The sequence below is a fragment of the Heptranchias perlo genome, chromosome 11 (genome assembly GCF_035084215.1).
Source record: "Heptranchias perlo isolate sHepPer1 chromosome 11, sHepPer1.hap1, whole genome shotgun sequence".
NCBI lineage: Eukaryota > Metazoa > Chordata > Chondrichthyes > Hexanchiformes > Hexanchidae > Heptranchias > Heptranchias perlo.
Genome location: NC_090335.1, coordinates 45,312,743 through 45,456,921, shown reverse-complemented (window position 1 = coordinate 45,456,921; position 144,179 = coordinate 45,312,743). Strand labels below are relative to the sequence as shown.

The 144,179-nt window shown below is 43.5% G+C and overlaps 1 protein-coding gene across 2 annotated transcripts; it reads right to left on the bottom strand.

Moving 5' to 3' along the window:
• Positions 1 to 61,926: 61,926 nt before the first annotated feature.
• LOC137326952 (uncharacterized) lies at positions 61,927 to 128,962 on the bottom strand. 2 transcript variants are annotated; one of them, XM_067992324.1, is made up of 3 exons: positions 127,880 to 128,962; positions 120,029 to 120,112; positions 61,927 to 65,057 (listed from the first exon to the last, which is right to left on the bottom strand). In XM_067992324.1, the coding sequence occupies exon 3, from the start codon at positions 63,149 to 63,151 to the stop codon at positions 62,240 to 62,242; it is 912 nt and encodes a 303-aa protein (XP_067848425.1). In that variant the 5' UTR covers positions 63,152 to 65,057; positions 120,029 to 120,112; positions 127,880 to 128,962; the 3' UTR covers positions 61,927 to 62,239. The 2 variants fall into 2 exon arrangements, with proteins under 2 accessions (XP_067848425.1, XP_067848426.1); XM_067992325.1 differs by lacking the exons at positions 120,029 to 120,112; positions 127,880 to 128,962 and adding an exon at positions 95,052 to 95,257.
• Between the last annotated feature and the right edge of the window lie 15,217 nt (positions 128,963 to 144,179).

Here is a 144,179-nt window from a genome sequence, read left to right as displayed (position 1 = left end):
TAAATCCTTAGGGTACCTCAGAGGTGATGATGCAGAGAAGGGAAGAGAATGGTGATGTGATGTGCTAACTGTTTAGATTGGTAGCAATAAAACAATGGAAGGACAATTCCATGGAGCTGAATGACAACTGAGAGGTATTGGAGTAGGAGATTGTGGTCAACTGTAATCAATTCTGTGGAAAGGTCAAGGAAGATGAGGAGGGATAGTACACCACAGTCACAAAGGATGTTGTTTGTTACTTTGGCTATGGCTGTTAGGAAGCCGGGGGGATTTGAAAAGGGAGTTTCAGGAGAGATTGGCAGAGATCTGGGAGGTGATGACAAATTGAAGAACCTTGGAGTGGTATTTTGAGATGACAGAAGGGTCAAGGATCAGTCTTTTGAGGGAGAAGATGATGGCGACAAGGGAAAAGGGGCAATGCCTGCAGAAAGAGAACAATTGATGATGTCAGTTAGCATGAGGACCAGGAAGGGGAGTTGAGTGGTCAGGAGTTAAATGAGATGGGGATCTATGGGGCAGAAGGTGTGTCTCATAGACAGGATGAGTTGAATAGTGTGGGGGCAGAGATGGACAAAAAACTGCAAAAAGATGGGATCCCTGGACTAAAGAGCATGGAGACTGGGGTGAGGAAGTTAAGGGCTGAGGGTGGGAGGGAGGGGAGGAAGTGGAGGGGGCAGTTGGACGGATGGTCTCGATTTTGCTCCTTAAATCATAAGCTCCTTGCATTTGTTTTTTGTGAGTGTGGGGGTGGCAGGGAGGAGGGGTTAAAGGAGTCAGTTGGTCATGGTAAAAAAGTAGCTTGTCCTTGCAGCATTAAATTTTTTTATGCAACCAATCATAAAGTAGATTGTGTAAGAAATGCTACAGCTGCAACTGGGGCACAAATAGGGGGCTTCAGACAGGCAGGCCTGGTGGGAACCAATGTTTTTGGCTGTCTCAACTTAATTTTCAACTCCACCTACAATTTCTAGTGGTGGAAAAAGCAAAGTCAACACCACATCTTCCCCAACTGACTTTTCAAAATCTAACAGAAAGATGAATGCCTTTTAATTCATGTTTTTTACCTTATTAAATTTGTAGTGGCAAATGAAAGCTGAACCATCTACCTTTTTTCAAAACTTCAGCTATTTGCTCCTATAAAAGAGATATAAGTAGATCTATGGACTTAATGTCGGACTCGATCGAAAATGTTTACTGAACTACGTTTAATTTATTTATTTCTCTTGGATTCAAACGCAGATCCGGGAGCTGAAAGGATAGTGTTCTGACCCACTACACCACTTAATGCCACGGACAATTCGTGATATTTAGGGATATGTACAAAGATCCAAGTTAACTACTAAATCCTTTAATTTGCTAAAAGAAATTTTCACAAGACCCAAGAGTGGGGTTAATACAAGTGGATCATATGAATCATCAAAAAATCTTTACAATCTCATGAAAATTAGAATTCCCAGTTTCCTTGTGGTTTGTAAATGAAGTTGGGGGGCAGGGTTGAAATTCCTTGGCCATTATAGCAAACTCCTGCTGTATGTTTGGCAGGAGTTTGCTGGAATGGCCACAAACTCAGCTGGGACCCGGATAAGCCAGGCCTAGGCCTTAAGCCTCAGTGTCTGACGGACCTGTGGGGAAGGAGTCTTCACCCACCCTACGAGGCAATTGACATAGGGGTGACAGAGGTGGCGACCTGAACCTGGGAGGGGGGAGGGGCCAGGAAAATCAAGCCTTTATGTGTATTTAAAAATTATTTACAGATGATTAGTTTGGTTCTTCAAGTTGCAATCTTTTATTATTTTATCTACTTGAGGAGGTAGATAAAAGATGCTCTACTTTAAATATATGTGCTATTAAAGCATTGTGTAATAAATTCACTTCATAGTTTAAACATTAAATGAAGTGGGGTGTGAAGCTCCATCACTTTTAAAGACTGATGTGAGATCTTAATGAGGCATTAGATAGTCCAGTACCTGAAAACAATTATCAAACAAGGTTTGCTGTTCGTTTACCCAACCAAGCTACCAAAATGTTACCTAGATCCCAATGCAAGTATAAATACTCTTGAACGTATTGGGACTAGGGACACACTGTGAGTCTAAGATACTGGATTCAAAATAATATAGAGTAAGGAGGTAGAAAAGCCCCAAAAATGTAATATCTACATAATAATAGTGATTGCACTTTAAAGTCCATGTATGTGAAGTGCTGTGAGACTTTCTAAGAGAAATGATAAAGGGCTATATAATCGTAACTCTTTTGTTTTACTAAATCTGGTACAGGATGTTGATGGTCCTGATTCCCCCTCCCCATTACATCTCTTATTTCTAGTTGGGAGATTAACCAGATTGTAGATACTAATTGTGATGCTAAAACTACATTTATAGTTGGACTTAGAATCAGTAAAACTGTTTATACAAACCAATACTCAAGCACCACAAAGCATCTGATGCAGTGGAAGTAGATCTGTCTGTGTTGCAGCAGTAATGTCTTCAAATGTGTTACAGACATTGCTGTGACATTCATTCATCATGACCTGCTGCAGTATTACTAGGGAAAAGGCAGTACTGGGTGTTTACATGTGTTTTTAGTGCAGTGAAATTCAGGCACTGTAGATGGAGTGATGCTGCACACTTAGTTAACAGGACAAGCAGCTGTTGCACAGCACAACAGATGATTCATTACTTTTCTCTTACGTAGGATGTTCTGCTTATTCTTAACTCTCTTCACTCCAGAAAAGAAGTGATTTTTGATCTGACTTGTTCTGCCATGAGCACAGGAGCTCTGAGATGAAATCTATAACAAGTAAGAACAGAAAATGCAGGATATTCACAGCAGGTAGATCAGCATCTGAAAGAGAAAAATCACTAAGAAAAGCAAGATCCTGTCTTTCTCGTTCAGATGATAATTAACCTGATGTGCATTTCCAGCACTTCTGGTTTTATTTCCCACTTCTAACCTTTGTGGTTTCCCTTTCAGCTACTTTCTAACTGGCAAGTTGGCAAAAGAGCAGTTAAAATTGGAAGGAAGGAGAGAAACTATTCGGAACTCAGTGGAGGTCATTCAGACTTAACGTTAGTTCAAAGGCCCTAGAAAGTGCACAGATTATATTATGCATTAAACAACGGTACAATCAACAAAATGGCAGGAAAAATAATTTATTGAACAGTATATTAAATGAAGACCAGTGCAATGAAATCTTTCTAAGAATCTCAGATCTTATTTGTCACCACAAGGCTCAAAAACACCATGAAAGTCAGCTTAGAAAGGTATTATGTAGCTGAAATTAAATGACAGTATAAATCTGATGTATTTTTTTAACCAAACATAACTGTTATGGGACAGAGCTTCAGTGTTAAATTCCTGTTTACTTTGTATGACCACACTCTGTATTAATCATTGACTTAATCTACGGCGTGAAGATTGTTTAACAGACTTTAATCCCACCAGAATCCAGTTCCCAGGATCTCGATATATGATTCTGCTGAAGCCATGTATCTCTCTATCCTCACACTAAGCAGCATCTTTTACCCAGGAGCACCTACAATAAACAAAAATTATGGGATCGCTTTTAACTCGGGGCACGTTTGGGGTGGGCAGGGCACAGACAGCAAGGAAAGCTCTGCTAAAAGTTTATTTTAACTCCCAGGCCTCATTTAAATGCTACAGCACTGTCTCCCGCCTCAAACCGGTGGGAGTGACATCAGGGCTGGCGTGCGGGAGCGAAAATTGGGAGGGGATCCCAAGGAATCCTCCGTAAAGTTAAATTTATATACTTACCTTGGCCTTTTCTGGCCACACCGCTGACTGCTGCCAGGCTCTGTTGTCGGGTTTGGCCACGTGTCACCCCTATGTCAATTTCCTCGTAGGGTAGGTGAAGTCTCCTTCCCCACAGATCCGCCACAGACGCTGAAGCTTAAGGTCTGGGCCTGGCTTATCTGGGTCCCGGCTGAGTTTGTGGCCATTCCAACTTAACCCCCCGCCCGCAACATTCCTACTGGGTGTGGTGGGGATTAAAATCGACCTTTTAATATTACCTTCAGATAACACTGAGATGAAAGCTTAGAAATTGGATTGTGTAGTGCTCGTTTTTCAGGCAGTAAAGGGGTGCTGAAGGGTTTAATATTTCGTACGGCACATAGGTGCTCATTCCATGTCAGGTATGCGCTGCACGCCATATTGGTTACAGCGTTCTGTAGTTGACCAGCACTCCCACCCGAAACTGGCGATAGGTCCATTGCCTATGCAAATGGCGGGCCTAACGCCTGTTTCAGACCCCTTTACGAAATTGTTTCCTGACTGACCACGGCAAACCAGCCATCTTTAAAGGGATTCCTCCCGGCTCCATATTAACACCACTGACAGCTAGCATCCCCTCCCCTCCCAGACTTACCTTATGCCGACATCCTAGCCAGCTTATCTTGCATCTGACGAGATGCCTCTGGGGCATTGACTGCCGCCAGCAGCTCACCGATACTATACTAATGAGGCCAGCGGGCCAACTTTCCGTGGTCCTGCCGCTGGACCTTTAGGTAGGTGCAGCATGTGCTGCACCCAGATTGAGCCCCGATTTGGGCGTGATCCACTATCTAAAATTCCAGCTGTATTTGCAACTTTTCCAAAAAATTCATGTTTTTTCTGATAATCTTGCGAGTTCACTGCACGAACAGAAGAAGGCAGTGAACTTTTATCAGTTTCATGTTGGAAGACGTGTATGAGTCATAGAGATGACAGGAAGACAGATATGAAACAGGCTGCTTCAAAGAACCCAATCCTTATCTGGCATTCCATCCATCCCAGATCTGACTTCCTGTGATCTGTAGAACACAGCTGCTGCATTGCCCATTTAGGCTTAGAAAGAATGAGCAAAATGCCATCTGTATGCCAAAACACATCTATTAATTTGTGAGAGAAAACACAATATACAGTTGTCTCCAGTTAAACACATGCCAGACATAAGAGAGTTTCAACAAACCAAATCACTTTCCATCTACACCTATTACATGGAATTCCTGGCAATTATGTGGAATATAGCAATCTAAGAATTAAATATAAACAAATTACTCACATTGAACATTGGCAGTCTGCCACGCTAGTCTCTTATCTCTCACTATTTTTTTTTGTAAGAGATTAGTTTGTAGAGTAATATGTTTTAAAGGGGTATTGTCTCATGAAAAGTGTTTGACATTTTTTTTAAAGAAAGAAAACCCCATTACTTTCATTGCAGTGCTATCCTCTCTCAAAGGCACTCACTCATGTTGGTGTGTGGTTTCACAGGTCCTGGCCAACCACCAGTACAATATTTTATTCAACTGGCCACTCTGCCTGTTTGAACCTAGACAGTGACTGTCAGCAGGCTATTCAACCATGGGGCATCACTGCTAAGCTTCTGTCCAGTCTTTACTCAATATCCACCCACGTACATTTTCAGCAGGTGTCACTAGATAGCAAGCAGAACTGGGAATCCTAACTTTTTTTTTCCTTCCCTGGTTCAGGAGCACTGAAGCCCTCAATGCCACCACGCTCGAAATCAGGGTATCAACATAGACTGGGGATCAACCAAACACTTTGCTATGCCAAAGGTGTCCCTTTAATTGAAAATACAGTATAACATAGATAATAAAATAAATTGATTCTGCATTTTGGTTTTTCAACTACATACTATTGAAATCAATGGCCTGATGTAAATGTAAGACAGCTCAATTCTGTTTAATGTTACCTGCCTACCTTTAAATGCTGGCTAGAGTTTGTTTAAGTTATGCAAAACAATCAACAGCTCTCACAGTGACAAAATGTCAAGGTAGTAGGTAGATGTGTTCAATCAACTGGCAAGAGCTGTTTAGTGCCAAGAACTCTTTGGATGAACAAAAATTAGTCTACTTCATTTTATTACAAGCCAGTATGTGTGAAAACTACAACTTTCATGATGCATCTCTGTATTACATCACACACTCAAAATTCCATCGCAGCAGCTGGAAATAAGCAGCACCCAAGGCTTAAGTGAAATTTTCAACTCAAGCCCCAAGCTACAGACAGAAGGGGTATGTAAGATCAACTTCTTATAGGCTTTTCTTACATTAAATGACATATTTTATGGGCAAGCTTAGTGATTTTCTTTCCAAAATTACATAATTTTTATTTGTTATGTTGTAAACGTAGCTGTATGCACTCACCTGAGTGAAGAAAGAAAATGGTATTTTGAAAACAGTGTTAGCACTATTTGAGTGATTTGATTGGTGGTTCTTGCTGGTTTGTGAATGAGAACCTCGAAAAAATATTGAGGGATTTGATTGTTCAGTTGTTTGCTGAGTATTTGTTCCTCATTGGTGCTTTTTGCTACATTTTGACTCATTCACATTTAGTTGATCAGATAATTGATCAGGTAATTTAACAGATTAATGGCTATTAGAGCACATTGTGATTTTGTTGACCCTGTTGACTTGTGATGCATTTGAGGTGATGTAGGATGCGAGCAACACCACTAGATGGAAGACTTTTAATGATATAAATGATAAATAGCCGGTCAGAGTGGCACATTGGTCTTAGCAAACCATCCTTTGACCTTTGGCACCAGAATTATAGTCAAGCCTAGACTGGTGGAATATAAAGGCCCGATTTTAACCTCCCACTCCCGGCGAGAACAGGATGGGCGGAGGGTTAAAATTGCAGCAGGGTGCTACTCACCTTCTTCAGGCCACACTCGTACCATTTTAACAGGCGTGTTTTTGGCAGTGTTAGCAGCCCTTGCCCCAAGCAGGTGATGGCCTCATTGAGATGGGGTCAGGTCTGCTGACATCATTCAGACCCCACGTTGATTTAACCCCAGGCCATGTGATCCATGCACAGTGCCAATCACGCCTGGCGAAGCTCCAGGGCTAGAAGAGGCCAAGGTAAGTAATTTTTGGAAGTATAATTTTGTTGTATTCTTTTTGTCTCAAATTACAATAATAGAACACCAAGAACAGTCTCTTTTGGGTTGCTCCATTCTCAAACCCCATCAAGGACAGTATTCTTGAGACTTACAACCATAAAAATTAGACATGCAAAAAGTATATTAGCATTCTCTTCAATGCCAGGGATCGTTTCCTTGGGTTCCGATGGCGACTTACTGCCCGTATCCTAACTTGCACCAAGTCCCGTTCACCTGTCACCCCTGTGCTCACTGATCATTGGCTCATAAGAACATAAGAAATAGGAGCAGGAGTAGGCCATATGGCCCCTTGAACCGGCTCTGCCATTCAATAAGATCATGGCTGATTTTTGGCCTCAACTACATTTTCCCGCCAGATCCCCATATCCCTTGAGTCCAAAAATCTATCTGTCTCAGCCTTGAACATATTCAATGACTCAGCATCGACAGTCCTCTGAGGTAGAGAATTCCAAAGATTCACAACTCTCTGTGTGAAGAAATTCCTCTTCATCTCAGCCTTAAATGGCCGACCCCTTATCCTGAGACTATGCCCCCTAGTTCTAGACTCTCCAGCCAGGAGAAACAACCTCTCAGCTTCTACCCTGTCAAGCCCCCCCAAAATCTTATATGTTTCAATGAGATCACCTCTCATTCTTCCAAACTCCAGAGAATATAGGCCCATTATACTCAATCTCTCCTCATAGGACAACCCTCTCATCCCAGGAATCAATCTAGGGAACCTTTGTTGCACCGCCTCTAAGGCAAGTATATCCTTCCTTAGATAAGGAGACCAAAACTGTACACAACACTCCAAGTGAGGTCTCACCAAAGCCCTGTACAATTGTAGTAAGCCTTCCTTACTCTTGTACTCCAACCTCTTTGCAATAAAGGCCAACATACCGTTTGCCTTCCTTATTGCTTGCTGTACCCGCATGCTAACGTTTTGTGTTTCTTGTCCGAGGACACCCATATCTCTCTGAACACCAACATTTAATAGTTTCTCACCATTTAAAAAAATATTCTGTTTTTCTATTCTGCCTACCGAAGTGAATAACTTCACATTTCCCCACATTATACTCCATCTGCCACCTTCTCACCCACTCACTTAACCTGTCTATATCCCTTTGCAGTCTCTTTGTGTCCTCCTCACAGCTTACTTTCCCACCTAGCTTTGTATCGTCAGCAAACCTGGATACATTACACTCGGTCCCTTCATCTAAGTCATTAATATAGATTGTAAATAGCTGAAGTCCAAGCACTGAACCTTGTGACACTCCATTAGTTACAGCCTCCCAACCTGAAAATGATCTGCTTCTCCCTACTCTAAGTTTTCTGTCCGTTAACCAATCCTCTATCCATGCTAATATATTCCCCCCAACCCCATGAGCCCTTATGTTGTGTAACAACCTTTTATGTGGCACCTTATTGAATGCCTTTTGAAAATCCAAATGTACTACATCCACTGGTTCCCCTTTATCTACCCTGCTAATTACATCCTCAAAAAACTCTAATAAATTTGTCAAATACGATTTCCCTTCCATAAAACCGTGTTGACTCTGCCTGATCATATTATCATTTTCTAAGTGCCCTGTTACCGCTTCCTTAATAATGGATTTTAGCATTTTCCTGACGACTGACGTCAGGCGCACAGGTCTGTAGTTCCCTGTTTTCTCTCTCCCTCCTTTCTTGAAAAGTGGGGTTACATTTGCTACCTTCTAATCCGCTGGGACCGTTCTAGAATCTAGGGAATTTAGGAAGATCACAATCAATGCATCCACTATCTCTGCAGCCACCTTTTTTAGAACCCTAGGATGTAGGCCATCAGGCCCAGGGGATTTGTCGGCTTTTAGTCCCATTAGTTTCTCCAGTACTTTTTCTCTTCTGATACTAATTACTTTAAGTTCCTCACTCTCATTAGCCCCTTGGTTTCTCACTATTTCTGATATGCTTTTTGTGTCCTCTACTGTGAAGACAGATAGAAAATATTTTTTTAACGTCTCTGCCATTTTCTTATTCCCCATTATAATTCCTCCTGTCTCAGCCTCTAAGGGACCAACGTTTACTTTTGCTACTCTCTTTTTACATACTTATAGAAGCTCTTACAATCTGTTTTTATATTTCTTGTTAGTTTACTTTCATATTCTAGTTTCTCCCTTTTAATCAATTTTTTGGTCATCCTTTGCTGGTTTCTAAAACTTTTCCAATCCTCAGGCTTACTACTCTTCTTCGTAACATTATAGGCCTCTTCTTTTAATCTAATACTCTCGTTAACTTCTTTAGTTAGCCACGGATGAATCATTTTTTCCTGTGGAGTTTTTATTTCTCAATGGAATGTATATTCGATGAGAATATTGAAATATTCCTTTAAATGTTTGCCTGTGTTTATCAACTGTCATACCTTTTAATCTAATTTCCCAATCTACCTCAGCCAACTCGCCCCTCATACCTATGTAATCGGTTTTATTTAAGTTTAAAACTCTAGTTTCGGTCTTAAGTATGTCACTCTCAAACTCAATGTGAAATTCCATCATATTATGATCACTCTTCCACAGAGGATCCTTTACTGTGAGATTACTGCTGGCTCCCAGTCCGGCAATGTCTCAGTTTTAAAATTCTCATCCTTGTTTTTAAATCCCCCCATGACCTCGCCGCTCCCTATCTCTGTAATCTCCTCCAGCCCTACATCCTTCTGAGATCTCTGTGCTCCTCCAATTCTGGCCTCTTGCACATCCCCGATTTTAATCGTTCTACCATTAGCAGCCATGCCTTTAGCTGCCTCGGCCCTAAGCCCTAAGCCCTAAGCTCTGGCTCAGCCCAACCAGGTCTTTGTCAATTTCAAGGGGTTCCACCGGTCTCTTTCTGAAGTTACTGAATGAGACTGATGGAATCCCCAAGGGATTTTGGCCTAACAGACTCAGCTACGCAAAAGGAAAACAGTATACAGCAACAGAAATAACATGCCAGTAAGTCAACAAAGGTAGAAAAATACAAAGACTACAGAATTGTCAAGACACTGGGAGTAATTTTCAACTTACTGCAGGAGTGTTAAACAGGTCGAGCACTTGTTACAAAAACTGCTCTTTTCATTGTGCTTGGTTGATGATCACATGGTGAAGTGTATTTTACAGTTATATTTTTATTCCTAATTCTTTTACGTTGGTTGACGCCTGCAACACAGATACTGTTCAGTTGTTGCCAGTATTTTTTTATTGATCTGATTGAATTTACTTCTAGATCCAGCCTCCTAATTGTCCTTTCTCATTTTGCTTTGCCGATCTGCATACCTTACCCATGGTTACTGGCCCTTACAGATGGAATGTCCCTTTCTTTTGGAATCTAATTGACGTTGAGACTGTTTGTTCTGTTTGAAAAGAAACAAAATGAAAAGGAGTGTCTATGAGCTTGTGGTTGTGGCTGTTTGTTCTCTGTCTTGCTTTCTGGTCACCAGGGACACAGACTTTCTCTGTGCATCATGTGAAACAAAATCATAAATGCATTTATAATTCTTTTAAGTGCACTTATGATTTTGCTACTTATAGTACACAGAAGTTTTATACAAACACAACATTTCCTGTCAAATTAGCTGTATTTTTATTGGATACCAGCTGCATCAGGCATTCTATCACCAGCACAAATCTATCTTTTGCTTTTGAATAAATTGTTCATCAGAAGGCACTAGTCTACATTTCTGTTTGCAATGCTTATATAATAAATTATCATGATCATTTCGCATTTTATGAATGAAATACATGCAATTCAGAGAAAAATAAAAATTAATATTGGAAAAAGTAATCCTCATTAATTAACAGATAAAAATAACTTTCAGAGTAGCTTCGCAACACCCAGAATTAGCCCTATGATATGAGCATCTGCATGGTCAGAGGCTGGCAGAGGAATGGTTTAGCTATTGGGCCAATATCACCTAATTCCCTGCCCTCCCTCATACATACACTCCATGGCCATTTTGCACTGGGATCAGAATCTCGCTGGTTTGAGGTGCGGGTCACAGAATCGAATGCAAAGATTTGCGCACACAATTATACTGCGTTGCATTTAACAATTAAAATTTTTTGAATGTTTTCTGAAGCTGCACTTCTGTCCAGTGTAAACCTCATTATACCTTCAACTTCATGCTAATACATGCTAATTAGTCGTATGCAGAAATTTACGATTTTGAAAGAGTCTGCTCTCCTCAGCACTGTTTACTCACATAAAATGGCTGCTTGACTATTTTGATGACCAGGCCTTTAAGAGACGGTTTCTTAAAAGTATGTTGCATTTTTTGACTTTGCAATTTTTTGCCTTATTGGATAGCTTCTTTTGCATTATGATTTGTGCTATTGTTTAGCCATTACTCTTTTTTCTCTGCTTTTAACACAACAGCCCTCCTTCCAGCTATTATTTCACTAGCAGCTGGCAAAGTGGTCAGGGTGGGTATTATTTGGGGATTCCAATGCCACCCCTAGATTTAGAGGAAGAAGATAAATTCATGAATGGACAAGAAAGGCGAGTGTAATTATGCTCAGACGTTGTGTATGCACACATCCTTATCTCAGAGCCTGTATTTATAGTCTCAGACAGTCCTACCTCAGCACATCAAAGGAGACCCGCCTTTACTGCCTCCACTTTACAAGGGAGGCTATCCCATCTCTTTGACACTGCCCTGTAGACAACTTTTGCAGTGTGTACTATCACAGGAGGCAATGCAGCAACTCGCCAAGGCTTCTTCAACAGCATCTCTCAAACCCGCAACCTCCACCACCTAGAAGGACAAGGGCAGCAAATGCATAGGAACACTGGGCTTGTTAATGATGCCCATATCTTGAGAATGAATAAAAATGCAAGTAGTGCAGTGTTGTAGTTTCACCAGTTTGGCAGCTCATTTTCAGGTACACCTGGTGCTGCTCTCAGCATGCTCTTCTACATTTCTCATCGAATCAGACTTGGTCACCTGGTTTGATGGTGATAGAGGAGTGAGGGATATGCCGGACCATGAGGTTACAGATTGTGATGGTATGCTGGCCCAAAGTGCCTCATTGATGCTCAGCTTTGAGCTGCTAGATCTTTTTGTAATATATCCCACTTAGCACGGTGGCAGTGCCACACAACACAGTATGAGGCTGTACTCAGTGTGAAGACGGGACTTGGTGCCTTGTTAGCAAAGGACAACATTTCCTTGTGGAAAGGAGGTATCAGTTTTACAGGGCACCAAACTTTACCAGATACAGGGTTTCCAAGAGTAAAAGTTATCATAGATGGAACCCCTCACACCAAACCATGGCTGGAAGAATAAGAAGACCACATACTGCTTTGATAATAAGAGTCTAAATGGGGTAAAGGAGCAAAGGGATCTCGGGGTACAGGTACGCAAATCACTAAAACAGCGACGCAGGTTAATACGGCCATAAAAAGGTAAACCAAGTACTGGGGTTCATTTCCAGAGGGATAGAATTGAAAAGCAGAGAAGTTATGTTAAACTTGTATAGAACCTTGGTTAGACTAGACTTGGAGTACTGTGAACAGTTCTGGTCTCCATATTAAAAAAAGGAAATAGAGGCATTGGAGAAGGGGCAAAAAAGATTCACAAGGATGATACCAGAACTGAGAGGATATATTTATCAACAAAGGCTAAACAGGCTGGGGCTCTTTTCTCTAGAAAAAAGAAGGCTAAGGGGGACCTGATAGAGGTTTTTAAGATAATGAAAGGTTCTGATGGGGTAGACATAGAGAAAATGTTTCCACTTGTGGGGGAGTCCAAAACTAGAAGTCATAAATATAAAATAGTCACTAATAAATCAAAAAGGGAATTCAGGAGAAACATTTTTACCCAAAAACTGGTCAGAATGTGGAACGTGCTACCACGAGGGGTAGTTGAGATAAATAGCATAGATGCATTTAATGGGAAGCTAGATAAGCAGATGAGGGAGAAAGAAATAGAAGGGTATGGTGATATGGTTAGATGAAGTAGGGTGGGAGGAGGCTCGTGTGGAGCATAACCACCGGCATAGACCAGTTGAGCTGAATGGACTGTTTCTGTGTTGTAGACTCGATGTAACTCGATGTAAGATGAACCAAAAGGACTTCCATTCTATTAAAGTTCAGGTGGTGTTGGACCACAGGAATCCATAAAATCCAGAACACCACTTGAACACAAACACAATGAAGCACATGCCTCAACCAGAATTAATGTTAACATATTATAACTATGCTGAAGTAAAGTTTCCAATGCTTGGACCAATAGAGGTAGGGAGGGTTCTGCCGTATAACCCAGAGTTCTGGGGAGGTCTCCAAAATCATCACCACCCGCTGCATGTTGGACAGCTTTCTAATACAAAGAGAAGTGACCATTCAACAGGAGAAAGTGGAGGCCCAGGCCCAATTGACAGAGGAAATTGATGAGGAAGGGAAGCAACAAGCGACTAGAGCAGCAATCTGAGTTGGGTGGTAGGCCTTTTTGATATGCAAATTGGGGCCCTATGATGAACATAGGGCCCCGTTTGCCTCTTTATGAGAGTACTGGGCAGAGCATGTGCTACGCACACTCCGCCTAGTATCAGCTGATGATCCGGCCTACGAGGAGTCCAGGCGTGCCTTCATCTGCCTAGACCCTAAGTCTGGAATTCTCTCCCTAAACCTTTCTGTCTCTCTACCTCTCTCTCTCCTCCTTTAAGACATTCCTTTAAACCTACCTCTTTGACTAAGCTTTTGGTCACCTGTTCTAATATCTCTTTAAGTGGCTCGATGTCAAATTTTGTTTAATAACGCTCCTGTGAAGTGCTTTGGGACGTTTTACTACATTAAAGGCCCTATATAAATGTAGGTTATTGTTGTGGTTGCATTAATTTAGTGTGAAACGCAGTTTAAATACATTATAAGCCTACATAATAAAATGATAAAATGAAGCTCATGTCAGCACACTTACCTTGACAACCTTGGGTAGCCCAGCAAACTTTTCTCTGCAGGACTTCTAAAGCAGCATCACAGGCTGTAATTAATACTACTGATGTGTTAATACAGTTGTCTTTGAGTCTATTGCAAGATGCAGTGGGATTTAAAAAGAATAACAAATAAACAAATTTGCAGTATATATGACAAATTCTAGAAGGTATCATTATTTGGTTTATACCTAATCTTTTTTATGTTCTTTTTCCCCATTTTTTACACTTTTTCCCCCAAAGAATAATTAGATATTTTAGGCTTTTTGGCAGAAATGCTAATGGTGGTTTTATTCCTACAACAGACAAGATTTTAAAGTATTTTCCAGAGTGAAGACTGCAGTTGGTCAATTTTGGCAGTAATTTGCATATTTTATTAATTTTTGTTACTGTTTGTTAATGATAAGGGTCAACGATCTGACTGATATTCTAAACAGACATTTCTGATGAATCCGAGATGTATACAGTTTCCTTGCCTGATGTGACTGCCAGAAAAAATATCAAGCTGCTTTGGTTCTGCTGCTTAGATCATCCAAGGGAGTTCTTAGGCTATTTGGAGAGGGGAGGGGATGAATATGAACCAGATCCAATTTATAAATCTAAGCAGACACAATTTAAAAACTATTAAAAGCCAAACTTCCTTAAGACTTGCCATAAAAATAATATTGTCAAGATGATCTGCTGCAGAAATCATCAGATATTTTGTGGAGTCAAGGGCAACACCAGAATACATGATCAATTCATTGTCAAAAAGAGGCAGATAAGTAAAACAGGGAGTTACACTACCTGTCAGACACGGCATAGCTGAAGCCCAAGATACAATATATCTGTCAGTATGGAGTCGAGAAGGCAATATGGACTGTATCCAACACGTCCCTGAATTTGATTATCACAATCTGCCAGGGCAAAAAGGCTTGGAGCACGTTCTGAGATTATTTTTAATGACAATATGGAAAGAAACGTTATTTGGTACAGACTCAAACTGTCACGTTGCCATTGAACTGCAGGAAGGAACAGTACTTTTATTAGTTCAAGTTAAAAAGTCTGGCTGCATTCAGTTAAATCTGAACTGAACTGATCTTAGGTGTTCCTTAATTCCAAGTGTGGGGCTGGAGGTGTTCATAGAATTCTGGAGCCAGTCTCATACTGATCCTTAATCCTCCCACTTCAGCCGTTGCAGCATTCTCCAAAAAGGATACAGAAAACATTTAGCAGTGTCACAGCTTCATCTTTCCCCGATGTAACACAACAGTGTTAATGTTCCATTATTATGAACTAAAACTTAGCTAGTGATAATTAAAACCAGGGACTTGGCAGTTTTTATTTCCTTGATGCTAGCAGTGAAGGAAGGGGTTAAAAAAAGCTCCGTGATTCAGGAAGTGAAGGTGGTGCCCTCTTCAGCTCACCAGCTCCTCACTTACATTGTCTGAACTGAAAGGGGGATCTGTGGGGGGAGGGGGGGTTAACTAGTGCTGTGGGGGAGGGTTTAAACTAATTTGGCAGGAGGATGGGCGCCAGGATGAAACATTAGAGGGGAGAAACAAGGTGCACAGAGGACTGGGAGAGACAAATAGCACTAGAGTAAAGAAGAGTTCAGAAATAGGAGGGATCAGGCAGGGGGCAAATGCGAGGCAGTCTAAGATGAGTTTGGAGTGCATGTGCGTAAATGCACATAGCGTGGAAAGTAAGGTTGGTGAGTTGCAGGCACAAATCGCCACATGGGACTATGATATAGTGGCAATAACAGAGATCTGGCTCAAAGAGAGGGAGGATTGGGTATTTATTATTCCTGGCTACAAGTTATTCAGGAAATATAGGGAAGGAAAGAAAGGAGGGGAGGGGGGGTGGCAGTATTGATCAAAGAAACTACTATAGCACTGGAAAGGGATGATGTAGTTGAGGGGTCAAAGACAGAATCTATTTGGTTAGAATTAAGGAACAATAGAGGAACTATTACACTACTGGGTGTACACAATAGGCCACCAAATAGTGGGAAGGAGATAGAGGAGAAAATTTGCAGACAAATTACAGAAAGATGTAAGAACTATGGAGTAGTGATAATGAGGGACTTCAATTATCCCAATATAAACTGGGACAGTAACAGTGTAAAGGGCAAAGAGGAGGAATTCCTGAAATGTGAAATAAGAGGGGCAAAGAGAGAGTAAGAGAATAGATTAGTGGCTAACATAAAAGGGAACCAAAACATCCTTTATAAACATATAAATAGTAAAAGGGTAGTCAAAGGAAGGGTGGGACTGATTAGGGACAACAAAGGAGATTTTCTTGTGGAGGCAGAGGGCATGGCTGAGATACTAAATGAATACTTTGCATCGGTCTTTGGTAGATGCTGCAGGATGCTGCAACGCAGCAGTAAAGGAGAAGATATAAGCGATATTGGATAGGATAAAAATAGATAAAGAGGAGGTACTTGAAAGTTTGGCAGTACTCAAAGTAGAAAAGTCGCCTGGTCCAGATGGGATGCATCCTAGGCTACTGATGGAAGTGAGGGTGGAAATTGCAGAGGATCTGGCCACAATCTTCCAGTCCTCCTTATATATGGAGACAGTGCCAGAGGACTGGAGGATGTTACAACCCTGCTCAAAAAAGAAGAGAGGGATAAACCCAGTAATTACAGGCCAGTCAGCCTAATGTCGGTGGTGGGGAAACTTTTAGAGGCAATAATCCAGGAGAAAATTAATCAGCATTTGGAAAAATGAAAGTCAGCATGGATTTGTTTAAGGAAAATTGTGTTTGACTAACTTTGAGTTCTTTGATGAAATAACAGTGAAGGTTGATAACGATGGTACGGTTGATGTTATGTATATGGACTTTCAAAAGGCATTTGATGAAGTACCACATAATAGACTTGTTAGCAAAATTAAACCCATGGGATTAAAGGGACAGTGGCAATGTGGATATAAAATTGGCTAGGGGACAGAAAGCAGTGAGTAGTGTTGAATGGTTGTTTTTTAGACTGGAGGAAAGTATACAGTGGTGTTCTCCAGGGGTCAGTATTAGTACCACTGCTCTTTTCGATATATATTAATGAGCTGGACTTGGGTATAGAGGGTACAATTTCAAAGTTTGCAGATGACACGAAACTCGGAATGTAGTAAACAATGTAGAGGATAGTAACAGACTTCAGGAAGACATAGACAGACTGGTGAAATGGGCACACACATGACAGATGAAATTTAACGCAGAGAAGTATGAAGTGATACATTTTGATAGGAAGAATGAGGAAAGGTAATATAAACTAAATGATACAATTTTAAAGGGGGTGCAGGAACAGAATGTACATACACAAATCTTTGAAGGTGACAGGACAAGTTGAGAAGGCTGCTAAAGAAGCATATGGGATCCTGGGCTTTATTAATAGGTTTAGTTATTCTAATCGTTTATAAAACACTAGTTAGGCCTCAGCTGGAGTATTGTGTTCAATTCTGGGCACCACACTTTAGGAAGGATGTCAAGGCCTTAGAGAGGGTGCAGAAGAGATGTACTAGAATGGTACCAGGGATGTGTTATGTGGAGAGACTGAGGAAGCTAGGGTTGTTCTCCTTAGAACAAAGAAGGTTAAGGGGAGATTTGATAGAGGTGTTCAAAATTATGAACGATTTTGATAGAGTAAATAAGGAGAAACTGTTTCCAGTGACAGAAGGGTCGGTGACAGAGGACACAGATTTAAGGTGATCGGCAAAAGAGCCAGAGGCGACATGAGGAAAGATTTTTTTACGTAGCAAGTTGTAATGATCTGAAATGCACTGCCTGAAAGGGTGGTGGAAGCAGATTCAATAGTAACTTTCAAAAGGGAATTAGATAACTACTTGAAGGGAAAAAAAATCTGCAGGGCTATGGGGAAAGAGCAGAGGAATGGGAATAATTGGATAACTCTTTCAAAGAGCTGGCACAGGCATGATGGGCTGAATGGCCTCCTCCAGTGAAGTACCTACTATGATACTATGATAATGCACAATTTTCCGTGATTTATTTCAACACAATAGTGATGTAATAATGGCGTAGCTGCCAAAGATTGCGAGGAACTTCATCCCCTCAATGCTGACTTTTGACACATTACAGGCAGATGTTCTGCCTCTTACACGGCTGACAGGAAATCCCCGCATTATTTTCTAGTGGGTTCTGCCAGACTCCCGCTGGAGTGACAGCAGGAATACAGTGGAACTCCTATGGAAATTCAGGGTCTACGTGAGCAAAAAATTTACCAAGCACTGGAAGAGGTGTGTCTCTACCAAATGAAAATAACTGCATCTGTGCATAGTTCAGTGACACTCAAGATTCAAACTCAGCAACAATAAATTGGTAACTGGATTTGTTGATAATATTCCGTGGACAGCTGGAACCGACAATTACTGAAATTGATACAATGTTATCATCGGCTCACTGCTGATTATTGAATTGATGGTGTGCTATTCTGATATGGTGAATAAATACATGTTACTATCTCCAGAGCTGCATACACAAGGTTCTGTCTCACTAACTGTACATTGTGCTGTTTTGACTGACTACATCGTTGTGGATATGTACCTGGGCCATCATGCTTCATCACTGTTTTTGTAAAGTTGGATAGCTAACAGCATAGAGAGAAGTAATTTTGTTTTCCGCATACATGACATTTTTTTCCTTTGCTAGACTATCACCAATATAGGGGTAATTTCCACATATAGGGCTCGATTTTACAATGGCGGTGGGTTGGCAGCGGTGGGGGGGGGGTGAAGGCGTGTGTGGCAAACCTGCATGAACCAAACTCACCGTTTCTGTGGTGATCGCATGTTAATTGATGATGATTAATGTCCTATCCGGGTTTCGCGCCCGGCAGCTAGCCTGATTGACAGGCTTGCTGCCATCAGGAGTTTCAAAGCAAGTGGGGGGGGGGGGGGGGCAGCGAGAAAGAGAGACGTCATCTGGCACTGGACTGGAAGACCGGGAGGGGGTGGTGGGGAGGTGGGGAGAGGGGAAAATCGGGGGAAGAAGGGAAGTTCGGAGGAAGATCGGGGGACGATCGGGGGAAGATTGGGAGGACATCGGGAGGACATCGAGGGGACATCGGGGGGACATTGGAGCGGGAGACAACGGACATCGGACCAGGGTGCAAAGGTAGGTTCACTTTGTGTTTTAACTTCCTTCTATGATGTTTTATGTAATTTATTTAGTTTCTTGTTCCCCGTATGGCCCTTCATGCTTGGTTTTACCAGGTGTGAATCAGAAGTGGTGGGCAAGCTGCCCAGGTTAATTAAAAAATCTTTCTAAGTACTTACTCTGTCACAGGTAAAGTGCCTTGAGTACCTCGATGAGGTACATTTGGCTCTTTAACTGTCATCCTGCCGGCTTTAATTGCCGGCGGGACTTCCGTTTTCGGGTCGCCCACGTGCACACAGGTGGGTCCCTAGGAAACTCGGAAGTCGGCGGGTTGGAGCCGGCTTCTGAATCCGAATGGGATTTGTGTGATTTTCAGAGCCCCCCACGCCCAACGCACCCGCAATTGCTCCCTAAAATCACCCCCATAATGATTGGTGTTAACCTGGCATGACTGAGGTTTCAGTCTGATGTTTATCCAGTTGATAGACTGTTTATGCTTAGTTTCCACATCTGTTGTGTGCTACTTGACCAGATCAAATGCTCTGCCAGTTCTAAATGCTCATCTAAGATACACTTTTTCTTCAGGGCTCTGTGGCATAAATTTTAGACAGACATCCTTCTGTAATCTGTGCTTTGATTTCACAGTCTGCATCAGTGGAATTACATTTTGCTGCTTGTCACCACAAGTGTGTGCAAAGGGCCCCTACATATTCATTCTTGGATAGCATACCGAAATATCATTGATCCATTTGTTATATTTTGATTGGGAATTAAATGATCAATTAGGACTTTCTTGGCCATTTCCAGTATTAGACATCATGTTGAGTACATCTTGCAAATATTCTTTCCCATAATGTAAAAGCAAAGCTCTCTTTCCCATAGTATCGGTAATATTACAATCCATCATGGTGCACTCAAACAGTTTCACCCATTTCTCCCTGCTTGAAAGGAGTGATGTAATGTCATATATTGGGTGAGTGGGGGTGTTTAAGGCATACCTAATGCCATATTACTAGTAAAATTGTATTGTTACTTAGACAAATATAAATGCATTGGACACACTAGATCTGTGGCTATAGGCCAATTTCAGACATGCATGGGTCTACAGCCAAGCAAAGCTTGTGTAACATGCAGGAGTTAATCATATTAATATCCTCAGGGGCACAAAAACAGAAAAACGGCATTGTGCAAGTTATACAAAACAGGGTTACAGCCATATGAATTTATGCTCCTGTGCTCCCTGCACAGAGCCTTGTTTGCTGGAAGTGGATATTGGGAATTTGGGCATGGAGATCAGCAGGCCCTGAAGGATTATGGTTGAGGCAGAAACTATGTCAACATTGAACATTTGATTAGATGAAAGAAAGGAGGTCGAAGGGACATGGGAACAGGGTGGGTAAATTGATCAGAATTCATTGCTCACATGGAGGATAATCATTGAAACAGACTGGTTGGACTGAATGGCCTGTTTCTGTGTTGTAACTTTTATGTATTTCTATGATTTTCCATGCATTAAAATGAACCTGTACACCCAAAATCCCAACATGTATTCCTGGCATATGACACCCATGCCATGAGTGCAAATTTTCTTAAATTATCTTTTAGAAGTCCTCTGTTTGTCTATAGCCCTTTCACACTCTCCCACTGATATGATATTGTATTTTTATAATCTCTTGCTCACCCTCATAAAGTTAACCAGGCCTTGGTAACCCCTCATTTTATTTGGACTCCTACAGACAGAGTCCCAAGGACAACTTGTTCCCAAGCCATTAAGATGGGAAAAACTTCAGGGCACCAGTCAATAAAGGTCCAGCAGAAAGGTTGTAAACAATTTTACAACACCAAGTCATAGTCCAACAATTTTATTTTTAATCCCACAAGCTTTCGGAGGCTTCCCCCTTCCTCAGGTGGTGTGGTTTTTCCACACCACCTGAGGAAGGGGGAAGCCTCCGAAAGCTTGTGGGATTAAAAATAAAATTGTTGGACTATAACTTGGTGTTGTAAAATTGTTTACAATTGTCAACCCCAGTCCATCACCGGCATCTCCACATCACAGCAGAAAGGTGGCACACTTCAACTTCCTGAGCCTTTTTAATGGAAATAAAAGCACAGCATGGACTATCCCCATTATTTTAACAAGAATCTTGACTTAAAATCATGCATTGAAATAAAGTTCAGTTACTTGAAACCAGGAAATTCTTCAGTTCCACAAGGAATTTGCTCTTGTATCTCTTTTTGCTACTTTGCAGTCTGTAGTTTGGCAATGTGGCCTGGTTACTGTGCTCCAGTGATCACAAACAGTTGGCAGTGAATCAAAGCAAAAAACTGTGCAGGCATTATGCTTCATTTCAGTGAATTTAATCAATGATATATTGAAGAACTGAAGGGTGCCTTAAAACTGTACAAAACCATGAGATTGGATGGTGCAGTGGGTTAGAACAATGTTCATTCAGATCTGTGACAGTTTGAATCCAACGTAGACAGATGTCTCCTCTCTGTTGACTCTCAGGGTCAGAAATGAAAAGACTCTGGGCAGTACCAAAACATTTCCTAACAGAAGGCTCCACAGTGTAAAACTGTCCATAATCCTGGATAAATTGGCAGTCTTACTTAAAAAGGCCACCATGCTGGTTTGTAGGAAATGGAAAAATCACTTTAATGCAGTAGAAAGTGCTTTTTGAGGGTGTTAAGTTTACTCGACAGTGTAGAGGATGCTTTACTCTGAAAATAACTATGCGATATGTGATCTCGCAGCACTTGATTCATATTGAGTACCTGAAATCAGAAAGTGTTCCATTTCCTGGGGCTGATTTCCTGCAACAGATGAGGATAAATTGTAACCCCATCTTCCCCTGCCCCCAAAAGAAAAACTTTGGACAAAATGAATACTAATTATAGCACCACTAAACAGCTTTGTTTAAATTATTCAGTTGCAGAGTCAATTCCTTTTAAAGAAAGTTCAATTTGCCACAAAAAATGTACTTATTTCAGGAAATGTTATCAGGAATTTTCTGCTCCTACTAACTGATCCCAGACTGTGATTCATGGGGATAAATTGTTTCTAAATCATACATTTTGAACACCACAACCATAAGCTATAAAACCCAGCACAGTGATTTTTGAAAATCTGATGCAAACTCCATCAGACAGTTAGCATTGAGGCTTACATTGAGACAATGCAAGATCCATTTCAGTCAAAGCCTGTACATTGGAGCTGAGGGGAAAAGAGGAACAACTTGCCCTTTCAACCTTGACCTTAAATGAAGCTTACTCTAATCATGATGTGGAGATGCCGGTGATGGACTGGGGTTGACAATTGTAAACAATTTTACAACACCAAGTTATAGTCCAGCAATTTTATTTTAAATTCACAAGCTTTCGGAGACTTCCTCCTTCCTCAGGTAAATGTTAATACTCTAATCAGTATTGAAGGAGGGCTAACCTGTATTTATAGTCCAATCAGATTGCATATGAATTGTAAGACTGAAGAGAAAAGAGACAATAATTTCTGGTAGTCTTTGGTATTAAATTGCAATTTATATATATTTTTATCAATAGGAAAAACTGATAACAAGCAACTTATACAAAATGATCTATGTGCAGCACCAGAATCCTCTGTTGTGACAAGAGTACACAATCTCCATTTACTTTGTTCTTCATAAGCCCTAAGTCTAATTTTATTTAATTTATTTTTAATGTTAGCTTCATGTACCTTCATTCCTCCAGAGGGGAATGGTGTTAAATTTTATTTTATATTTATAAGCTTAGGAATCTATTGCCTGACCCAATGGCCTTGCCTCTAATCATTCCGTCTCTAAGGGGTCAAGAAAGCTATTACTAACTGCAATGAACCCAATATATCTTTTAGTGTACTGCAACCTATCTGGAAAACAGGGTATGATACATTGATGGGAATGCCCACCCTGTTAGCAACCTGTACATGTTTAATATTGACACGAATCAATCATCCATGGCATTGCATATGAGGAATCAAGGCCAAGTGAAGTAGGATTAGAGGGCAGGAGATAATTACACCAGGGAGCGCAGATGTAGTTTAGCCCCCATTTTGAAGTCACACATTCTGTCCTTATTTTAATATTTTGATATTATTATTTGTAGTTAAATCATAAAACTTACAGCAATCTGCAATGCAGAGAAGTAGCGTTGGTTGGAGCATAGGAGTTTCTCTGCAGTAGAGGCTGAGAAGTTTACATAGCCAGTTTCCATTATAAATTTAAGCAAAAGAATGTAGGATGGAAAAAAATTGACACCAGAGATGCAGCTATAGTAGTGTTTGTGCCCACCTGACACATGCAAATTTGATGCCCTTGGCAGGATCAGCGCTAAAGGTCCCTGGCATCCCGAGGAATTTCAGGGCCAATATTTTTAATATATTATAGTCATATTTTGCAGGCATTGCTCACAAAATTGAGATATCAGTGAACTTACCACCAGCAATGCAAATTAATGAATGCTCCCTTCAACTTACAGCACTTTTGTTACTAATGTGTTTTCTTAACATGCTTTTCTTACATTCATGATGTAAAATAATCATCCCCCTGGAAGGAAAGGTATGTGAATTGAACATTTTTCAAAGGTCCTCCTGTAATTAACACCAACAACCACAACAACTTGCATTTATATAGTGCCTTTAACGTAGTAAAATGTCCCTGGGCGCTTCACAGAAGCGATTATCAAACAAAATTTCATACTGAGCCACATAAGGAGATATTAGGACAGGCGACCAAAAGCTTGATCAAAGAGGTAGGTTTTAAGGTGCGCCTTAGAGGAGGAGAGAGAGGTATAGAGGTGGAGAGGTTTAGGGAGGGAATTCCAGAGCTTAGGGCCTAGGCAGCTGAAGGCACGGCTGCCAATGGTAGAGCAATTAAGATCGGGGATGCTCAAGAGACAAGAATTGGAGGAGTGCAGAGATCTGAGGGCTGTAGGGCTGGAGGAGGTTTCAGAGATAGGGAGGGGTGAGGCCATGAAGGGATTTGAAAACAAGGATGAGAATTTTAAAATTGAGGTGTTCCTGGCCCAGGAGCCAATGTAGGTCAGCGAGCACAGGGGTGAAGGATGAACAGCACTTGGAAGAGTTAGGATACGGGCAGCAGAGTTTTGGATGAGCTCAAATTTATGGAGGGTGGAAGATAGGAGGCCGGCCAGGGGAGCATTGGAATAGTCAAGTCTAGAGGTAACAATGGAATGGATGAGGGTTTCAGCAGCAGATGAGCTGAGGCAGGGGTGTTACAGAAGTGGAAGTAGGCGGTCTTGGTGATGGAGCGGATATGTGGTTGGAAACTCATCTCAGGGTCAAATAGGATGCCAAGGTTGCGAACGGTCTGGTTCAGCCTCCGAAAGTGGCCAGGGAGAGGGATGGAGTCGGTGGCTAGGGAAGGGAGTTTGCGGCGGGAGCCGAAGACAATGGCTTCGATCTTCCCAATATTTAATTGGAAGAAATTTTTGCTCATCCTGTAATGGATGTCGGACAAGCAGTGTGACAAATCAGAGACAGTGGAGGGGTTGAGGTGGGGTGGTGGTGAGGTAGAGCTGGGTGTCGTCAGCGTAACTGTGGAACCTGATGTGTTTTCAGATGATGTTGCCGAGGGGCAGCATGTAGATGAGTAATAGGAGGGGGCCAAGGATTGATCCTTGGAGGATTCCAGTGCGGGAACGGGAAGAGAAGCCATTGCAGGTGATTCTCTGGCTATGACTGGATAGATAAGAATGGAACCAGGTGAGCACAGTCCCACCCAGCTGGACGATGGAGGAGAGGCATTGGAGGAGGATGGTGTGGTCAACTGTGTCAAAGGCAATGTAAAGCACAAGGCTACCACATGAAGATCCCACAATGTGCTCTGGCTGGGGAAAGAAAAAAATCAGCCAAGATTCCTGCATCTGTAGACTTCGGGTGTAAGTAGGATGTGACTCATCTGCCAACATTCACTGTTTAAGCTCACAGATGGACACTTGGATGAGGCCCATGGGAAAGTACTTCAGCAAGGAGATAAGGAATGAAAATAGCAGGGGGGAAAATATCCAACTCGCAAATTATTCTAATACAAGCCAGTTCACCCATTCTATGCCCTAGGAGTTTTACTCAACAATTAAAATGGGAAAATTTAATCACCACTACAAGAAAAGTTAATCATTCATTGAGCAATTTGATCTGAAGAGAACAAAACAGAAGTATCGTATATAAAGACACATTATACACAAGAGTGATTAGATTTCAAAAACGTGCTGCTGTCATTAGTTGATACTTGGCAGTGGATAGACTATATTTAGTGTGCTGAGCATTCAAAAGCAGATATTTAGGGAACATTTTGTGCTTGGCTTGAATTCTGAATATCAGTGTTATGCTTGGATCAGGTTTTCCACATAATGGGTGAATGGAGATGTGGTTGACCCACTGGAATTCTATGCTTGCATCAGAGTTATGCTTGGACTGATTATGAGTTTATTTGGAACCGACTGTACCCCAGTCTCAATTGAAACTCAAACACTTAGTAATTCACATAAACTGAAACCTATTGATTGGGGATGATTGCAAATCCTATTTTTAGATTGTGTAAAAGCACTGACAATTTTTACTGCATCAAAACTATTTCTCTTTTTTGAAGATGAGTGGATAACAGATTTTATTGTGTAGATCTGTGTAAGTCATATGTTCTGGTGAAAATATATCAGGTGTAGATCACATTTCACAGAATAATCCAGGAGTTTTTTTTTAACTTGAAATCCAGAGAAATGACTGTGTCCCTGGGCTAGCCATTTTCTAAACAAAAGTTTTCACTTATGCACTGAGATGCTGAAATGAAAACTAATATTAATAAATTTCAAACATTTTATACATGTTCACCCAGTCTTTTCTTTTTACAACAACAAGGACAACAACTTGCATTTATATAGCACCTTCAACTCAAGGGGCTTCACAGAAATGTGAAGAAAATTGGATGCCAAGCCAAGGAAGGAGAGATTAGAAGGGGTGACCAAAAGCCTAGTCAAAGAGATTGGTTTTCTGGAGGAGAGCGAGTTGGAGGTGAAGGGTTTTAGGGAGAGAATTCCAGACAATAGTGGTGTAAAGGAGGGGTAGATGGATATTTTGCGTCTGTCTTCACAAAAGAGAGGGACGATGCAGAGATTGTAGTTAAGGAGGAGGAGTGTGAAATATTGGTTGAAAGTAGATACATTGCCAGGCCTGGATGAAATGTATCCTAGGCTGTAAGAGAAGGAAGGGAGGAAATAACGGAGGCTCTGACCATCATTTTCCAATCCTCCCTGGCTACAGGAATGGTGCTGAAGGATTGGAGGACTGCTAATGTTGTGCTGTTGCTTAAAAAGGGAGAAAGAGATAGACTAAGTAATTATAGGCCAGTCAGTCTAACCTCGGTGTTGGCAAATTATTAGAATCGATTCTGAAGGACAGCATAAATTGTCATTTAAAAAGGTTAATCAAGGACAGTCAGCATGGATTTGCTAAGGGAAGGTCGTGTCTGACTAACTTGATTGAATTTTTTGAGCAGGTAACAAGGAGGGTCGATGAGCGTAACCCGTTTGATGTAGTGTACATGGAATTTAGCAAGGCTTTTGACAAGGTCCCACATGGCCAGGCTTTTGACATGGTTCCACCAGTCTGTCAAAAAAGTAAAAGCCCATGGGATCCAAAGGAAAGTGGCTAATTGGATCCAAAATTGGTTCAGTGTCAGGAAGCAAAGGGTAATGGTTGATGGGTGTTTTTATGACTGGAAGGCTGTTTCCAGTGGGGTCCCGCAGGGCTCAGTACTAGGACCCTTGCTTTTTGTGGTATATATTAATGATTTGGACTTGAATGTGGGGGGACTTGATCAAGAAGTTTGCAGATGGTACAAAAATTGGCCATGTGGTTGATAGTGAGGAGGAAAACTGTAGACTGCATGAAGATATCAATGGACTGGTTAGGTAGGCAGAAAAGTGGCAAATGGAATTCAATCCAGAGAAGTGTGAGGTAATGCATTTGGGGAAGTTAAACAAGGCAAAGGAGTACACAATAAATGAGAGGATACTGACAGGTGTAGAGGAACAAAGGGACCTTGGAGTGCATGTTCACAGATCCCTGAAGGTAGCAGGACAGGTAGATAAGGTGGTTAAAAAGGCATAAGGGATACTTTCCTTTATCAGCCGAGGCATAGAATATAAGAGCAGGGAGGTTATGCTAGAACTGTATAAAACATTGATTAGGCCACAGCTTGAATACCGCGTACAGTTCTAGTCACCACATTACAGCAAAGATGTGATTGCACTAGAGAGGGTACAGAGGAGATTTACGAGGATGTTTCCAGGGCTGGAGAATTTTAGCTATGAGAAAAGATTGGATAGGCTGGGGTTGCTTTCTTTGGAACAAAGGAGGCTGAGGGGAGATTTAATTGAGGTATATAAAATTATCATGGGATTAGATAGAGTGGATAGGGAGAACATATTTCCCTTAGCAGAGGGGTCAGTGACCAGGGGGCATAGATTTAAAGTAATTGGTAGAAGGATTAGAGGGGAAATGAGAAGAAATTTTTTCACCCAGAGGATGTGGGGGTCTGGAACTCATTGCCTGAAAGGGTGGTAGAGGCAGAAACCCTCAACTCATTTGAAAAGTACTTGGATGTGCACTTGAAGTGATGTAACCTACAGGGTTACGGACCAAGTGCTGGAAAGTGGGATTAAGTTGGATAGCTCTGTTTCAGCCAGCATGGACATGATGGGCCGAATGGCCTCCTGCTGTGCCGTAACCTTCCAAGAGACTTCTATGGATGCATGAGAGACCAACGTCAGAGGAACAGAGAGTTCAGAAGGCGGGGGTGGAGAGGCCATGGAACAGATTTAAGTAAATGGAAGTTAATTGCTCAAGCAGTCTGATAACACGGGAAAGGGGGGGAGGAGTCAAGAGAGATGGTGGTGAGTTAGAGCTGCTTGTCATCGGCGTACATGTAGAAACTGCCCCATGTCGGCAGTTAATGTCACTAAGGGGCAGCATGTAGCTGAGTAAAAGGAAGGTGTCATGGATGGATACTTCGGGGACTGCACAGGTGACAACAGAGGGCAGAAGGAGAAGCCATTGCTAGGGAAGCTCTGGCCTCTTGTGCATCCACGATTTTTATTGCTCCACCATTGGCGGCCATACCTTCAGCTGCGTACGTCCTAATCTCTGGAAATCTCTCCGTAAGCTCTCCGCCTCTCTATCTATTTCTTCTCCTTTAAGTCACTTCTAAAACCTACCACACTGACCAAGCTTTAAGTCATCTGCCCTAATATCTCCTTATGTGGTTTGGCATCAAATTTTGTTTGATAATGCTCCTGTGAAGTGCATTAGGACGTTTTACAACTTTAAAGGCACTATATAAATGCAAGTACTTGTTGGCTACGATTGGATAGGTAAGATTGGAACCAAGTGAGGGCAGCTAGATGGGAGCTGGACAAGAAGAGATGTCGGAGGTTCTGTTACTACCAGGGTCTATTTTGGAATTGTGCGCAACTTCCAAAACAATTGGGCTTTGTTTGGCAGAATAGCAGCAGTGAAGGCACATCAAAAGGCCAAAGTCTGAAGATGGATCATGGGAGGGAGGGAGGAAGGGAGGGAGGGAAGGAAGGAAGAAAGAAAGAAAGAGGAAAGGAAGGAGGAATATAATTTTGCTTTTATATAATGCCTTATCATATCTCTCAGAAACCTCTTATAGCACTTAACGTAGAGTGAAATGGTTGTTCGGTTATTGCTCTTTTGTGAGTAAAATGTGACCAGACCGATTTTTGGTCCATAAAATTGCATGAAACCAGTAAGAGCGTATCTATGACATGACAAGGGGAGAGGGAATATATAAGTGCAGTTCCCCACTACCAGAAGTTTTGCAGCTGAATTTTCTGCACTTGGCAACATTACAGAGTGCAATAGGTGATTCTCACCTCTGATAAACCATCTGTGTGGTCATGCAATCACCTCTACCAGACAGTTATCAACTATTTTCAAACTTCAGGTTAGAAAAAGCCGATTCATTTTTTTCACTCACAAAATGCAATTTAATCTTTAATCATTTATTAACACACTTATGTTGGAAATTCATGCAACCATATTCTGGTTAATCCATGTTTTTTTTGGGAGGGGGGAGTTGCTACTTTGAAGCACTTTGTGGGCCTGCAAACATCTTGTGCAAGATTTGGGGAGGGATTTCTCCACAAAAAGTTAGCTGCGCTTGTAAATTAATTACTTTTCGATTTACTTCCTCTATTAGAATGAATTAGAATGCGGTTGTGCCAAGCTGAAGCTGAGGCACACTGCTATAAAATAATTTATATTGCTATGTTCAAAATGGCTGCTGATCTGCAACCCTCAGCATTGCACCTTTCCCTTCTGGCAGTTTTACTCTGCTGTAGAATATGCCACAAAATGGAAGACTATTTAAAAAGAAAATTCTGCAATTTAATGAAGTAACTTCTGAGTGCTCCAGGATTCTTTGACATTTATAAAAAATTAAATCCATTAATCTCCTATCTCAAATCTTAATTATATCCCTGGCAGAAATTGACTAAGATTAAACTAAACTAGAAAAACTGTGGTCATGGAGAATGACCACCAAGAGGAGGCATTGGCTCCCATGAAGCCTGACGTCAGCATGAGTCAGCACCTTCAGGAGAGGAGGGTAGAAAGTTCAAAAATAAAGAAAAACTGAGGATCTTGGAGTGCTGGACACCAGATACCAGACTCTGGCTCAAGCTCTGTTGTTGTCTACACATTGCTTTGTGTCAGACTGAGCTTAGCAGAAAAAGATCTATGTATATATGACTGATCGTTATTGTGGTGAGACAGGAGCTTTCTTCTAACATTAAAAAGATTCCATGTGAAGTTCAAAAAATTCCCAGGATGTCAGTGGACTGCTTGAGCTACATCTATATGATACCTGCTGATAAGCCATAGCAGGGAGGAACAATCCATTAGAGATTTCTTCACATTTATTGGTTTCAGTGCTCTTGGAGTCAAATGAGCAACCTGATTGCTGAGTGACAGTACTCCATTTGTGTTGCATATCTGAAACTGCTTCACACTGATGCAAAAATAGTACACAATGGAACTGATTTTCCTGACTTTCGTCCTAGGGAATACCCATTCCCAGCGTAGAACGGTCAGGAAAAAGAGGAGATCCATTACAATGTGTCTCCACCCTCTTTGTGTCAGCTTGGCTCATTGTTAGCACTCTCGCCTTTGAGTCAGAAGGTTGTGGGTTCAATCCTCACTTGAATGTTCAATGCAGGCTGACGATTCAGTGCAGTACTGAGGAAGTGCTGCATTGTCAGAGGTGTCATCTTTCAGATAAGACATCAAACCGAGACTCCATCTATCTGTTTAGGTGTTGTAAAAGATTTCATGGCACAACTTGAGGAACAGCAGGGCAGTTCTCCCAATGTCTTGGCCAATATTTATCCCTCAACCAACATTGCCAAAAACAAATTAACTGGTCATTTATTTCATTGCTGTTTGTGGGACCTTGTCGTGTGCTGCACTTGCCTACAAAACAACAGTGATTACAAAAGTAATCCACTGGCTGTCAAGTGTTCTGGAATGTCCTGAGAATGTGAAAGGCACTATATGGATGCTTTCTTTATGTTGCGCTGGGATTTCCACAATCCCATTGTTCACATGTAATGGAGGTGAGAGGAGATGTTCGCAGTTTCCTGCCTCTATTTTCTGCTATAATGTCCTTGGGATGCCCAGCAAACTGGTGGTGGGCTTACGACAGACCCCCTCAGAACTCGGGGATCCAACACCAAGCCACAAAGAACCAAAAAGGTAAGTTTCAAATTAATTAACTTGTGGCCCAACAGATATTTGGACCTTTTGGCTGCTGCTCTCCAACAGCAGCCAGAAGGTCCCCACAGTCAACATGGAGGACCGTAGCTACAGGTCCGCAGTGTTGCTTTTTTTCCTTTTCCTTTTACCTGCACGAGGTCCTGCTTGTAGGTACAACCAGGACACAATAATGGCCTGGAACACTTGTAGGATTGCCAATTCTGGTTAGACGTATTCCTGGGGTTTCATCACATGACATCGCGTCTCCAATCATCCCACCCAGTTAAACAGCCTTTTTTCCCCATCGACAATATTTTTATAACTAATAAACAAAAGTGTTTAAAGAAAATTTAAAAAAACACACAATTTCTTTTAATACCCCAATGGTTTTTCCTCCCAGGTCCCCAGCAGCAGTGTCCATAAGAACATAAGAAATAGGAGCAAGAGTAGGCCATCTAGCCCCTCGAGTCTGCTCCACCATTCAACAAGATCATAGTTGATCTTCTACCTCAATGTCATTTTCCAGCACTATCCCCATATCCCTTGATGCCTATAATATCTAGAAATCTATCAATCTCTGTTTTGAATGTATTCAATGACTGAGCCTCCACAGCCTTCTGGGTCGAGAATTCCAAAGATTCACCGACCTCTGAGTGAAGAAATTTCTCCTCATCTCAGTTCTAAATGGCCTACCCTTTATTCTGAGACTGTGACCCCTGGTGCTAGATCCCCCAGCTAGGGGAAACATCCTCCTTGCATCTACCCTGTCGAGCCCTGTAAGAATTTTATATGTTTCAATGAGATCACCTCCTATTCTTCTAAACGCTAGAGAATACAGGCCTAGTCTACTCAATCTCGCCTCATACGACAATCCCACCATCCCAGGAATCAGTCTGGTGAACCTTCGTTGCACTTCCTCTATGGCAAGTGTATATCCTTTCTTAGGTAAGGAGACCAAATTTGTACACAATACTCCAGGTGCGGTCTCACCAAGGCCCTATCTAATTGCAGTAAGAAATCTTTACTCCTGTACCCAAATCCTCTTGTAATAAAGGCCAACATACCATTTGCCTTGCTAATTGCTTGCTGCACCTGCATGTTCGCTTTCAGTGACTCATGTATAAGGACACCCAGGTCTCTTTGAACATCAACATTTCCCATTCTCTCACCATTTAAAAAATACTCTGCATTTCTGTTTTTCCTACCAAAGCGGATAATTTCACATTTTTCCACATTATATTCCATCTGCCATGTTCTTGCCCACTCACTTAGCCTGTCTATATCCCCTTGAAGCCTCTTTGCATCCTCCTCACAATTCAAATTCCCATCTAGTTTTGTGTCATCAGCAAACTTGGAAATATTACATTTGGTCCCCTCATCCAAATCATTGATATAGATTGTGAATAGCTGGGGCCCAAGCACCGATCCCTGTGGTACCCCACTAGTCACAGTCTGCCAACCTGAAAAAGGAGATGAATCTTTAATTCCAGGACAATCCTGGAGGGTTGGCAACTTTAGACATTGGACAGTATTCGCTGTCCAGTCCCAGGGAAGAGCGATGCAAGGAAAATCAGCCCTGTCATGTTTAAATCAACCCAACTTTGTAGAACCTATGTAGCTGAACCGCCATGTGTTGTATGTTGCATTTGATTGCTGTAATGTCAATGTGCTTTAAAACTGACATTGTCATTACAATGATCAGAATTGCTTCTGGTTAAAGAGGCAGTGGATGAACAAAAGTCCAATCAACAACTTTGATATCCAGCATTGTATGTAGTATTGACCATATTGGGGTATTGGCAGCAAAAATTAAACAAATCCCAGGCACTTTTGAACATAAGGCCACATTAAAAATATAAACCAGAGTTTAACTCTTCATTCTCACTCAGAGACTTTTTCTGCCAGAAAACTATTTATTTCACTGGAACAATTGTTCTAATATATATCTGTGTTATCATTTTTTTCTTACAAATACAAACATGAAGCCAAAAGACTCTTCTAAAACACAAAGTTAATCCCAACTGCCCTCCCTTATACATTTTTGATTTGCCACATTTTACATTAAATATATATCTTAAAGTCTGGCTTAAAGTACTATATTGCCAATTTTTTAGAACAGAGGTCTGGGTAGAGTAAGGGGTTACTAATGCCTATTTTGCTTGTCTATATAATTTATTATACTGGACATGTGATTAAACAATAATCGTTTCCAAATATTTAATGAAAACTCTGCAGTTACCAGTAATTCTCTGCCATGAATATTATCGCAAAGCAATGGCACGCAGAGCACTACAAATCACTGCTGGGGCAACAAAGCAAATAATACCACCATACGAAATTGAAATAGTTTATATGATAAACAATGATGGTTACCAGGAAGCAATTTCAAGGCTAGAACTTAATTTTGTGGTTCAGATGACATTATAAAATAATTAAGCTTTGCTTTGATAGCTTATGACATAATTTAAACTCCTCAAGACATGATTGCTTTATAATCACTGCCAGGCTTCTGCTATTCTCAACATAGCACAGGGCCAAAGAAGGATTAGGGAGCTGCCCAAGGTTTACCAGTATTCAAATAGTACGGGAATAGAAAAGTTAATTTTTCAACTTTTAATTTTTTTTTTGCTTCTCTTTCATCGCAATCTAAAATAACTGTTATGATAAAGGAAAGGAAATTTTTTAATGAATGATCTCTTAATCAAACATAATGGCAGTGAGCTCAATTCCTTCAGTGCTGGAAGGCAGTAAGAAGAAAAGTAATATGATATAAAATTTTTCCTCAGGCCAACTGCCCTCTTTTCTCTGTTTCACATCCAAAACATGCTTACATTGGCACACAGCAATAGCCCAGTGAAGTAATGCAGATGCTTGCCAATTGGAACTTAAAGTAACGGTACGCTGTGTTTAAAGCAAGTTGCAGATGTTGACAGAAAACTGTGTTTGCCAGCTCCCTGGCCATGCTACATGTTATTCTGCACAATTAAGACTTCTTTTCTTCAAAGTATAAACTTTCAAACATTTTTCCCTCCCCAGAACAGAAGATATTTTGTCCATCTATATTTTTAATTTAACTATGCGGTTACTCCCTATAAAGATATGTTGTAATATAGAATTTGCAGTCTCTTTAAAGGCTTGTTTGAAGTATGTGAAATTACAAGTCACAGTAAATCTTTGGTAATTACATTAGAAGAGCATGTTGAAGGGTTTGGTAAAGGCTTTTGCATTAATATTTGATTGATTTTTTTTTACCATATATATTACATGAAAAATGGCAGATGAAAAAAAAAAGAAACTAAGGGGAAGAGAATGAGGAAATCTACTAATTTTATGTAATCATGTTTTTAATTAAGTAACTTGGATGATGTACCAAGGCCTATTGTGTGCAAACCCATAGATATTGAAACAAAAAGACATAAGATAACTTAAAGCAAATTATTGTGTTTTAAAATTCTTCAGGAAAGGAAGTCTGAGGAATGTTATGTTTTGGGGTTCTAGGAAAGAAATGATTAGAATTATAAATATATCTATTAATATATTCTTGAATATAATTTACACTTCCTGTAAATGTCATACTTACTTCCTGTAACATTTTCCCCATCACACTTTCCTTATCACATTTTCCCTGGTACACATTCCTGATTAGCTCAAAGTAAAACAGCAGAAAATCAGAAGTGAAGAGGTAGGGAAGATATGAATTCAAAAGCAAGGAACATAGCTGGAAGACTGTCAAAGAGAAATTGCTAAGGATTTATGAAAAGAACAAATCCTGAATTATCTATCATTTAAATCTCTTAAACTTCTTGTTGAAAACATTTTCATATGCCATTTTGTTTCTCAGCAACTGAAATTTCAAATTTTCAAAATAAAGATTATAACATGAAAAAATCTATTCAAAAATTACATATTTAACAGTGTTATGGTTAAACATAACTAAAAAGTTGTCTTTTGTGTCTTTAAGTATCTTTAGCATGTTTTTATTAAAGGGGCTTAGCCTCTCTTAAAAGCCTTGTCTTGGACCTGATATTTTTGCCCACAGCTGTGATTCTGTGGACTGAAGGTAGATCCTACAGTCTGAGCATGTGCAATATGAACAATTTCCCAGAATGCTGGGAAATCAATAGTTTTTGACAGCCCAACTATAAAATCCTCTTCAGTCTCTAACAGTCTTGGGTATAACAGGCAGAGACCCAGAGAGATAGTAAAGAAAGAAGAAAAAATGACTTACATTTATTGGTGTCATTCATGACCTCAGGATGTCCCAAAGTGCTTTACAACCAATGAAGTACTTTTGAAGTGTAGTCACTGTTGTAATGTAGGAAACGTGGCAGCCAATTTGTACATAGCAAGCTTCCATAAACAGCAATGTGATAAATGACTAGAACATTTATTTTTTAGGTGTTGGTTGAGGGATAAGTAGTGACCAGGACACCAGGAGAACTCCAGTACTTTTCTTCGAATAGTGCCATGGGGATGTTTTATGTTAACCTGAGAGGGCAGACAGGGCCTCAGTTTAACGTCTCATCCAAAAGACAGCACCTTCAACAGTGCAGGACTCCCTCAGTACTGCACTGAATCATCAGCCTAGAATATGTGCTCCAATCTCTGGAGTGGGACTTGAACCCACAACCTTCTGATTCGAGGCAAGCGTGCTACACATCCGTGGAAGCTTTTGTTTTTCTTTGAATTCCAAACAATATACTTTTTGTCATTGGAAGTGTCAAATTGAGTCTTTGTAGAAAGCAATATTTCAGATTGTGTGTTTCTGAAAATGATTCGAATTAAAGCTATTTTTTTCAAAGGGGATGGTGTCATATTGCAATATGTTATGTGAGCATGAAGTTTAATGTGTGACAGGCAGAGGGGGAGAGCGATGCGGTTTGGTTTGAATGGTTTGAGGTATAAAATACGAGGGGAGGAAGGGGCAGGAAGGAATGAGGATAATGAAAGTTTGGTGGTGGTGAATAAAAGGCTGGTGATGGCAAATGGGTGGTGAAATGGGAATTTGAGTTGAGTGACAGGAAACAAATCAGGTGCAAAAAAAAAGCAGATGCATTTAAGGGGAAGCTAGATAAGTACATGAGGGATAGGCTGATGGGGTGAGATGAAGTAGAGTGGGAGGAGGCTTGCATGGAGCATAAACACCAGCATAGACCAGTTGGGCAAAACGGCCTCTTTCTGTGCTGTACATTCTATGTGATTCTATGTAAGTTAGAGTTAGAATGTTTTCCTGCTAAAATTGCATTTGCTTTTAAATGGCTGCTAAACCCATTTAAGTAGATGCAATGATGATGAAAAGTCCAGTCTCCCACTCTGTGAGCTCCCAGAAATAGGCAGAATGAAAAACAAAAGCTTGTTATGCATATTTTGTCTGACCCAGTGAAGTGGCACTGGATGCTCCAATGCCACAAAATGACCAATTCCCTACAAGTAGCCCCCTCAGAGGAACACCACGACAATAACTGGTTCTAACAAACTAAAAGCGCGTGTGTCAAGTAAAACTATGAGATTATTCCCATCATCAATGAAACAAAATGATCTTGCGGTGCCTACCTGCCTTGAGGCTTGAAGCAATCCTGTGGACGAGATCTGTTATGCATAAGCCCCCAACCCTGGAAGTTGCATCAGGAATGACTGTGAGCAGTGTGGGCTGGCACACAGTCTGCTGCCAGAGCATCAACCACAGAAAATCTACTCTTATTTATGTTTCATTTTTAAATCCTGCTTTGAACAGGGTAAAAGTTTCGTGCCAATGTTTTAACTTCTCGAAGAATCGTGTCTGCTAAATGCAGCCAGTGTTTAATTCCAATGACTGTTCCTTACATTATTTGGGTAGAATCAAGATCTCGAAATGTTCAATGATACCTATTAAAGTTGATTTGCAATGTAAGCATAAGAATTTCATCGCTGATCTCTTGGCCCTGTGTCTGTACCGAGGGCTAAGATTTACCCTTCAAATAAAGTCTGAAACAATAATTGAGGAAATAATATTCCCATTTGCTGATGACATTTACCTGGGGGGAGGGGTAAATTAAATTGTGATGAGAATTTTGGAAGTTTGCAGGAGGTGTATATGTAGGATAGCAAAATGGGCAGAAAGGTAGCAGATACAGTTTGATGTAGAAAAATATGAAGTAACACATTTTGGAAGTAAAAATAGGGGAAGGAAATACACCTTTCCAGAAGGCTTTTGTCAAGTTGCCACATCAAAGGTTACCGCACAAAATAAGAGCTCATGATGTAGGGGGTAACATATTAGCATGGATAAAGGATTGGTTAGCTAACAGGAAACAGAGTAGGCATAAATGGGTCATTTTCAGGTTGGCAAGATGTAACGAGTGGAGTGCCACGGGGATCAGTGCTTGGGCCTCAACTATTCACAATCTATATCAATGACATGGATGAAGGGACTGAATGTATGGTTGCTAAATTTGCTGATGACACAAAGTTAGGTAGGAAAGTAAGTTGTGAAGAGGACATAAGGAGTCTACAAAGGGATATAGTTAGTTGAAGTGAGTGGGCAAAAATTTGGCAGATGGAGTATAATGTGGGGAAATGTGAACTTGTCCACTTTGGCAGGAGGAATAGAAAAGCAATATATTATTCAAATGGAGAGAAATTGCAGAACTCTTAGGTACAGAGGGATCTGGGTGTCCTAGTACATGAATCACAAAAAGTTAGTATGCAGGTACAGCAAGTGATTAGGAAGGCAAATGGAATGTTGTCATTTATTGCAAGCGGAATGGAATATAAAAGTAAAGATGATTTGCTACAGTTGGTGAGACCACATCTAGAATACTATATGCAGTTTTGGTCTCCTTATTTAAGAAAGGACATAATTGCTTTACAGGCAGTTCAGAGAAGGTTCACTTGACTGATTCCTGGGATGAAGGGGTTATCTTACGAGGAAAGGTTGGACAAGTTGGGCCTGTCTACACTGGAGTTTAGAAGAATGAGAGGTGATCTTATTGAAACATATATGATCCTGAGGGGACTAAAAGGGGTAGATGCTGAGATGATGTTTCCCCTTGTGGGAGAGACTAGAACAAGGGGCCACCGTTTAAAAATAAGGGGTCTCCCATTTAGGACAGAAATGAAGAGAATTTTTTTTTCTCAGAGGGTCGTGAGTCTGTGGAACTCCCTTCCCCAGAGAGCAGTGGAGGCAGGGTCATTGAATATTTTTAAGGCTGAGTTAGATAGATTCCTGATTAACAAGGGAGTCAAAGGTTATAGTAGGACGATGGGAAAGTAGGATTGAGGTCACAATCAGATCAGCCATGATCTTATCAAATGGCAGAGCAGGTTCGAGGGACCAAATGGCCTGCTCCAGTTCTTAATTCGTATGTTTGTATGTTTGTAAATGATAAGGTTTTAAATGGAGTAGAGGAGCAGAGGGACCTTGATATGCAGATACACAGAGATGTTCAACATTACAAAAGGGTTATGATGTGATAAATAGTGATAGATTATTCCTACTGGTTGGTGAGAAGATAAGATAATTACAAAAGGAATTAAAGGGGAGGTTGGATTACAGAGAGTGGTAAGAATGTCACAAACATCTGTTGAGTAGAGTCCAAAAATTATTTCAAAAGGGAATTAGATAGTTGTTTGACAAAGATGAACATTAAAAGATATGAGAGTGTGGGATTAGACATGGGGGGGGGGGCAAATTTGGGCCGTGTAGCAACCGTTTTGAAGGCGCTACGTGGACACCTAAGCCCCAGAAATGGCATCCAAGATGCGCGCGCACTTCCGATGTGACTTGCGCAGGACGCATCGTGGTAAAGGGGTTTGCGTTTGCACGCCTAACAACCACCGGCAGCATGTAAAGTAGGGAGATTATGGTGCGAATCAGTGTGCAACGCTGATTTGAAGCAGCCGGTGACATTTTGGAACTCCATGCTCCAGCCAACGCACTGTCTTAACCTTGCACATCTGAACAGGACTTAAAGGGCATTAAAGACTTCCCCCCTACCCCACCAGCGGTATTTAAAGGGATCATGAAGTACTTACAAGTTAGTTGCTGGATTATTTCTTCTGGCTGCTGGTGCAATTGTATGTGTTTTTGGAAGTTTCCTATACTTGGCTAAAGTTTCAATATTCCGTAGAGAGTGGTCTGATTGGTCTTGCAGTACTTTTAGTGGCATTTAAGATAGTATGCTGAAAATAGTTGCTTTCAGACATGGGTGTCCAATAGGGCTTCCTCTGGGAGTTGAACATGGCTGGGGGAGAATGAAGAGAGGCCACACAGAGCAGGACAAGCTGCTAGAAGATAGAGAAGGAGGAAGAGGAGCAGGGCACTCAGCAGGAGGCCATATCTAAGGAGGTCTTCAGGGACCAATTCTCTTACCTCAACTTCAGCGACGACTAGTGCATCCGACAGCTGCAGTTCACCAAAGAGGTTGTGATGGAGCTCTTCAACTGCTGCAGCCGCAACTGCAGTCTCAGAGCAGGGCAAGAACAGCATTGCCTATGGTGGTTAATTTTTACGGCTCTGGCTCCTTTCAGGCTGCTGCTGGTGCTATAAGCAATATTTCGAATTTGCAGTGCACTGCTGTATAAGGGAGGTCACTGAGACTCTGCACGCACTCAGAAACAGATTCATCTCATTCCCTCTTGCTAGAGACAAGCAGCAGGAGTGAGCACGAGGGTTTGCTCGCATTGCAGGCTTCCCTATGGTGCAGGGTGCCATTGACTGCACACATGCATGTTCCACCTCTGGACTCGGCCATATTCATGAACAGAATGGGATTCCATTCCCTCAACGTGCAGCTGGTGTGTGACCACACGAAACGCATCATGCTGGTCAATGCTCGCTATTCTGGCAGCAGTCATGATTCCTTCATCCTGCGGCAGTCCTCTGTGCCACCTATATTTCAACCAGCACGGTAAGTCAAAGGCTGGCTACTGGGGGATAAGGGTCATCCCCTCATGAAATGGCTCATGACTCCGGTCAGGAAAGCACGCACACATGCACAGCAGGCCTAGAACGAGAGCAATGCTGCCACATGGAACATCATACAGCACACCATGGGCGTAAGAGGAGGGATGGGATCGATTAGGGACCATAAAGGAGATCTACTCATGGAGGAAGAGGGGATGGCTGAGGTACTAAATGAATACTTTGCAACTGTCTTTACCAAGGAAGAAGATGCTGCCAAATCTCAGTAAAGGAAGGTATAGTTCAGATACTGGTTGGGCTAAAAATTGATAAAGAAGAGGTACTTGAAAGGATGGCTATACTTAAAGTGGATAAGTCACCCGGTCTGGATGGGATGCATCCTAGGTTGCTGAGGGAAGTAAGGGTGGAAATTGCAGAGGTACTGGTCATAATCTTCCAAACATCCATAGATACGGGGGTGGTGCCAGAGGACTGGAGAATTGCAAATGTTACACCCTTGTTCAAAAAAGGGTGTAAGGATAAACCCAGCAACTATAGGCCAGTCAGTTTAACCTCAGTGGTGGGGAAACTTTTAGAAATGATAATCCGGAACAGAATTAACAGTCACTTGGACGGGGGTGGATTGATTAGGGAAAGCCAGCATGGATTTGTTAAAGGCAAATTGTGTTTAACTAACCTGATAGAGTTTTTTGATGAGGTAACAGAGAGGGTAGATGAGGGCAATGCAGTTGATGTGGTGTATATGGACTTTCAAAAGGTTTTTGATAAAGTGCCGAACAGTAGGCTTATTATCAAGATTGCGGCCCATGGGATAAAGTGGGCAGTAGCAACATGGATACAGAATTGACTAAGGGACAAGAAACAGAGAGTAGTGATGAACGGTTGTTTATTGGACTGGAGGGAGGTGTACAGTGGTGTTCCCCAGGGGTCAGTACTAGGACCACTGCTTTTTTAAATATATATTAACGACCTGGACTTGGGTGTAGAGGGCACAATTTCAAAATTTGCAGAAGACACAAAACTTGGAAGGGTAGTAAACAGTGAGGAGGATAGTGATAATCTTCAAGAGGATATAGACCGGCTGGTGGCACCGGTGGACACGTGCAGATGAAATTTAACACAGAAAAATACAAAGTGATACATTTTGGTAGGAACAACGAGGAGAGGCAATATAAACTAAAGGGCACAACTCTAAAAGGGGTACAGGAACAGAGAGATCTGGGGCTATATGTCACAAATCGTTGAAGGTGGCAGGACAGGTTGAGAAAGTGGTTAAAAAAGCATAAGGGATCCTGGGCTTTATAAATAGAGGCATAGAGTACAAAAGTAAGGAAGTCATGATGAACCTTTATAAAACACTGGTTCGGCCACAACTGGAGTATTGTGTCCCGTTCTGGACACCACACTTTAGGAAAGATGTGAAGGCCTTACAAAGGCTGCAGAAGAGATTTACTAGAATAATTCCGGGGATGGGGGATTTTAGTTACGTGGATAGACTGGAGAAGCTGGGGTTGTTCTCCTTGGAACAGAGAGGTTTGCGAGGAGATTTGATAGAGGTATTCAAAATCATGAAGGGTCTAGACAGAGTAGATAGAGAGAAACTGTTCCCATTGGCGGAAGGGTCAAGGACCAGAGGACATAGATTTAAGGTGATTGGGGAAAGAACCAAAGGTGACATGAGGAAAAACGTTTTTACACAGCGAGTGGCTAGGATCTGGAATGCACTGCCCGAGGGGGTGTTGGAGACAGATTCAATCATGGCCTTCAAAGGGGAACTGGATAAGTACTTGAAAGGAAAAAATTTGCTGGGCTGCGGGGAAAGGGCAGGGGAGTGGACTAGCTGGATTGCTCTTGCATAGAGCTGGCGCGGACTTGATGGGCCGAATGGCCTCCTTCCCTGCTGTAACCTTTCTATGATTCTGTGATTCCTCAAGCAATACTTCCGTTGCCTGGACCGTTCTGGAGGAGCCCTGAAGAACTCAGCTGAGCGGGTATCAAGATTTGTGGTTGTATGCTGCATGCTGCACAACCTCACCATTATGAGGGATCAGCCCCTGCCACCGCCTATCAGGCGATAATCTGAACCAGAGGAAGAGGCAGAGGAGGAAGTGGAGGAGGAGGAGGAAGTGCAGCAGGAAGTGGAGAAAGAGGCAGGGAAGGGAGGAAGGGCCCTGTTGGGCTGGGAGCGGGAATGCTGTCATCCTGAGAGAGGACAGCAGGTTTGTCTTCCATGGCGCCACTGCCACTCTCCCGGGGTGACGCCTCATCAATCCTGGTGATCTGTTGGAGAACAGATTGTTGGACTGCTGTGATGCCCTGGAAGCCCTTACAATAGTGGTACCAAGAGCCACGATAGCACCAGTTTGAGCTTCCAAGATAGCAATCTGAGCTCCAAATGCAGCAGTCAGACCTTTGATGGCAGATGTTTGTACTGCAATGGGAGCTGAGGCATCGGTTATCAGACGCTGTATCATGGTGGGTTCCACAGGTATGCTGAAGGAGGTGACCAACTGTTCTATGTGGGAAAGGAAGGGCTCCAAGCTCTGCGCAAAGTTGGAGCTGGACTCTTCCATGCTCTTTGACATTGTGTGCAGGCTTTCTGGCAGGCTTTCCAGTCCACCAAGCATTTGGTTGTGTATGCCCATCGGCCGCCTTCTGTAGCCTGGCCCATCAAAGTCATCATTTGACTCCTCTGCAACAGAACTAGTGTGTGACCTCACCCTCCCATGAGCTGGCACCTGTGGTATCCATTCCCCTTGCCCCGGTTCCTGCACACTTGTACCTGGTGTCTCACCATGTGCAGATCCCGCCTTTATCCTAGCCTCTAAACTATGCGCAGCGTCAGTCTCTTAGTTGGTGGCTGCGAGTGTAAGATTGAGTGACGGTGTGTCTTCATCATCACTGTCGTCTTCCTCTGCCTCTTCTGACAGTACCGGTTCCAGGTCTTGGGTATCTGAAATGACAAATGGACACGGGTTGAGTTGTGGTGCGGGGAGAGGAGAAAGTAAGACGTGCGTGCTGACACCATCTGCAGCACGTGAGTCATAAAAGGTTGTGGGATAAGGAAGAAGTGGGGAGCGAGAAGGAGGATTCGGTATGCAGAGACCCTCATCATCAATACCTCCAGCACCGCCAGTGGCTACGGCCTCAGCGATGGCCCTTCCAATGATCGCCAGCACTGTCTCCTCCATGGGAGTTAGGACATATAGGTGCTCCTGTCCTCCAGTTCTTTCTTGCTGCCTCCTGTTATGCACCACCTTCTCCTGCAAGAAAGAGGGAAATGTGTCAGTGAGTGTCTTGCAAGATGTTTGTGTGATGTGGCTGTCATGGTTGAATAGCTGCCAGTGTGTGTGACCTGCGAGTTGTGGGTGTGCAGCTTGTAACAGTGGTAATGTGTGAGGGTGAGATGAAGCATCTGATTTGAAGGGTTGAGTACTGATTGAAAGAGTTTGTTGGTAGGTGGGTGATGGGGGGTGTCGTGTCTGGAGCAGTGGATGAGGCTAGTGGTGCAGTTGGTAGGAGATGCCACTTGACAGTTGAACTCACTCACCATGATCACTCGTGTCAAATCATTGAACTTCTTCCTGCACTGCACCCACGTTCTTGCCGCTATGCACCTGGCAGTGACCTCATCCACTACTTCCTCCCGCTCCCTCTTGAGTATATGTCTGTAGGGCCTCTTGCCCTCCTGCAGATATAGGATGCCCCTCCTTCTGTCCATCTCTTGCATCAAGGCCTCTAGTGCGTCATCCGAGAGCCTTGGTGCATGCACTTTCTCAGGCACAGCCATTCTTCCAACTATCACAGCCCAGGAATCACTTCTCACACCATTTCCTGCAGCCACAGTGCACCTTCCCTTTAAGAGGTGCAGGCTGCCTTTAAGTATTGCTAGCCATTCCTGGTATCGGGGCCACCAGCTGATGCGTGCAGCCAAATCAGCAGCGCAGGTAACGCTGGCTGCACGCAGCTATCAGTGAAATCATCAGGCAGCACGATTGTTATGTGCTGCCTGCATCACAAAAAACGGGTGCGGGCTAATCGCGCACCCCGATCCCAGCGCCCGTTTTCGGGAGTTATCCACTATAACCTCCACCGTGTCTTGTGTGGAGAAAAACATTGCAAAATTGATGGCCCAAATGTACTGTGTCTATGATTGTGAGTAGTCCAGTCAAGTTATACTCCCATAATGCAAAATCAAGTTTGCATCTGCCCATTATATAGTCCGTCTCTGCAAACTATCTCAGTGCTGCCTCACAAGATCCACCAAGCATTCATAAATGCAAAAGTGCTTGAAATCTAAATGCATGGAGATTCGGCAGCGTGATGGGTTAAATATTGGCAATTTCCCATTGAAAGAAAGTCTGCTTTCCCTGCTGGCCAACGTGAAATGCGTTTGGGCTCAATCCAGAGCCCACAGTACAAATTGGTACTAAATTGTCACTCTGAAATACAGCGACTACAGGATGGCTAGTATGGGAAACAGAATAGTGTTGTGCTCCTGCAGTCGAAAGCATTTTTCTGAGATTGAACATGATGCCGACAGTGGGTGACTGGATCACGGTGTTCCCAGCATTAACATCCATCACCTAGAGGAGCATTAAGAACACTTAGAACCATCATTTTGGAAGCTCCATTTGAAAATACTCATGCTATGAGGTGGGTTTCACCATTTTATCTTTTCTAACTTTTGTTGTCATGGTTGCAGGCGATTAATTGCTGTTTTTTAATTCTCCACACATTTAATTAAGAATTATGGACCACGATTAGAGTTAAGAAACGACTGCTAATTCAAAAACCACTGACTGTTCCTTGTCAGAAGACAGGGGGAATATGACTGTGACTATTATGTATTTTATTTTCTAAAACAATAATAACTGAGAGAAAAGAAAGACTTGCATTTATACAGCACCTTCCACGACCTGAGAACGTCCCAAAGTGCTTTACAGCCAATAAAGTACTTTTGAAGGGGAGTCACTAGTGTAATGTAGGAAACACAGCAGTCAAATTACATATTTCATAATTTCATAAGAACATGTTCATTTGCTTAGCACAATTTCATCCCGATTATCTGTATTATAGAATTTCCCCTGAATGTAAGAAGCATAAATTCTCTTTGCACCTAATGGATTTTGTTTGATTTTAAATCAATAATAACATTTGAATGCAAGTGCAGATTAAAATATCTTGAATTTTCAGATGGTTGCAATACATGGCTCTTGACAACCCCAGCCAGCCACACTTATCTGGGAAATAGCTGAACTTTATCTCCTATCTACAAATTCTTCCGCAAGGAAACAATATTTTCTGATCTCTTTAGAGCTAAGGATTTTTGAGGGCTAGAAATCTTTGTTGGCTGCTGTTCAGGTGAGATTTGTTTAATAGCTTCACTAAAAACTTGAGGCTAATTAGAAATTAAATTATGAACAGCTGTAAGTGCTCTGCTTACTTGCTCCTCCATGTGGATGTAGAAAGTCTATTACTGAGGCTGCCAAAGGCATCACACCATGTCATTGTAGTTTATAAAACAAAATTCTTTATCACTAAAACATATATTTCAGCCATCTACATTTTAAATGTTTGCGTCAATGAATGAAATACTGTAATATTAATTGGAGGGTAAAGAAATCATGTTCCTGTTACTTTGTTTTACATTTTCTCCCTATCACTTTAGATTTTCCTGGGCCACACACCATTCCCTGGCTGAGAGGAGGCAGAGATTTCCAGCAATGCTGCTCATGAGTCAATAGAAGGGAGGCAATGGTTATACAAGGGTTGGTGCCATCCCTGATTTCTGTTCTTCTCTGTCAGGCATTATCTGGCCCCCGCAGTATCTGAACGAACTAGGAGAGGCTCTGTGTGGTGGATCATAAATTGTCATGTTAGAGTACCAGCATTAGAGGTCGAACTGAAGTCACAGGCTCAGCTGCAGCAGAGGAAGAGGAGGACAGCACTTCTGACCAAACGCCGTCACTCGACCGTACTCTTTCAGGCACTGTTACGCACAAATGAACATTCAAGTTTCTGTGGTAATAAGTAGCTACTTTTATTTCCAGGGTCCAGCCTTTAGAAGAAGACTGAGAAGGCTGAGCGTGACCAACTTCTCAGTGCATTGGACTGCCTGCCAGGCAGCCTGCGCACAGTGTCAGAGAGCATGGAGGAATCCAGCCCTAACATGTGTGGGGTCTTCAGTACTGCACTAAAGTGTCAGTCCAGATTATGTGCTCAAATCTGTCGGGTGGGGCTTGTTTCCACAACTTTCTGACTCATAGGCAAGAGGTTATCACTGAGCCAAGACTGACAGCTAAACTAGACCAACTGTTGTGGGAAGGGAGGTTTTCACTTTGGACTACCAGAGGTTTGCTTTAGGAAAGGATATTTTTGCTGGGAATTCCCTAGGAGCTGCTCCCGCTCCACCGCTACAACTTCTCTGGAAGTGCGGCGAAACCCCATTTATATGTGTAAATGAGGTTTTCCCCACAGTTCAGACAGGTGGTACAGGAGCATTCCCAAGCAAATTCACAGCCTTTATTCAAAAGTCAGTCATCAACCATTAAATAGAAGCAAGTTATCTGTAAGTTATATAGATGACATCTGTTTATTTTTGGCATGGTATTACTGACAATTATCTTAAGCCATGCCCCTGCCCAGTTTTGGACTTGGCAAAAGGAGGCGGCCCTATTGACTGGTTGCAGAGAGGTGCTGCTGGAAGCTAGCTCCCTCTGAGGGAAGGAATGACATGTGGTGCACAGCTCCCAGCATTCCTATGCACACATTTGTACAGGAACAAATAATGAGGAAGTAGATATATGGAAATCACTGCAAACTGATTTCTTGTAAACGTACCAATATTTTCCATTTATTTTGTCATGAATGCACCTTCACCTTGCAAACATCAATTGTTCCTGGTTAAATTACCACGAACAAGATCAAGTAGCTTAAATTGTGCAGAGTAATAATCTCAGAAAATATCCCAGCTTACAGCAAGAGGTTTAAAAATGTATTGAAATACTCTGCTATCTTTTGGGCAAACTGATGTTTTGGTTATTGAAACAGCAATGTCTCCCTCATGTGGCCTAATGCTGAGTGGATAGTAAATGAATGAGACGGCATCTTGTATCAAACATAACTTGAATCTCAGGATTCCAATATAGAGGCTACCAGGCTACAGGAATGCAAAAAAAGAAATAGGAGGACATAGATATATCTATGGCTAGTACAAGATATTGCTGTGAACCATCTATTAACGGTGCCATCAGGAGATGAATTGGAATCACCTCAAGAGTGGTTTGGCTGAGGCCTAAGAGCAGGTTACCTGTCAGCCAGCATTGATTTGTAGCTTGACAAGATCTCCAAAGAGGAGAAGGAGAAAAAACAACTTAATAAGAAAGTCATTTTTAATTACACCTTTCATTGAACTACGGGGGAAGTAAATATAGATCAGCATTTTACTTGGGCTGATCAAAGCTGCCATGTTTGTACAAGCTTTTCAACTCATTATAATACTTCACACTGAGAATCCCACCCAAATAGAAACTTGAGGGCTATAATTTGAAATCTGGATTTAGAAGTCTACAGAGTTGACTTGGAGCACAGTGGCACAATATGATTGGTGAAAAAAAGACCTTTTTAAAACATGAGTACACATCACTGGCAGAATGGTAAAGAAAACAATATGGACATCATATCCCTTCCAGACCAAATGTCTACTTTTCAACTTACTCACGCAAAGAATAACAAGTAAATGAATAAATCAAACATATGCAGACATGCCGTCATCTGCTGGGTGGAACACAGTAATGTTCAGCATGGGAGGTTTATTAGTAAGCTTCTAATGATTTCAAACCAGACCTCATCTTATTAAAGCATATACTGGAGGTTTTTGTATAAAACTGGCACTGTAATATTCCCATAAATACCAGAGTTGAGTAATTCATTGAACAATTTTTTTTTTGAATTTTGTGAAGGCCAAGGTGAGGAATTTCAGTTCCGTTCCCTAGCACTTTTTCCATTTTGGCCTCCCCTTGTCAGCATCAAAGACTCCCACACCAGCTATAATATGGTCAGGTTTACTCTGCCTCAACAACATGTCTAATACCCAACCACAGGAGAGCACTCTCTACCACACCAGTGACATTTTTTTTTATTTCCCAAATCGTTCATGCCAAGTCATTAGATGTATTCAAGAAGGAGATAGATATATTTCTTAATGCTAAAGGGATCGAGGGATATGAGGAAAAAGCGGGAACAGGGTACTGAGTTAGACGATCAGCCATGATCATTTCAAAGGGCAGAGCAGGCCCGAAGGGCCGAATGGCCTACTCTTGCTCCTATTTTCTATGTTTCTATCTCCGAATGTGAGCATTAATTATTGTTCAATTAGGAGCAGTTTTATGCTACGAGCCCATACTCACTAAGAATTTGGTTGAGATTCCTCAAACTTATTTCATGTAAGACCCTTACAGCCAGCACAAAAAGGAGACTTTCATCCATCGGACTGTGCTGGATTGAATTCATGTCCCGGAGGTGAGAGATCAGTATCTAATCCATTGTATTACTCAATTGTCCTAAAGAGTTTTAATACCCACAGTAACCAGTACAGGGGTCAAAAATATTCAGGCTGCGATCCTGGTCTGCCTCACCGCAGAGCAACTTTTCAGCTCCCAACTTCCCCATGATAAAGATTTCCCTGGTCCCCCAATGAGCAAGATTTTGACCCCAACCCCCGCCCCCCCCCCCCCACTCAGATGGCTGAATTTCTCTTTTCAATTTGTGCACTGGCTGCCAATCCCTTCTCCCCAACCCCCCACTGGCTGTAATTGGCCCTTACAGGCAACCCATACCACACTTCATTTCCCCTTTTACAGCAACTCTCCGTCTACATTTCCAATCCACAGCAGCTGCCCTGCCACCACCCCACTAACTATATTTCTCTTCCCTGATGGCTGACTGGTCCATATCGCGATCCCCCTACTCCCCACTAATATAAATTCCCCTTCCTCAGCAGTCTTCTTCTGCTCCTTCCCTCTTCCTTCCTCTCCGGTTCCTCTCCTGCTTCCTTCTTCCCCTTCCGCTACCTTCTCCCTCCTCTCCTCTTCTCACCACTCTCCCTTTCTTCCTCACCTCCTTTCCCTGCCAACTCCCCTATTCCCCTCTCCACCATCCCTCTTCTGCTCTTCTTCCTCCCCCTATTTGCATTGTCTTCCTAATCCTTTCTCTCTCCTGTCTCCCCCCCATTGTTTCCATTGTCCCCTGCCCTTTAACCTTTTCTGACCTGAAAAATTCAATTTTGCCATGCCATGGGAGATTGACTAGTTATATATAAAATGATTGGATGGGTCACAGCATTGAAAGCTCATATGTCACCCGAACTCTGCGGGATAATCCATTATAAAAGTGTCTGCATATACTTGCAATAGCCGTTATGCCTGTAGATGGCACTGTGATAGGGGTTTCCACTCTAATTGCTTGCAAACAATCTTCATGTGAACCCCTCCTTTTATGTAGATCTATTCCAATGCTATCTTTATTTCAGCAGAACAACAGCAGTAAGTGTAAAAAAAAACATTTGGGAGCAGCCAAATCTTCTACCTTGGAGGGGATTTATTAGGAAGCCACTGTCTATAAAAAAAAATCTAAAGGATGCCACCTACCTGCCCAAAGATTTCCCTCATCTCTGCATTAATACCAGGCCACACCCCACTTCACACTGCATCAAGATTGTCATCCAACAGAAAACAGCAACAATCTCATCGATCTGAACAGCACCAGCAGCACAGAGGAGCCAAGTCATAACCATATATCTCACCGCCCTGCTGATTGGTTATTCAGCAACTCTTTCAAAGTCTATCCCCACTGGCCTGGAGTATGTCGGGCCGCCATCCACCCACTCAAAAATAATCCCAGACCACCTCTGTACCTGCTGAGAGCCACTGGCAGGCAGCTGGTGTAATGTGGGAAATATCACCACCACCCACTGAGAATGAAAATCAGGCAGCCAGGACAATGTCAAGCATCTGTAATCTGCGCTCCCCCACCTGGCCTCCTCACCACCACCACCACTGAGAGCATTTGTCAGGCAGCCAGGACAATTTAAGGCCTCCCTTCCTCAATCCCCCCACACCCACTCTCCTCACCCCCACCCCCTTCCCTGCTGAGAGACTTTGTCAAACTTCCCCACCTCTTCTAGCTCAGAGAGTTTGCCAACCCAGGCTATCCCTTAGCCTCTGCTAAAAGAGTTTCCTGGCCACCTTCGTTCCCCATGCCCCTCCTCCTCCTCCCCATGTCACCCACCTCCCTTCCCCTCTCCTTCTCACCTCCCCATCCCCGACTCCTGTCCCCATGTTCCATCCATTTCGTATTCCCTTTTTTGCAGCTCTTAATATTTTCTTTGCATCCCTTTGTTGCTTTCTATATTTCTCCCAGTCTGCTGGATCACCACTTTTCTTGGCATTTGTTTAAGCCACTTCCTTTCTACTGCGTCTTACCTCATATGTTGACCATGGTTGGGAGTAATGGAACGGGTGACGGTGCATCCTCAGGAGGATTGTTCTCCTCAGAGGTGGCTTCTTCAGGAGGCTCTTGCTGCTAAGAAGGACTTTTAGAAAAGAGAAAAAAGACATGACACAGCATGGCACTGACAGGCTGGACAGTAACAGCTGACAGGCTTCACAAGGCAGCTTGATGTTGTTAAACTAGCTGAAGGTGCATTTTTCTGAGGTACATGAAGGGGTGCATGTAATGATCAGGTACCCTGTAATAGTTACCCTGTAAGGATAAGCCCCCAATTTGGATCAGAAAGGTGAAAGGTCACACGGGAGCGTTATTCTGCAACACTGTTTTGGCTGGGAGTCACTTCCACTACTTTGAAGCTGCAGTGTCTGAGTTTTTAAAGGTACTTTGTAAAACTTGCTGAAAGTTTAAAGGGAGCTGTGCAAAGTGAAATAATGGATTTCCCTTTGGGAATTCCATTGTTCCTGTGCTTTGAGGAGGAGAGGATGGTGATGACATGGAGGAGGAAAGGATGGAAGTCAGGAGAGCGTGGCAGCGTGCATGCAGATGGTACTCAACCTGTAGGTATCTATGGCACGAGATAATAGTAAACATATACATTTCTGGCAATACTTTGTGTTTGTGTAATTTTTCTAGGGAGGCCTACAGACCATGGTGGTCGAATCTGGATATTTCCCAAAGGTGGTGTCTGTGAAGGTTGAATTTTCTCTCCCTGACACGGTGACAGAGATGTGCCAGCTGCTGAAACCTGACTTGCAGCCTCTTTTCACCAGATGCACTGCCTTGCCTGTGGCTGTAAAGGTGACAACAGTACTTAACTTTTATGTATCCGGATGCTTCCAGGCGGCCTCTGATGTCGTTAGTCACAGCAGTGCACGCTGCATTAGACACGTCGCGGATGCTTTGTTCAGGCACGTCTCTGAGTTTATTCAGTTCCACATGGACACAGCAAAACAGAGAAAGAGATAGAGATAAAGACATTTACTTCTTCAGAGAGGCTGGATTCCCACAAATGTAGGGTGCCTCTTATACCACCCATGTGACTAAAAGGACCTCTCTGAACAGGAAGGGATTTCATTCCCTGAATGTCCAGAAAGTGAGTGATGCTGCTCACCACTTCATTACACCTGTCACTGGATGCTGCTTGGGGAGTAGCCATGATTCATTTATTCTCAGGCATGGCAGGGCACCTGCAGTGCTCAGCCATAGCAACATGACAGGGAGGCTGATACGTGGCCAGGGATACCTGCTTCAGTTTTGGTGATGACACCTTCTCGGCATCACAGCACAGAAGCCAGAACAGTAGTGGCTTGCTGCGTCCTCCATAATTTACAAAGGGATTGGGGTTTCCAAGCACAGAAGGTAAAGAGAAGAAGTTGCTGGACATCAACTCCTGGTCATGATGAAGAAGCCCGTGAGAGCGAGGAGATGGGCCATGACACCCTGATGCCAGCAGCATGTGCCATCAGGTAGGAGATCATCAGCAACTGCTTTCAATAAAGAGGGTGCCCTCCATCTGGGTGACACAATAAAACCCTTCATGATCCCTTGCCTTGCTTTCAGACAACCATTCAGCTAATCAGTAAACCTCTAATATCGTTTCTTGGAGAGTACAGTTACAAACATTAATCACCATGTAAGAGGGATAACAGGAGGCCTCCCTGGAAAAAATACACAAACACAACGAATTGCCGAAATGTACATGTCAGCTAGAATCTTGTCCCTTCATTGTGGCCGACCACTACTACTACTACTACTAATACTATTACTACCACTACTACTACTACTAATACTATTACTACCACTACTACTACTACTACTAATACTATTACTACCACTACTACTACTACTCGCTCTTATCACTGTGACTACCCTTGGGCCTGAAACTCTTTTCTCTTGTGACCCTAACCTCATACTCCTATATGGTGCTATATCAGTGTCAGTTAGTTATGTGGTTTATGGCTGAGATTGTATCAATGAAACCCTCTAGAAGAAGGCCCACCATCACCTTCTCAGGGCAACTAGGAATGGGCAATAAATGCAACCTGGCCAGCATTGCCCACACCCTGAAAACAAGTTAAAAAACAATGTACTGGCCCCATTAGACCCTACAAAATTATTGAAACCGATGTAACTTTCTCCCACGATGAATTCCTTGTGCTCTTCTGTGCCTCAGTTCCTGATACGCCGAGAGGCTTGAAACCCATTCCTTCCAGAACTCCACTTGAAGCTCGATTCCATATTTATGGGCCTTGCATTTCGACTATTGTTTTTGACTGGACCAACAGAACTCTGTGCGTTCCTCCGCCTGCTGCTGTTTTTCTGTATTTCAGCACTCCTTTGCAACACACCTCCAACAACTCCATTCTTGTTGCCACCAGTCCCCCCCCTCCCACCACCCTCCCTACCCGCCCACCCACCCCCCACCACCCCCACTCCAGCAGTTGCAAGCTCAGTGCTCAGCACTGACATTCTATTGGGCCTGCCAATGGCTAGATTTGGAAAAGGAAGAGGAATTACTACAGAGGGAGGAGAAGCAGGTGTGCTGGCACCTCAGATATCTGGCATCCACCCGCAGGGGGCCCAGGAATTACTTGAGCATTCAGAAGAGGCCTACCTTCACCGCCTATGATTCAACAGGGAGGCAATCATTGGGTGGTGCCATCCACTGGTGCCACACCTTCAGACTGCAGGAATAGCCCTGCCCATTTTGGTTAAAGTCACCACCCCATTGAACTTTTATGCCACCAGCTCATTTCTAGCCACCACTGGTGACATTTTCCATAACAGTCAGACATCCATACCCGAGCGCACCAAGCAGTTGAGTCAAGTTTTGTTTGGCAGGAGCGACACGCGTGTCACTTTTCCCATGGAAAGCAGAGATTGACACCGAGAGTGCAGCCCTTTTCTCAGGTGACTGGGCTCCCAAAAGTTCAGGGCATCCTTGATGGCACCATGTAACCATTACAGTCCAGAACAACATTATTGCATATATTAATCACAAAGGATTTCATTTAGTCAATGAACAAGTTATCTTGATCCACCACAACTGGTAACTTCAAGATACCCTAGCAGCAGCCATGATGCTTTCATCTTGTGACAGTTCACAGTGCCACAACTATTTGAAGGAGCAGAAAGAGTGGATGATGATTGTTGGGCAGTGCTACCCTTGCTGTTCTGGCTATTAACACCAGTCCAGAATCCCCACAGAGGTGCATGAAAATACAGTGGGGCGCATAGGTCCACCCAAATTCTGATGGAACATACGATTGGTATAAAAAAAACAGCACTTTAAATGTCTTGACAGATCAGGTGGACAGCTCCAAGAAAATGTTGAAGATCATCTCTGTTTTCTGTGTGCTGTACAACTTTGCCATTCATAGAGAGTAACTCTTGCAGCCAGAAGGGCTGGATGGTGAGCTTTGCAGCCTTGGCTGCAGAGGAGGAAGGAGAGAAGAAAAGAGAAGTGGCCAAGGCTGATGGACAGCCAGGCAACCTGGTGCGTCAAGGATTGACGGGACTTTCAGTTAAAAGCAACCCTTGTGCAACTACATGGAAATTCTTACAGTCCCATACCATTATCCCTTTGCCTTCAACTGTCACCCTGGAATTAACTTTTGCTCCATGGTACTCGGCAGGGTTCTGAAACCGCCTTGCATGCCTACACAGATGTTTGTGTAGCAGTACTGCTCCTTCGCCACCATTCCATGCAGCTCCAAAGATTCTCAAAGGACTGCATGAGGAGCTTCTGCTGAGTGCAGCTCGGAGTGCAGCCCCTGTAAGGTATGAATCCATGGTTGCTACAGCAGCTGCCCGCCTGACACTGACCTTTCCGTCTTCTGGTTGCCGCTCCGCTGCTGCCATCTCCGCTTGCTTCTCCTCACTGATGCCACCTTCTGACTCTCCCTACCCTTAAGTGCCATCTAATTTATCATCCCTGGAGGGTATCACAGTGAAATCTGATCCTGTATGAACAAGAGTCATGGGAAAGCAATTAAAAGTGGGAGCTCTTGCCGATTCCCAGTCCCCTAGATTGAGGACATTCAGACCAATTTTAGTACCCACTCTCACCACTCTCAATCATAGAACCATAGAATGATACAGCACAGAAGGAGGCCATTCGGCCCATCGTGCCTGTGCCAGTTCTTTGAAAGAGCTATCCCAATTAGTGTCACTCCTCTGCTCTTTCCCCATAGTCCTGCAAATTTTTCCACTTCAAGTATTTATCCAATTCCCTTTTGAAAGTTATTACTGAATCTGCTTCCATCACCCTTTTAGGCAGTGCATTCCAGATCATAACAACTCACTTTCTTAAACATTTTTTTTCTCATGTTGCCTTTGGTTCTTTTGCCAATTACATTAAATCTGTGTCCTCTGGTTGCTGACCCTTCTGCCACTGGAAACAGTTTCTCCTTATTCAAAACCCTTCATGATTTTGAACACCCCTATCAAATCTCCCCCTAACATTCTCTACTCTAAGGAGAACAACCCCAGTTTCTCTAGTCTTGCCACGATACTGAAGTCTTTCATCCCTGGTACAATTATAGCAAATCTCCTCTGCACCTTCTGTAAGGCCTTGACATCCTTCCTAAAGTATGGTGCCCAGAATTGGACACAATACTCCAGCTGGGGCTGAACCAGTATTTTATAAAGGTTTAGCATAACTACCTTGCATTTGTTCTCTGTGCCTCGCTTCATAAAAAACAACAACAGCAACAAACAACAACAACAACATGCATTTATATAGCACCTTTAACGTAGTAAAGCATCCCAAGGTGCTTCACAGGAGTGTTATCAAACAAAATTTCACATCGAGCCACATAAGGAGGTATTAGGATAGATGACCAAAAACTTGGTCAAAGAGGTAGGTTTTAAGGAGCGTCTTAAAGGAGGAGAGAGAGGTAGAGAGGCGGAGAGGTTTAGGGAGGGAAATCCAGAGCTTAGGGCCTAGGCAGCTGAAGGCATGGCTGCCAATGGTGGAGTGATTAAAATTGGGGATGCACAAGAGGCAAGAATTGAAGGAGCGCAGAGATCTTGGAGGTTTGTAGAGCTTTGAGATCATTGGAATAGTCCAGTCTGGAAGTAACAAAGGCATGAATGAGGGTTTCAGCAGATGAGCTGAGGCAGGGGCAGAGGCGGGCAATGTTATGGAGATGGAATTAGGCGGTCTTTGTGATGGAGCGGATATGTGGTCGGAAGCTCATCTGAGGGTCAAACAGGACCCCAAGGTTGCGAACGGCCTGCAGTTCAGCCTCAGACAGAGGCCAGGGAGAGGGATGGAATTTGCAGTGGGGTCCAAAGATAATGGCTTTGGTCTTCCCAATATTTAGTTGGAGTAAATTTTTGCTCATCCAGTACTGAATGTCAGACAAGCAATGTGACAAATGAGAGATAGTGGAGGGGTCGAGGGAGATGGTTGTGAGGTAGAGCTGGGTGTTGCCAGCGTACATGTGGAATCTTACCTTGTGTTTTCGGATGATGTAGATGAGAAATAGGAGGGGCTAAGGATAGATCCTTGGGGGACTCCAGCGGTAACGATGCGGGAGCAGGAAGAGAAGCCATTGCAGGTGATTCTCTGGCTACGACTGGATAGATAAGAATTGAACCAGACGAACGCAGTCCCACCCAGCTAGACGATGGAGGAGAGGCGTTGGAGGAGGATGGTGTGGTCAACCGTGTCAAAGGCTACAGACAGGTCGAGAAGGATGAGGAGGGATAGGGATAGTTTACCATGGTCCAAATCACATAGGATGTCATTTGTGACTTTGATAAGGGCCGTTTCAGCACAGTGGCAGGAGGGGAAACCTGATTGGAGGGATTCAAACATGGAGTTGTGAGAAAGATGGGCACGGATTTGGGAGGCAACAACATGTTCAAGGACTTTGGAGAGGAAAGGGAGGTTGGAGATGGGGCGGTAGTTTACAAGGACAGCGGGGTCAAGAGTGGGTTTTTTGAGGAGGGGGGTGATGGCAGCAGATTTGAAGGGGAGGGGGACAGTACCTGAGGAGAGGGAACCATTAACAATATCAGCTAACATAGGAGACAGGAAGGGAAGTTGGGTGGTCAGCAGTTTAGTGGGAATAGGGTCGAGGGAACAGGAGGTGGGTCTCATGGTCAAGATGAGCTTGGAGAGGGCATGAGGGGAGGTAGGAGAGAAACTAGAGAAAAACCAAGGATTGCATATGGCTTGGCTGAATTTAGCTAACTCAGCACAAATCAGGGATGGATTTTGGGACCTTCCTGGCTTGTATTGCTTAGTACCATAAAGGGGGTGTACTTACCTGCTGAGATCTGCTAAAGTATAGTATAAAGCAAATTAATGAATTTTTAGTGAGGATCTGGGATATGAATCTTGCCTAGTAGTAGGAATACAAAAATTCTCTTTAGAGTAAGAACTAAAAAGCTAAGAAGTTCACCAGAAGAACATTGTAGGGGTTCTTGGAAAGATGACCTCAATCAGCTGGGTGCCATAATGCGTAGGCTAAAAGCCATAATATACTAAAACCAGTAGATCTGGAGGCACAGATGTTACATTTTGTTGCAGATACAGATTGAGGCTGAATCACATAAGCACATTCCAATTCACAAAGTTCCTTTACCAAACAACAACTGAACTCTGGATGACCTGAGACTCTGTTTATTTAATAATTAAACTTTGTGGCTTTACAGCTCCACCTCGCCAATGGATTAATACAGGCCCTTAACTCACTCGTATTTCCAGGGTTGTAGCAGCGTTAGAATGGCGCAACAATATTTAGTGGGCAGCAAATTGAGGTGGGACCCCTTTATGGCAGTTTTCGGCCCCGTTCTTCCAATTTCCATTTTTTTCTGCCCATCCCTTCTTGTGCAACATCATTTGAATGAACAGAATGGCATACGCGGGCCAAAGCCCTATGATTTGCGCTGCCACTAAACCCAATATAATATATATTGAGATAAGTAAGGTGTATCTGCTGCCAGCATCAGCTGACACTAGCGGAAGTGTTTCTTGTTCATTCCCTGGAGAAGTTGATAATGATGATTTCTGGACTTAGACTTTATATTTTGCACTTTTATTTTGCCTTTGATGATGTAGAGGTGGACTTGCATATGACAGACTGAGGGCCTGTCAAGTACCTGGGAAATTTTTGCTCCCTCTCCCCATCCAGGTTAGGGAGTTCTTATTCAGCAACATGGATCCCCAATGATGGGTATTCTCACTGTTCACCATATTAATGCAGGGAGAGAAGGAGAAGGTAGAAAACAGTAAGGAGGAAAAGAGAGCAAGGTGCTATTTAAGGAGCCATGATGTGGAGATGCCGGTAATGGACTGGGGTTGACAATTGTAAACAATTTTACAACATCAAGTTATAGTCCAACAATTTTATTTGAAATTCACAAGCTTTCGGAGGCTTCCTCCTTCCTCAGGTGAATGTGGAAATGAAATCCTCGAACCCTTCGCATTTACCAGGTATTGTTCTGTGATTTATAAATGCGAAGGGTTCGAGGATTTCATTTCCACATTCACCCGAGGAAGGAGGAAGCCTCCGAAAGCTTGTGAATTTCAAATAAAATTGTTGGACTATAACTTGGTGTTGTAAAATTGTTTACTATTTAAGGAGGATGTACACACAAAGAGTCTATAGGCCTCACAGATCTTACCAAGATCTGAATGAGGAGCTTTTACTGAGAAGAGTGAGGCTCATTAAACAGGCAATTGGTAAACTCTCTTGATTTCTTCTTGAAGACCTTTATCCTTAGAAAACAGCATATCATCTGAGGAGATCCACTAGTAGCCCATTAGTGAATAAAGAAGTGAAATTTTTTCTGTCTCCATGCTCCCTGTGGGGAGCCTCCCCACCCACAGTGCATATTGAAAGATCTGAAACATAGGAACAGGAATAGGCCATTCTGCCCCTCGAGCCTGATCCATCATTCAATCAGATCATGGCTGATCTATACCTCAACTCCATTTACCTGCCATTGATCCATATTCCTTGATTCTCTTATCTAACAAAAATGTATCGATCTCAGTCTTGAAAATTTAACTGACCCAGCATCCACAGCCTTTTGAAGGAATGAATTCCAGATTTCCACTATCCTTGTATGAAGAAGTATTTCCTGAATCCACTCTTAAATAGCTTAGCTCTAATTTTAAGATTATGCCCCTTTGTTCTGGATTCCCCCACCAGAGGAAATAGTTTCTCTGTATCTAGTCTATCAAATCGCTTTAGCATTTTAAACTCCTCAATTAGATCACCCCTCAACCTTCTAAACTCAAGGAAATAAAACAAAGTTTATGCAACCTGTCCTCATAATTTAACCTTTAAGCCCTGGTATCATTCTGGTGAATCTGTGCTGCACTTCCATCAAGGTCAAACATCTTACATTAAATATAACAAATATACAAATACATCACAGGTGTTAATATTTGCCAAGCTCAAAATGCTTGCTACTTCAATGAATACCTTCCTGAGGTTTGGTGCTCAAAACCAAGGCTCTGTACAACTGAAGCATAACTTCCACCCCTTTGATTTCCAACCTCCTTGAGATAAAGGCCAACATTCCATTAGCCTTTTTGATTACATTTTGTACCTGCCCACCAGCTGTTAGTGATATGTGAACATGGACACTCAAATTTGTAAACTGAGTCAAAGTGGGAGGTGTTAAACTCTTAGATAGCATGGCCTAGAATTTCCATGGGGGTGCTGGTGACGATCCGGATTCTTTCCCCTGAGTCTGGTTCAGTAAAAACTGAAGTCGAATACATTTTAAAGTTCATCACAACTTTAATAGCAGGGTTCTTAGTCTGCAGCATTGATTTGGACTCCTGATAGAGTCCCTCTATGCTGGCAGAGCAAGAACAAAAACATACAGAAATCCACACGTTTTTATACAAATCAATAGGGTTGGAACATACTTAACGAGGGTCAACACCAATCATAAGCCGGGCACAGGTTGCCATGCGAGGTTACATTATTTCCGGCCAATCATAAATCGTCCATGTGCTGATCATGCTGCTGTTAGACATCAAAGGGGATACTTCCTCACCTTCCAACTTGGAATGTTCTTCCCTGTCCCTTCTGTTCCTTATCTCCCAACCTGGAATGTCTTTCAACTTTGGCTAAGCTCGTTACCTATATTGATCTGCCATAAACATGGAGACATTCAGACCAGTCCTTGAATCACATCAAAGACTCTACATTGCTAAGACCATGCAAACCTGCTGACTACGCAAACATATGGCCCAGCAGGAGGCCAGGCCACCTGTACCAATCTCAGTTACTAACTAATTAACCCTTTCTAACCATTTTGCATTCTGCTTCTTTGCCACGTAGACATTTTAATATTGTACCGAAAACTGACCACGTAAGGATTCTCACTGGAGTGAGAGATCAGTAGAATCCCCATCAATGAAACAGCATAAATGGCTAAAAATGGCTGTTTATACAGATTCTTCAGGGCTTCTGCCAGTTTTCCGCCAAAGTTACGGCAAGAAATCAGGTGAACCACATGGAAATTCTCCTAACGCAAACTTAACACATTGATCTAAAAATCTAATACTCTCGGAATTTAATGCGATTTATCTCTAACAATTAGCCTAATTGTTGTTTTAACATTCAGGGAAAATTACCATACAGTAGGATTCTCACCTATAATAACATAACTTAATCAACAACAAAGGAGGATCACTGCACACAGATGATGCAAGAAATTATTTATCTTCTGTCTGACAAAAATAACCTCTATGAAGCATTACTGTTAAAATATTCAGGCTATAGTTTGTTCATTGACTGAATCCTCATTTACAGATACAAAAGAAACACTTCAGAACAGTATCTTTCACAAATACTGAAACAAAACTATAAACTTGTATTACAAAACCATGAAGAGATTGAATGAATTGTTAAACAATTTATTTACAGATTAAACCTTCGCAGACCTTTTAGCTTAAACATGGCAAAGGAGTTGGCTGGGGGTTTTCAAAATTATATTGAAGTATTTCCTGTGTATGACAACAAAAGCATTGTGCCTTTATATTTCTCAGTATCCCTGGAGTTGTTAAAAGCCCAGATGTTTTTTATAAGTTTGTTATTTAAACTTACTTAGCTCTCAAACTGTACAAGCCACCAGACTCTTGTATGAATCATGAGGTGCTGACTAAATCACATGGATTGCTTTAGTCTGGCTACATAGAAAGAGATGAACATCTGGAAAATTCCACTCAGACTAATAACTAGGTGACACTTCATCAGTCCAGCTGTTCTTCAGGGGCTGGTCTTCTGCCACTTAATGGTGGAAATACTGCAACAACAAAATAGTTTAACTGTGACTGAAAAAACAAAACAGTAAGTGAAAACTGAAAGAGGAGCAGGGGTGCAGTAAAATAGCTTTGAACAAGTCAGATTTTCCAAGTAGTAAGAAATCAAAACTCCCACTGTCTGTCAGTGTGAAGTGTTACATCAGCCATATCGAATATCATGTTTCCCGTCTCCTCCCTCATCACTTTTTGTTAGAAATGCTGGTGTTAAATACAAGAAAAGATAAAAACATCTAGCCTGTGTCTGTGGGAGCAATTTTAAGTCCAGGGCAGGAAAGCAGCCTAATGAGCGCTAGGACTGTCCAGGAATGGCAGCGGGAGGCCCAGTCAATTTTAAGGGCCGGGCCTCATTAACATGCTGCTGCCCGACTTCCTGACAAAAACGGTCAGGAAATTGGCCGGTAGTGGCAGAATGTCGAGCAGCCCACAGGCTGCCCATCACACCCGAGGTAAGTGTAAGAACAAGCTGGAGGGGGGAGGTGGTTTCCAGGCTGGCATCGGTTCGTGAAGGGGGGAGTCCAAACAGGGGAGGTGTTCACTCCTCTTGTGGGGCCTGGAGGAGCACCTGTTCCTCCTGGCTCCACAAAGACAAGCTTTAAACTTATCTTACATGGCCTCTTCGGTGGTCTGACCAGGTTTCTGCTGTCAAGGCAGCCACTGCTGACTTCCTGGTTAAGGTGATGTTGACTCCGATTTGCATAAATGTATGAGGTTCCCTTCTGACTTTTGGCAGGTGCCTCATACAACAGGCATTTCAAAAATTGCAATGGGTCAAGGACAGAGCGGGTAATTCACCCGCTCATATTAATTAAACAGTTTCTGCTGGATTGGGTGGGGAGGGTTAAAATTCCTACTGTATCTCCATCCTGGACACGCCAGTATCTCAGGTAGCTACTCTGTGCTGAGATCCATTACTTGGTAGCAAGATTATAAATCTTGGAGTATTGTCTAACTCTAAGGTAATATCCAATGTATCCAACAGAGAGACAGGGAGAGCTTTTTAGATTACATTTTTAACCTGTGCACTAGCTTTTAGTGATTTGTATACATGGACACCTAAATCCCTTTGCTCCTCTACAGCTTCAAATCTCTCCCCATTAAGAAAATATTCCCGTTTGTCTTTTTTGGATCTGAAGTGGATGACCTCACACATCCCCACATTGGCTTTGTAACTTGGTGTCATCTGCAAACTTGGATATACAACTCTCTATTCCTTCATCCAAGTCATTAATATATATGGTGAAAAGCTGAGGCTTGGGGAACTCCACTTCTCTTCAATATATACACTTTTGTGAGCCATAGCATACATTACTTTGAAGATGCATAACTACTGAGCAATCAGAGAAGAGTTGAAGTTGTCATAGTCACACAGCTCGTGGACATCAGATCCATTACTGCCTCTTTATTTCTTGATGTGGAGATGCCGGTGATGGACTGGGGTTGACAATTGTAAACAATTTTACAACACCAAGTTATAGTCCAGCAATTTTATTTTAAATTCACAAGCTTTCGGAGATTTTCTCCTTCCTCAGGCAAATGTTTCAAGAGCTCCTTGAAGCCTACGCATTTATACATATTGAACAATACATGGTGTTTACAGACTGCCCCTGCAACTGCCCGTTGCCAAGGCAATCACCGTGTTCAGACAGAGAGGTGTCACCTGCAGAACCCCCGAATACACATTCAACAAAAAAACAAACAGGGAAAAAAAACAGAGAAAAAAAAAAACACAGAGAGAGGCAGAAACATCCGGAAGGCAGAGAGAGCCAGCAAATGACCCATTATATTAAAAACAGATAACATTTGTTCGCTGGTGGGGTAACGTGTAGCGTGACATGAACCCAAGATCCCGGTTGAGGCCGTCCTCATGGGTGCGGAACTTGGCTATCAATTTCTGCTCGACGATTTTGCGTTGTCGTGTGTCTCGAAGGCCGCCTTGGAGTACGCTTACCCGAAGGTCGGTGGATGAATGTCCATGACTGCTGAAGTGTTCCCCGACTGGGAGGGAACCCTCCTGTTTGGCGATTGTTGCGCGGTGTCCGTTCATCCGTTGTTGCAGCGTCTGCATGGTCTCGCCAATGTACCATGCTCTGGGGCATCCTTTCCTGCAACGTATGAGGTAGACAACGTTGGCCGAGTCACAGGAGTATGAACCATGCACCTGGTGGGTGGTGTCATCTCGTGTGATGGTGGTATCTGTGTCGATGATCTGGCATGTCTTGCAGAGGTTACCGTGGCAGGGTTGTGTGGCGTCGTGGACGCTGTTCTCTTGAAAGCTAGGTAGTTTGCTGCGAACGATGGTCTGTTTGAGGTTGGGTGGCTGTTTAAAGGCGAGTAGTGGAGGTGTGGGGATGGCCATAGCGAGGTGTTTGTCCTCATTGATGACATGTTGAAGGCTGCGGAGAACATGGCGTAGTTTCTCCGCTCCGGGGAAGTACTGGACGACAAAGGGTACTCTGTTGGTTGCGTCCCGTGTTAGTCTCCTGAGGAGGTCTATGCGATTTTTTGCTGTGGCCCGTCGGAACTGTCGATCGATGAGTCGAGCGTCATATCCCGTTCTTACTAGGGCGTCTTTCAGCGTCTGTAGGTGTCCATCGCGTTCCTCCTCGTCTGAGCAGACCCTGTGTATTCGCAGGGCCTGTCCATAGGGGATGGCCTCTTTGACGTGGTTAGGGTGGAAGCTGGAAAAGTGGAGCATCGTGAGGTTGTCCGTGGGCTTGCGGTAGAGTGAGGTGCTGAGGTGCCCGTCTTTGATGGAGATTCGTGTGTCCAAGAAAGAAACTGATTCTGAGGAGTATTTCTTAGCAGATTGTTTGAAGTTAAGTTGCACATTTCCATGAAAGAGAAGCAATCATTTAGTTGCATTACAAGCAAGTCAATCGACTGAATATACACTTCAATGTTTAGTCGTCAAAATTTATCTGATTGCTGTACCAAAATCAAGGTCGTCGAAAAATCTGCTTCTCTTTGTAGCCTGAACTCCTGGATTTCTGTTTCTACGATTCTCCAGGACTTGTTACAAAGGTTTTGAAGACTGCTTTTGGTATTACTGATGGGACCAGAAACTATCCTGAAATCAATTACTGCTCCTTGTAAGCAAATTATGACTGGAGATGACAGTGTGAATAACTTTGTGCAGATGATCATTGCTGCAATTAATACTGTTGTTGAGATATATTATTTCAAGCCATTAGCACCTTCCCTGGTATCAGGGTCCATTCCTTTCTCTTTTGCGAGAACTCGTGATCAGTGCATTCGCTTTGCTGTTCCACCTCATTATTTGGATTTGTTTTAGATGTCTGCTTGCTTAAAGCTTTCAATTAATTTGTGATGCCATTTATGGTCAGACGTAAATACATTTAACTGTTTGAAAGGATCTTTGAGAAGTGGACAAATGTTGATACATTCCTTGATGACTAAAGCAAAGTGTTGTGTAAAACACCAGACATACAGAGCTGTCTTGAATTCTGACAACATGAAAGATTTTGGACCCTTATACTTACTCTGCATGTTTTCTGCACCATCCATGCTCTGTCCAATGATGTTATTCAGGTCTATTCCATTGACTTCTTCCTTTAGATTCTCACCACTTGTGTCACCACAAGTGAATGCTTCAATTAAACGCTCCACTGGCTTAACAGCATGTTGATCGGATGTAAACAATGTAATGAACAAGCAAAGCTGTTACCTCTTACTGAGATTTTGGCTGGAATCCAAAATCATTGAAAATCTGCCACTCTTTTTTATATCAGCGACTATTTTAGACGATAGTAATTTTCTCATACGTTTGATCAACGCAAATACCTTCCTATAGCTTAAAAAATTCAAGTCAAGTTTCATCTTGTCCAAATCTACTTTATTCATTTTATTCATATATGATCGAGCTGCTGGACTAACAATTGTGGTAACTTGCTGTTTAATTTCTGATTTCTGCTGCAAGCTATCATTTCTGTGCTCAAATATCGGCAGCAATCGATTAATGCAGACAAAACTCTCATGTGATATTTTATGAAAGTTTTGATGTTGCTCCATCCAAATGTCAATCCTGTGAGAACTGTTCCACTGGATTCTAGAGATTTCACATCTAGCATGAAACCTCAATTCTTTGTGCCTTTCAATATTCCTAGTCATATTTGAGTGGCATAGGAACAGAAGTAGGCCATTCATCTCCTCAGGCCTGCTCTGCCATTCAATTAGATCCTGGCTGATCTGCAACTAAACTCTATTTTCCCGCCTTTGCTTCATATCCCTTAATACCCTTACCTAACAAAAATTGATTGAACTCAGTCTTGAAAGCTCCAATTGCCCTAGTGGCATTCATATCCTTGGAATGATCAAGCTGTAGCTCCAGTTGGCAAGGCAACCGCATACATGGTATGCAAAACAGAATGTTCTTACTTTTACTGTAGGCCAACCAGCTTCTTTGTGTCTGATTTCCATGTGGAAGGGTCTTACGAAACTAATTCCTGCCACTGTGTCTACACTCCAGAGCTTCTCTTTCATTCAAGTTGTATTTTCGAATTTTCAGGACTAGGTTAATCTCTCCGGGGTTCAGCTTCTTGTTTGCACAGTCAGCAGTGTGCTCTGCTGCCATCTCAGGAAGCCTAAACAAAAAAATAGATTTAGATATTCAAAATCTAAGTAACTTTCAATTTCTAAAATTTGCTTTGAACTGAAATTCAATTTGTTACTTTCTATATACAGAAGTTGGATTCTATTAGCAATCGTGATTTGATTGAAGTGTCAGACATACTTTTTTGTCCAAAAACTAAAAATTAGTTAGGGGAAAATTGCCATACTTGGGACACATAATTTCAAGCTAAGTAAAAGTATACAAAATATGATTAGAACTAGCTAGTTAGTTGACCTTCCTCCTACTTATATGTTCGCTGGTTGGTCTGTGTCGTTCATTTGTGAGTTATTGCGGTTTGATTCCTCATCAGCCTGCATTGGTTCCTTGTGTCGGATCTAATAAGATAATGGGTATCTTCTTGAGAATGACCAGAAACACTGCTGTCACTGCTATAGTTAGATATCATCGCAGCTTGTTGTTCAGTAATGTTGGTAGAGCTGGAAGTAATGTTAATTGGACTAGGAGTGCTAGAACTTTCGTCAACACTGGGTAAATCGAATTGTAAAACCGATGATGGTAAAATAGTTTGTGAGTTTGTCGAGTCTGGATGTTTAAATGTGTCTGTGGACCATCACCTTCTTTGATTTCTATGATTTTGAAAGGCACCTCTCAATTGTTTCTCTCAAAAAATGCTTATTACGGTTGTGCAAATTCCATCTGTCTTTTCAAATATTATTTAAACACACCAAGCACTTATACTTGAATAATGTTATTTGTCTTGAATTGACCATGGTTACTTCGCAACACTTTGAGGCTTGCACACTGGCATGAAATTAAACCACGAAGCCGTGTGAATGAAGAGCAGCAGATTTGCTCAGGCTTGGGCCCATGAAATATTTGAGCAAAATTCTATTACTGGGTATAGCACATGTTATCTGAAAAACTCATTATTACAAAAAGAAAAGTTGATGATCAATAACTGACAAACACACAAATCAATTGCCAAACTGAAAAAATAAACTTTGTGCCAAAACTTTAAGTACATACCAAAACATTTAATGATCTATTGGTTGTCTTTTATGATAATTGTGGTTAAAATAATCATTGAAGTCTTCCACTGTGTGATGTTCAAAACAGCAGTCTGTACATAAACTATTATTGCAATCAGGGCAGTTTATGTGCATCTGTTTGTGCTGCTTAAAAGTCTACACTCTGAACAAACAACACAGTCTAAACTTGCAGCTGTTGACACAGGGAAATGCAACTCAATATGACTTTTATAGCCTGTGAATTGACAATCTTTTCGTGATGCCAATTTGCTTTGCATGTGTATTTCTAGTAGGGAATTAATAAGCTGAATTTGGAAATCGAGCAATGTAATTAGCGATGGGCCTGCAAACAGGGTCCCCCGAAAAGAGGCAGGATTCTTTGGGATTCTCAGAGTAAAAGGGGGGCACTGATAATAATGTTATGGAACCATTCATGGGAACGCTCAGGAAATCTTACGATTTTCCGTATGGTCAGTCTGACCCTGCCTGTAGATGATGTAAATAAAAGGAAAAAGATTATCCCCCCAAGAACTCCTGGAAGGGTTGCTCTTCCTTCTGTTCTTTCGTGGGCACCAGTGAGCTTCCAGTCCTGACTTGGAGAAGTTCAGGAATCTGCTTAGTCATCCACAAGGGGAATCCAGCAGCCAGGGCAGGGAAGGAAGCAGCATTAATGAAGCTGCTATCTTTTAAGGAAGTGAAGAAGTGGCAGGTAGCAGACGGAAGTAATCAGTCATTGCAGGAGTCAAAGTGTTGGCAGTAGTAGCAGGGCTATCTCGTGCCTGAACATAGAGGTACGAAGCAACACCTGTGTCAGGCCTCAAAAAAGTTGATAAGTTTTTACTTCGCTGAAATCCGTACTTTCAGAATCGAGCACTCGGGTTACTTGCCCAATTCAGCAAGGTGCTCTCCCAGAAGGCATGGGTGTAGTCACTCAGCATACATTGCTGAATTGGCCCTTTTTTATCCTCCGGGGCATTTGACTGTGAGAATTAAAATAACTTGACAAATACCCTAATCGTCTCTATTAATAGTTCTAGCCTACTGCATCATACACATACTACTGTGATAAGGGATGTTTGCATTACTGGAACATCGTATATGTCCTTCTGTCCTCCACATTATCAACCTAACAAGCCATTTTAAAAATGTCAAATTTAAAAAATGGAAGCTGGAAATCTTAGTGCAAATAGTAAATATATTGGCCATTAGTCTGCTTGATTGTACTGGTTATCCAGTGAGTAGATTCAATGTCATAATACTGGAATATGCCACTCATGCGTTGGTCAGTCCCCTCCTGGATAAGTAGTATAACAGTGGGACCCTGACACTGTAATTGAATGAAGGAGGCCTGTTCTTCTATTATCTTAGGCACCCACTGCAGAGTATGTTGAAGGATTTAACAAATGACTCGACACAAGCTTTTAAGTTTCTCCAAATATTCTAATTCTTGTAACTGCTGAAGAAAATGTATGATCTCTAAAAGAAATTCTACCAGTCTGCAGTAAAGATACAGTGGTGACTGCAAGTAAGTCTGAGCGTGCATTTACATTGCAACTTTAGCTTTTTGGGTTTGTAATGATGTTAAAGTTTCAGTATAAATCCAGAGTGTGAGGCAGTGCGAGACTTCCTAGAGGATGTAGTCTCACAGTGCTTCAGTTTGACATCACCTGGTTTACAAGTCAAGTGTGGTGCCAAAGTGGGTTTTAAAGGTGCCCAGGGAGTCGCCTGGACCTCCTAGTCATTTTATATCAAAATATTGGGTGCTGTTACTGCTGCCTGTGTTCTCTAAAGATTTAAATTTAAACTATCTGGAGAGAAGCTCTCCACCTGCAGGAGAATGAGAACTCCAGTCAGGTTATGTAAACAGGGTCCTACCTAACTAGAACCCAGACCAGAGTCCTGAAAATCAGGGATTTTCCAGCATGGGTGTTAGAATCCGGCGCTGGGAATCTCCATTGCTGACCCCATCATAGTCTGCTGGGTCAGAGGGAGACTCTCTCATTTTAATTTTCAGTGGGGGCGGCTACAGCCACTAGGATGCATCTTGGGTATCCACCAGTAGGGGTTCTCCCAGCCCCGAAACAAATAGTGTCCCATTGGCCCCCTTCATGGCTAAGGCTGCGTATTCCTGGCCCACAATTTAGCCTCTTCTTTTTCCTCTTCATCATCCCTTTGATTCACCCGGTGTCCTTCCTGCCCCAGGGCCTCCAAGATAATGCTTCTTTACAAGGCAAAGTTGTGCAGCATGCAACGACAATCCTTGTAGCCTTAGCCAGGCCGTAATGCAAAATGCACCTAGGTCTCTCTAGACACATGATCACCACTTTAACATCTGAATGATGTGCTTGATCATTACTCTGGTGACTGCCAGAGCCTCATTAGATCTATGCACAGCTGGTGTCCTGGAATATGGCAGAAGTGTCGGGATCTAAGGCCTTGCTCTCCCAGGAGTCATTCTGAGACTTGTTTTTGTGGGTCAAATGTTGGTGGAATGGTTAACCGTGTTGAAATGAAGGCATTGTGACAGCTATCTGGGAAGCAAAGATTCACTTACATAATCTGTTGCTCATGGTAGCAAATGAGTTGAATATTAAGAGATTAAAATCTTTTCTTCATCATATAGGTAGTGGGTTTGTGTGGGGGAATATGTAGGGAAACATGGGTGCAACGTATATATCCCTGGACCTTCAGTAATACTACCACTCCATAAAATTGAGCAAAACTCTCATGGGTGCTGTCAGTTGCCCATGGGGAAGGAGGTGAAATTACTGAGTATAATGTGGAAAAATGTGAACTTGCCCACTTTGGCAGGAGGAATAGAAAAACAGTATATTATTTAAATGGAGAGAGATTGCAGAACTCTGAGGTACAGAGGGATCTGGGTGTCCTCGTACATGAATCACAAAGAGTCAGTTTGCAGGTACAGCAAGTGATTAGGAAGGCAAATGGAATGTTGCCATTTATTGCGAGGAGAATGGAATATAAAAGTAGAGATGTTTTGCTACAGTTGTACAGGGCACTGGTGAGACCACATCTAGAATACTGTGTTCAGTTTTGGTCTCCTTATTTAAGAAAATACATAATTACTTTCGAGGCTGTTCAGAGAAGGTTCACTCGATTGATTCCTGGGATGAGGGGGTTATCTAAAGAGGAAAGATTGGACAAGTTGGGACTGCATACACTGGAGTTTAGAAGAATGAGAGGTGAACTTATTGAAACATATAACATCCTGAGGGGACGAGAAGGGGTAGAAGCTGAGAGGATGTTTCCCCTTGTGGGAGAGACTAGAACTACGAGTCACAGTTTAAAAATAGGGGGTCTCCCATTTAAGATGGAGATGAAGAGAATTTTTTTCTCACAGAGGGTTGTGAGTCTGTGGAATTCCCTTCCTCAGAGAGCGGTGGAGGCAGGATCATTGAATATTATTAAGGCTGTGTTAGATAGATTCCTGATTAACAAGGGAGTCAAAGGTTATAACAAGTAGACAGGAAAGTAGGGTTGAGGTCGCAATCAGATCAGCCATGATCTTCTCAAATGACAGAGCAGGCTCGAGGGGTCGAATGACCTAATCCTGCTCTTAATTTGTATGTATGTATGCATGCATATACGTGTTCACACAAGCAAGAAGAGTTACTCATTTTACATATCCATAGACAGCTGATTGGTTTATTTGCTGATTTCCCCAGTCTGAGATGAACTTGAAGCATAAAAGTTAAGGGAGGTTGTGACTTTGTCAGTCATTACCACTAACAGTGCTGTACCTGCAGGTCGGCTCGAAGGACATGGCACAAATCAGTCACAGCGTCCCTTGCAAATCAAAGCAGGAACTGCTCTCTGACAAATATGCATCTCTGCCTGTAGATTCTGATGTGGGGGTCCCAACGGGTGGGTGCACAGCACCTCTGTTGTGGACTGACCTGTCTGGCATCCCTCCATTGATCCTACTCTTCTTCGTCCAAAAGCTTAAGATAGAGGGGGATTCCTATGGGGGAACCTACTGTGGTATTATTCCAGCTGTTGTCGAAAAAGGCAATCACACAACAGTTATCATATTTTCCTTAAAAACTAAGTCACAGTGACAAAAAAAGCAAAACAAGAAAAGGCCCGAACATTGTTAAAAGAATCTTCTTTCAGGGCTCTTTAAATAAGCTTGAGCAAACACCGAACCCTGAAAATCATTTTTATTTGGAGAGCCAGATCACTTACTGGATGGGTCTTCCCAGCAGTGCCCATTTATATGTGGAGCTGTTAGCTCAGATCATATAGAATCATAGAATCATACAGCACAGAAGGAGGCTATTCAGCCCATCGTGCTGTTTGCTGTTTCAGCTTTGGCAGTAACCCATTTAAAGTACCATTCACAAATTTGCAATTTTAAGACTACTGTGCTTTTCAAAGGCTTTAACTTTGCATTTTCTTTTTAATGTAATGTATTCATAAGCATAACATAATTGATTCCAAAATGTTGCACCCAGTAAATTAAAAAAAATTGAATTTAGAAGAACAACTTGCATATATAAAGCACCTTTAATATAGTAAAACCTCCCAAGATGCTTCACAGGATAGTTATCAAACAAAATTTGACACCAAGCAACATAAGGAGATATTAGGACAGATGACCAAAAGCTTGGTCCAAGAGGTAGATTTTAATGAGCGTCTTACAGGAGCTAGAGAGGCGGAGAGGTTTAGGGAGGGAATTCCAGGATTTAAGGTCTAGGCAGCTGAAGGCACGGCCGTCAATGGTGGAGGGATGAAAATTGGAAAGGAGCGAACATGTCTTGGGGGGTTGTATGGCTGGAGGAGTTACAGAGATAGGGAGGGGCGAGGCCATGGAGGGATTTGAAAACAAGGATGAGAATTTTAAAATCGAGGTGTTCACGGACCGAGAGCCAATGTAGGTCAGTGAGCAGAGGAGTGATGGGTAAACGGAACTTGGTGCGAGTTAGGATAAGGGCAGCAGAGTTTTGGATGTGTTCAAGTTTACAGAGGGTGGAAGATGGGAGGCCAGCCAGGAGAGCACTGGAGTAGTTGACTCTAGAGGTAACAAAGGCATGGATGAGGATTTCAGCAGCAGATAAGCTGAGGCAGGGACGGAGACGGAAGGTGGAAGTAGGCGGTCTTGGTGATGAGGAGGATATGGAGTTGGAAGCTCAGCTCAGGGTCAAATACGAGGCCAAGGTTGCGAGCAGTCTGATTCAGTCTCAGACAGTGGCCAGAGAGAGGGACGGAGTCGGTGGCTACAGAACACAGTTTTTGGTGGGGACCGAAAAAATTGGCTCTGATATTTCCGGGGAGGCGGGGAGGTTGTGGTAGAGGCTTGCTGGAAAATCCGGCAAGCCCGGGGACGCCGAGGTCATGCTGAACTTAACGGCAGGACCTCATTTTCATTTTTTTCTTCTATTGCACGCCCTGCAGCCAGCCAAATAGACAGCAGCTGTCGGGCCGGAAAACCAGTGGCAGGACAGTCCCCGGCAATCGGGAGGGGGGATGGTCGGCGATTGGATCCTGGGGGGTGGGTGGGTTTGGCCATGATCAGCTGGAGGGAGGGAAATGCCATCGGGGCTGGAAGGGGGGAGGTTGGCGATCGCGGCAGGGGTACAGAGAGGCCCGATCGCCATGGTGGAGGCTGAAGGCTTTCTTGAGGGGCCAGGGGGAACACTCCTGCTCCTGCTGGCCCAAAAGGAATGCTGGAAGGGGCACTTACTTGTGGATCAGGCAGCTCCCGCCTCCCTTTCACTGCCGGGTTTCTCGACCCCTAGGAATCCCGCGCAGCAGCAGTAAAATTTAAATCGGGCTCCCAACCACACGGTGGGAGCCTGATTTAAATATGTTAACAAAGTGTCCTGACTCTCCATGGAGGGACACTTGCACGACACGAAACCCGCTGCTGTAAAAAAAGCGATGGGCGCGTACACTGTGGGTTGGGATTGGGGACGTGTTCCCCTTTTTTTCATTTTTAACTCTCCTCCCCCAACCCTCTCCTGCCCGTCATTGGGGGGTTAATATCGAGGCCAATGACTTTGATCTTCCCAATGTTTAATTGGAGAAAATTTCTGCTCAGCCAATATTGAATGTTGGACAAGCAGCATGATAAATCATAGGCAGTGGAGGGGTCAAAAGAGGTGGTGGTGAGGTAGAGCTGTGTTTATTTATTTATTGGACTTGTGCCTCACTCCTAAAAATATTCCTACTTATGGGCTTAGTCTTCAGATGCAACAGTACAGATAAATTAATATCAGACATTGGGAGTGGGAGTATTCCTTTCAAGCAACATTATGAACTGCCTGGAGTTTGCCATTAAAATATTAAGAGTACTTCCTGTGATGAGGCAAGCCAAGTTATGATACAGATCAAACTTTTTCCCAAATGTGTTCATAGCTGGTCTGCAGTTTTCACAGGCAGACTGAGTCTCTTGTGAACCAACAGCAGAATCTTTATCTAATGTCGTGTACCAGTTAGTATCTGCAAACTTTTTTTGTGCTTATCATCTTCCATCCTCCATAAACTTGAGCTCATCCAAAACTCTGCTGCCCGTATCCTAACTCGCACCAAGTCCCGTTCACCCATCACCACTGTGCTCGCTGATCTACATTGGCTCCCGGTCCAGGAATGCCTCAATTTTAAAATTCTAATCCTTTTCAAATCCCTCCATGGCCTTGCCCCGCCCTATCTCTGTAACCTCCTCCAGCCCTACAGCCCTTCGAGATCTCTGCGCTCCTCCAATTCTTGCCTCTTGTGCATCCCTGGTTTTAATCTCTCCGCCATTGGCAGTCGCGCCTTCAGCTGCCTAGTCCTTATGCTCTGGAATTCCCTCCCTAAACCTCTCCGCATCTCTACCTCTCTCTTCTCCTTAAAGGTGATCTTTAAAACCTACCTCTTTGACCAAGCTTTTGGTCATCTGTTCTAATATCTCCTGATGTGGCTCAGTGCCAAATTTTGTTTGAAAACGCTCCTGTGAAGCGTCTTTGGACGTTTTCCAACATTAAAGGCGCTATATACTTGTGACTTGTGCTCCAGAACTAGCCGCGCCTCTAGCCAAGCTGTTCCAGTACAGCTACAACACTGGCATCTACCCGACAATGTGGAAAATTGCCAAGGTATGTCCTGTCCACAAAAAGCAAGTCAAATCCAATCTGGCCAATTACCGCTCCATCAGTCTACTCTCAATCATCAGCAAAGTGATGGAAGGTGTCGTCAACAGTGCTATCAAGCGGCACTTACTCACCAATAACCTGCTCACCAATGCTCAGTTTGGGTTCCGCCAGGACCACTCGGCTCCAGACCTCATTACAGCCTTGGTCCAAACATGGACAAAAGAGGTGAGATGAGAGTGACTGCCTTTGACATCAAGGCAGCATTTGACCGAATGTGGCACCAAGGAGCCCTAGTAAAATTGAAGTCAATGGGAATCAGGGGGAAAACTCTCCAGTGGCTGGAGTCATATCTAGCACAAAGGAAGATGGTAGTGGTTGTTGGAGGCCAATCATCTCAGCCCCAGGACATTGCTGCAAGAGTTCCTCAGGGCAGTGTCCTAGGCCCAACCATCTTCAGCTGCTTCATCAATGACCTTCCCTCCATCATAAGGTCAGAAATGGGGATGTTTACTGATGATTGCACAGTGTTCAGTTCCATTCGCAACCCCTCAAATAATGAAGCAGTCCAGGCCCACATGCAGCAAGACCTGGACAACATCCAGGCTTGGGCTGATAAGTGGCAAGTAACATTTGCGCCAGACAAGTGCCAGGCAATGACCATCTCCAACAAGAGAGAGTCTAACCACCTCCCCTTGACATTCAACGGCATTACCATCGCCGAATCCCCCATCATCAACATCCTGGGGGGTCACCATTGACCAGAAACTGAACTGGACCAGCCACATAAATACTGTGGCTACGAGAGCAGGTCAGAGGCTGGGTATTCTGCGGCGAGTGACTCACCTCCTGACTCCCCAAAGCCTTTCCACCATCTACAAGGCACAAGTCAGGAGTGTGATGGAATACCCTCCACTTGCCTGGATGAGTGCAGCTCCAACAACACTCAAGAAGCTCGACACCATCCAGGATAAAGCAGCCCGCTTGATTGGCACCCCATCCACCATCCTAAACATTCACTCCCTTTACCACCGGCGCACAGTGGCTGCAGTGTGCACCATCCACAGGATACACTGCAGCAACTCGCCAAGGCTTCTTCGACAGCACCTCCCAAACCCACGACCTCTACCACCTAGAAGGACAAGGGCAGCAGGCACAGGGGAACAACACCACCTGCACATTCCCCTCCAAGCCACACACCATCCCGACTTGGAAATATATTGCCGTTCCTTCATCGTTGCTGGGTCAAAATCCTGGAACTCCCTTCCTAACAGCACTGTGGGAGAACCTTCACCACACGGACTACAGCGGTTGAAGAAGGCGGCTCACCACCACCTTCTCAAGGGCAATTAGGGATGGGCAATAAATGCTGGCCTTACCAGCGACGCCCACATCCCATGAACAAATTTAAAAAATAAATGCAAGTTGTTGTTGTTATTATTAAGCTAAGGCAGGTTAATGCTGGGGAGTGGAACTCTTCCCATTTCAAGAACCAAAGCCTGGATTTTCTACTTGACAAACTGCCCATTTTCAGATGGTGTAGTGGTGTTCTGGCAAGTAAAATGGGGAGAGACCTTCCACCGAATCTCCTTCTCACTGTGACCCTGATCTGCCCAACAGAAGCATGCCCCATCACATGCAAATAAATCAGGGAGCATGGTCAAGTGTCCCTAAGATTTCCATGTGTTTCTGCCAACTTACTGCCTCTGGAAATCACTGTCACTATAAAGGGGGCGGTGCTGAGCTTGTGCGATGCACCACAGGCAGGTGAAAGGTCACAGAGCAGTGTAATTATGTGACACTGTTTTGGCTGGGAGTCACTTCCACTACTTTGAAGCTGCAGTGTCTGAGTATTTAATGGTGCTGTACTTTGGAAAACTTGCTGAGAGTTTAAAAGGACCTCGGCAAAGTGAAATAATAGATTTCCCTCTATGGATTCTATTGTTCCCGTTCATCGAGGAGGAGGATGGAAGCCAGGACAGTGCAGCATCATACTCGCAGACAACGCCCCACCTGCAGGTATCCACGCCACAGGGCCTAGAGACCATGGTGGTTGAATCTGGATATTTCCCAAAGGTGGTGTCTGTGAAGGTTGAATTTTCTCTCCCTGACACGGTGACAGAGATGTGCCAGCTGCTGAAACCTGACTTGCAGCCTCTTTTCACCAGGTGCACTGCCTTGCCTGTGGCTGTAAAGGTGACAACAGTACTTAACTTTTATGCATCCGGATGCTTCCAGGCGGCCTCTGATATCATTAGTCACAGCAGTCAGCCAGCAGTGCACGCTGCATTAGACATGTCGCGGATGCTTTGTTCAGGCATGTCTCTGAGTTTATTCAGTTCCACATGGACACAGCAAAACAGAGAAAGAGATAGAGATAGAGACATGCACTTCTTCAGAGAGGCTGGATTCCAACAAATGTAGGGTGCGACTAAAAGGACCTCTGTGAAAGGCTCATCAATTCTTGAACAGGAAGGGATTTCATTCCTTGAATGTCCAGAGAGTGAGTGATGCTGCTCGCCTCATTACGCCTGTCACTGGATGCCACCTGGGGAGTAGCCATGATTCATTTATTCTCAGGCAATCCAGGATACGATGTGGAGATGCCGGTGATGGACTGGGGTTGACAATTGTAAACAATTTTACAACACCAAGTTATAGTCCAGCAATTTTATTTTAAATTCACAAGCTTTCGGAGACTTCCTCCTTCCTCAGGTAAATGTTCAGGAGCTCCTTGAAGCCTACGCATTTATACATATAGAACAATACATGGTGTTTACAGAATGCCCCTGCAACTGCCCGTTGCCAAGGCAATCACCGTGTTCAGACAGAGAGGTGTCACCTGCAGAACCCCCGAATACACATTCAACAAAAAAACAAACAGGAAAAAAAACAGAGAGAGGCAGAAACATCCGGAAGGCAGAGAAAGCCAGCAAATGACCCATTATATTAAAAACAGATAACATTTGTTCGCTGGTGGGGTAACGTGTAGCGTGACATGAACCCAAGATCCCGGTTGAGGCCGTCCTCATGGGTGCGGAACTTGTCTATCAATTTCTGCTCGACGATTTTGCGTTGTCGTGTGTCTCGAAGGCCGCCTTGGAGTACGCTTACCCGAAGGTCGGTGGATGAATGTCCATGACTGCTGAAGTGTTCCCCGACTGGGAGGGAACCCTCCTGTTTGGCGATTGTTGCGCGGTGTCCGTTCATCCGTTGTCGCAGCGTCTGCATGGTCTCGCCAATGTACCATGCTCTGGGGCATCCTTTCCTGCAACGTATGAGGTAGACAACGTTGGCCGCTGGTTTGATGACGATGTTGCGGTTGGTCTTGAGAGCGATGATGGCGTTGCGTTGTGCTCGGGTGACATTCTGGACTGTCTTCTGAGTGCGGCTGATGAATCTGGCATTGACGCATTTCCTGACAGCTTGAGCATACATGTCCAGCTGAGGGCAGCGACCCTCCGGTCGATAACATCAACAAGTTCCATCCCACCATCAAGCTCACCATGGACTACTCCTCAGAATCAGTTTCTTTCTTGGACACACGAATCTCCATCAAAGACGGGCACCTCAGCACCTCACTCTACCGCAAGCCCACGGACAACCTCACGATGCTCCACTTTTCCAGCTTCCACCCTAACCACGTCAAAGAGGCCATCCCCTATGGACAGGCCCTGCGAATACACAGGGTCTGCTCAGACGAGGAGGAATGCGATGGACACCTACAGACGCTGAAAGACGCCCTAGTAAGAACGGGATATGACGCTCGACTCATCGATCGACAGTTCCGACGGGCCACAGCAAAAAATCGCATAGACCTCCTCAGGAGACTAACACGGGACGCAACCAACAGAGTACCCTTTGTCGTCCAGTACTTCCCCGGAGCGGAGAAACTACGCCATGTTCTCCGCAGCCTTCAACATGTCATCAATGAGGACAAACACCTCGCTATGGCCATCCCCACACCTCCACTACTCGCCTTTAAACAGCCACCCAACCTCAAACAGACCATCGTTCGCAGCAAATTACCTAGCTTTCAAGAGAACAGCGTCCACGACACCACACAACCCTGCCACGGTAACCTCTGCAAGACATGCCAGATCATCGACACAGATACCACCATCACACGAGAGGACACCACCCACCAGGTGCATGGTTCATACTCCTGTGACTCGGCCAACGTTGTCTACCTCATACGTTGCAGGAAAGGATGCCCCAGAGCATGGTACATTGGCGAGACCATGCAGACGTTGCGACAACGGATGAACGGACACCGCGCAACAATCGCCAAACAGGAGGGTTCCCTCCCAGTCGGGGAACACTTCAGCAGTCATGGACATTCATCCACCGACCTTCGGGTAAGCGTACTCCAAGGCGGCCTTCGAGACACACGACAACCCAAAATCGTCGAGCAGAAATTGATAGCCAAGTTCCGCACCCATGAGGACGGCCTCAATCGGGATCTTGGGTTCATGTCACGCTACACGTTACCCCACCAGCGAACAAATGTTATCTGTTTTTAATATAATGGGTCATTTGCTGGCTTTCTCTGCCTTCCGGATGTTTCTGCCTCTCTCTGTTTTTTTTCCTGTTTGTTTTTTTGTTGAATGTGTATTCGGGGGTTCTGCAGGTGACACCTCTCTGTCTGAACACGGTGATTGCCTTGGCAACGGGCAGTTGCAGGGGCATTCTGTAAACACCATGTATTGTTCTATATGTATAAATGCGTAGGCTTCAAGGAGCTCCTGAACATTTACCTGAGGAAGGAGGAAGTCTCCGAAAGCTTGTGAATTTAAAATAAAATTGCTGGACTATAACTTGGTGTTGTAAAATTGTTTACAATCCAGGATACCTACACTGCTCAGCCTCAGCAAAGTTGCTGGGAACACCTCCCTACTGCCTCATGAGAATAAATCTGACTAGCCCGCACTTACTTCAGGCACAAGTCAAGCTCCACATTTTTTTTATTTGTTCATGGGATGTGGGCGTTACTGGCGAAGCCAGCATTTATTGCCCATCCCTAATTGCTCTTGAGAAGGTGGTGGTGAGCCGCCTTCTTGAACCGCTGCAGTCCGTGTGGTGAAGGTTCTCCCACAGTGCTGTTAGGAAGGGAGTTCCAGGATTTTGACCCAGCGACGATGAAGGAACGGCGATATATTTCCAAATCGGGATGGTGTGTGACTTGGAGGGGAACGTGCAGGTGGTGTTGTTCCCATGTGCCTGCTGCTCTTGTCCTTCTAGGTGGTAGAGGTCATGGGTTTGGGAGGTGCTGTCGAAGAAGCCTTAGCGAGTTGCTGCAGTGCATCCTGTGGATGGTACACACTACAGCCACAGTGCGCCGGTGGTGAAGGGAGTGAATGTTTAGGGTGGTGGATGGGGTGCCACTCAAGCGGGCTGCTTTATCCTGGATGGTGTCGAGCTTTTTGAAAGTTGTTGGAGCTGCACTCATCCAGGCAAGTGGAGAGTATTCCATCACACTCCTGACTTGTGCCTTGTAGATGGTGGAAAGGCTTTGGAGAGTCAGGAGGTGAGTCACTCACCACAGAATAGCCAGCCTCTGACCTGCTCTTAGAATCATAGAATCATAGAAGTTTACAACATGGAAACAGGCCCTTCGGCCCAACATGTCCATGTCGCCCAGTTTATACCACTAAGCTAGTCCCAATTGCCTGCACTTGGCCCATATCCCTCCATACCCATCTTACCCATGTAACTGTCCAAATGCTTTTTAAAAGACAAAATTGTACCCGCCTCTACTACTGCCTCTGGCAGCTCGTTCCAGACACTCACCACCCTTTGAGTGAAAAAATTGCCCCTCTGGACCCTTTTGTATCTCTCCCCTCTCACCTTAAATCTATGCCCCCTCGTTATAGACTCCCCTACCTTTGGGAAAAGATTTTGACTATCTACCTTATCTGTGCCCCTCATTATTTTATAGACTTCTATAAGATCACCCCGAAACCTCCTACTCTCCAGGGAAAAAAGTCTCAGTCTGTCTAACCTCTCCCTATAAGTCAAACCATCAAGTCCCGGTAGCATCCTAGTAAATCTTTTCTGCACTCTTTCTAGTTTAATAATATCCTTTCTATAATAGGGTGACCAGAACTGTACACAGTATTCCAAGTGTGGCCTTACTAATGTCTTGTACAACTTCAACAAGACATCCCAACTCCTGTATTCAATGTTCTGACCAATGAAACCAAGCATGCTGAATGCCTTCTTCACCACCCTATCCACCTGTGACTCCACTTTCAAGGAGCTATGAACCTGTACTCCTAGATCTCTTTGTTCTATAACTCTCCCCAACGCCCTACCATTAACGGAGTAGGTCCTGGCCCGATTCGATCTACCAAAATGCATCACCTCACATTTATCTAAATTAAACTCCATCTGCCATTCATCGGCCCGCTGGCCCAATTTATCAAGATCCCGTTGCAATCCTAGATAACCTTCTTCACTGTCCACAATCTTGGTGTCATCTGCAAACTTACTAACCATGCCTCCTAAATTCTCATCCAAATCATTAATATAAATAACAAATAACAGCAGACCCAGCACCGATCCCTGAGGCACACCGCTGGTCACAGGCCTCCAGTTTGAAAAACAACCCTCTACAACCACCCTCTGTCTTCTGTCATCAATCCAATTTTGTATCCAATTGGCTACCTCACCTTGGATCCCGTGAGATTTAACCTTATGTAGGCCTTACTCTTGTAGCCACAGTATTTATATGGCTGGTCCAGTTCAGTTTCTGGTCAATGGTGACCCTCAGGATGTTGACGGTAGGGGATTTGGTGATGTTAATGCTGTTGAATGTCAAGGGGAGGTGGTTAGACTCTCTCTTGTTGGAGATGGTCATTGCCTGGCACTTGTCTGGCGCAAATGTTACTTGCCACTTATCAGCCCAAGCCTGGATGTTGTCCAGGTCTTGCTGCATGTGGGCACGGTCTGCTTCATTATCTGAGGGGTTGCAAATGGAACGGAACACTGTGCAATCATCAGCAAACATCCCCATTTCTGACCTTATGATGGAGGGAAGATCATTGATGAAGCAGCTGTTGATGGTTGGGCCTAGGACACTGCCCTGAGGAACTCCTGCAGCAATGTCCTGGGGCTGAGATGATTGGCCTCCAACAACCACTTCCATCTTCCTTTGTGCTAGGTATGACTCCAGTCACTGGAGAGTTTTCCATCTGATTTACATTGACTTCAATTTTACTAGGATTCCTTGGTGCCACAGTGGGTCAAATGCTGCCTTGATGTCAAAGGCAGTCACTCTCACCTCACCTCTGGAATTCAGCTCTTTTGTCCATGTTTGGACCAAGGCCATAATGAGGTCTGGAGCCGAGTGGTCCTGGCGGAACCCAAACTGAGCATCGGTGAGCGGGTTGTTGGCGAGTAAGTGCCGCTTGATAGCGCTGTTGACGATGCTGTCCATCACTTTGCTGATGATTGAGACTAGACTGATGGGGCGGTAATTGGTCGGATTGGATTTGTCCTGCTTTTTGTGGATAGGACATACCTGGGCAATTTTCTACATTGTCGGGTAGATGCAAGTGTTGTAGCCGTACTGAAACAGTTTGGCTAGAGGCGTGCGCGGTTAGTTCTGGAGCACAAGTCTTCAGCACTACAGCCAGGATGTTGTCGGGGCCTATAGCCTTGCCTATTGCCCTTCCCATGAAAGCCCCAGAAATCCCCAGAAACGATGCTCGGTGGCTGGGAGCCAGCGGAATGGCTTTCTGCCTGATTTTCCTTTACAGTCCGCCCCAGTTGGAAAATCAGTCCCACAAAGTCGTGGGAATAGGAATTTGTATACGTTGCGCCCATTTTAAATGGGATGATTCCTCACAATGCTCTTTACATATTCTGGCAGCAAACACAAATAGGCAATTGAAGATAAAGTCTGTGGATCATAAAGCAACTTTTGCTTTGTTGATCGAAAGATTTCTTCTCAATAGTCAGGCAGTCAAAACATTATCCATTTTTAACACCTACATGGACAAGGTATGAACTGAGGCTTTCAGCAGCTTAATGGGATTCTAGTGACATCTGACACAATCAGGAAGCACAAGCTGGTCTCTGTAGTCAAATGGAAACATCATATAAAATACTTTTTGCTCCTCTGAAGAATCTATAATTTGAATAACTGTGGATCAAAGGCAACTGTGGAGCAGCCATTGCAGTGCTCCAAAGAAATACTAAAGACATCATATTAAGCTGACACAACATAAAATTGCATATATATATACATCTGTTATGGGGCAAAACCTCTATTTTTGACACACTAATGGATGAGTGATTCACTGATATTCAAATACATTAGATTCCAAAGTGTTCAAACTGGTTTAATTATTTTAGAAAAATATCAGAAATTTTGGCCAGATTTCCATCTTTGGATTTGGATACAGCTGCATCTTAACACAGGCAGACAATTGACCAGTTTTGGTCTCATCTGTCAATGCAAGATCAGTTGCCAACCGGATGAGTGTAAATGGCTGGCAATGATTACAAAACTAATGGGCGGGATTGTTATTGTGAGTGGGTTTGGGCTGGGGGGGGGGGGCGGGGGGAGGGGAGGCTGGTGAGGGGCGGATGAGAGTCAAACCCACCCGATGTCATCAGTTTGAGGCCCAGTCTATTTTAACTCCCAGGTCTCACTTAGATCCAGCCGACGAGCTGCCCAGCCAAACTCGGGTGGAAAGCGGCAGCTGGCTGGTTTCAGGCAGGTCAAAATCATAGGGCCTTGAGGCTGCCCGCCGACACGGGGAACAAGGCCGTTTCACAGGAGGGAAGGTGGGGAACCTGGGTCAGCAGAGGCCCAGACTCTCCTTGTGAGGCCCGGAGGAGCACTCCTCTTCTTCTCCGCCAGGTTTTACTGAGTCCTAACGACATTATAGGACTCTAATTAGTATATATAAATCAGGCGGGGTGTAAAACAGGTGCCTGACCCGTCACCGTCCGTTGCCCACCCGGCAGGAACAACAACTTGCATTTATACAGCACTTTTAACGTGGTAAAACATTAAATTCAGAAGACCAGAATGTCTTCTGATGGCCTTGTAGTTGTTTTTTGAGGTGGTACAACACCTGATTCATTGGTCGTCTGAGTGGAGATGGCTCAAAGTTCTCCATGGGTCCAGAGGGGATGTAATGGAATTCCTTAATGGCCTGTTGATTCTACCCAGTCAGAGCAAAACAGTTCAGAAACAGCACATTACAATAACAATTGTTCCCCCCACCCCCCCAACCCCAGCAAAACAGCTCTAACCAAAGTTAAGAACAACATTCTCCGTAACTCTGGTATTGATACATTGGGCTCAATTTTAGGAGGCAATTGCAGGTGCATTGGGGGCGGGGGGGCTCCGAAAATCGTGGAAATCCCGTTTGGGTTTGGAAGCCGGCTCTAACCGGCTGACTTCTGAGTTTCCCAGGGACCCACCTATATGTGCCCGAAAACTGAAGTCCTGCTGGCAATTAAAGCCGGTGGGATGACAGTTAAAGAGCCAAATGTACCTCATTGAGGTTCTTAAGGCACTTTACCTGTGACGGATTAAGGGATTAGAACGATTTTTAACTTGCCTGGTCAGCTTGCCCACCGCTTCTGATTCACGCCTGGTGAAACCAGGCATGAAGGGCCGGATCAGGGAACAAGAAACTAAATAAATTCAATAAAAAACCATAGACGGAAGTGAAAACACAAAATGAACCTACCTTTGCACCCTGCTCCGAGGTCCAATGTCTCCCTCTCCGATGTCCCCCTCCTCACCCACCCCGATGTCCTCCCAATCTCCCCCTCTTCACCCCCCCCCAATGTCCTCCCGATCTTCCCCCGTTTTTCCCCTCTCCCCCCCGATCATCCCCTCTCCTCCCGATCTTCCCCTCTCCCCACCCCCGATCTTCCATTCCCTCCCCCGGATCGTCCCTTCTCCCCGCCCGGTCTTCCGTTCCAACGCTGGATGACATCTTGCTCTCTCTCTTTCTTGCCCCCCACCCCCCTCCCATGTTGCAGCTCCTGACGGCAGCCGTCCTGTCAATCAGGCTGGCTGCCGGGTGCGAAACCCGGAGAGGACGTTAATCATCAGCAATCAACATTGCGATCGCGTTAGAAACGGTAAAGTTTTGTTCATGCGGGTTTGCCACGTGCACCCCACTGCCAACCTGTCACCATTGTAAAATCACCCCCATTATCCTTCGCGTCCTCCTCAACCTCTCTGCAGCCTTTGACACTGTCAATTACACCAACCTCCTCCAAATCCTGAATGATTTTTCAATGCAGCATACTCAGATTAACAATAGGATACAGTGATTAGAATTGCCTTAATGTAGAATTTTTATACAGGATTTATATGTCAATTCTCATACAAATGATAAATAAGTGAGTCTATTCACAATAACTGTTAAATGCCTGGAGCTACTCATTGTACTCAAAGAATTGTGCATTCATTTCATCTATTCGTTCAAGGGGGAAAATGAACAAAAATAAAGATGGAACATGGACAAGATCTGATACAATTTAAATCATTCTTTGTGTTAACTAATCACTAGGCTGCGCAATTTCAACACAATTAGCCTTTAACCAGGCCTTGACTCTCTTTAATAAACCCATAACAAGCAATTTTTCGACTAATCTCCACCAATTTTAGACTGTAAAATGACTCAGAGTAGCTGGATAATGAACAAATATCACAGCTTTATACCGATCATATGTAAACGTTACGTTTATCTATTTTATTCATGAAAATTAACACCCAGAGCAAACTAAACCCCCAAATATTGTTATGATTACCATAACAGAAACTAAAGCTCCATCTACTGGGCATTACTGATTGATGACCGTTGATGACTAATTTATTTGAAGACTCAGGGCTAAAAGTCTGTGCTCCAGTGGATTCCCACCATAACTCCTGTTGAAGTCAGCCAAAACATCGCAAACTCGGATGGAACCTGGACGTGCCAGGTACCCACTTCACGTTGGGGATTCCTGTATGAACTTGTGGGGATGTAGCTTCCATCTGTCTCTACTAGGCTATCGGTGTAATGGGGTGGAAACTCCCTAATTCAGGAGTTCCTACATCCCGGCCCTCAATTGGACCTGGTCTTACCACGTGTACCTCCCCGCAACTGGGACCATCCAGGGATCCAGGGAAGGATGGAGTCCTCACCCTCTGAAGATCAGGGGAGCACAATTTTAGTTTTAAATATTTAGAAGCGGCTCCCTGACAAGGGGGAGGCAGCCTCACCAGCTTTCAGGGGGAACCGGCACTGCCCCACTCCCAGCCCAGCAAGCTTCAACCGGTGTTTCCGGCCTTTTTAGTGCAGGGTGGGGGGCTCCACAGATGCGCCTCGAATCTGCCCAAGGCCTGTTCCTCCTCCCCCTCTGACCCTGTGAACCTTGGCAGGTTCGGTGGCTTCAGCACTTGCTTGGATGAGTGCAGCTCCAACAACACTCAAGAAGCTCGACACCATCGAAGATAAAGCAGCCCGCTTGATTAGCACCCCATCCACCACCCTAAACATTCACTCCCTTCACCATCGGCGCACAGTGGCTGCAGTGTGCACCATCCACAGGATGCACTGCAGCAACTCGCCAAGGCTTCTTCGACAGCACCTCCCAAACCCACGACCTCTACCACCTAGAAGGACAAGAGCAGCAGGCACATGGGAACAACACCACCTGCACGTTCCCCTCCAAGTCACACACCATCCTGACTTGGAAATATATCGCCGTTCCTTCATCGTCGCTGGGTCAAAATCCTGGCATTCCCTTCCTAGCAGCACAGTGGGAGAACCGTCACCACACGGACTGCAGCGGTTCAAGAAGGCGGCTCACCACCACCTTCTCAAGGGCAATTAGGGATGGGCAATAAATGCCGGCCTCGCCAGCGACGCCCACATCCCATGAACGAAAAAAAAAAGCAGGGCTATTTACATCTTCTAAGGTCCTGACTTTAACGCAGAATGTGGTATCATCCGCAAATTCAATAACTGTGCTATCTATGCCCTGTTCGAGATCGTTAATAAACATAATAAATAGGAACGGGTCCAGCACTAAACCCAGGGGCAAGTTACTAGTGACCATACCGTGCAATCTTTCTCTCCGCACAGTCAGAAATTCCGAGAACTGGCCCCCTTCCACCCTGACATCATTGAAAGAGGCAGGATTGATGGAACAATGTCCCCCAGCAGAAATCCTGTCAGTTCCACTATTCCTTCAGTCAGGGAGAAGTTCGCTGCAGGCATACTTGCTGTTCAAAAGCATAAGTGGTGACCTAATGCCAGTATCCTCATGGCAATCAATCAGTCTGCAACGATTGCTGTTAGTAAAGTGGTTTCAAAGACATGCAGGCATTTTCTTTGAAAAATTCTAATCTTCAGCCACAACTTTCATCCCACTTGATGGAACAGGAAGGTGCCAATCCAGTGGAGTAGATTTTTATCTTTACAGCTTGAGTGTTAAGTATCGCCTGAGCAGAGCACAGAAAGGAAAATCTGACAGGGAGGTTTGCATGCCGGTAACAGAAGCCACTGGATTTTTCTTCCATTGAAATGGAAGGAAAACCCATTGGGTTTTGTTAGGAGTGTGCTGGGAGTCTGCTTTCTGCTGGAAGTCCTTTCCTGCGCTCCACCAAGGCGATGCTTAATGCCCAGGCGGATTTTGGGACACAGTCAATGCCACTGTAGAGTGGCAACCGGAAGTCCCGCCTTGCTGAATGTGCTGTGGCAGAGCAAATTTCGAACCTTAGGTTCCCAGGGTTACTAGGCTCTGAGGGAAAAGAAGTCAATTTAAAGAGCCAAATATAAGTATATTAAAGCTTTTCAGAATTTTTATCCTGAATTTTAAGCTTTGGTGAAATCATGGTGGGAAATTATCTTTGCATCCATCTGATTTGGCTACTACTGTCCCTGGCAAATTTTCCAGAGATAGACTAATTTAATCATTTTTGGTGGGCTCGGAGTGAGATTCCCAACTGCACCAGGGAGCCCTTCTCTTAGTGAACACTTTGAACATGCCCACTCTTATTTGGGAATGGAAGATCCCCCTCTTGTTTTCCACCAATTTTGGACATTTTATTTTGTGTTTTGTTTGCTCCTGTCAACTACTTTACCATCTGCCATTTGCTGTATGACTGCCTTCCACACTCTCCTGCTCCAGACAGAACACAAAATGGATTTCCCATTGGGGATTTTCCTCCAACTTAGCTTCATGGAGGAAGAAGAGGAAAAACAGACGGTGGTCTGGCTTGGAAGACTGCACCAGACACACCCACCTGTATCCCCATGCCTGAGGACACAGGCAGAGGAGCATTTGCCTGAGAAGCTGCACAATCGCCTTAAGGCAATGTGGATGAAAACCTTTTTTCTGGCTGCAAGACACTTTGGGCGCTAAATTGGGCCCTGTAGCGCCCGTTGTTTCGGCGCTACACGGCCTCTTTGACATCCAAGATGGCGTCTTGGATGCGCATGCACGTTTCCAGCATGACGTGTGCCAGACGCCATCTTGGTATAGGAGTTAGCGCAGGCGTAGATAACGAACGCTGGAATCATGTAAAGTAGGGAGAAAATGGCTTCAATCAGTGTGCAACACTAATTTAAAGTGATAGACACCATTTTGGGACTTAATGCTCAACTCAATTCACAGTCTTAACCCCGACCATCTGAACGTGTCTTAGAGTGCCTGGAGGACCCCCCACCAGCGCTATTTAGAGGGACCATGCAGGATTTACAGGCTTGTGGCTGGATTATTGCTTCTGGGTGCCGAGACATTTGTAACTGTTTTTGGAGGTCTCCAATACTTGAATACTAGGATGCAGGGACGTGGCCTAACATTTAGAGCCAGGACGTGAAGGAGTGAAGTTAGGAAATGCTTCTACGTGCAAAGGGTGGGAGAAGTTTGGAACGCTTTTCCGCACACGGCAGTTAATACTCGCTCAAATGAGAATTCTAAATCTGAGATTGATAGATTTCTGTGAACCAAGGGTATTAAGGGTTATGGGGCTAAGGCGGATATATGGAGTTAGGTCACAGGTCCACCCTGATCTAATCAAATGGTGGAACAGACTGGAGGGGCAAAATGCCACCTCCACTTGCTGCCCCCTGATATGTGCCAGCTTCTCCTGCAAGAAAGCGGGACTTGTGTCCGGGTGATGTGCCTATCATGGCAGAATAGCTGCCAGTGTGTGTGGCCTGTGAGTTGTGGGTGGGCGGCTTGCAACGGTGGTAATGTGTAAGGGTGAGAGGGTTGAGTACTGATGGAAAGAGTTTGTTAGTATGTGGGTGATGGGGGGTGTCGTGCATGGAGCAATGGATGCGGCGAGTGGTGCAGTTGGTAGAAGACACCACTTGACAGTTGACCTCACTCATCTTGACCACTCATGTCAAAGCATTGAACTTCTTCCTGTTCTGCATCCATGTTCATGATGCTGTGTGCCTGGCATTGACTTCATCCCCTACTGCCTCCCACTATCTTTTGGGTGTATGTCTGGAGGGCCTCTTACTACCTTCCACCCTCACCCCCCACCCCCCCTGCGGATATAGGATGTCCCACCTTCTGTCCACCTCTTGCACCAAGGCTTCTGGTGCATCAGCAGAGAACCTCGGTGCACAGAGTCTCAGATCGGCAGATTGGTGAGGTCTGGCATGCAGATTGGAGGATGTGGGATTTAGTGGTGCGCAACCTTTATTCAATGTTTTAACATTACTCATCAGTATGTAAAAATAGGGATCGGACCTGCATCTGTGCTTTACGTGTGCGATGTCTGATCTCCATTCAGACTCCGTGCAGACAGCAGGCTGTTATATTCAGCAAATAACAGGTACCAGCTACCTTTAAAAGATTTCTAACAGACAGCCTGCCTTTAAGAGATTGGAGCTTTCCCCTGCTGGTGGGAAGTGCGAATTGCATGGAATCCTCGTTCAACGCTGATTTCCAACGCAGATTGCAGGTGAGTCCTCAGGCCTGACGAAAATCTCGTCCTGCCTGCGCAGGGACCATTGGGCGCGGGGTAATAGCGGATCGTGCTACCCCCGCCCAAAAACAGGCCCTATCCAATTTTCCCCCCTTTGTGCCATACAGATACAAGAGAGCTTCTCTTGACTACAATATGAGATCACTGCATCAACAGTCCTATGTATATTTTCCCCCCTTCCAAACATCATCTACAGAGGCCACCCTGTGCGCATCATTTCTCACAGCTCCCATCATGCCACCTCATCAAAGCCACTTCCGAACTTTATCAGGAACAGTAGACTAAAAATTCGATGACGCAGCGCCTGTTTTTCAGGCTCAAAACGGGCACCTAAATATCTAATACGGCAGTGCCCTGCCATTATTCATCTCAAATTTTTTTTATTATTCCACCATCTTATACTCATCAACAAAGTTGGTTAGATCTTCCAAGAATTCCAATAGCTTCTAAGGCACAGGATGCCTCTCATATGTCCCAGGCTGGTTAGTATTTATTGTCTTTACTCTTTCAGGATGGTCTTTAAATGCTCCCTTTATAAGAGAGTCTAATATTTATCCCTCAAAAGGTGCAAATAGATTCCTAAGATCATACTTTTGATTTTTTGAAAAATTACAGTTAAGGTAGTTATCTTGCTTTTGTTCAATGAGCACTGCAAAAATTCCACCATTGCCATCAGCCTCTGCCCCCATTTGATTTCGTACATTAGACAGACTATTGCTGGTGTTTGTTTTAAAAGGGTAGGCTCTTCCAAACCTAACACCGGTGAATGAATCTAGTCTAGCACAGTTTGGGTCACTTTGATTTTGATTTAACTTCACAGTTTGACTATGTAGCACCCTACACACTAACACTGAATCTTCAGCGTGTGGCTCTTAACACAGTCATTCAACTCATTTTGTTAACAGAGCAGTCCATAACATATAAGTTCATTTACCTGAATAAATGTTTACTCAAAATAATGAAATTCTAAAAAAATGACATGATTATACATTGATCTATTGTAATCATTCTAATAATGCAAGCCACTTAGCTATTTCAACATTCCTGTTATTCCTGTGAAGTTTTTATTCCCAGATAAATTCGCAGTCCAAATTCAACAGTCACATTCTGACTCACAGGGGGCAATTTATTTCCCCCATAATGGGCGGGAGAGGATTGGGGGGGGGGTGTTAAATTGGTGAATATGTGAAACCCGACCCCAACCCGCTGTGAATTCGCCTACTTCTGGTTTAACCGCGGCAGGTTTGGGGGCGTCCGAGTAATCCACTCTGGAAAGGCGGGTCCATGATTATAATATTTAAATGAGGCTCTGTTCCTCAGATTTTGGAAGCCATTTGAATTTAACGGCTGCGGGCCGTGTTTCTCAGGGATGGGGAAACTCGACAGCTAAAGAGAGGCGGGAGCGGCCAAATCCAACAGGTAAATGTTTTTCCAACACTGCTTGTGTACCATGAGGAGTAGGAGTGCTTCCCCTGACCCCTCAAGCAAATCTTCTGCCAGGATCTGCTGACCCGCTTAATCTTTCGACCTCCCCAGTGATCTGCCGACCCCCCCCCCCCACAATCTGCGAACCCCCCGACGATCTGCCTACCCCCACCACTATGCCCCGATCTTCCCCTCCCTCCCTCCTTGCTGCCATTGTCTGAGCTCCCCCACCATGCTCCTGTCTTTTCCGATTGCTGGGGATCGTCCCCTAGGACCCCCGGCTGTGGCCTTCTACTGCTGGCTTTCCTGCCTGGAAGCTGGCCAGCCTCTAAATCTGGCTGGTTGCCGAGCTGGAAACGGAGTATAAAAGGTCTTGTGGTCAGAGTTTCTGGAGCTAGGGAGGAAGTTAAAAAGCAGGACCTCAAAGGTAGCAATCTCTGGATTATTCCCAGTGCCACGCACGAGTGAGTACAGAAATAGGAAGATAAAGCAGGTTAATGCGTGGCTAGAGATATGGTGCAAGAGGGAGGGCTTCAGATTCTTGGGGCATTGAAACCAGTTCTGGGGCAGGAGGGACCCGTTCAAGATGGATGGGTTGCAGCTCAACATGGGACCAATGTCCCCCTGGGGAGGTTCACTAGTGCTGTGGGGGAGGGTTTTAACTAATTTGGCAGGGGAATGGGCACCAGGATGTAGCATTAGAAAGGAGAAACAAGGTGCACAAAGGATTGGGAGAGACAGATAGCACGAGAATAAGAAATAGTACGGTATTAGATGGGATCAGACTAAGAGAGAATACAAGAAGGTCTAAGATAGGTTTACAGTGCATGTGTGTAAACGCACGAAGTGTGGTAAATAAGATTGGTGAGCTGCAGGCGCTAATAGCCACATGGGAATATGATGTAGTGGCGATAATAGAGACCTGGGTTAGAAAAGGGCAGGTTTGGGTACTAAATATTCCTGGATACCAGGGGTTCAGGAAAGATAGGGAAGAAAGAAAAGGAGGGGGTAGGGTGGCAGTATTGATTAAAGAGAATATTGCAAGGCTGGAGAGAAAGGATGTCCTTGAGGGGGTCAAAGGCAGATCCTACTGGTTAGAGTTAAGAAACAATAGAGGTACCATTACACTACTGGGTGTATTCTATAGGCCACCAACTAGTGGGAAGGATATAAAGGAGCAAATTTGCAAGGAAATTACAGAGAGGTGCAGGAACTATAGAGTAGTGATAATGGAGGACTTCAACTATCCTAATATAGACTGGGATAGTAATATTGTAAAGGGCAAAGAGGGGGAGCAATTTCTGAAGTTTGTTCAGGAGAACTTTCTTGATCAGTATGTTTCAGGCCCAACAAGGAAGGAGGCATTGCTGGATCTAGTTCTGGGGAATGAGGTGGGTGAAGTGGAGCAAGTGTCAGTGGGGGAGCATTTAGGGGACAGGGATCATAATATCATAAGGTTTAGATTAGTTATGGAAAAGGAGAAGCAGCAATCTAGAATAAAAATACTTAATTGGAGGAGGGCCAATTTCAGTGGGTTGAGAACGGATCTGGCCCGGGTAAATTGGAATCAAAGATTGGCAGGGAAAACTGTAATTAAACAATGGGCGGCCTTTAAAGAGGAGATGGTTTGGGTACAGTCTAGGTACATTTCCATGAGGGGGAAAGATAGAGCAACTAAAGCCAGAGCTCCCTGGATGACAAAAGAGATAGAGAGTAAGATGAAGCAGAAAAAGGGGGCGTATGACAGATATCAGGTTGCTAATACGAGTGAGAACCAGGCTGAATAAGAAAAGTACAGAAGAGGAGTGAAAAAGGAAATAAGAAAGGCAAAGAGAGAGTATGAGAATAGACTGGTAGCTAACTTAAAAGGAAATCTAAAAGACTTCTATAGGCATATAAATAGTAAAAGGAGATCTACGCATGGAGGCAGAGGGCATGGCTGAGGTACTAAATGAGTACTTTGCATCTGTCTTTACCAAGGAAGAAAATGCTGCCAAAGTCACAGTAAAAGAGGAGGTAGTTGAGATACTGGATGAGCTAAAAATTGATAAAGAGGAGGTACTAGAAAGGCTGGCTGTACTTAAAGTAGATAAGACACCCGGTCCAGTTGGGATGCATTCCAGGTTACTGAGGGAAGTAAGGGTGGAGTTTGCAGAGGTGTTGGCCATAATCTTCCAATCCTCCTTAGATATGGGGATGGTGCCAGAGGACTGGAGAATTGTAAATGTTACATCCTTGTTCAAAAAAGGGTGTAAGGATAAACCTGGCAACTACAGGCCAGTCAGTTTAACCTCCGTGGTGGGGAAGCTTTTAGAAACAATAATCCAGGACAAAATTAATAGTCACTTGGACAAGTGTGGATTAATAAAGGAAAGTCAGCACGGATTTGTTAAAGGCTTAATTAACTTGAATGAGTTTTTTGATAAGGTAACAGAAAGGGTTGATGAGGGCAATGTGGTTGATGTTGTGTTTATGGACTCTCAAAAGGCGTTTGATAAAGTGCTACATAATAGGTTTGTCATCAAAATCGAAGCCCATGGAATAAAAGGGGCAGTGGCAGCATGGATACAAAATTGACTAAATGACAGGAAACAGAGAATAGTGGTGAACGGTTGTTTTTCGGACTGGAGGAAGGTATACAGTGATGTTCCCCAGGGATCGGTACTAGGACCACTGCTTTTTTTCAAAATATATATTAATGACCTGGACTTGGGTACACAGGGCATAATTTCAAAGTTTGCAGATGACACGAAACTCGAAAATGTAGTAAACAGTGAGGAGGATAGTAATACATTTCAAGAGGACATAGTTAGGCTGGTGGCACGGCAGATGAAATTTAATGCAGAAAAGTGCAAAGTGATCCATTTTGGCAGGAAGAATAAGGAGAGGCAATATAAACTGAATAGTACAATTCTAAAGTGGGTGCAGGAATAGAGAGATCTGGGGGTATATGCACACAAATCTTTGAAGGTAGTAGGGTAGGTTGAGAAAGCAGTTAAAAATGCATATGGGATCCTGGGCTTTTTAAATAAAGGCATAGAGTACAAAAGCAAGGGGGTTATGATGAACCTTTATAAAACACTGGTTCGGCCACAACTGGAGTATTGTGTCCAAATCTGGGCACCACACTTTAGGAAGGATCTGAAGGCCTTAGAGAGGGTGCAGATAAGATTTACTAGAATGACTCCAGGGATGAGGGACTTCAGTTACATGGATAGACTGGAGAAGCTGGGGTTATTCTCCTTAGACCAGAGAAGGTTGAGAGGCGATTTGATAGCAGTGTTCAAAATCAAGAAGGGTTTAGATAAAGTAAATAAAGAGGAACTGTTCCCATTGGCGGAAGGGTCGAGGATCAGAGGACACAGATGTAAGGTGATTGGCAAAAAACTAACGGCGGCATAAGGAAAAACTTTTTAACGTAGTTATGATGTGGAATGCACTGCCTGAAAAGGTGGTGGAAGCAGATTCATTCGTGGCTTTCAAAAAGGAATTGGATAAACACTTGAAGGGAAAAATTTGTAGGGCTACGGGGAAAGAGCGGGGGGACTGGGACTAACTGGATTGCTTTTACAAAGAGCTGGCACGGGCTCAATGGGCCGAATGGCCTCCTTATGTGCCGTAACCATTCAATGATTCTATGATTCTATGATAAAAATGATAATGAGGTCCTACCATTAAATTCGGCAAGACCTCCACGTTCCCGGCATTTCTGGGTTTCTCAGCTGCAAACAGGTGCCCCTGCTGCCTCCCCACCTCCCAGTAAATACTGGGGCCACATTCTCCATCAACATTAGCTGCATTATATCCACAGGCTCTACATTAGAAACCTTATACTTTTAATTCTTGTATTTTATTTGCAATTCCTGTTAAATTGAATTTTTTGATTAATAAATAAGGCCCTATGTAAAGAAACTTAAAGGGCGATTTCAACCCTGCCTGCCCGGTAGAAAATGGGCTGATGGGAGTTAAAATGGCCCATGGGACTTACCCGTCGACGTCCCGCTGTCCTCCCATAGGCCTTGATTTTAACCTCTTTTGAGTACGGGTCCTTCTTTAAATATGCAGGTCGGGCTCCATTGACATCGTCGGGGCCCAACTGCTATTTTAACCTGTGGCCTGAATGGGGAGCAGTTGTGGCTTCCCTACCAGGCCACCTGTTAGCGTGGATTTTGGACTGTTGAATTAAAGGCAACGATGAAGTGACTAATGGGTACACGACAGTGGTATTTACCCTAAAACCACACTGAATTTCGAAGGTATAAAAAAAGCATGACAACCATTTTAAAGTTGAGAAGTTAGCTGCGTGCATTGCGGAATGTCCAGTCTTCTCCCAAAGCTTTGTCCAATAAACTGCATGTTGAATCTTTAAGTCTGACTCCGAGTGGTGATTTTTCCCACAACACCGGCCTAGCAGGAAGAGAAGCCAAGGCCAGAAGAGGCCCAAAAAAGTCTTATTTTTTGGTGGGTAACTGACCAGAGGCCTGTGCAGATGAGGCCCTGCAATTAAAATCTCCCAGGCCTCTCGCTGTGAGGTCAGGACGGTTTGCTGCCCACCTCGGCTCCGCTCGACCGATCCCCGCCCTGAGTTAAAAATGGGGCTTAATTTCTATATAATCAAATAGCTGGAAAATGCGAAGCACTATTTTATTGTGGAAGTGATTTTTTGACCTAAATCAAGAAAAGTGAAAGAAAGCAGATCGTACAAGACAAGCGCTATCACAACAGAAATGAGATCCGGCCTTTCAGAATGGCTATTCTCAATGAGTCACAGAAAATGCATAATATTGTCCCACTCTTCATATTATAAACTGCTTCCACAAAAGTAGAAATAAATTAGCTGCAAAAGTATCTCCAATAGTTAGTGCAAAGTCTGTTCTAATCCCTCTGCAACCTGTTCACCAGTAAAACAGGTCACAAATCGGGGGACCCTAACACTTTTGTCGACATGAAGCTGTTGAGCTAAATTTTTATCTAGAATTTATCTGGTTAACAAAAGTGAATTTTCTCTTATGTATCCTGCTTCGCTTCCAAAACTTTCAGCTAGATATATGAGCTAGATAATATATTTCAACAGGATTGAAGGAAAAAAAACTTTTGCCAATTAGATGCACTCCAGCTGCCAACTTGGCTGAATCTGATACTTTCAAGTACACTTGTGCTTTCTACTTCCAGGTTGTTGTGTCAAACAAGTGTGTTGCCATTTTTTATTTGGATCATTTAGGTCGGAAAAGATGCTTTGCATTGCAGAACATGTCATTGCTAGCAATCGCCACAGGGTGTCATGAGAAACATGTTTTATCAAAGGTTCTGAGTTACAAGCTAATTCAACTGTCTCCCAGTACCACCAGCCCATTCCTTTTCAAACATTGCAACCTCGACTACGTTTTTTGTTACTTTTACATCAAATCAAGGAAAGCAAAATAAACATCCTAAGAGGATGAGTAACCTACACCACGTCTAAAAGTGCTACACGGCATTTTGAATTTTTTTCTTACCCCAGGTTCGAGCAGTGTTCCCCAGTTCAGAAGATGGGGAGGTGAGCCAGGCTTGTGACAATGTCTGTAACATACTGTTGGGAGTTTCTCAAAGACACCCTATGTTGACTCATCCTCTTAATTTCTTTCCTCCCTCTGGGAAAAAACCTCTCCTTTTCTGAACATCTAATCCATCAGTTAGCCCAGCTAAAGCTGGGACTTTCCTGTATGAGAATCACAAAGAAAACAATGATCTTGAGAGGAGTATCAACCTGCTCATTAATACGGAACTTCCATTTTATTTCATGCACATTATCATCCATTTTAGGTGTTAGCCTTGGCTGAGTGTTAGCATTCTCATCTCTGAGTCAGAGGATGTGGGATCAAGTCCCACTCCAAAGACTTGAGCACATAATCTAGGCTGATTCTCCGGTGCAGTACTGAGGGAGTGATTCACTGTTGGAGGTGCCTTCTTTCAGATGAGATGTTAAACTGAGGCCCCATCTGCCTCCTCAGGTGCACATTAAAGATCCCATGCCACTATTTCGAAGAAGAGCAGGGGAGTTCATAACAATATTTATCCCTCTACCAACGTCACTAAAACAGATTATTTGGTCATATCACATTGCTGTTTAGGGGACCTTGCTGTGCGCAAATTGGCATCCGCGTTACGAAAGGATGAACGTTCTTGTCTGCTCTTAACTTTATAAATTAGCTGCCTGGGAGAATGTGCAGAGCTCCTTAGCGGCTAACTTCAATGCAACCTGCATCAGTGTACAGTTGACAGTATGGGGAAGAAATTGGTCCTCATTGCGCCTATTTTCTGGGTGGAAAATGGGGGCAAAAATGACCAATTTCACCGGGTTACCCCCTGTGCCCCAAAGGTGCCTGTAATACATTTGACGCCATATTGGCCTTGGATTATTTTTCAGGCATCCTGGAAAGCTGCCTTAAACAGGCATTGGCCCCATGCTTATGTTAATGAGAGGCCTAACACCTTTTAAGGACCCCTCAGCCAAATTTGTCAGTACTGAGCAGAGCAGGCGCTGGGCCTGCTCCATTCCCATTTTGGTGGGATTGCTACGGCTTAACCAACTGCCGCCACCAAAAAGTAAGCTTTTTAACTTATATTCCTGTGGAGCCGGGCTGAGCAGAGTTCTCCTCCCAGCTCCACAGGACTCCCGAGAGCCGCTGCTGGCCCACGATCGCCATCCTCCTGTTCTTCTTCCCCACCCAGGACTTACCCAAGGGCTGCAGCTGGTGAAGCAGATGGCCCAAATTGGATCACTGCTAACAGGCGATTTCCTCGGGAGACGTGACAAGCTTAGGCAGCTCATCCTAATTATTACAATGAGGCCTAAGGTCCAATTTCGGGCGAGCTTCAGGCCTCCTGGTTCGGGCACATGCTGCGTGCGCACTATCACTTATGCACCCAAAAGTGGGCCATAAAAATTTCTACCCCTATAAGTTTTGATCTGCTGATGGTGCATGGCAGTTCACAGATACCTGTCTGAGACCAGTGGTTGCAGTAATGTCAACTCTCACAGATTTGATGTCCATCTCACGGCCTCACTTAAATACTCCCCCTCCCACTCTAACTTTGAAATTTTTTACCTTAAAAATAATTGTGAAAGATTGATTTTTGGAGTTGTATTGAAGTGTAAAGACTCTGCATTGAGCGTATTCTTGGATTGATAGTTTGTATGCTCAATAAATAACTTAATGGATCTTTATGCTCCTAGATCTACTGCCCTACTTGCATTCCATCTTTAAAAAAAACTGAGGGAAGCATGCCCAAATAAACAGCATTATTTTTCAAGGAAAGACATTCTTTTGCCGCCAAAAATACTTAAAATCCAAGAATGGCTGGTACCCCCCGATTCCACACCCCCCCACCCCCCCCAGATCAACCAAGCTGAGAAATTCTAACCAAGGCCATTTGCTTTGTAGCCTTAATGTACAGTCTAAGCTTTACAGGCCTTTTCCTCATCAGCTTTTCCAGGCTTGCTGCACAGTTAAAATGATTAGCTAAAATCTTACTTCAATGTCTTTCAACCGCTGATTAATTTGAGAAATGTAGATCATTGTGTCTGGCACCAAGGGTAAGCATGATTATGCACAGTTAAAGTGAAGCTGAATCCTTGTTTGATACTGAGATCAAATCCTACTTGTGCAAGGCCTTTGTAGTTTTGAGATTATGGGGAGGGTGACAACCAAACTCTGGGCAATGTTTGAAGCGATTCACTTACATAATAATACTCGTAAAGGTTCTCACAAGAATATAAATTCTAATGCTTCAGCTGTATACAATACCCAGATGATAGAGTGGTCTCTCTCCTGAATCAAGAGCCAATGAGTCATTCTTCATAGAAGGAGACTGAATGTTTCAGACTGAATATGGAAAGCTGTATTAGTGGGGCCTGAATTGTCAGTTCTTCTTGATCAACATTAACTGATGTTCCTTTCTTGCAATCTGTCATCCATGACCCAGGAGCATGTTGTGATACATGGCTGATCATGCACTTGCAAAAATATTTGCCCAGGTCCCATCTTGGCACTTGGCCTGGTTTACATGAGTAAACTACATTAAATTGCTATTCCTGGAAGTTAGTCATCTGTGACAATGGAAAACTAATGACTTTGATGAATCATTCATTTTTTCCCCCATTTTTAAAAAACTAACTAGGTTAAAGGCCATATAGTAAGTTTGCTCAGAGCCACTGATGTGAGTGTACAGTTTAGATAAATTGCATCTAGGCCGATGGTGCTCCATGGCCTTCTAACAGCAAAACTGCAGGCAAAGATTAAAGAAAAGGTTGACACTGATACAATCCTGGAAATGCTATTTTCTATTAATGAGGTTATGTTTCCAGCCATTGTGGACTAAGTTCTGCCTAAGAAAAAGAACACTTCTCTTCATGAAATGCGAACATTCCTTGATTGTACAACAAGGTGTTGGAATTTTGGAATAAAGATCTGAATGACAGATGGATACTTGTTCTCAGCATAAGTGCATGTGCACATTATTTTCCCTACAAACAACATTGGTTTGGAAATTCAGCCCATGAGCGGCCATTTTTTGGGCACTTGACGGCCTCCTAAGCTTCCAATATGGTGGGCAGGAAGCGCACGCTCATTACAAGCCGGAGGTGTGCCACCTGCCATGTTGGTAAAGGACAAAAAATTGGCATGCAGTGCCCACACCTTTAACTGGCAACGGGCCCTTTCTACATGCAAATAAGGCCTGTTTTAGGTGCCGCTGCCACTCCCCCCCGATGGACACCAATCCCCCCGATCACCGTCACTCCCCCCCCCGATGGACACCAATCCCCACGATCACCGTCGCTCCCCCCCCCCCGATGGACACCAATCCTCCCAATCACCGTCACTCCCCCTCGATGGACACCAATCCCCACGATCACCGTCACTCCCCCTCGATGGACACCAATCCCCACGATCACCGTCACTCCCCCTCGATGGACACCAATCCCCACGTTAACCGTCACTCCCCCTCGATGGACACCAATCCCCACGATCACCGTCACTCCCCCTCGATGGACACCAATCCCCACGATCACCGTCATTCCCCCTCGATGGACACCAATCCCCACGATCACCGTCACTCCCCCCCGATGGACACCAATCCCCCCAATCACCATCACTCCCCCCCGATGGACACCAATCCTCCCGATCACCGTCACTCCCCCTCGATGGACACCAATCCTCCCGATCACCATCATTCCCCCCCGATGGACACCAATCCCCACGATCACCGTCACTCCCCCCCGATGGACACCAATCTCCACGATCACCATCACTCCCCCCCGATGGACACCAATCCCCCCAAGACTTGTGCTCCAGAACTAGCCATGCCTTTAGCCAAGCTGTTCCAGTACAGCTACAACACTGGCATCTACCGACAATGTGGAAAATTGCCCACGTATGTCCTGTCCACAAAAAGCAGGACAAATCCAATCCGGCCAATTACCACCCATCAGTCTACTCTCAATCATCAGCAAAGTGATGGAAGGTGTTGTCAACAGTGCTATCAAGCGGCACTTACTCACCAATAACCTGCTCACCGATGCTCAGTTTGGGTTCCGCCAGGACCACTTGGCTCCAGACCTCATTACAGCCTTGGTCCAAACATGGACAAAAGAGCTGAATTCCAGAGGTGAGGTGAGAGTGACTGCCCTTGACATCAAGGCAGCATTTGACCGAGTGTGGCACCAAGGAGCCCTAGTAAAATTGAAGTCAATGGGAATCAGGGGGAAAACTCTCCAGTGGCTGGAGTCATACCTAGCACAAAGGAAGATGGTAGTGGTTGTTGGAGGCCAATCATCTCAGCCCCAGGACATTGCTGCAGGAGTTCCTCAGGGCAGTGTCCTAGGCCCAACCATCTTCAGCTGCTTCATCAATGACCTTCCCTCCATCATAAGGTCAGAAATGGGGATGTTTGCTGATGGCTGCACAGTGTTCAGTTCCATTCGCAACCCCTCAAATAATGAAACAGTCCGAGCCCGCATGCAGCAAGACCTGGACAACATCCAGGCTTGGGCTGATAAGTGGCAAGTAACATTCGCGCCAGACAAGTGCCAGGCAATGACCATCTCCAACAAGAGAGAGTCTAACCACCTCCCCTTGACATTCAACGGCATTACCATCGCCGAATCCCCCACCAACAACATCCTGGGGGTCACCATTGACCAGAAACTTAACTGGACCAGCCATATAAATACTGTGGCTACGAGAGCAGGTCAGAGGCTGGGTATTCTGCGGCGAGTGACTCACCTCCTGACTCCCCAAAGCCTTTCCACCATCTACAAGGCACAAGTCAGGAGTGTGATGGAATACTCTCCACTTGCTTGGATGAGTGCAGCTCCAACAACACTCAAGAAGCTCGACACCATCCAAGATAAAGCAGCCCGCTTGATTGGCACCCCATCCACCACCCTAAACATTCACTCCCTTCACCACCGGCGCACTGTGACTGCAGTGTGTACCATCCACAGGATGCACTGCAGCAACTCGCCAAGGCTTCTTCAACAGCACCTCCCAAACCCACGACCTCTACCTCCTAGAAGGACAAGAGCAGCAGGCACATGGGAACAACACCACCTGCACGATCCCCTCCAAGTCTCACACCATCCCGACTTGGAAATATATCGCTGTTTCTTCATTGTCGCTGGGTCAAAATCCTGGAACTCCCTTCCTAACAGCACTGTGGGAGAACCGTCACCACACGGACTGCAGCGGTTCAAGAAGGCGGCTCACCACCACCTTCTCAAGGGCAATTAGGGATGGGCAATAAATGCTGGCCTCACCAGCGACACCCACATCCCGTGAACGAATATAAAAAAAATCACCGTCACTCCCCTACGATGGACACCAATCTCCATGATCACCGTCACCCCCCCCACGATGGACACTGATCCCCCCAATCACCATCACTCCCTCCTGATGGACACTGATCCCCCCAATTGCTGCCACTCCCCCCTGATGGACACCAATCCCCTCCGATCGCCCCCACTCCTCCCGGATCGCTGCCACTCCCCCCCAATGGACACCAAGCCCCCCGATCGCTGCCAATCCCCGTGATCACCGCCACTCCCCCCGATGGACACCGATCCACACCGATTGTCGGCAGTTGCCCCTCCCTGATGGACACTGACTTCCCCCCCATCCTGATCGCCTCCATTCCCCCTATAAGCCGCCAATGCCTCCCTCCCTCACTTCCCTGCGGGATGCTGCGATGCCAGCAGCGGTCCGATCTTCCATTGCGCTTCGCCAGCTGTTGCCTGACTGCAGGAATGTGTTGCCTAGCAAATCAAAGGCTTTTTCTGAAATTCAGAAATGCACAGGCCAAGAAAGCTAGGCAAGATATTAAAAGCGGAAGTAGACAAATGCTCACTGCCAAATCAAACAACTATTTTGCTTTAAGAATTAGCCCAAAGCAGGCTAGGCCTGTTGAACTATCCTGTGGCCTTTTATTATAAGCGAGGTGCAAAGAACCTCGCCCAAAGTCGTAAAATTCTGCACCGGACTTCATTTAAATGAATTTAATATTTAAATTTGGGCTTCCTGCAGTAGTATCTTCTTTCACCCCCAAAAATCACACCTTGCACGCTATGAACTGGGCACATGAGGCCAAGTGCCTGATTTTCTAACCCTCCCTGCTACCAGCAAGGCCCTTGTGGCCCAGGCAGAGTCTCATAAGATATGAGCTCTGGAGTATAACCTCTTTATCTAGGTTAAGGAAAACCCGGTCCCTCAGGCTTCTGCCCATGCCACTGGATCACTGCTCGCTGGGAGGTGCGTGGGAGCAGGCTGAGGTGAATCACCCTTCCAGCGTGGAAGTGCCTGGCCTCTGCTATATACCTCCAGCCTGACAACAGGACTGAGATCAGGAATTCACCATAGGGTTAAGAGTTCTTTTTGAATACATTTATGATGTCCCCACATATAGCGATTGGACAATTTTTGCTCTGGAGATAGAATCCAACTAACGCAGTCCCATTAACATAGTCCTCTTAACGTCCGTGCTACTAGTGATAAGCTCACTGGGCTTGTCCCCATATTAGGATGAAAGATTCTGTCCTCCATGAGGCATAGGCAGGAGTTCTGAAGACTGAATGTGTTCTTCTGAAACATCTGGAATTACATTTGCCCCCTTTTTCGAAGTTATTTCCTATTTTTGCCTTTTTTTCCTCTTTATCTAGGTTAAGGAAAACCCAGTCCCTCAGGCTTCTGCCCATGCCACTGGATCACTGCCCGCTGGGAGGTGCGTGGGAGCAGGCTGAGGTGAATCACCCTTCCAGCGTGGAAGTGCCTGGCCTCTGCTATATACCTCCAGCCTGACAACAGGACTGAGATCAGGAATTCACCATAGGGTTAAGAGTTCTTTTTGAATACATTTATGATGTCCCCACATATAGCGATTGGACAATTTTTGCCCCAATATGGGAAAGTGTGGCTATTAATCTGTACCTCACCACTCCACACATGGTCTGTTGTAGCACTGGCATTGCAGCACTTCTTTACATTCCCTAATTACCCCTTTGGTAACAGATGGAGCCGGTAGTAGCAAAGGAAAGAATCAACTACAGCAATTAATATTTAATGAGCCAGGTATTCAGGTAATACTACACTTCCACCCCCATAAAAACCACTAAAAGAGTTAATCTTTACCTTAACCAGAATGTGAACCATGAGAACTTGGGAATCTAGGGTGTTTACTTAGCAGATGTAATCATGCAGAGCCTCCAGCACAAACTGAAAGCAGGCCAAGGTTTCAGAGGAAGTTATGAATGTTTAAATCACTAAAGAATGTCAATTTTCTCCAAAAGGTGGCACCTTTATTGAAGGTGAAAGGGTTTTGTGTTTTATTAATATATTGCACTGCCTAGCAGCATTACTGTAATTAAAAAAAACCTCAAACTTTCTTTTTGTGTTTAAATGGAGACTCAAATAAAGATAGGAAGGTAATGTGTGTCTTAAGGAATCGGCTCCAATTGTTTTTTGTATGATGCCGAATGTGACGTGATATCATTGATGTTAACCAACTATGGTAGGATGGCAAGCATTTGTGCTTCAAAATGGGTTAAAGTAAGTTGGTCCTGATTAAACGTTTGTTTCCATTTGGTGAACTGAAATTGGTAAAAAAGTTCTCTCTATATTCATTCTTAGCTCTTAGCAATTATAGGATCACACTTTACCCAGAATATCATGCCATAGTCACGTCCCATGCTGCACATATTCAGATTTTTTTAATGTTCTTCTAAAATGTGATTGCATTTAAGAGACCAAGGTAGAATAATTTCACATTTATAAATCTTTTTTAAAAATTGATAGCAAAAATTGTTACTGGATTTATTAAAATGGGGGCAACTACTAAAATTTTACTGAATCTGGCTGGACCACATCAAACGCTATCTGGCCTCTCTCCTCTGCCAAAGCTGCTTACTTTTCTAGGATCATCCTGAGGAGCAAAGATAATTCCCGGCTTCTTTTCTCCTCTACCTTTCTCTTCATGTCCAAAAAGTGGAAGAAGCTCATGGATTTCTTTGACAGTAAGATTGAAATCATGCATTCAGCTGTCTCTGCTGCATCCCCCACCCCCTTTCCCCTTGACCACCAAGCCAAACCTCCCTCTAGACTCCCCTCTGCCCTAGCTTTGAACTCACATCATTCTCTAGCTTTTCTCCTATCTCGCTGTATGCCCTCTCCAAGCCCATCTTATCTATGTAACCCACCTTCTTCTCACTTGACCCCATTCCCACTAAACTGCTGACCACCCAACCTCCCTTCTTAGACCTCATGCTAGCTGATATTGTAAATGATTCTTTAACCTCAGGTACTGCCCTGCTCCCTTTCAAACCCACTGTCATCAAACCCCTCCTGAAAAAAAACACACTCAACCCCTCTGTCCTTGCAACTACCGCCCCATCTCCTACAACCCTTTTTTCTAGAGTCCTTCAATGTGTTACCGCCTCTCAAATCTGCGCCCATCTTTTCCCCAAGTCCTTGCTTGAATTTCTCCAATCAAGTTTCCGCCCCTGCCACAGCGTGGTAATGGCCCTAATCAATCACAAACAACATGCTCTATGACTGTGAGCATGACTGAACCAGTGGTCACTCCGTCCAGGCGCGAGTACCCCACTGGATATCAACCCAGTATTTAGAGACCGCGGGGTAAATTTTAACCCCTAAGAACGGGTGAGTTCGGGGCGGGTGGGCAATGAAGATACTAAATTTTTGGAGCGAGATCGCATCCCGACTCCAACACGCCCACTTCCGGATTTGACCAAGACGATTTTGGGTGTGGCGCGCTTCTGACACCTGGAAGTCCTGCCAGCACTTAAAGCCGGCGGGACGATATTTAAAGGGCTAATTTAGGCATTTAAACCACTTAAGGCAATCAACTTTTAGTGTATTGAGTAACACAAATCTTTTTAACTTCTCCTGAACGTGTCTCCCGTGGCCTCTGAAACACGCCATGAAAGTGGAGGTGAGTTGCAGCCGGCTCTCCTTTGAACCTTTAAACCAGTGATTGACACGTGAATAAAAGGTGAGATGTTGCAGCAGGGCAATCAGTTCTCTTAGATAAACCTTTGGCTGGGAGTACTTTGTGTTTATACTGAGGTTTCTTTGTTCACATTGAGAATTCTTATGTTCAGACATGTTTACCTACATTTTGGACTCCCTCAAACTGACAACATCAGGATGGGGGGGAGGAGCGCAATGGGTCTATTCAACGGTACATCTGAGGAGGAGGCACATCACCATCTGCGGCAGGCACAGCTTGCAGTTCTGGGAGTTACAGGTGCATAAGACACAGGTGTGCTACAAGGATCTGCAGATGAGCAGAGAGGGGACCAATGGAGGTGCCGAGGTCACAGGAGGCACTACCCATGTGAGAGGGCCTACAGACGGAGGCTGAGCTTCTTGGACCTCTCTGAGCAGCAGTGCCTACGCAGGCTCAGATTGAGTCGCCAGGTGTTCGCAAACTCAATCTTCATGCAGAGCTGCTCTCGACTGGGCCTGGTGGCCACGCATTGCCCGTTGAACCCAAAGTCACCATTCCCCTCAATTTCTTCGCCTCCGGATACTTTCGGGGCGCCACCGGTGACATCATCAGGATCTCCCAGTCGTCTGCACATAAGTGTATACGACAGGTCACGGATAGCTTGTTTGCCAGGGCATCCGACTACGTCAACTTCCCCTGCGATGACATCAGCCGGACTCAGAGGGCAGTGGGTTTCAACTCTCTGGCTGACTTCCTATGGGTGCAGGGCGCAATTGATTGCAGACATGTAGCAATCCGAGGACCGCCACATGAGCCAGGACTGTTCATCAACCGAAAGGGATATCACCCCATCAATGCGCAGCTAGTTTGCGACCACCGGACGTGTGTGCCAAATTTCCTGGCAGCTGCCATGATTCCTTCATTTTGCGCGAGACCAATGTCCCGGCTCTCTTCCGTGCACAAGACAGACTTAAGGTCTGGTTCCTTGGAGACAAGGGATGCCCCCTGGAGACATGGCTCATGATACTTGTGAGAAACCCCACCAACGAGGCACAGCAGCAGTAAAACGACAGTCACATTACCACCAGATCTGTCACTGAACAAGCCATTGGAATGCTGAAGATGCTCTTCAAGTGCCTGGATCGATCCGGGAGATCCCTTCTGTAATAACCAGCGAGGGTGTGTAGAATAATAGTCGTGTGTTGTGTCCTGCACAACCTCGCTCAACAGGGAGGGTTATAGGTAGAGGAGTTCGAATGCGCTCATGAAGCATCCTCATCTGCTGGCCACGAGGAGGAGGAGGAGAAGGAGGAGGAGGACGACAAAGATGGGCAACCCATTAGAGCAGCAGTGCACATGGCTGCTTGTGATGCCAGGGATTCGCTTATATCTAACAGGTTCTCATAACAAGAGCTGCAAACTGAAGATAGTGAACTACTCTGACCGCCTGGAACAACTACCACCAACACCAGCACCCACACCCTCCTCCTCCACTTGCACAAAAGAGTCCTTCAACCCCATATACACCCATTATAAACACGCCCAATGGGTGGCATCAAGTCTTGGCGTTCACGATGAAGCATATGGAAGGGCGTTTCACAAAAGGGACTCAAGAATGGGCAAGATCATGGCAGTGGTGGTGACAATTAGAACATTTAATCTGTATTTAACAAAAAACAAATATGAATGAGAAACATGACATTCCGTCAGACAGCCTTGTACATACCTTTGGTGATTACAAAAGCTTAGCCTCCCTCTTTCTTTGGTTTCAATGTGGAGCATTCCCTGTGGCTTCAGCAGAGGTAGTGGCAGGTTGCTCGGATTTATGGCCTGACTGCTGAGATGTCCTTGGCCTACTACCTCTGGGTTTTGGAGCCCCGTGAGGGCCCTACCAAAGACTGCTCCACCTGCATCTGTGCAGGAGCAGACTCAGACGTCGGGAGAGGAGGCAGCATTATGGGTACCGATTGAAGGTGGGGAGGAGGCAACGGGTGAGACATGGGAGCGCTTTGAGTGGAGTCCCCACTTCCATGCCCCCTTTTGCCATCATCCCTCTCCTGGGCCGACGGAACATCGCTCCCGCCTCTCTACTGGACAGAAAACTGGTGAGGAGATGTAGTGCTTTCTAAGGCCAGAGATGAAGTTTCTGCCTGCCTGTTTAAAGCAGCAGACATGTGGTATCCAGTGTCCGCACGGTCGTTGTCATGGCCTGCATGGACTCATTAGAGAGCTGAGCTTGAAGCTCAATGGAAGCTTCCATTCTCTCCATTGAAGACATTCCCGCATTTACCTGCACCACCAATCCACCAGCAATGGAGTTGGACTCCTCCATCCTATCTGCTAGTGTGGAGGGTGAGTGCGACACCTTTTCCATTACCTCATAAAGGTGGAGATGTACCTCGATCATTCTCACTCTCAATGATGTCCCCCAGGGTTCATCATCTGTGTCCAGCTGAGCAGAGCCTGGAGAGGAGTGCGCCCCCCGACGTGGACTCTCCATAGCTGGCCCTGCCACCAGTGTCTGCTTGTGCTCACTTGTGAGTGTTGAATCACCAGGTAGGTGACAACCCAACTATCTGCCTAACAGGACCCAGCGAAGCATGGGTAGCTGCACTGGTGCATGGCTGGATGTGATGTGACGGTGCACCCACAGAGCAATTGAGCTCCTTTGAGGAATCGCCTTCTTCCATGGTGCGTCCCTTCTCATAAGTCCTTGAAGGCCCTGGGGGAGAACATAAAGCAATATTAACAATCATCGCAGAAGTTAGTTTGCAATGAGCATACTGAGGTGTGCAACAGGTCAATCATTGATAACATCAATTCATGATGTGTGTGAAGGATGTTAAATTTCTGTCACCAGACATTTGCGGGGTGCCAGTCTCAGCCAGGCATTCCACTGTACGGCTGAGCTCAAAGGCCTCCTCCTCCTCTGTCAGGGGCACTACCTGTGGTGGCCCCCCTCCAGTCCTATTCCTCTCTCATGCGTTTTTGCGCTCTCATCTTCTACTAGGGGAGAAAGAACAAACATGTGGGTGAGTAAGGGTGATGGGGTCACCCGATGGATGAATTGCTTTGGGTGAGGCTGACAGTGAAACAGATTGGGGTGAGTGGGAGTGATAGGTTCACAAATGGGGAGGTGAGGAAGTGCACAGAAAGTGAAGGTAGGTTGATAATGAGACTTAAGTGGGTGTGAGGAATGATGTGATGGAGTAGGCTTGGCAAGACAGAGTGAGAGGGGGGAGATGTGCACCGCAGGATGTAGGTGAATCAGTAACTGTACTCACCTTTCCTGACCTGGTTCCTTGCCACCATGCTCCTGCTGCTCAGATCCTCTGCTACTTCCAGCCAGGCCTTCTTGGTGGCAGAGGGAGGGGCTCTTCCTCCAGTCAGCCGGGTATAGTATGTCCCTCCTGCTCCTCACACCAGCCAGTGGCAACTCAAGGGCAGAGTTGTTAAAGTGGGGTGCTGCCTTACACCTGTGATGCTACATCTCTGCACATTCCTCCTTTCTCCCTCAAAATCCATGCTTGCAATGGCCCTTTAAATACTCCAGTTCACAGCACGTCATTCGGGTGCGAGTATGCCTGCTGCGCAGTTTGGAGACGTGAAACCCGGAAGTTACATTAAGGGCCTTCAATTTAGTTGCAATCGCTCGAGCCGACGCACAGAAAATTTTTCCAGGCTTCCCACAGGGCTATTCACCCCCTTGCTGAGTTCCCGCCGCCATGTTAAAATTATGCCCCATATTCTCATCTCCACTTGCCGGGACTGTTTGGAGTGGGGCTCAATCCCTTCACCTACTGACTCAGAGGTAGGAAAAGCTGCCACTACACCAAAGGCTCACTCCAATGGTTATAGTACTGAAAGAATTTTCTGTTGTTGTGCTTAGTATCCCCAGCTATGCTCATTTACAGATTTCTCCTCACCCCCTAATTACCCTTTTAGTGTATTTCTGAAGTTCCAACAACACTCAAGAAGCTCGACACCATCCAGGACAAAGCAGCCCGCTTGATTGGCACCCCATCCACCACCCTAAACATTCATTCCCTTCACCACCGGCGCACTGTGGCTGCAGTGTGTACCATCCACAGGATGCACTGCAGCAACTCGCCAAGGCTTCTTCGACAGCACCTCCCAAACCCGTGACCTCTACCACCTAGAAGGACAAGGGCAGCAGGCGCATGGGAACAACATCACCTGCACATTCCCCTCCAAGTCACACACCATCCCGACTTGGAAATATATCGCCGTTCCTTCATCGTCGCTGGGTCAAAATCCTGGAACTCCCTTTCTAACAGCACTGTGGGAGAACCTTCACCTTACGGACTGCAGCGGTTCAAGAAGGCGGCTCACCAACACCTTCTCGAGCAATTAGGGATGGGCAATAAATGCTGGCCTCGCCAGCGACGTCCACATCCCATGAACGAATAAAAAAAAGAGTTTCTTATATTTATTCCTGTGATTCCTTTTAGGATTGCCAGAAATTGATCCTCAGGCCTCATCTACATATTTGGGGTGAGCTGCTGGTACCTGTCGTGCCTCCAAAGTTAACTCACACCATGAGAAATGTCAATTAAGGGCCGCCTTCCTCGTGGCCCTCAGGTAAGTTCCAGGAAGGGGAAGGGGTTGGAGCGGGCAGCGGGAGGGCCGATCGCCAAGACTATGGAGTCGGGGGGTAGCACTCCTGCTCCTCCTGCCTCCGTAGAAAAGGTATATTTAAAAAAAATAAATTAAAACTTACCTTTATCTGGCCACTGAAGAATCCTGAGCGGGACAGGCTTGATGCCTGCCACACCCATCAGGAACAAATTTTACGAAGGGGTCCTTCAACAGGCGTTAGCCCCCTAATTAATACACTCAAAAGGCCTAATGCCTGTTTTAGGCGTCCACCCGGGACGTCAAAAAAATGGGCCCCACATCTTTAGCAGTGGGGCCAATGCCCATGCAGATTGGGCGCAGGCCGTCCCACTGTTGCATTGGTATACTTTACGCCCATTTTGCACCCAATAAATGGGCGCGACACATACCAATTTTATACCAATTTTGTTTACTAACTTGGACTTGAAACCCCTCACGTATTTCCAATTTATATTTAGTGGACTGAAACAATTTATCCTCAGTTGTCTGAAATGCAGTATTACTACTCTACGCCAAGAAGGGGCTTGGATTCAACTCACAAGCTGTACAGAGTTAGCTGGTCGCAGCTAGGACAGCAGCTGGGGTACTGCTATTGACTTCAGCACCTCTGGGCTAAGGACATTTTTTTTAAAAAACGGTCAGAATTCTAGCTCCAGATCATTATTAGTCACTCCTGCTGAGAAGTGCATGGGTGTGGACTTCAGCTGAGGACAGAATCAGATTTGGTGGTGATACCTGCCACAATCAAGATTCTGTTGACACTGGGCTCATACCTGAAGAATGGGTGAGGTATGGAGGGCAGGGCCGGTGTCTGTGGAACTGTGTACCTACATGAGTCAGCAGGACACCGGGCAGGAGCGGAGAAAATTGTAAGGACAAAAAAAAACTACTTCACAAGAAACACCTGCTCAACATTTTCTTAGGTTCTTAGGGATCTGAATTGTATTATATGGGAACTAGCAGCACAGGTACACCAGTAGAGGTTGCTGTTGGTGTTATACAGAACTCTGACTTACCAATAGTTTATGAGAAAGAGAATTATCACTAAAAATTAACATTTTTAATATAATTATCATAAATTCATAAACCGACCTGCTTTACTAAAGAATTAAGTATCTGTTCTGTAAACACAACCACCATCACTTTTTGTCAAGTCACAATGAACAAAGATAAGGTGGACAAAGATTACTCTGCCTGAGTAACAGATATCTATGTGGGAGTCATCATGTTTCCCACAGGGATGAGTAAAAGGATATTTTATGTAATAAGTGGGTTGATGCAGGACTGAAAACGTGCTTTTCACAATGATTACCACACAGTGTTCCTAAAAGATAGGTGAATGGCAACTTACCATGAGATACTGGCCTAGCAATTGGTTTGCGAATTCGAGCACAAACCCACCAGCAACTATGAATCACCGCGCTGGAACTGATGTGCAAGAGTACCACGTGAAGTTGGTACTCGTGTCATCAGGCTGTGATCGGTGTGCTGGGGACACCAGTCGCACTTCAAGGGGCACTGCCCCAGTCACAAAGAAGACGTAGACTCCAGCACCAGACCTACAGTGAGTCCAAGGGGGAGGGAGGAGGAGATCGGGAGGAGGGGTGAACAATGGCCGGAAGCACTGCTCCTCATGGCTCGACATTCAGGTAAGAAAAACATTTTTTACTTACCTTTTTGGTGGCAGCTTCCAGTGGTCTCTTTAAAGTCTGCTTAATAAATCTTAGTTTGGTTGCCGTTCACTTGAAAAAAAGCAATTTCACAAAGGGGGCTGAAATAGGTGCTCAGCCCCCAATTTGCATAAACAATGAGCCTGACTCCTGGATAACTCTAGGTTGCCCTAACCAATATGACATGTGTCGCACTTTTGGCACAGGCTGAACGTGCATGACACTTTGGACCCTTCAGAGCCCGTTTTTCACTTGCATCACACAGTGAAGTCAATTTGTGAACTAATCAAATTAGCACATATAAACTAATTGGGGGTGAATTTCCTTGTTTTCAGCACATTAGTGATGTATAAACAACAGAGGATATTTTTTAGGCAGGAAAATCGGGTTGTGCGCCATTTAAAAAACTTCCCCCAAGTTCCCTGGTGCTTTTTGAGCCTCCCCGTAATCCACCCACTGAGTCCCCATTGCTCTCATTTGCAGATGTCAGTGACAGCCAGTGGTGTAGCGGCCCCAAGTTTCCTGGGTTTCCACTGCTAATGCACTCTGGGTAACTCAGACTGAGGCGGAGCAGTTGCCAGGATCACCTGATCGAAGTGGAAGTGAGGAGTTTGTAAGCCTGAAGAGTCTGGAGATAATTCAAACACTGATTTCTACAGCTGGGAAATACTTTGTAACGTGTGGGCGTCGCTGGCGAGGCCAGCATTTATTGCCCATCCCTAATTGCCCTTGAGAAGGTGGTGGTGAGCCGCCTTCTTGAACTGCTGCAGTCCGTGTGGTGAAGGTTCTCCCACAGTGCTGTTAGGTAGGGAGTTCCAGGATTTTGACCCAGAGACGATGAAGGAACGGCGATATATTTCTAAGTCAGGATGGTGTGTGACTTGGAGGGGAACGTGCAGGTGGTGTTGTTCCCATGTGCCTGCTGCCCTTGTGCTTCTAGGTTGTAGAGGTCGCGGGTTTGGGAGGTGCTGTCGAAGAAGCCTTGGCGAGTTGCTGCAGTGCATCCTGTAGATGGTACACACTGCAGCCACGGTGCGCCGGTGGTGAAGGGAGTGAATGTTTAGGGTGGTGGATGGGGTGCCACTCAAGCGGGCTGCTTTATCCTGGATGGTGTCGAGCTTTTTGAAAGTTGTTGGAGCTGCACTCATCCAGGCAAGTGGAGAGTATTCCATCACACTCCTGACTTGTGCCTTGTAGATGGTGGAAAGGCTTTGGAGAGTCAGGAGGTGAGTCACTCGCCACAGAATACCCAGCCTCTGACCTGCTCTTGTAGCCACAGTATTTATATACCTGTACTTGCTTCTGGCTGCCTCTGACAAGACCAGCTCTTTGGCGTATTCTTGGACTACACCCCACCTGCACTCATGGCTTCTCAGGAATGGGTACGGCATTCTCTATTGACATGCCCTTGTGTGCCATTATCACAGAGAATGAGGATGAGCAGCACAGGATGGAGCTAAGGAGAGTGAGGCACTATTTAATGAGGATGCAATCCACCAGGTATTAACCCCTCTACCCCCCACAGAATATACAGGCAGCACAGCTCTTATAAGGACCTTTTATAGGATGCCAATGTAGGTGTCAGTAATCTGGCACCAGCAAGATGCCGCCGACTTACGCTTCCACGGCAAGGGCTGAGTTCGTCTGCTCGAACTCCATGGCCCTCTCCTTGAAGGGTGTGAGGGAATTAAAGTTGAGGAAGCCTCCTCTGGTGTCCTGTCTGTGGTGGCATTGTGCACCAATTTATCTCGCAAGAAGATATAGTAAATGAGGTTAAGGCTAGCAGTTAAGCAGTATGTGCCAAGTGGTATGGGAGAGATGAAGTAAGCTATGTGGGGATATAAGGCTGTTAATGGGGAGGAAGGGGTTTTAGGGTTGTGCATGTAAGTAATTGCTGTTAGGGGATCTGGGGTGCCATAGAACAAGATGCTGAATTCGAGCCCCCCTTACCCAAACTGCAGTGTGATGGGTTAGTTGTGGTTGTAATGCTTTACGGAGAACTTGAAGGTCTGAATGAGTAAAGTGCTGCCCTCCTTGCCGTGCTGGTGTTGTCATATTTGTTGAAAAAGCTGAACAGTATTTTTAAAGGCTGCACAAGTTTCCATGCAGTTCAGCTACTTACACCCATTTTACATGGGTTTTACACCAATGCCTTCTTCAATGGGTAGACAAATGGGCAGAACAAATGTGCTCCCTGTGTGTCTCCCTCTAGAGGACACCGGTGGGTGCAAGACTTTTTTTTAATGGTGCAACAGTGGCATAACTCAGTTCAAGAAAATCCCTCCCCCCCAATATAATTAATGTGAATCACTCATGGATTACCCTACTAGAATAATGATTAGAATCTTCAAGTTTCATAAAGATGTGATTTAACTCCACAAGATTTTCAGATTAGCAAATTTCTTAAACTAAGATTTATTTCTAAATATGTAAAAAAAAATGTTTATCCCAATGTTACTTTGTTCCCACTTCTATTCTTTGGCTTCAGTGAGAAGACTTCCTAAAGTCCTTGTCTAACTGGTTATGAAGTTCACTATTACACTTTCATATACCCACAGATCAATAAATTATCATTAGGATTGCCTAATCTCACTGAGGAAACATTCCAGCCTATATCTTCCATTAATCAGCCACATATCATGATAATGAATACCTGCTTCAGTGGAGCAGTCTTCATTAGAAAAAATCAGTTGGGAAATCTTCTTTGGTTTTCTTGCAAAATTATGTAAATTACATTGAAATTTATGAAAGGAAAAGTGAGTGCACCCTTCTACTTTCTCAGCTAGCTGAGAATAGTGTGCAGTTTATGCAAAGGAGTACAGTGAAGGAGGGGTTGAGTGGCCATATTATACTTTAGTGGGTTACCTCAGCTATTTAAAATCCAGTATTAACTAGCTATGCTGTTACCGCAGCAATTTCCTTTTGCAGTGCTTGCCTTGGCTGCTCTAGGACACAGTTCAAAGCTAATCTTTCATTTTCATTCAGGAACAAAAAGCACAATGTTAAAGTGTCAATTTGGCTCAATGGTAGCACTCTTGCCTCTCAGTTAGTTGGTTGTGGGTTCAAACCTCAGTCCAAGACTTGAGCACACAAACTAATTTGATACTTCAATACTGCATTGTCAGAAGTGCCACCTTTTGGATGGGACATTAATCCGAGGCCCCATCTGCCTGATCAGGTAAACGTAAAAAATCCCATAGCAGGGAAACAACAACAAAACAATAGTAACTACACTTCAAAAATAATTCATTGGTTGTAAAATACTTTGGGACATCCTGAGGATGTGAGAAGTGCTATATGAATACAAGTTCTTTTTTTTCTTAAAGGCACAGTCTTCACAAAAAAGACAGTTGACAAATTTTCTTTGGTTTTCTTCCAAACACACAATAAAATGGTGTAAATCACACAGAAATGCATAATACTGCTGCAATATTACAATAAAGAGGATTCATAGCTCTTCTTATTTTGCAAACTAAAAAAAGATTTGTCAAAGGCTTTTTCATGGATAAAATGCATCTTTCATTTTAGGTGATGTAGATCCATTTAGCTTTCTAAAGGTTTATGGATTATTCATACAAGGACCAATAGTGCCTTTTAAGAGAGCTATAAATGTCAGGGAACATGAAACTTCAAGTTTTGGACACCACTGGAGGTGGAGTTTGGCTCCTTTATATTGTCAGGCATTCAACTGATGAAAGCTCATTCCTTTAAGACTGACAATTAAATGTCCTGATTTGTATCAGATTTCATGATATGTTAATACCAAGTATTGATCACAGTATTGACTCTGTGTAATCCTTCCTGTTACAAATCTTAATCTGTAAACAATTTTACAACACCAAGTTATAGTCCAGCAATTTTATTTTAAATTCACAAGCTTTCGGAGGCTTCCCCCTTCCTCAGGTGAACGATGTGGAAGGGGGAAGGGGGAAGCCTCCGAAAGCTTGTGAATTTAAAATAAAATTGCTGGACTATAACTTGGTGTTGTAAAATTGTTTACAATTGTCAACCCCAGTCCATCACCGGCATCTCCACATCAAATCTTAATCTGATAGCTTTGGGGTTTTTTTGAGCTGGTGGTAGGATGCGGATTTAACAGTGCTGGATTCCTTATTCAAACATATTGGTAAGTTGTCATTGCAGATTAATGAAATAATATTTATCAACCTTCTAGCAGTTTACAGATTATAATGTTCCTGACTATTAGAAAACTTGCTGCAGTATAATTCTGGAGCTGTAACTTTGACTTGAACAGCTCAAGAGGACAAACGCATTCGCCACTTAGGATGTGTAATAAAGGTATTGAGCACTCTTTGTTGCTACGTAATTTTGCTAGAACCATTACTGAACACAAATCTTATTTTGACCAAAAAGACTAAATTCTCAAATACAATAAGGACGTACTGTAAATGGGTATCATGTCAAAGTCCACATAAAAAGATTGTCTACTGCGACACTCATTAATTCTAATGTAAAACTGACATCTTAAAGAAATGTTTAGGATTACTGATTTTCCCAACCCCACTGCATGGAAGGATAAACCAACCACAAGAAAGGAAAGAGGCACAGCAGTCAAGATTTAGAATTACATAGAAATCACACTATGGAAATGGACCATTTGGCCCAACCAGTCTGTGTTCGTGTTTACCCTCCACACGAACAGTAGTCCTAATCCCATATGCCTGCCCTGTGCCCTCATCCTTTTATGGAAAGAGCCACCTTTGTGGGCCCAGTGACTTTTTTTTGTCGGTTGCTCTATTATATTGCAACATGGAGATCACTTTTTTTTAACCAACCGAGATTCATGTCTCAACCCCCTGCACCTGGTTATACTTCAGCGTTTTGAACTGGTGCAGGCTTCAGACTGAGGGGCCAGGATCCATCTTGATTTTGGGACTTCAATGGGGTTAGTTGATGAAATAGACCATATTTACATACAAATCAGACGGCCTTTTTATAAAGTACACACAATATTAAATTCAAATCAGTTTCAATTGAGATTGAGCTTCTGTAACAATGAGGTACTTGAAACGATTTGAATTAGATCACCTCTGTGTTTTACACTAGTTGGCGATGTTTGTAATCTAAGAATATATGGGAGAATCAGATGGGAAAAGGCTACTGAGCCCATGAAAGTAGTTTGTTTCATAAATCATGTACAACCTATCCTATTATGGACTCCACTCCACTCATTAAATATCTCGAAGAAAAGGTCCATGTAAATGCTCCCTGTTTCACAAAGGTAATCAAGAAAAATTTCTGAATGTTTATCCATCCTCACATCTCCACAATTCAGTCCTGACCTGTTATTCTCCATTGATAACTCCTGCGCCCCCAGGAACTATTGTGTTTATGGCAGAGTTGCCCAATTTGGTCTATACCTACCCCTATAAATTCCAATCCTGTTGCCATGCTGCTATTTACCCAGCTGATTTTTGGAAGAAGTTAATAAATACACCATCAATTGCTTATTCTAAGATTCTGTTCTACATATCCACAACTGTGTGAGTAAAGAAAATTCTTCCGAACTCCAGCCTTGCTTAAGGCTTGTCAATTCTAAGCCTGCTCTAGTTCCATGCTTACAGTCTGAGTGAAATAGTCTGCTTTCATCCATATTACTTATGCCTGTCAGCATTTTAAAGATCTGAATCATGTTCTCCCTTCAACTTTCTTTTCTCCAATGAAAATGAGGTCCACTCTGAAAGTCTCTCCTCATAACTTAGCAGGGTCAGTGCTAGAAGGCAAAGATTTTGTGCCCATCTGCCCCATGCAGCCAGAAAATCTAGCACCTGACCGCTATTTAGAGGTTGACCATCCTCCTGCCAGACCCCAGCCATGTCTCTGTTGGTCTGTGATGTAAGGAAGTTAATTGAGATTTTTTTTAAAAAAGTATTAATTTGCCTTTGCTTCGGGGGTCCACTGATTCTGACCCTTACTAAGCTTGTCCAAAGATCGCAGAAACTGGAGAAACCCAATGCAACTAGATCCTTGCTGTTTACTGGGGGTTCCACCGGTCTCCCACCAGAGTTACAGTGGAATTTGAAGGTCCTGGAATCATCCTTGTCTTTTCTTTATCTGTATCTTCTTTAAAGCGTTAATGATCTTTTGAAAGCAAGGTGCCCAAAACTGCTTTTTTTCCATCCTGCATAATGGCTCTTTCCAAATGATCCCTTAAAGGTTGTATTTGGTCTTAACATACCACCTGCTACTAACATAGCCAAAATGTTCTTGCTGCTCTCTACAGTCAATCTTTTCTACTGCTCTGTTATCCTCTTATCTCTTCTAACACTCTTTTTAATTATCTTCAAATGACTTTTTGTATGCCTGCGCATTCTCACTACCTTTTTTCCCAATACTTATGATTAAAGTGAACTTCTATCAGCTTAGGTACAGTTTGCAACATGTAACCTCATAATATACAGTCCTCACCTCTGAAAGACAGAATGCGTATCAAATGCTTGGAAGTACTCTTGCAGATCTTAGAAGAAAGATAATTGCCCGATTTTGCACCACCCCATCCCCTCCCAAAGTGAACACCCAAAGTGAGCTCCATCTGGCATGACCTGAATTTCTGGGTTCAGGTCATTTGCATAGGCCTGACATTCTCCAGGCTCAGGTCCACCCTTGTCATGGGTCTGTGCTCAGAATCAGGAGTGAAAATCGAGCTGCTACTGCAGGCCTCAAAACCAGAAGGCCTCCAGCCCCAAGGATCCTTGGGGACCAGTGAAAAAAATATTGACATACCTTTTCGAGCATCGCTGATCTCAGGGACCAAGAAGCAAGGGCAACTGCCAACCTCATTGGGCACCCCTCCAAATGGGCATCCAATGGAGGAAAATGAGAAGGGAGACCTCATTAACCACCCCCCTCCAACTCCCTCCCCCAACCCCCACCTCCCCATCACCTTATTTCCATGGCTACCTGAAACTTGAGCCCCGCAAATCCCTGGGCTATATAAAGGGTGTGAAGTGTAATGAGTCTGCCCGTTTCTCCTCTGCTGTGCATCCCAAAAATAGTAGTATTTGAGGCATAAAGCATAGAAAAATTGGTCTAATATTTGCTATTTGTTTTAGCTTTATTTGCTTGATTCTGGAAACTTTAAGACACTAATGCAGCTAAGTTTCTACAAAAGTTCAAAAGTACAAAAGCATTATCCATTTATGCACATGTAATGTAATATCTGTTCATATGCATTACTTTATGATTCATTGATTCTTAACAGATTTGCTGATCTGATACTAGGCAAGTCTACAGTACTCCAGATTTTGGCTCACTGAAGGACTTGGAGGGATAGGCCTGTCACTTGGGGCTGGGATCCTTCTCACTTGGTACCACATAACTCTTTAAAGCAATGCCCTCACTGACAAGATGGTCACAGCTGGACTAATAGCAGGTAGCTTACTAAGCTATATAGTTGTAACTGGTTAAACTTCAGCAGTACTCCTACACACACTTGGGAGACCTCAAGCTTTATACCTGGCCAACCTACATTTAAGTTCTCTAGGAATAGGGAAATAGGGTATGTCCCTAGGAATAGAGAAATAAGGTATGTCCCTAGGAATAGAGAAATAGGGTATGTCCCTAGGAATATGGAAATAGGGTATGTCCCTAGGAATAGGGAAATAGGGTATGTCCCTAGGAATAGGGAAATAGGGTATGTCCCTAGGAATATGAAAATAGGGTATGTCCCTAGGAATAGGGAAATAGGGTATGTCCCGATGAGGAGATAGAGTGCACTCCATTTCGGGCAAATAGAAACTCTACTTATGTGGATTTCTAAGTAGTTTGCTACAGAGATTCTTAAACATGGTATTGGGTTTCTTCTTAGTGCAAAATAATCTGCAGATACAAAAATTATGAAGTGGATGATTCCAGTAATGGTTTATCAGTTCGAAATTTCCAGAACTCAAGTCATTTAGCTGTGTGATGTCGTGTAGTGTCAGACTGACCTTTCAGTTTCCAAATTCACTGAAATCCAGAAATTTCTAGAAGCTTCACAGAAGTAATTCAGTAACTCTTCAGTCAGTGTCTTTTTGCTGTTGTGTCAAATAATTAAATAATCTCTCAAACAATCAGCAAGTTGATTAACTTCAAATCTGTATTATTCTAGTGTAAAAGTTCAGCCCAGTTAAGGATTGGCAAAATACACTTTTTGATGGACCCCCGTATTTTTTTAATAGGACTAAAAATCCAAATGAATTGTAAATGTAAATGTTTCTTACTTGCAGTTACTTCTTGCAGGCTCCAGGATTAAGCAGGGCAATCACAAATTCCAGAAGCAGTTCCACACATCACACACAAAAAGCTCAGTTTTGTTTGCTTAAGAATGATTTATGTAGCTGCAGTGCTACTATCGAACTACCAACCCTGAGCTAGTGAGCGGGAAATGAGCCAGGCTTCCCTCTCCTGATTGCTATCCAGGTCTCCTACTGAAAAGTGCGCATGCTTGGGTGCTGAGTGAGAACAAGATTGTGCTTGCCTCTGATGCCCGCCATGGAGAATAGCTCATTGACACTGTATCTGGGCTCACACAAGAAAAGGGGTAATCTGGACCAAACACTAGAGGACTGCTGGCATCTGTAGAACCGAACCTCAGCATCTTCAGGAAAGGGGGAGGAAATTGGAAAGTGCCGGGTAATGACCATCTCAAACAAGATGAAGCGCAGCATTCTCCCCTTCACCTTCAATGGCACCACCATCACTGAGATCCCCGCCATCAATATCTTGGGGAGTTACCATTGACAGAAGCTTAACTGAACCAGTCATATCAACACCATGGCTACTAGAGCAGGTAGGAGGCTGAGTACTCTGTGATGAATGGTTCACCCTCTGAACCCTCAAAGCCTCTTCACTATCTACAAGTTTCATCAGGAAAGTGGTTCACCACTCGCCTGGATGGGTGCAGCTACAAAAAGTAAGAAGCTTGGGAGCATCCAGTACGTAGCAGTTTGCTTGATTGGTGCCCCTGTCACCAGGCTAAGTATCGACTCCCTCCAGTGCACTGTGGCTGACTTGAACATATATCACCATTCCTTCATTGTCACTGGTTCAATATACTGGAATTCCCTACTTAACATCTATGTGGGAGCACCATCACCTCAAGGAGTGCAGTGGTTCAAGGAGGAGGCACAACACCACCTTCTCAGGGCAATTAGGAATGAACAAATGTGGACACATCCTGAGAACAAATAATTTTTTAATGTTATGATTTGTGTATTCACAAAACTACATTTGCTTTATTTCCAGTACTATTTTGAGTATGGATTTTGTCTTATTGCTTTACCAAACATTTCAAATGAGAAATAAAGAGTTAATTTTGCCCAACATTAGACAAGATAAATAGGAGTGACTTTGAAAAAAATGTACAAGCAATGTGGCGTTTACAAGCAAGGGCTGTCTCATGGTTTTGCAGGCAAAGAGAAAAGAACAGGCCTGACAATCGGCTGTGGTCTGAGTTTAATCAGGAAGGAATTAACCTTTTACTTTTAATGGTACAGGAGGGTACAACCCTGGACTGCTTAGCGGGCCATTGAAGTTAGCTGTGTGGATGTGTTTCCTTTGTGACTATGAAAGGAATGCGAGGAATTACACTGATCTCTGTTTAGTGCTGACATGGTGATATGGCTGAAAAGGTATGTAATCAAGCTAACAGAAACCCAGCCTACCTGAATGATCGAAACTACTCCCACGCATTATTAACCTGTGAGTTACAGCCGTGGGAAACTCTGCAAGGCCTCGAGTAGCAATACCTATTAGAAATGGAAGATACTTTCAGGGTAGGGCAGCTTTAGAGGCTTTTCATATGCTAAACAAAAAGAAAATGTTAAACGATCAGTATCTGTGTTTCATATTTTTTTTTCAAATGAACATAATTAGATGTTACATTTCCCATGCAGTTATCTTTACTATCATGGAGCCTATCACATTCAACCATAAATCTAGATGAATCCCCTGTCATCTCTTGAATGGAGGTCCTGCTAAATGTACATTATCATATTAAAAAAACCTTAAATGTTACAAGTACCTGACTTTGTGCAGGAGGTGAAGCTCCCAGAGTAATCAAAGGCCTCCATGCTACCTCACATTTAGTCAGAATACTAACTTTCAGAAGGCAGGCTACTTGAAAATGCAATCAATGCTAAAACTATATACAGCCCAAACACAAGTGATTAATTATTCTAAGAGTCTCCATCATAATCTAGGCCTGTGCAATATTTAACTTTATTTCCTTAGTGTTCAGTTAGCAGATTTTATTCTGATATATTCTGATCGGGCAGTGAAAATATTACTTGAGCAAATGAGCCAGAGGAGGAAGCAGCTCTCTCCAAAAGATGGTCTTTGGGTGGCGAGACGAGTGGGTGAGGGTGCCTGGCAGGAGGTAGCAACCTATGTAAATGCCAACCACTGTTCAGGTTGCAATAGTACAAAAAGTTAAATGATCTCACCATTTGTCCCAAGGTAGCAGACCCCACCCTAACCACATACTAATGCAATGTATCAAATATGTATGCCATGAATAATTACCTCCCACCCACATAGTCTTACAGTACATTACAAGCTGCCCATGATTGCCCTTTGTGCGTCAGGGTACACTTTGTAACAACTTTCTTTCCTATTAACTATTCCTTTCCTCACATTCTCAATTGCTGTGTCCATTTACAATACCTGCATGATTCATGTTCCTGCAATCACAACTGCCAGGGCAGCTTGCAGGTACATAGGTTTCCCTGTATGTCCTCCTGCCAATGTCAATTATTCAATCCCCTTTGCTCTTTCTGCCAGACTGCACATGACAGTAGGGAGAAAAGTTACATGGGAGGAGGAATCCATCAATTTCTACCCTCTTACTCCTTTTGAGGGAGCAGCACAAGAGATCCAGAGCAATGAGACTATGGTGGAAGCAGGAGATAGGTAAACCGCTTTTAGAAGAATGATATTTTCTGAGTATCAAAGATTGCTGGAGTCATTGGAAAGTGTGTCGAGCAATCTTCAGCACAGGAAGGCTTTACTAATCTTCTTATTGCCAATGGGTCTGTTGTCACAAGATTGGTAGACATGATTGTCATGAGGCGATGCCCAGTAGTACGGGAAGGTGCAGAATGGCCACGAATGGCATTGCTGTCTTTCAGGATGACAACACATCCACACACTTCCACCCCTCCATCCGATGACTGAGAAATCAGGCAGGATCAGCCTACTCCTGCAGCCTGCGCATGTGCGAGAAAATAGGCAGAGCCAGGCCACCACAATCTCAGCAGCCTCTCATGGACACACAGCAGCCAGCCACCTCACATATTTCAGTCACTAGATTAGATAGTAGAACACATCAATCACAGACTATCGCCAAGGGAAAGCAACAGGGTGGCAAATACTAACTAAACACATTTAAGGAAATAAAATTTGGTTGCCCTGTATCCAGACAGTGTTCTTGTTATTGTATTGGGTTCTGGATCATCAGGTGACAGAAATGGAATGTTTGCCAGTTCTGTAGGAGTTGCAAAAGATGTGGTGAAGATTTATTTTCTTGAGGGCACGGTGAGGATATAGGGAAGACTGTTTTTACAGGTGTGGATGGGATAATTCTTAGAAAGTCTGCCCCATGAGAATGCTGGGATCGTCTCCCAGCCGAGGTGTGATGGGGGCAGTTGGAAAGATTATCTGTAATCACCAGGCATTGTTCTCTGACTATATATGCTATGCGTTTTTAGAACCCTTCACTCACCTGACGAAGGAGGAAAGCTCCGAAAGCTTGTGATTTAAAATAAAACTGTTGGACTATAACCTGGTGTTGTGCAAGTCCTTACATCTTCCACCAGGCACAGGTGATTTATCAGCAATATCCTCAGCCTCCTGTAAGTTGCCTCTTTGTTGATACTTAGTGCCCTCCTGTGTGATCCATGTTGAGTCCTCATTGTACCACAAAATTATGGAGCATGCAGGAAATGATGATGATGTGTGACATTTTGGCCATGCTCTACTGGAGACTACCCATTGTCCAGGCATCTGAATCTCACCAGCCTGTGATGTGTTTGACAATATCTTTCATAGATGTATGCACCTCATTTTCCTGTGCTCAGCAGCTGTAAGTAGCTGCCATAGGGGGGTTATGAGTCACAACTGTAGCAGGTGAGCTAACCTTCCACTTTTCTTTGCAGATCAAATAATGGGGGCATGGTGGATTGCCTTAATATAAAGCATCACGATTGCTACCAGGGAAGTGGCTGTTCACCTGCATGATTAAATAAAAAGCAATCTTAAATTGCACCTGACAGTTGCTGGCTGTCCCTTTAAGTACCTTCCTTTGAAACACCCACCTAGCAACCCTGGATACCCAGTTCATATGAGCAAAATTTAGAAGCTGTGTACTTTTGGCATGAACAATTAAATAATGTCACTTCCCCCACATTATAATATAGATCCCATCTATTTTCATACACTACCCTTTTCTTTTTGTCTCAATTTTTCCTTTATATTTGCTTATTTTATTTCTCTCCTATTTACATCTCCCTGAGAAACACACCATATTGAAGACATATTGAAGCTGATATTGAAGACATGCCACTTGCCCCCAGGTGCCTGGCAGTGCTGTTCTTGAGCCATGCACTAAGAGGTGTGAGAGAATGATGTAGATGACTCATCCTCCCTCCTTCAGGGAAAGCAACTCATATCTGCTTGGCATCTGTCAAAGCCAGGCAGCGTGAGATCAGCACTACTTAAAGCATTCCTTTTCATCAAATGTTTAAAACCCTTTCTTGCAAATTTTGTACTTACAAAGCGAGGAATGTCAGTGCTAGGAAACAGAATATTTATATACCATGGCACCCACTGACAGTATAAAACACTTTCAGATCAGGTATAACACAGGTTAGCTGCAGAGGAAACCTCCCTCGACTCTACTCCAGCAACGTGACTTTACCCCAATCCCATAATTGTTCTCCCTACTGGACCAGTGTAATAGTTCTCCATTTCTTATACCAGTATTTTGTGCTTCTCTGAGTGAAGCTGTCAAGTTAGTTATGAATTGAAGTAGTTTTGCTACCCTCTCCTTACCCTAACTGTGGAAATATTTTATTTTGATTTATTAAATCTTATTCAGTTATTAAAAAAAATGCATTTAAATTCTAGTGGGATTTTCAATCAAACATTGAGCAGTTAAAACATACTGGCTTAATATATACCTTGATGTATCAATGTGGACACACTTTACACCTTTGATAAGAGATGCTTGTAACCTTCCACACTATCTCTAATGCACTGGAGGAATTCCATCCTCTCTCTGTGAAAGTGACATGGAAGCTGTGTTCCATATCACTATGCAGAGGATCGAGTTAGTTGGCTTTGGGGTGGTGCATCCCCACTCCTTGATTTCCCCATCCCAGAAACACTAATAAAGATGCTTGAGATAAGATTAGTTTGAAGCTTCACATCTATAAATATAACAGATTGTTTATGGTCCACAGAGAGACAAGAGTCCAAAACTTTTGAGAGTATCTTTTATCCTGCTTGGTTGTCAACTTCAGCTCTGAGTTAGGAGTACATTTTAGGAGAACAAACAATGAGATAGATTTCAAATTGATTGCAGTATATATAAATGCATTTATTTTCAAACAGACGGATATGTGAAGAAATCAGATATAAATATTATTTTACTAAGAGTAGAGTTTCATGCCAATAAATGAGACTTTGCAGGACTGCATAATGCTCCCGCACGACTAAAAAAATTAAAAATTATTTTTAAAAATGGGAAGAAGCCACTCCTATTTAAATACTGTGTCCAATCCAAAATGTACCAGAGTTTTTCTGTTCATCTGCCTACAATTGCCAAATAAAAAAGAGGAATATTTTGAGGTAGATTTTCTTTCCTATGAAAAGGGACCAATAATGCAAATGTAACAAATTGAATTTGCACTTGAGAATGGATGTAACCTTTTAGCAGGCCTAGTAGCTGAAAATTGGATTCTTGTTCAAAGCATTTTGATTTGACTGCCAGTCACGCTCTGATCCCATATCTGAATAGTCTGGCCAGGCCTTTAATTGAACCCCCTCTTAGCAAGGCATAAATGACAGTGAGACTGTGCAAAAGGATTGTTCATTCAGGCAATGTATAACAGCATCAATGTTAGTTCTGAAGTTATCCACAACATAAACTTTCTCATTCCTCCTGTCTAAAGGAAGATATTCTGGAGATGGGAATGCAGTCAAGGAGTGCCAAATGCCAATCCCAATTGAAAATACCTATCTGAATAGATCAAATGACAAATGTTTGGAAAAATATGACAATAGCTTGCATTTATCTAATGCCTCTTATGTTTCAGAGCGCTGGTAAACTTGTTCTAAATCAGACCAACTGGAACCAAGTGGCTCTGAAAAATATAGTAGCACACCTCATGGTGAATGCCTTTTTCAGTGTCCTACCAGAAGTTCATCTTCACCATGACAGCTATGGCATAAAGATGAATCTTAAGTGCAGACACTGCGAGACTGCTACCAGTGCAGAGCTTCATTAGATGCAAGCACAGGTTGGAGACAGGGCTATGCTGTTATAGCCTTAATTCTGTACCAGGACTTGTGTCCAGCGTGGCTCCACACCAGCAGCGGAGCCTTGCAGTTTTTGGCCTTTAGAGTTCTTAATGTCCGTCTGGTGAGGAACATGCGTTCAAGTTCTTATTAATAGATCTGTTTAAAATGAAAAAATGGCCAAATGCAGGAGGAATATATTTGCATAGAAAGTAGAGTTGTCCACATTGTTTTGACAAGTAGAATTGGCTCCTGTTTCAAAGTTAAATCATTGCTGTCATACCTTCATTAAGAAGATTATACCAAAATAGATTAACAGGTCACTTAAAACAAGAAGAGGAAAGGACAATACTAAAACTTCCTTCCAGTATAATAGCAGTAAAAGAGTCTAAAGTTAGAGTTCTAAAGGATAAAAGTAGCAGTGAGTTTGCAGATAAACTAATTGAAAAATGTGTATTTTCCAAAAGTGCTGAACTCAGAAAGGAGGATAATATTAACTTGCTGACCAAGTTTTATTGTACACCCAACATCTTAGAGGACTTTGACATCAGTATGGCAGAGGTACTTGATAAGAAAGGGACTTAAAACAAACAAATTCCCTAGGTCAGATGCCATATTTACTTGGGTGCTGAAGGACACAAGACAGAAAGTCTGTGGGTTGCTGGTTATCATCATGAAGGAAGCACTGGGTAATGATTCAAATGTGGTGCCGCATATTTAGAAAGGACGCTAAATCTGACCCAGGCATTATAGAACCATTACTGTAACATCAATAACAAATAAAAGAATGAAATCTATTTTTAATGGCAGGCTGAAGGAGTATAGCAATGACTTAATAAGAAACAACTAGGGTGGATTTGGAATCTTGCCTGACAAATCTCTTTGACTTCTTTGAGAACGTTACTTTGTGATCCCTATGATATCACAAGATTACAAGAGAATTATAGATGAAGAAGCCCATTTGGCCCATCTTAGTTCATCCATCCAGAATGACTCTAAAATCCCTTCAATGCAGCATCCAATTGGTTTCTTAATAGTTCCGAGGTTTTCGCCTGCACATCTCTATCCGGGAGTCCATTCCATATATTGACTGGTCTTTGTGTGAAGAAAAATATCCTGATTATTAATCCTAAGTTTGCCTTTTACCATCTGAAACCTATGATCTCTTGTCCTACTATCACAATTTAATTTAAAGTAATTTTCTGGATATATCTTTTCCACACCATTTACGATCTTATATCCATTGAAAGTTGTTGCAGTTGCAGCTGCACCCATCTAGGCTAGTGGTAAGTATTCCATCACATTCCTGACTTGAGCCTTGTTGTTGATGGATAAGCTTTGAGGTGCCAGGAAGTGATCCACACATCACAGAGTAACCAGCCTCTGCCCTGCTCTTGTAGCCGCTGTGTTGATATGGCTGGTACAGTTAAGCTTCTGATCAATGGTGACCCTTAATATGATGATGATGGGGGACTCAGCAATGGTGGTGTCATTAAAAGTCAAAGGCAGAAGGATGGGCTTTCTCTCGTTTGAGATGGTCATTACCTGGTACTAGTGTGATACAAATATCACCTGCTACCTGTCAGCCCAAACTTGGATGTTATCCAGATCCTGCTGTATGCTGGCATGGGTTGCTTCAATAGAGGAGTAGTGAATGCAGCTGAACTCTGTGGAATCGTCAGCAAATATTCCCACTCCTAACCTTATGATGGAGCGAGGGACATTGACGCAGTAATTGAACATAGTTGGGCTTCTGTGAGAAACTCCATCAGTGATGTCCTGGGCTGGGATGATTGGCTTCCAAAAACCTCAACCATCTTCCTTTGCATGCCTCCAAAGGAATGCTGCTTTTAATTTTTTAAAATTTAAGCTTACTTTTTGACAGTGGCTGCTGCTTAGGCCACAGCGACCGCTGAAGAATCCTAAGCAGAGCAGGCTTGGCATCTGCTGCGCTCAATCCAAACCAATTTCTGCAAGGGGGCCTAAAACAGGCGTGAGGTCCTTCATATGCATATGTAAGGGGTCTAACGCCTGTTTTAGGCGGCTACCTCGGATGTCTGCAAAGTGGCCTTTACCAATATGGCGACGCCCATAATGCAGGCGCAGATTGGGCGCAGGACGTTGCACCCAAAATTGTTCCTTTTTGCCCCCTTTTTCTGCCCAGAAAATGGGTGCAATGAGGACCAATTTCTACCTGATATGTATATTACTAAATTGCCTGTGGTGTTTTACAGTGTCAGTTGATGAATATAAGCTTTATTACATACAAATTGATGATGGAGTTGGAGAGAGACTTTGGGGTAGGGGCAAATCAGTCCATAGTGCCACTTAGTGACCAAAGCCTGCACTACATTGTGACAGTTGACGTAGCAAAATTGAATAGAAGTGCTGACATAGTAATTTACAATTGCAAATATTGACCGAAAAGTATGATGAAAAATTGTGGCAATAAGAAGGAAGGTTTGAGGGCACAAAAAATGAGTACATAAATAAATAGTGTTTCCCTTACCCACTGCAGATAGCTAGACAAATAAATCTATTCCCCTCATAAATTAAATCTGTGCATGTAGCATGCTCTAGTTAAATAAATAGCATGACATTATATATTGTTAGTTACATTGTTTTTCCTGTCAAAATTACCTCCAATAAAATTTTAAAATTTATGCTTTACTTTGGTTGATGTTTCATTAGATAAAAAGATCACAGCTCTCTTCAAAGGAGATTCACTGGTCCTTATAATGGCATTCTTGTGTTTTAGTGTGAGCAGTCTTCAGCTCATTTCCACTGCTAGATAGGAGAGAGGGGTAGAGCTTACATACAGCAATTCCTGGAACATCCTGTTAATGTTTATTCTTGTTGTTAAAGTCCCCCAATTCTAATATATGATTTTGTTCATTAAATATAGAAGGGAGGCAATGTTAAATGCTTACTGGGATTTGTATCCACAGAATGCTTGCACAGAGTAACACTGGTACTTTCTGTAAATTATAGTCTGCTACCTGGTTGAGCCTCTTCATTCAGTTGACAGCTGTGGGAATTCATATGTACTCCAGTCCCAGGCACCTGAAAAAGAGGCAGCCCTCTGGGAAGATAGAATATTGGAACAATTTCAGGTACAGAAATTCAACAGTATGAATGAGTTTAATGACTTTGTTGTGAACTGTATAATTGTTTTGTTTATTATGTTAGAAACCTTATTTTTGAACTATTTTCCCCAGATCACTGACAAAACAAGATGGTGGCCAAAATGACTTTCAACAAATATTTGAGTGATTTCATTAGTTCTCATGTCCCTCCTTGCTAATTGTTTTACCGGTAGCTGTCAGGAGGGTGAGGCCGGGGCTTGAGATTGGGACTTGATGGGGGGGGAGAGCCTAGCAATGGCAAGGGAGAGATCGGATCTGGAGAGAGGAGAGGTTGCCAATCGCAGCAGCGAGGAGAGGCCACGATCGGCAGAAATTAGGCCGAAGGCTTCCTTTAGGGGCCTGAGGAAGCACTCCTGCTCCTCCTGGACCACATGGAGTGCTCTAAAAAGCACTAACCTGCTGGAGCCGGCAGCTCCCACCTCCCTTTTACTGCCGGGTTTCCCAAGTCCTAGGAAACCCGGCTGGCAGCTGTTAAATTTAAATCAGGCTCCCAATTGCATTGTGGGAACCTGATTTAAATATGATAATGAAGTGACCTGCCTCTCCAAGAAGGGATGCTCGTTTGCTTCGCAAGCCGCTGGCGTAAAAATGGCGGCAGGCAGTACGCAGCAGATTAGGGAAGCTTTCCCCGATTTTTAATTTTTAACATCCCCCACCCCTACGCCCAGGACCCTCTCCCGCCCGTCGTGAGGGGGGTTAATATCAAGGCCTTACAGTCTGGCAGTTTTCATTCCTGTTTGTTACTTGCTCATTTGCTATACTCCGAACCTCTTCAGTTATGATTTGTTGTCATTTTATGAACGTGCCAATCAGGTGACACATACTTTGTTTACGCAAGTGTCATGCCTGAGGTGCGATGGATGTGTACAAGATGCAAGTTTTGTATATGTAGAATCTTAAGTGAAAGGATTTGTAAGAGACTTCCCAGAGACAGTAACGTTAGAGCTTTTGATTGATTCCGAGAAAAAGGTAGCAGTTCCTTATCTTTACCGTCCATCTATTTAGAGTATGACTCTTTCTAATGAAGATCAAGAAATATAGAAAACTTAAGTTTCACCTTTTCTTATTTGCATTTTTCCTTCTTTACCAAATACCTTTGCAACAGTACATATTATATTTAAGCAAAACATTTTGGTAAAACTTTTTTAATTCAAGAATTTTATTTAGAACCTCCCTTTAAACTCCATAAGTTGCTACCAATTTATAGGAATAAACATTATTTTAAGTACTGAGAATAGATATAAATAAAATAAATGTAGCTGAAAGCATTTAGAATGCGTCACAAAATATAAATATTCCACCTTCAAATATGACATTGTTTAAAGTTTAATTTATAACTGCAGTAAAGAACTCTTTGAATATAATAACCTATATCATTTTTTTCAGACAAAATAACTCTGAAAAAAAATGAAGAGTTCATGCTTTACCTTTTCTGATATTTTATATAAAAACCAAATTCTGGTTACTTTCACTATCATACAAATGTCTTCACTGGGGTTTTCTAAGTAATCTTCAATTTATATATTTGAATGGAGGAGGGGCAGAAGTTATAAACAAAAAGCCTTGGCTTGCTATGTGAATGCTAATCTTGCTGTCAATCATAAAATAATTCTAAGAGTTGTAGGCACAGATGTATGCTGGATGCTACTTTGATGAATCTCTTCAGGTGACCCTGATAGGTCTGGGAAACCCCATGAATTCAAATCTCAGACTTCTCAGATGGGCAAAGATTTTCAATGGAAAATATTGTTCGAAGGATTTCAAACAGAGAAAATGCACTTGTATTAATAAGTTTAATCATTTTCTCGTAAATTTTATTGTGTTATAAACTTTGGAGTTGTATTCTCTAGAGTTTCGAAGGTTAAGGGGTGATCTGATTGAAGTTTATAAGATATTAAGGGGAACAGATAGGGTGGATAGAGAGAAACTATTTCCACTGGTTGGGGATTTTAGGAGTAGGGGGCACAGTCTAAAAATTAGAGCCAGACCTTTCAGGAGCGAGATTAGAAAACATTTCTACACACAAAGGGTGGTAGAAGTTTGGAACTCTCTTCCGCAAACAGCAATTGATACTAGCTCAATTGCTAAATTTAAATCTGAGATAGATAGCTTTTTGGCAACCAAAGGTATTAAGGGATATGGGCCAAAGGCAGGTATATGGAGTTAGATCACAGATCAGCCATGATCTTATCAAATGGCGGAGCAGGCACGAGGGGCCGAATGGCCTACTCCTGTTCCTATGTTCCTATGTTTATTTCCGATAGTAAGTGCTTAACATTGTGGAAAAAACAAAATGGCTGACTAAAGAGCTTTCCAAAAAAAATTCAAGTGATTTGATCCACTTTTTTATTGATAGTTATTGCTGACTGTCTACTTTTGAGTTGTAATTTTCTTTCAGCTTCATGATTGGTGGTTTTCACTCCTGCTGCCTTCTTGCTGATTGGTGTGTTTCCCACCTGTTAAGCTATCATGGTGGGTGGGGGTAGGCTGGTGGCTGCTGCCAGCATCTCCTACCATAGCAACAAGATGAGATGCTTTTTTGTATATTTTAAACTTGGACAGAAATGGCATTCACTTCCTGCTAGGTTAGTGCCAGTCTGGTAGGGGATATAGTTTCATTCTCCCTGCTGATGTTGGTAGAATGGTCTCTGCCAGAATTCCATATTTCCCAACGGTATGTGAGGAAGCTGGAGATTGCATCCATCTATGTTACCTGGTGAACTGGGATGATTCACACAAAGAATTTCAGCTTTGGGATTGAAGGGTCAATTTTAACCCTGCTCCCTCGGCGGGAATGGTGCAGGCTGAGGGTGGTTAAGATGCCAGGGAGGTTGTCCGCATTCCTGCCGCCTACTATCTTAACACGTTAGAACAGGCACGAGCGGGCCAGCCGTCCCAGGCAGGCGGGGGCCTACTTTACATTCAAAAGTCATGACCCGATGATGTTACTGGCACTGTGTCACCATTTTAACTAAAAAATTCAGGAGGCCTGCGTGTGGGCCAAACCTGCCAGCAGGACCTGGTGAGAGTCTGCGGAGAGGCCAAGGTAAGTATTTAAATTGACCTTTTCTGCGAATTCCTCTCTCTTCTAGCGCCAGTATCGCCTGCAGAAACCCAACTCCAGCACTAGCCCTTGGGTCCCTGGCGTCCTCGAGCTCCTGTCCCAGTTTCTACTCTCGCCTACCAGCCCTGACGCCACCACGAGAGACAGTACTGCCATATTTAAATAAGGCCCATGAGTTAAAATGTCCCGGGCCTCAGGCTGATGTCTCTGTGGAGGTTTCACTCCCATCCCGCACCCCGACCACCCCAAATGTGTCCCCCAGTTAAAATCAACCCTTGGGTACTAGTTTTGTGAAAACCCATATTTTATAGGTGCCAAAAATGACACTCAAAGAAGCTAAGTGTTCATTTCTACATTGCAGCAGTGGAAATAGTTTCTGTGCATTGCAAACATTGATTCTGGCAGGATTTAATCTGAAGCGAGCACACTGTCCGTTGTAGTAATGTTACAATGCCTGTTACATTACATAAACTATACTACTGAAACAAAACCAAGTAAGGATAGTGCTAAACCACAAATCACGCTCTGGTTAGCTGTATTCAACTACCTTGCAGAGAACAGCAAATATAGTTTTAACCCCTTAAATGCTGTTTTGCACTAAAACATCTTTAAATAGGTCTAGCAAACAGAAATGGAAATACTTAACTCAACTGGATCCACGGGAATAAATCTGTAATTACTACACACTTTGGGAAGTCTGGCATCTGTCGGCAGAAAGAATTGTTGGAATTTTATTACCATGACTTTGTACGTTTTATTATGATTTAGTCAGAAGAGATCACAGAGACCGAAATGTAGACTGATGACCAGAATAACCTATGGGCACGTAATTTATCGGCTCAAGCCTTTCATCCATGAACTTTGAAACGGTACAATCTACAGCGTCATAAGGAAAGGTCAGCTTATCTGGTTCAAAGTTACTCAAATAATGTTTATCAAATTGCTGTGCCCATGGTTATTTTGCTTTACCAACTTTGGCCTGCATTTTGCTCGGCAACAGGGCTGAATCAATTACAGATCCAGTCCATTCCAGTTCTTTTTGTTCCAGCCCTCTTGAAATTCTGAATATCTGAAGTGTATTGAATGGTTGTTGAAATGAAGCTTATGATATTACATAAGTACTTTGTTCGTGGATAGAGTGTATGCACCTACCTCACACTTGTGAAGCTAATCTATTGTGTAGATCAGGGGTGGCCGACCTTTTAAAGCCCAGGAGCTTTGAAAAGAAATTGTAACAAAAAAATCACAAGCTTTAAATATGGGGCTTGTACTCCCAGCACCAAGCATTGTACGATAGGATCGTCTGCTGGGAACCCAGGCATGGAGGTCTGCGGCCCCACAATATTTTCCAGTGGTGGGGGCCAGAAGGTGGAAGAGACAGGAGGAGAGTTTAGAGAGGGAGGGGAGTGGAAAAAAGGAGGCAAGGGAAGATAGGACAGAGAAAGGGATAAGGGAAGAGAAACAAGGGAAGAGGAGTGAGGGAATAGGGCAGGGGAGAGGGAAGAGGAGACTGAAGGGGGAGAGAGGAGGGAGAGGTAGAGAGGAAGGGGGACAGGGGAGGAAAGCGAACCAAGGGCAGGGAAGCAAGGAGAGAGGTGGGGAGGAGGGAAGGACACGTTCTTTATTTTTGTAGTAATGTACTAACTGTACTAAGTGACTTTCATCATTCTCAGTGTTCGGTATGCTTTGCCTACAGGGAACAAAGCAGCTTACCAATCAAACTGAATGTCGCCTCGCCTCATGTTAACTTGGTTCACCTTTGGAGAGACAGAAGGAATACACAGGTGTAAGACACGGAGATCCAGTCCAGAACACAAAGGAGTTTCATTGTTAACCTAGGGCCACCACCACACTAGTAGTTTTAGGATAGTGGGAGTCAACCTCCGCAAGAAGCAAGTGACCAGACTACTTAAGCATGCGACTGACATTATTGAACCCGAGTAGATATCTGAAGCAGGGACCTGAATTCATAACAGCCTCCAACATGAAAGCATTAACTATTGGCCTTCAGACCTTGGTAGAGTGTATGGAGACATCATCAGCAGCCGGATTCTGATATCTCCAGAGAAGCATCTCAGAGAGCTTAGATGACATCTGGTACACTCTCCAAAGGTTCGAGGGATATTAATGATTCCATCAGGTCTGTTCTCCTGCAGATTATTGGCTACTGGTATCCTGTTCCGAGAGGGATAGTTGAACAGCCCAATGATGAGACAGCTTTCTGTCAGGACAGCAGCACAGGAGTGCTATCCAGAGAGTTCCCCCAGATACCTTCACATTTGGAAAGTACAATGCAGAACAAGGCTGTGGGTGAGCTAAAATCAGAGACACAATCTGGCCCTGTTCAACTCAGGATTCAGATGAAAAGAAATCCCCAAAACATGCAGCCAAAGCAATTATTACCAAAAAACTGATTCCTCCCATTAAGCATTTGCAGTTTGCCTATAAGATATCAATTGCACGTTTATCAGCTGGCCCTGTCACGAATGCCTGTTTTATGCAGGTGCTCATTAGAAAGGTGGTGTCAAGGGCAGATGTAAAAGAATTTAGGATGGGTGACTCCATTTGCACATCTGGACGATCCTTCCTCCGTCATTTCTGGCTGAATATGGGACATCACGCAAAGTGGGTGGAAATCTGGTGGATCCAGGTCCCATTCCATATTTCCCTCCACCCTGTGCAAAAACCACCCGCATTATGCCCTCCCTGAACATGGGAACATAGGGAGTAGGCCATTTAGCCCCTCGAGCCTGTTCCACTATTCAATGAGATCATGGCTGATCTGTGACCTAATTCCGTTTCCTGCCTTAGCTCCATATCCCTTAATACCTTTGGTTAACAAAAATCTATTCATCTCAGATTTAAAATTAACAATTCCGTTTGCGGAAGGGAGTCCCAAACTTCTACCACCCTTTGCGTGTAGAAGTGTTTTCTAACGTCAAACCTGAAAGTCCTGGCTCTCATTTTTAGGCTATGTCCCCTAGTCCTAAACTTCCCAACCAGCGGAAATAGATTCTCTCTATCTACCCTGTCAGTTCCCCTTAATATCTTGAAAACTTCAATCAAATCACCCCTTAATCTTCTAAATTCCAGGGAATAAAACCCTAGTTTGTGTAATCTCGCCTCATAATTTAACCCTTGGAGTCCTGGTATGATTCTAGTAAATCTATGCTGCACTGCCTCCAAGGCCAATACATCCTTCCTAAGGTGTGGTGCCCAGAACTGAACACAGTACTCCAGATATGGTCTAACCAGAGCTTTGTATAGTTGCAGCATAACTTCTACCCCCTTGTATTCCAGTCCTCTAAGTATAAAGAACAGCAATCAATTAGCCTTTTTGATTATTTTCTGTATCTGTCCTTGATATATTAATGATCTATGTATATGGACCCCTAAGTCTCTTTGGACTTCCATTGATTCAAGCTTTTCACCATTTAGAAAATACTCTGAACCCAGGGATTTCGGGGCTATGGTTTCAAAACAAAACCAAATTAATTGAAATGTTCCAGCCCTAACAACTGTATTACTGTAACATTAACTCCAGATTCTGCTTAGACGCTAAACAAAAACATTCTAAACAATGGGGAAGCATTAAATAGGCATTCTTAAGGCAGGGGGAACCAACACAGCTAAACAAAACATAAGAATTTAAACTAAAACTCATTAGGCTGATAATATCTGAATAAGAAAGTTGACATTGTCAATATAAGCTTTAAAAGAATCAGACAATAATCATTTATTAATTCTATACATTTAGCTGAAAAAATAAATAGTCCATTGTTCCGACTGGCAGCAAAAAACATTCCTTCATAGGATGCTCCACCAGCTATTATATTAGTTTTAATCAATCCCAACTGCTGTTAGTTAATGGTCAATTGCCTCCATTCATTATTAGAACTGACAGGTTGTAGCAAATAAGCAAATTATTGACACCTGGAGAGGAAACTTTAAAAATGATAGTAGGATCTGTGCAGAGACCCATAGCTGATAACTAAAATAGTAAAACACTAGCAGCACAGTCTTCTATTTTAGTCACTTCATAATTGAGTTTACTTCTGGAAATCCAAAAAAGCAACCAGTAAGCATATGATTATTTGATTAGTTGCACTAATAGTTGTTACCAATCCAATAGAATAAGTGACCTACAGGCCTGCTCCATAAAAAGAAAACTAATTTGTTTCCAAAGGTGATGCAGGTTCTAAAGCTGAAAACTGATGTGTTGTCCTGTTCATGGCATTTAATCTTCCTGTGTTGAATCTGGCTGTATTATCAGGAAATGTATGATGTAGTTAATATTGTTCATGAAGGTTAATACAGCTTCTGAAACAGAAAAGGCAGTTGCTTCAAAATTGCTTTTGTGCTAAGTTTGAAACAACAGTCCAGTTTGTGATTGATAAATTGGGGTCATTGATAATTGGCATTTCTCTATTTTGTAGTTAGGTTGGTGATGTAAAATCTTTGCACTTCCAGTCTCTAATGCTTTAGATGGCAATTATGTATTTTAATGGAATCCACAAGCAGTCCTGATTATGGTTTGCATTAATAAGCAGTATATTTCTTCTAGTTTTTAAAATGGGTCAAGACTGCTTTTCCACAGAAATTTACATTTATTATCTAAACCGAAGTATAATAACACAGCTCACAGTAAATGAGGCATCTTCTAATTTTGGATTGAATAACAAAGGAAAGCTGACTTTTGTATTAAATACATACATTGGAATGCAAAAGTAAATGTGACACTCCATATAGTCCCCTTTTAATCCCAAATGTTAATTCCTGTAAATGCAATAGGGACAAACTGGGGCCTTGTTTAGCCATTTGAGTATTGTTTGTTTATGGTTTTCATGATGTATTTTCTGTCATTTAATGTTTGCTGTGAATGCCTGAGTGTTGCACAGTAAAACTAAATAAATATACACAATCATACAAAGCAAACCATCCATAATGAACAGAAACCAGGCAAACACAGATACAAATGACTGATCATTGTTGTATTGCAATGTGGAATTTGGCTTCAAACCAGCAGGTCCCTGTCTAGCTAATCTACTCTTTTTTTTTTTGGCAATCTTGCTTGACAGTTGACCCCTTCAGTTTTCTTTTTAAATTGGAGGACCAGGGCATTTACCCTCTTCATTCACTCCCTACACATCAAATGATAAGATATGAATTGCACAAATGGATTACATTCTGGAGAGGACCATGAAACATCTTAATTCAATGGGAACATGTCCCTTTATGTCTGTACTTATTAACAAAGGGACTTCTAATCACGTTGCAAACCATATGAGAGCTGTATGCCAGTAGCTGAAGTAACTAATACTATTTGACATTCTGGAGAATCCTCTTATTATCAAAATACCATATTACAATATTGATAGTGCATTGATACAGCTTGTCCTAGTCTTAAACATCACCTGCTCTACTATGATAGACACATAATTTAACCAAACTGCAGCAAGCCAGTCATGAAACATACAGTAATAAATTTAAATGATGTACCATCTTTTACACTATGCTAGTGAAGGAACTCATATTTTAAATGTTATTTCTTCAAACTTCTCTATTAAACACTAATAGCAGCATTGTCGTGTGTGGAAATGGTTTGCTGCAGAATATTTTTGATCTTTAATGGATTTCATTGTATTAGGCCATGCTACTCACTGACATTGTTCATATGGAATAAGATAGCATTTCTGACCTGTTGTGCAAATAATTGACGCGTGATATTATCAAGCATGCAATTAAATGGTGTCGACTGTACCACCGGCTCAGGGAGTTGCAAACATTCACGTGCATAGTTTACGACAAGCTCTGTTTCCAACTGCAATGATCTACTGGGAGTAGATCTTGACTATGTACCATAGTGTAAAATGGGTGATAGGGAATCGGCAGCCTGTTTTACATCTCTCCTGATTTTTATTTCCATTGTCTTTCAACATAAATAAAAATTGGGAGAGGTGTGAAACAGACTGCCGACTCACTATCACCCATTTTACACTGGTACAAAATCAAGAACCACCCTGCTGGACTTCCTTTGCAGCTTTTAAAGGAGAACTGTCTTGATTGAAAAAAAAATGTTGACAGCAATTTTTGGATTTGGGAGGCATTTCAGCTCTTGCATCATTTTCACCATGATGAGATTATACAGAAAATGAAACAAAGCTATGTTTCAGACGCATTAGCAGATCACATGTTTATAAGCAAACCAAATACTTTTCATGAAAACAATACAGGTTTGAAATTTTTTTTTTAAAAATCAGAAAGATTCTATTAAAAGAAACCTACAAAGACTGTTGTAGGAGGATGTAAGGTTAAGTTAAAGTTTAGTACAAGATGATTTAAGATGAGTTGAACTTATGAGGGTAATATAAATGTAGGGTATCTGCAGCACTAATCCACTAGGTGATGAAGCTTGATGGGACTGAACAATCTTTTCACAACCTCAAGTTCTTTGGTTCTTATATCTTCCCAAACTTTTGACAGTTAAACATTATAAACCAGAATCAAAGTCATGCACAGAGTGTTTCTGAATATATTCAGCATTTTATTTTGGAGGCAAATATTACTGCAGCTCAAAAAACATCAACCAACTTATTCTGTATGCTCTCTATGGCTTATGCTCTTTCTATAAAAGAGGCTCTTGGAGTACAGTGTGCAGTTTTAAGTGTAACCTAATCAATGTTTTATACAAATTTATCATTACTCTTGTACTCTATGGCCCTATTTATAAAATCCACAATGCTGTTGGCCTTTTCAATGTTTTTTTCTAACTGCATTTGCACTTTTAGGGAATTATGTATTTGAAGCTCTAGGTGTCTCTGTTCCTCCACACCCTACTGCATCTTTCCATTGAATGTATCATTCCATTTCTTGTTTCCCCTCCCAAAACGTATTAACTTATATTTGTCCACATTAAATTGAAGCAGCCAACTGTCTGTCCATTCTGCTAATCAGTCCGTCCCCCTGAAATCTTTCTAATGCTCCTTGTAATTTGTCTAATCTCCTACTTTTGTTTTGTCAGCAAGTTTTGAGATTGTGTTCCTTATGACCAAGTGCAAATCATCCATACATATTGAGAACAGAAGTGGACCCAGCACTGACCCAGGGTAGACCATTTCCAACCTTTCTCCAATCCAAGCAACACCCATTTGCCCTAACTCTTTGTTTACTGCCCACCATCCAACTTTCTATCCATGCTGCTATATTTATTTTTATACCATAATATCATATCCTAGTAGGTACAGCACAGGAGGAGGCCATTCGACTCATCATGCCTGTACCTGCTCTTTCCCCATAGCCCTGTAATTTTCTCCCTTTAAGTATTTATCCAATTCCCTTTTGAAAGTTGCTATTGAATCTGCTTCCACCACCCTTTCAGGCAGTGCATTCCAGATCATTACAACTTGCTGCACTACAAAACGTTTCCTCATATTTTGCCGACCACCTTAAATCTGTGTCCTCTGGTTACCGACCCTTCTACTACTGGAAACAGTTTCTCCTTACTTATTCTATCAAAACCCTACATGATTTTGAACACCTCAATCAAATCTCCCCATTACCTTCTCTGTTCTAAGGAGAACAACCCCAGTTTCTCCATGTAATTGAAGTCCCTCATCCCTGCTACCATTCGAGTAAATCCCTTCTGCACCCTCTCTAAGGCCTTGACATCCTTCCTAGGGTGTGGTGCCCAGAATTGAACACAATACTCCAGCTGAGGCCTAACCAGTGTTTTATAAAAGTTTAGCATAACTTTCTTGCTTTTGTACTCTATGCCTCTATTAATAAAACCCAGGATCCCATGTGTTTTTTTTATCAGCCTTCTCAAGTTATCCTGCCACCTTCAAAGATTTATGTACATATACCCCCAGGTGTCCCTGTTCCTGCACTCCCGTTAAAATTGTACCATTTAGTTCATATTGCCTCTTCTCATATATTTTGGAAGGAAGAATCACTTCACCCTTCTCTGCGTTAAATTTCATCTGCCATGTGTCTGCCCATTTCACCAGTCTCCTGAAGTCCGTTACTATCCTCCACGTTGTTTACTACATTTCCGAGTTTCGTGTCATCTGCAAACTTTGAAATTATACCCAAGTCCTGGTCGTTAATATATATCAAAAAGAGCAGTGGTCCTAATACTGACCCCTGGGGAACACCATTGTATACTTCCCTCCAGTCTGAAAAACAGCCATTCACCATTGCTTTCTGCTTTCTGTCTCTTAGCCAATTTTGTATCCACGCTGCCACTGTCCCTTTAATCCCATGGGCTTAAATTTTGCTAACAAGTCTATTATGTGGTACTTTATCAAATGTCTTTTGAAAAACCATATACACAACATCAAACACACTACCCTCATCAACCCTCTCCGTTACTCGACCAAAGAACTCAATCAAGTTAGTCAAACACAATTTTGAATTTTTCTAACCAGTCTCTTGTCAGACATTTTACCAAACACTTTCTGAAGATCCATATATACTTCTACTTCAATCCCTTTAGCTATCCAATCAGTCAAAAAAAACTATTAAATTTGGCAAACACAAATGCCTTTAACATCCGTGCTGGCTGTCCTTGATTAACCAATGCACACCCACCAAGCCAATTGGTACTGGGACCTGGCTCTTCTTGGTAACTGATCATTAGGAAAACAGACCGAATTGTACTGACCAAGTTATTGAAGCCCTGAGAGGTATCTTCTCCATTCTGACACCCAGGGCATTTTTAAAAATTCGTTCTTGGGATGTGGGCGTCGCTGGCAATGCCAGCATTTATTGCCCATCCCTAATTGCCCTTGAGAAGGTGGTGGTGAGCCGCCTTCTTGAACCGCTGCAGTCCGTGTGGTGAAGGTTCTCCCACAGTGCTGTTAGGTAGGTAGTTCCAGGATTTTGACCCAGCGACGATGAAGGAACGGTGATATATTTCCAAATTGGGATGGTGTGTGACTTGGAGGGGAACGTGCAGGTGGTGTTGTTCCCATGTGTCTGCTGCCCTTGTCCTTCTAGGTGGTAGAGATCGCGGGTTTGGGAGGTGCTGGTGAAGAAGCCTTGGCGAGTTGCTGCAGTGCATCCTGTGGATGGTACACACTGCAGCCACGTGTGCCGGTGGTGAAGGGAGTGAATGTTTAGGGTAGTGGATGGGGTGCCAATCAAGCGGGCTGCTTTGTCCTGGATGGTGTCGAGCTTCTTGAGTGTCGTTGGAGCTGCACTCATCCAGGCAAGTGGAGAGTATTCCATCACACTCCTGACTTGTGCCTTGTAGATAGTGGAAAGGCTTTGGGGAGTCAGGAGGTGAGTCACTCACCACAGAATACCCAGCCTCTGACCTGCTCTTGTAGCCACAATATTTATGTGGCTGATCCAGTTAAGTTTCTGGTCAATGGTGACCCCCAGGATGTTGATGGTGGGGAATTCGGCGATGGTATTGCTGTTGAATGTCAAGGGGAGGTGGTTAAACTCTCTCTTGTTGGAGATGGTCATTGCCTGGCACTTGTCCAGCGTGACTGTTATTTGCCACTTATCAGCCCAAGCTTGCATGTTGTCCAGGTCTTGCTACATGCGGGCACAAACTGCTTCATTATCTGAGGGGTTGCGAATGGAACTGAACTCTGTGCAATCATCAGCGAACATCCCCATTTCTGACCTTATGATGGAGGGACGATCATTGATGAAGCAACTGAAGATGGTTGGGCCTAGGACACAACAATCTTCAGCAGCATGTACAAATTATTTGAAAGGCTTATCCTTCAAAGAATTGTCCTCACTGTTGACGTTATAATGAGTGTAGATTAAGCAGGTTTCATATCAAACTGCAGTGTCTGTGATCAAGTGCTGGCACTCACCACCTACGTCGAAAATGGCTTCCAGACTAGACAGAAAACAGGCTCTGTATTCCTTGATCTTACTGCTGCATATGACACAATCTGGCAAACATATCTATTGTACCAACTGTCATTGTCCCTACCGCAGTGAGTTGTCATGGCTGTGGAACTTCTGCTGTCAGATTGTCGGTTCTTAGTTTCAGTTGGACAAAAAAACAGCTCCTGGAGGGTCCAAAATAATGTTCTACCTCAGTGCACTTAAAGGCAAATACCTGTTGAACTATAATCCATTGTAATTCAGCACTTTCAGGAGGAGGGTAGTTTTTTTTTAAATGCAATAAGAGCTCTTCTACTTGGAGAAAATAACTGTAGGACTAAGTGTTCTGCATATAAATAATCCTGGTACAAGGAACTGCATAATATGGCTTTCATGATGACACCATAAGAGAAATCTCCCATTTTTTTCCTTAATGAGAATGGTGGGTGGAATTTATCGCTTACCAGGGGTTAGTTCTGTGCTGGTGGCCAACAGAAAGCAGTTACTGATGCCTCTCGGAAAGTTTTGGGAGAATGCTCTGACGTGGCCACAGACAGAGCAAGGTGAGAAAACACAAGAAGTACTATTGCATTGATATTCAGAGAGAGATAACGTCTCTGGGCATATGGAGAGTTCCACACCAGACAAATACACAACATTATTCTCATGGCGCCCACTTACATGATGTTGATTAAGTCCAAATGGTAATTTTTAATAATTTATCAATAGTTGGCTTGTCAGCCAAGTTTTTTCATCGTCAAAAGATTTGTGAATGTTTATTGACAAACCTTGGAATATCATTAATTTTGAAATTTCCCAATGTCTGTTTCATACAGAAAACCAGAAAGTGTACTAGTTAATGTCTGCTGAAAACAATATTTATTGGTTCGTTCACTGCCTGTTTCTGTGACTTGTTGATACTGGAAAGTCATGCAGCTCTTTTATCAAGCATTTTAATGACTAGATTATGGAATCTGTCAAGAATTCCACAATCTTACCTATGAAGTATAAGGTAAATATTCCTTCGGTCACAGAGGTGAGCAAAAAAAGCTGATGTAGCATAAAATGGGTTTCCATATTTTATAGTCACACTGACTTTTTCTCTCACATTAGTGATTAGAGAAAAATATTCCCAAAAATTATTAAAGCAACCATGAAAACACAAAAAAAAACAGTGAGAAGAAACCTTCAGCCCACCAAACCCACTCTATCCAGACTCTAAGTATGATTGTTCCATCATCAACATCCCTCCCACACCAGACGTGTTGATTCTCTTCTTGAAGTAACATTAATTTCCTTCCCCAACATTCCAGAAAAATAAGGAATTTTAGTTAAATGCCAATAAATCTCAATGCTGTTTCTTGACAGATATCCCATTGCATTGAGAAATTCATCCAATTAATTGTTAAAAGTCAGGAACTCAGTTGATAAATTATAAGCAATTTTGTTACTATATAACTATGTGAATAGGGTTGTAGAAGTTAGAGGGGAAAAGGGTATCATAGAAGCAGATTCCACTCTGAAGAAAGCCAGAAGGGGTGAGCATCTAAAGAATTTTATACTGTGTGTACATGCAGATCACATTCAGTTTGCAATTGGATGATTTGAAGTGAATGTGATCTTCCAAGTTTTGTTAAGAGGGCGTTTCCAGATTAAGTCTATCCACCGGGCAATGACTTATACTAATGCAAATGCCATGTTTCCATCCATACAGAAATCAAAAGAAATTTGCATCATCAGTTTAAATCAAACTGATGTGACTCACCTATTGGCCTGGCCAACTCTGAATTGAAGAGGTGACATAAGAACATAATAAATAAGAGCAGGAGTAGGACATATGGCCCCTTGAGCCTGCTCCGCCACTCAATCAGATCATTTTTTTTTATTCGTTCATGGGATGTGGGCGTTGCTGGCGAGGCTGGCATTTATTGCCGATCCCTAATTGCCCTTGAGAAGGTGGTGGTGAGCCGCCTTCTTGAACCGCTGCAGTCTGTGTGGTGAAGGTTCTCCCACGGTGCTGGTAGGAAGGGAGTTCCAGGATTTTGACCCAGCGACGATGAAGGAACGGTGATATATTTCCAAGTCGGGATGGTGTGTGACTTGAAGGGGAACGTGCAGGTGGTGTTGTTCCCATGTACCTGCTGCTCTTGTCCTTCTAAGTGGTAGAGATCGCAAGTTTGGGAGGTGCTGTTGAAGAAGCCTTGGCAAGTTGCTGCAGTGCATCCTGTGGATGGTACACACTGTAGTCACTGTGCGCTGGTGGTGAAGGGAGTGAATGTTTAGGGTGGTGGATGGGGTGCCAGTCAGGCCGGCTGCTTTGTCCTGGATGGTGTCGAGCTTCTTGAGTGTCGTTGGAACTGCACTCATCCAGGCAAGTGGAGAGTATTCCATCACACTCCTGACGTGTGCCTTGTAGATGGTGGAAAGGCTTTGGGGAGTCAGGAGGTGAGTCACTCACCACAGAATACCCAGCCTCTGACCTGCTCTTGTAGCCACAGTATTTATATGGCTGGTCCAGTTAAGTTTCTGGTCAATGGTGACCTCCGGGATGTTGATGGTGGGGGATTCGGCGATGATAATGCCATTGAATGTCAAGGGGAGGTGGTTAGACTCTCTCTTGTTGGAGATGGTCATTGCCTGGCACTTGTCTGGTGCAAATGTTATTTGCCACTTATCAGCCCAAGCCTGGATGTTGTCCAGGTCTTGCTGCATGCGGGCTCGGACTGGTTCATTATTTGAGGGGTTGCGAATGGAACTGAACACTGTGCAATCATCAGTGAACATTCCCATTTCTGACCTTATGATGGAGGGAATGTCATTGATGAAGCAGCTGAAGATGGTTGGGCCTAGGACACTGCCCTGAGGAACTCCTGCAGCAATGCCCTGGGGCTGAGATGGTTGGCCTCCAACAAGCACAACCATCTTCCTTTGTGCTAGCTATGACTCCAGCCACTGGAGAGTTTTCCCCTGATTCCCATTGACTTCAATTTTACTAGGGCTCCTTGGTGCCACACTCGGTCAAATGCTGCCTTGATGTCAAGGGCAGTCACTCTCACCTCACCTCTGGAATTCAGCTCTTTTGTCCATGTTTGGACCAAGGCTGTAATGAGGTCTGGAGCTGAGTGGTCCTGGTGGAACCCAAACTGAGCATCGGTGAGCAGGTTATTGGTGAGTAAGAGCCGCTTGATAGCACTGTCGACGACACCTTCCATCACTTTGCTGATAATTGAGAGTAGACTG

Coding starts and splice junctions, on each gene's coding strand:
- LOC137326952 (XM_067992324.1), bottom strand. CDS start 63,151: ATGCTCCACTTTTCCAGCTTCCACCCTAACCACGTCAAAGAGGCCATC.